Consider the following 144,179-nt stretch of genomic DNA (forward strand, 5'->3'; position numbering starts at 1 on the left):
CTGGATTTGTTAGCGGAGAAAGCATGCTATTAGCAATGTTTTTCTCCATTGTGCCAAAATATCCAGCGATGGCGGCGAAAGCGTGAATATCGCTGAGAATACAGCAATATTCACACATTAGCGACGAAATTCTCTTAGCCATGTTATCCACCTCCCATTGGATAACATGGCTAAGAACTGATCTGGACAGGTATTTAGAGATATTCGCGCTTAGCGTGAATATTTCCAACGCAACGCCTGCCTTGCTAATTGGCAAAAGCCACGTTAGCGACTGCTTTCATTCGCTAACTGGTTGGGTACGCCCACTTTGCACTTTGCTATCGCCTAAAAGCTGTCGCTAACATCAGTTGCCTCAAACCTCTGCTCTATCAAGATCTTGCCACATCAACTTTGCATAAAGGGAGAGAGTTTCGACCGGTCACGCTCCATTTGTGAGCCAAAGAGGTACCATATTCCATCTAATTTTCAGATGGGAGGGGAAAAAGCATCAGATTCGATCACTGCAGGAGGCAAATCAATTACTGAACCTTAAGGATGTCGCAAGAGGAGAGAATCTGCTGTCTAGCACTGAGGCCAGACTCCCAAGAGTCCCAAAATGGCAGACAGTAAATAGCTCGTAAACCCGTCTGAGGCCGGACTGCGCTAGGGAGAGAAAGGCATAGTTGCCACCCTAGCGGAGGACAATGTCTGTCCTGAATGAGCAGCAAGGTGCTACACTAGAATTTACTCAAGAGGAGGCCAGTCCGGTACCCTGTGGCCCTCTTCTGATCCCCCTGCCATTGACGGTGGGCGGGACGGACGACGGAGCGGACCCTGCTAACATCTCAACGCCTCACTCATGGGTCTAACCACCCAGGACACTTTACACGCTCAATAGTTATTTTTCTTTATTAGTAGTATTGTTTTTAAGGGGTTTCATCCTTCTTTCTGTCCAGACGTGCACAACTTGCACCAAAAGAGTACTCACAAAGCCACAGCAATAGCTCTAGTCCTCTCAAGAGATGATCCCTGGATAACCCCTGCCTCCCTGAACTATTGATTTAAGTCCTATTGCAATCTCTGTATCAAGGGTAGATGATCATTCTACACTTAAAATAATCTCACTGAACGTGAAAGGCCTCAGCACCCAATTAAAAGGAGAGCCATCCTGTCATACCTCGAAAACATATGGGCGAACATTTGTCTCCTTCAAGAGATGCATTTACTCCCCCGGACACATTCAGACTTCGTTCCAAGGCATTCCCCCACCAGCTCTTCTCATCTCATACTACAAAAACAGCAGGGGTGGCCATTCTTATCTCCTCCAAGTTTCCCAGGTGGGTAGGCCCCAAACAGGCAGAACTAAAGGGCAGATTATTGACCTACACAATCCAGATAGGCCCCCATAACCTCCCTAACAGCTTTGTATATCCCCCAAATGAGAGTCAGGAGGTATTCTTACACAGGGCCATAGCTGAGGTCACTAGATCCCCTGACAGGATGATAATAATCGGATGTGACCGTAATCTAGCATCCAATAACATTAAGGACAGATCTGCCCAGCGACAGGGACAGACAGGAGCCCTCACACAGGACGGCAAGCACATGCTAGCAGACGCAAGACTTACAGACGTCTGGCGTTCTTTACACCCTACGGACAGAGAATACACCTTCTACTCCCCCTCTCATAAGACTTATGCCAGGATAGATTTCTTTCTAGCCACTGAATCCATGCTGCCCCACGTACAACAGAAAAATATCCTATCCCGCTCGCTCTCTGATCACTCTGCAGTGAGCCTGACACTAGATCTTCTAGACACTCACCCTCCACCACGGACCTGGCGACTCAGAGATACCATGCTTTACCACCCAGAGGTTGTAACACAAATCACGAAAAAGATAACAAACTATTTAGACATGAACGACAAGCCCAAAACTCCTGTAGCAATTCTGTGGGACACCCTGAGGGCAGTTGTCAGGGGGAAATTCATTGCCATAGCCCCATCGGACAACAAGATTCGCAGAGAGAAGAGAGACGTCCAAGAGCTAGAGAGCATAAACCAAAGGGCAGGTGCCCCCAGGATCTGGAGACAACTAGAGTCGGCCTGCGCCCGACTAGCAGGACTAGACATAGATAAGGCCGAGTATGTAGCACTTAGACTGAGGCACAATTTCTACGCGGGGATACAGAAGGGTGAGACTACTAGCTAACAAACTTAGAGTGCAAAGGCAAGCCACCGGACTCACATCTGTGGTTGATTCACTTGGGCAGGAACAAACAGCAGATCAAAACATTGCAGAAGCTTTCCACTAATGCTATGCAAAGCTCTATGGATCCCAACAACTCTCTCAGGAGGCCTCAACCCAGTATCTGCAAGTGGTTAATGTTACAAAACTCCAGCCAGACCAGGCTGAAATACTCAAAGCCCTGACCAGAAGAGAGGAGGCTATAACAGCCATCTCCAGGTTGAAAGTGCTTAAGTTCCCAGGCCCTGATGGCTTCCCCGCTCTCTTCTACAAAACCATTTGCACCTCATTGGCCCCTGTGCTGGTGAGGGTGTTCAAATCTATTGGGACTACATCCGCTCCCCGCGAACGATTCTGGAGGCATCAGTAGAGGTGATACCTAAGCCTGGCAAGGATAAAACAACTCTGCTAGTTATACAGGCCAATCTCCCTCCTCAATATCGATTTTAAACTCCTCACGGTTATATTTGCTCGGAGACTCTCCCCTCTAATGCCGCGTCTGATAGACACAGACCAAACGGGCTTCGTGCGCAACTGCCAATACGCTGATAATATAAAAAGTCTCCTGCATATTGTAGATAAGGCCCAACATTTTAAAGCTAAATGCATGATCCTGTCTACAGATGCAGAAAAGGCATTCAATAAGGTTCACTGGCCGTACCTAGCGGTGACTCTGAGACACTTTGGCATCCCAGAAAGATTTCTAAACTGTATCTTAAGCAGTTAGTCTACCCCGTCGGCAACTGTCCAGGTGAACAAATGATCTTCAGCCCCCTTCCCTATCCAGCAGGGCACAAGGCAGAGATGTCCTCTCTCCCCGCTACTCTTCTCTCTCTATATGGTGCCCATGGCCCAAATAATACGTGACAACCCCTCAGTAACTGGAGTGAAATTTGGGGGGGACAAACACAAGATCAGCCTGTTTGCAGACGACATAGTAGCTACCTTTAAAAACCCCAAAACATCCCTGCGCACCTTCCTAGCGGAATTAGAACTTTTTTTGCAAGCAGCAGGCTTCAGGATCAATGTCCATAAATCTCAAGCACTTAGTCTGTCCCTAACCGCGACCAGAATAGCTGACCAAAAACACGAGTACCACATACAGTGTGCCAAGGAAGCAATACCCTACCTGGGTCTAAAACTTGCAGCTAACACACAGTGCACCACCTCACTCAACTACACTGCACTACCCCAACAGATACGGGAACATCTACGTGGATGGAGACCATACTCCCTTTCATAGCTAGGCCTCATTGCAGTGGTCAAGATGACAATCTTACCAAAGATTAAATTCCTTTTCCAAACCCTGCCGCTCGAACCCCCACCCGTTGCCATATGCTCACTGCAGAGGGACCTAGAATACTTTATCTGGTGTGACAAAAGACATAGACTGCGAAGAGATCCATGCTACCAACCCCCAAGAAAGAAAGGTCTTGCTATTCCAAATCTGCAGGAGTATTATAGGTCTGTCCAACTAGGAGCGTTTGTGGAGTGGTTCCGCCAGAATCTGAAAAGCATTGGCTTTTTATGGACAGGGCAGTGGAGGGCCAAGCCTTATGGGGGATCCCCTTTCTCACCAAAGATGCCCGTCCCCGCAGTGTCTACCTCTCAGAAGTCACTCGGGCTCGCATGCGGGCAAGGGATAGAGTAGCCACGACTCGAAAACTAACCACCTTTCCCTCACCATTGAACCCCATTGTGGGCAATGCTGCTTTCACACTGGGCCTAGAGACAAAGACATATAGGACCAGATGTAGGTAGCCCTTTACCGATCGGAATCGGCCGAAAATACCGATTTTCGTCCGTTTCCGATCGGTAAAGGGCTATTGAGATGTAGGGGCACATTTTCGGTAATTTTACCGAATCGGTATCATTACCGAATCGGTAAATTTACCGATTCGGTAATGTGTACCGAATCGGTAAAATAATTACCGATTCTGTAATATTTACCGATTCGGTAAAATTACCGAAAATGCAATGTAGGTAGGCAATGTACCTTCTGCACATGGCTTACAGAATCGGTATTTTACCATGGAATACAAATCCATGGTAAAATACCGATTCCGGTGTGCATGCACATGTGTGCATGCACACCTATGTCTTGTGACAGGCAGACCTGCCCTTAGGGCAGGTATGCCTGCCACATGGCACCTGTGCCTGTTTTGGGGGTGCCAGAGGGTGTCAAAGTGACACCCCCTGCACCCTTGTGAATTCTTTAATTACCGATTCGGTAAATACCGAATCGGTAATGCCTAATCATTCCTATGGGCTTCAAAGCCCATAGGAATGAATGGGCATTACCGATTCGGTATTTACCGAATCGGTAATTAAAGAATTGTTAAGGATTCGGTAACGAATCCAGATGTTGGGACCTACATACCATTTACCGATTTTGAAATACCGAATCGGTAGGATTCGGTATTTCAAAATCGGTAAATGGGATTTACCTACATCGGGCCCATAGCTATATGGTCTAGAGAAGGCTGTAGGTCTATGAGCCACTTTTTCAATGTCAATGGCCTGCTAACATTCAAGGATTTCCGTTCACAAGAGAGCCTCTCCAAGACTGAACGGTTTCATTACCACCTGATCAAACACTGGGTGCTGCAAGCAAGGATGCATGACAGGGCTCAGTGGCACCTTAATCCCTCTGAGAAATGGTTGATAACTAAACACATAGACACTTGCCTAATCACAGAGATCTATAGTCTACTTAGGGAAGCCCCAAAGGTCGCTAAATCCCAGTGGCAGCTGCAGTGGGAAGGGGAAATTGGGAGAACCCTCCCGGAGAAAGAATGGATAGATATAAATTACAGAGTGCTTCACACGGCTCGAAATGTCGCCAGTATAGAAACTGCCACTAAAATAGCTACCTACTGGTACTTAACTCCTCAAAAACTTCACAAAGTCTACCCAGCCCGAGACCCAAAGTGCTGGAGAGCATGCTGATCACTTGGCACACTTACCTACTTACTATGGGAATGCCTTCACATCTCCAGCTACAGGACACAAGTGCTGGATGACACTGACAAACACTTAGATACTCAAATCCCCTGATTCCCAGGCTATGTATTATTGGGCCTACCGAATGCCATTACTTTTCCGCTTAAGGCGATTAGGGGCCAACAGATGCCACTAGCTCTCGGGCTACCCCCCCAGAGCATTCTGTCCCATTAGGGGACAACTAAACTTCATACACATGTGGGTTGGCTACACCGTTTGTGGCAGGCCTTAGGGATGTAGCGAATGTCTTTTGAACTTGCCAACCAGCTAACATCCTTTCAAGATCTCTGGGGACCATTTTTGGTCATACTGACCTCTGAATTTCGGGAACTAACCTGTCCCAAGTACCTGCGCTTGCTACGACTCACAGAACCCATGCATCTCGCACCGGACACAGCAACCAAACCATAACAACTGACATAGATGCAGACATAGGCCCAAACCACAAGCAAACAGAGAGAGGACTTATTTGTCTTTATTTCTTTCTGGGGGAGAGGAGGGAGCTGTGGAGTTTATAATAATTTCATTATAATGCCAGCCTGTGTGCAGGGCTCTCAGATTTGTTAATACAACTGCTGCGAATATTGTTAATCATCATTCGTTTTGAAATCAATGCAGAAATTTAAACCTAAAGCTTTTAAACCAATTGGAATAGGGATGTAATAGGGGGCCCTAGCAATTAGTATTAAATCTAGTTTTCAGAAAAATCAAAAAAAATCTTTACCTTAAGTCTAAAGCCAATTTAAGGATTTCTTTGTGCACTGAAAAAAAAGCTATTTAATGTCAGGTGGGACAAATGAAACACAGGTTCTAGGTCCCACAGCTGAAACACCAATGTTGCAAGCTGAAAGTATATGTGATATCACTGGGAGACCTTATCATGTAATACTAGCACAATATGCAAAAGTGGACCTCGAATTCACCCTTAGCAGTCTTAGCAGGGTCCTTGTAGTGTAGCTTGAGCAGTCAGGCATACTCAGAGGAATATGTGTTAAACGTTTCACAGTATACACATTAACAAATAAGTAAAGTACACGACTCAAAAGAAATCTTGACACCAATTTATAAAAATAGAGTGTATTTGTATGTAAATATAGGAATCAAAACTTTGTGTCTACATATAACCAAAGTTATACATTTTTAAAGCATTGAAAACATAAATGCAATAATCACTTTTTGTACATTTTCCATGGAAGTGAATTGAGCAAAACGTAAGTCACGGTATTACTATCACACATTCAACATCAATCAATATAGAAATACTAATTAGCAGACAGTATCATCAAGAACATTTACCGGGATGATCAATGGAGAAAAGACACTGGGTTAGCGAATAACACCATCAGACATTTACCATTACCGTCAATGGAGAAAACTTTCAGATCCTGAATGTTGGACTTGGCCCTTTTTGCAAGATCATCCCTGAACTTTTTGCCTTCTTCCTGTAATTTGTCTAACCTGTTTCTGTTAGTTTTATGACTATTGGCACTTTACCACTGCTGATCAGTGCTAAAGTGCATATGCTTTCCCTATTGTAAATTGATGTATGGATTAATAACTACATGTTTGGCTGATTTGGTTTACTTGTCAGGCCCTAGTACAGTACACTGAGTGTGCCCAGGGCTTGTAAATCCAAATGCTACTGACGGGCTTGCAGCACTGGTTGTGCCACCCACAGAAGCATCCATGTAAAATCTGTCTCAGGCGTGCCATTGCAGAGTTTCCACGGACCACGGACCTCGGATCTAGCGATGTACTAAGAGGAGCAGCGTGCCTTTCTCCTGTGTCGTGGCTGGTGACGAACGGACGGAGTGGGGAGTGAGGCGGCGGTTGCCTGCTGTTAATCTGCTACTTTGTATCAGAGGATTGTGCTAAATTTTCAATCTTCGCAGCCTGCCGCTCTTGATAACCAGCTGCCGTGAGTTACATTTAGAGCTCTTAGTTGGCTCTGTTATTACATTTCGCTACAGCTCACAGCCTACAGCTCCTGGACAGTCAGGCTTTGAAAGTATTTGACTGTATTTTCTGCACGGGACTACTGCTACCATCAGTCCTAGTGTTTGACTCTAAGGGCGGGAAAAAAGATTTTTTTTAATATTTTTTTTTTTTTAGTTCAGCTGGTGGTAGTTGTTTGATTCCCTATAATCCACAGCGCAGTGAACACTGAGCACTGAGCCGTGCCTTGCCTTACTTGCCTTACTTGTGCTGAACGAAAGCGCCATCGGGCTGCCGTGAGGTGAACGGCTGTGTCTGTGTCAGGAGCGGAGCGGGAGCGGGAGCGGGAGCGCCGCAAGAGATCACAGGACTCCAGTCCCCAGCAGCACTAGAGGCGACGCGCCCGTGACGCGTAGGGAGCGCCAAGAGGCGCTGAAAAGGAGACGCCGCCGAGAGCTCCGGGGGAGCCTCATAATCCACAGCGCAGTGAACACTGAGCACTGAGCCTTGCCTTGCCTTACTTGCCTTACTTGTGCTGAACGAAAGCGCCATCGGGCTGCCGTGAGGTGAACGGCTGTGTCTGTGTCAGGAGCGGAGCGGGAGCGCCGCATGAGATCACAGGACTCCAGTCCCCAGCAGCACTAGGGGCGACGCGCCCGTGACGCGTAGGGAGCGCCAGGAGGCGCTGAAAAGGAGACGCCCCCTCGCGCCCCTCGAGTGGGAGGCGACCGGGAGAAGCCCGGGACAAGGGCGGGACAGCCTGCAACTGGCAGCGTCTGGTCTGGGCAAGATACTCTGCCGAAAACCTGTTGTGTGACTTAAGTCTCAAGGCCCACTGTGGATAACTGTGATATATAGGTATTATTTACTTCATTAGTATAGTACACTTAAAATAATCCAATAAGTATGTTGAACTATGCCACCTAAAAGACATTCACCTGCTAAAAACACTATGGAGAACTATCTTGTCCAAGTAGTGGCAAAAATAAACAGCGAAAGAAGATCTTCGCTGGCTTTAGATATACCTACAGAATCCCCTTCTTGGGACTCACAGCTGGAGGATCCCTTTGTCCAGGAAAACAGTGATAGATTTTCTGATTCTCCCATAGATGTAGTTATCATACAGCCTAGTGGTACTGTAGCTGATATAGAAGGTAGCAGCGACAGCGAGGGAGAGGCTGTGAACGAGCCCACGCCCCCTGATCCAGTGCCAGTGCCTGCCCCACGTGCCACCAGGGGTGGAAAAAAGACTCCGCCTAAACGTGGGGGGCTTCGTTCAAGTAGGAACAAAGTTGCTACTCCCCCTAGAAGAATACCTGAGGAGGAGGATGATGGGTCGAGCGACGAAGCTTGCGTGACTCTAACTAATACTCAATTTAACAAGTTGTGTGGTATGCTGGATGCAAAAATTAGGGGCATTGTAAAGCCGTTGGTTGGTCGAATTGAAAAGTTAACTACCGAGGTTAACAGATTAGGGGGTTTGTTGAATAAAACTCTAGTGGAAGTGGAAAAACTACCTGATGAAGTTGTGACTAGAGTTGAGTCCCTAAAGAGTATATCTAACTCCGAGGGAGGCACTGATGCCATCCCCCGAATAAACCAGACAATGGCCCCGCCAACAAATTTAGCTGGAAATGTGCAAGGTCTGGTAGCCCCACCACCTATACCTAATGCCACGAACTTTGGAATAGGCTCATCCGAGCTTATTGTCGAGGCCTCTCCCCTTGTTCTTGTCTTAGCGAATGTTCCCCCACTAGCCTCTGGTCAAGAAGAATCTACTTCATCCTTATTGTACACATCTCTATCCTGGCTAACTAACTCCTTGGGGGAAACAACGACTATCAGAAGAGTTAATGACGGCGAGAAGGGTTGAGTGGATTGGAAACAGGGCTAAGAGATTTAAGGGGGATTGTGTTGTTCTTAGCTTCTCTAACTCAGAGGTACTGACAAATATTCTACCTAATTTATTCCCTCCACAGAGAAGATCGACCTCTATTGTTCCATTGACTTTGGATTTTTTCTACCCACGTAGAGGAAAAGACACTAATCCCAGTACCCTAAGGACAAAGTGGAATGTGGTGCGTAATCGGGGGAGTAATGCACCTGCATTTAATGGCTGGGAATTAAGTCTTGACAACAGGTTCTCTGCCCTTTCCAATTTGAACGAATGTGATTGACTTCTGGCATGCTCAAAGTTTGTAGTTCAACCCTCATCTAACCTGTGTACTAGCAGGGATATTGAGAGCGACCGCCAAGTGGTTGATGGTACAGCAAGGAAAGGTTGTGATTTAGTCTCAGCTCCACAGGGAGTGGGAAACTCTGTTATCCCGGGTCATGCATGCCAGTATAACATCATCACTGAAGGTGATGCTGTACCAAGTAATCTTGTCACTACTTCAAAGTTAACATGTGAATCTCCGCCTGGGACGGGTAGCTTATTATCCTGGAACGTGGCTGGGTTAAGCTCCAAGTTAGTATGTGGCAACTGGTTAGGCTTTGTCAGCACATATGACGTCTGTATGTTTCAGGAGACTTGGGCTTGTGAACCTGTCTATGCCTTGGGATATTTAAATTTCTATGTACCAGCTACTAAGGGACCAAAGGGACGACCTATGGGAGGTCTTACCATTTGGGTCCGACAGTCCCTTAAATTGACAGTACAGAGCCTGGTGATTGGTCAAAAAGATATCCAGTTAATTAGGATTACCAGTGATACCTCTGAAGTACTAGACATTTATAACATATATGCTAGAGGCAGTAAGACAGGCAGATCTGAGGTCCTTCTTTCTCTTTATAACCTTCTTGACACATACTCGCTTGGTCATAGGATTGTAATAGCTGGTGACCTGAATCGAACTTTTGAGGCCCTGGTCGCTGATGAAGACCTTCTAGGTATTGATGAGGATTTACAATGGGGCATCCCTACCCTAGAGACCAATCCAGTATTACGATGGACAGAAGATATCCTAGGTCTAAATGCTATGTGTCTGGAACTAGGACTAAGGGCATTAAATGGTAGGACTAAGTCAGACAAGACAGCCTCCACGACATTTGATAATGGGAGACACAAAAGTCGAATTGATTATGTGATATGTAGTTTGATTCTATGGTCGACTGTTTGTGACATGGAAGTTATATCAAGACCTGAAAGTGATCATAATCCTCTATGTGTGGCGCACAAATGCTGGTTGACTGTTGATGATTCTAACTGCTCCGATGTTCTTGTTCCACCGCTGATTATCCCTGAAAATGATATGCGTAGGCTACGGTGGGCTAGCGTCATGACTGATCAGCAGGCTATTGTAAAAATCAAAGAGGAAGCAGATAAAGCTATCTTGACCTTGGAGTCAATCGCAGGTGTGCCCCCTGGTCTGGGTGACGTGACCAAAATCCATGATAACCTTTTTTGTAAAATTAAATGTCACTTTTTGAAACCAGTAAAAAATCATGGATCCCGTGTATGCAAACCTGCCAAATGGTATAACAATGATTGTAGGTTGGCTCGAAAATCTTTGGGAAAGGCAATCAGGATTAAGGGGATAGTGGATATCCGCCTTGCTAGAAAGAATTACAAAGCCTGTATTGCGAAAGCCAAAAGAACCTGGGATGAGGCACATTGGAACAAATTGAAATGTGCTAGTGATATGAAAAATTCCCGGTTGTTTTGGAATATAGTTAAATGGGGTAGCGAAAGACCTGAGGAGCCACCCAATAATAATGTCCCACAAGATGACTGGGTTAAATTTTTTAGCTCCCAGTATGCGGCAAGTGCCCAGGTGGAAGCTGGGAATTCCCCTAGCCAGTCCTTAGCAGAGGATAATACATTTACACTTAATGAAATCTTGTCTGCCCTCAAATCTGTGCATAGTGGACGTGCACCAGGCTTAGACGGCGTCCCCGCGGACGTTTTCTTAAATGATAAAGAGAGATGGTGCAGATATATTAATTTGCTTACTAACCACATCGCTAAGGGTGCTGATATTCCGGCATCATGGCGGGGGGCTGTGATTATTCCTGTGTATAAAAAGGGAGACCGAGCTCAGCCAAGTAATTATCGCCCAATAAGCTTGATCGACACTATACAAAAAATAGTCGGCCGAGTGATTGTTAATAGATTGCTCGAATGGGCAGATGAAAACAATATTCTATCACCTTTCCAGGCTGGCTTCCGAAGGGCAACCAGCACAGTGGATCAAGTTTTTCGCTTTCAACTGATCCAGTGGAGGACCGTGGTATTAGGAGGAGGCAGCCTCTACGCGGCTTTTGTCGATTTGCGGGCTGCCTTCGACCTAGTGCCGCGGGTAAAACTATGGCAGGTTCTGGCGGAATTGGGGGTTCCCGAGGTTCTGCTGACTATGATCATGAGACTTCATGAATTAACCTATGCAAAAATACAGTGGGGGGGTTATGGAAAGGACACTGCCGAATTTCCCGTTGAGCGCGGGGTTCAGCAAGGGTGCTCAATGGCCCCAACCCTGTTTACCCTATTTATCAACGGTATTGTCCCACGTATGCTATCTCAGTCAGTGGATGCTCCCTCTCTTGCAGGTGTAAAAGTTCCTATTTTAATGTTTGCGGATGACACGTTAATTTTATCCAAAACCCCAAGTGGTTTACAACATGTATTGACCATCTTTGATACCTTCTGTGTGGATCAAGGTCTGGAGGTGAATGTCTCTAAGACGAAGCTTATGATATTTAATCCACATCGTAGCTTTAAGTCCAAAATCGTTATGAGTGGACGTCCTTTTGATGTGGTAAAGTCATTCACCTACCTGGGGATCCACATAGCGGATAACAATAGGTAGTGCCATCACATTGATATAGCAACTCTACGTCATAAACAATTAGCTGGTGTTATCAATCTTGAACATAGGAAGTCTTTGACTAAACCAGTTAAACCAGCTTTGATGATTTATGAAGCCAAGGCAATCGGGTCTGCGCTCTACGGGGCAGAGATGTGGGGTTATGAAAATTTGAGTGCGCTCCAAAAATCTGAAAATAAATTCTTGAGGTTAATCACTAGTACCCCGAATAGCACTCCATTATTGCCCTTGAGATACGATCTTGGCAGGAAGCAAATTGTGGACTTAGCCAGACTACGGCCAATTCTATACTGGCGTAGGCTCTGGACTACTCCTGAGCTCGCCCACTACGCGGAAGGATTTACTGACGTCATCAAAGCAGACTGTTTCCATAAGATTACTTGGTTTAAAATGCTAAAACTGATGTTGTTTGAGCTCGGGCTAAGTGAGTTGTGGTTTGACCCATCAGGAGCGTTATTCCCATCGAAGTCAATCTTAAAGAATATGTATTGGGAATATGTTGCTAACACCAGTTTGCGTCATTCTAATAATGGGTCCATGGCTGTTAGTTTTCTGGAGGCCAAATTGTTTCCTGTATTTGAAATGTACTGGGATTTTATATCTAAACCCTTAGACAGGAAACTTTTGTTTCAAATGAGAGCTGGTTCGCTCCCCCTAAGATCACTAACAGCAAAATGGGGCTCTGGAGGGTCCACTATCTGCCCTGCTTGTGGCTTAGGAAGAGAATCTCTCGGACATTTTTTGTTCTCTTGTAAAATCTATAGTGTCCCTAGATGAGTTTGACTGGCACCTATGTGCAGAAAGGATTAGTTACTTACCTGTAATCCTAGTTCTCTTCCAGGGGTATCCTCATCAAAGTCATAAGCATTAGAATATTCCCGCCCATGCGCGGGACCCCGGAAACAATATATTATATGTGCCCCACATATACATATACATATATATATAAATATATATATATAAAAATAAGCAATTGCAGCCAAATAAAACAGTAGAGCTGGAATATGCTGTGAAGAATTTCCACCATACATGTGTATTAGCATTAGAAACATGATAAACAACACCAATGCTTGTTTAGAAACTGTTTTAATGCTTAGAAAACAGCAGAAATTCTTATAAGACACTGTAAGCATATACAGCTCCCAGGCTGCATTGCAAATACCCAGTCTAAAAAGACTGAAAAGCTAACCCTGTGGCTGCATGTACCAAAACTGACGCTGTGCCTTTAAGGCACCTCTGCCCCTAGCTTCCCATCATGCCTCAGGGGTTACAGTTAGGTCAGTTGTTCTTTTCGGAGACTGAAAACAAAACCATGGTAATAACAGGTTAAAACATCTCCTACTTAATAAACAAAGTCCTTTGCCCGGGGAGGCGGGAGGGTTGCTTATGACTTTGATGAGGATACCCCTGGAAGAGAACTAGGATTACAGGTAAGTAACTAATCCTTCTCTTCCAGGGGATCCTCATCAATAGTCATAAGCATTAGAATAGAGTAGCGAGCCTCACCTCATCCCTGCGGGCAAAGGAATCAACAGGTAACATTCACATTCGTAGGCCCAAAAAGTAGGCCTTATTCTACCCAAATAGGTTTCTCAAGGAGGCTTGCCCTACTTGAGAATCCGCTCTGGAATCAGACTCTAGGCAATAATGCCTTGTAAAGGTATGGACTGATTTCCATGTCGCAGCCTTGCAAATTTCTGACATGGGAATGTCATGTAAAAATGCTGTTGTGGCTGCCTTCCCTCTAGTGGAATGAGCTTTGGGTGATTGTAACAAAGGTTTGCCAGCCAGCTGGTATGCTAGTTTGATACATGAGACAATCCATCTGGAGATGGACCTCTTGGCTGCCGCAAACCCGGTCCTCATTGACCCATAATTGACAAAGAGTTGGTCTGTCTTTCTGGTGCCCTTTGTTCTTTCTAGGTAAAACTTTAGCACCCGTTTAAGATCTAACGAGTGCAAGGACCTCTCAGCTGGGGTCGATGGGTTAGGAAAGAACGAAGGAAGGGTAATCGTTTGGTTTATATGAAAATCCGATACCACTTTTGGAAGGAAAGAGGGGTGAGCTCTCATTACCACTCTGTTGTGGTGAAACACCGTGTAGGGTTCCTTGGTGCAGAGTGCTTGAATCTCGCTAACCCTGCGAGCAGAGGTTATTGCCACCAAGAAGGCCGCCTTCCAAGTGAGATGCTGCAAGGAGGCCTTGTGTATAGGTTCAAACGGTGCAGACATCAGCCTGGAGAGAACCAGGTTCAACTCCCAGGGAGGAGAAGGATTTCTCACAGGGGGATAGACCTTCTTCAATCCCTGAAGGAAATCCTTAACCACTGGGACCTGAAAAAACGACGTTTGTGTAGGTGATTTTCTGTACGCTACTATGGCAGATAGGTGAACCCTGATAGAAGCGTATTTCAACCCTGATGTCGCTAAGTAAAGGAGGTAAGGGAGGACTACCTCTTCTTGTCCTGTGGTGGGATCAAAGCCATGGTCCCTACACCAAATGAAAAATCTCTTCCACTTGAATGCATAAGACGCCCTAGTGGAAGGCCTCTTTGCCTCTTTTAAAATATTCATACATTCTGGAGGCAGATTTAAGTGTCCGTATTGCAAGACCTCAGGAGCCATGCAGTCAGGTTCAGTGACGGGAGGTTGGGATGCAGGATCCTCCCGTTCATTTTGCTCAACAGGTCTGGTCTGCATGGCAGACGTCTGTGTGGACACAGCGACAGATGTAATAGGTCTGGATACCACCATTGTCGCGGCCAATCCGGAGCAACTAGGATCATGTCCATGCTCGATCTGATGAGCTTGGCCACCACCTTCGGAATCAGAGCCAGAGGAGGAAACGCATAGGCGAACATTCCTGTCCACTCCAGCAGGAGAGCGTTCCCTTGTGTCCCTGGTCGGTGGAACCTGGACGCGAAGGCGTGGCATTTGGCGTTTTCGTCGTCCGCGAATAAATCTATGTCTGGACGGCCCCAGCAACGGAAGAGTTCTTCGACTACTTCGTCGTTTAGCACCCAGTCTGGCTGATCTTCGAAGTGCCTGCTGAGTGCGTCCGCCTTTGTGTTTAGCTCGCCTGGAAGGTGTACTGCCACCACCGACAGTCCCCGAGCCAGAAGCCAGTGCCATATGGCTTGGGCCTCCTGAGACAGAGGGCGAGACCGTGTTCCTCCCTGCTTGTTCAGATAGAACATTGTTGTAGTGTTGTCCGTCTGAACCAAGATCTTGTCCGTTGTGATTGCTGGAAGGAACGCTTTGAGCGCCAGATGTACTGCTCGAAGTTCCAGCATGTTGATATGGTAAGTCTGAAGGTTGGTCGACCAGCGACCCTGAATCTGAAGACGACCCATGTGAGCACCCCAACCTTCCAGAGATGCGTCCGTTATCACAGACATCGAAGGAAGAGGCTGCTGAAAAGGGACTCCCTGCAAGACATTCCGAGGGCGAGTCCACCACTGTATTGAGGACAGTGCTGCTTGAGATAGGATGATTCGATCCTCCCAATCTCCAGTCGCTTGGTCCCACTGGTCTTCCACAGACTCTTGAAGAGGACGCATCCTCAACCTGGCGTTTGGAATTAGGAAGATGCAGGACGCCATGGAGCCCAGTAGAGAGGCTACTTCTCGCACCTTTGGACGAGGAGACTGAAGTAACTTTCTGCATTTCTGCCCCATGGAAGATAGTCTCTCCTGCGAAGGAAACGCTCTTCCTAAATTTGTGTCTAGGACCGCTCCCAGATAGTGGATGGTTTGCGTGGGATGCAGGACTGACTTTTCTGTGTTCACGTGGAGCCCAAGCCTGTGTAGTTGTTGAAGACACAGACGACAGTCTTTGGTGGCTTGATGAGGGGACTGGCTCTTCAGGAGCCAGTCGTCCAGATATGGGTACACAAAAAGACCTTTTTTGTGTAGACATGCCGCTACCACTGCCATGCACTTGGTGAACACCCTTGGTGCGGATTTCAGACCGAACGGAAGTACTTTGTACTGGTAATGCTTGTTCCCTACCAGAAACCTCAATTACTTCCGATGACCTGGTGTGATAGGAATGTGGAAGTACGCGTCCTGTAAATCCACCGAACACATCCAATCTCCACTTTGTAGATGAGGACATATCTGATGAAGTGCCAGCATGCGAAACTTCTCTTTGACCACCACTTTGTTGAGGGACCGAAGATCTAGAATCGGTCTGAGCTTGTCCTCTTGGTCTCTTTTGGGGACTAGAAAATACCTTGAGTACACTCCTCTCCCCCTTTGGGATGGGGGTACCTCTTCGATTGCGTTTTTCTGCAAGAGGACGCTCACCTCTCTTTTGAGGAGGTTTAGATGGTACGAGCGAGTCTTTTTTGGAGGAATCGGTTGTGGTCTCTTCCGGAAACGTAGCGCATATCCATTGCGCAGTATATTCAGCACCCACTGATCTTTTGTGATGCTGACCCACTCTTCCAGGTGTTGCGAAGCACTTCCTCCCACTGGAGTGGGTAACGGCGCCAGAGGAAGCCACTGCTCAGGCCTTGCCTCCTTTGGGCGTGGCAGAGGACTGATGATGTCCGCCTCTGCCTCTGCCTGATTTTCCTCCTCTGTATTGTGTCTTCCCTTGTGGCTTGTTCTGAGACCATTGAGGGGTTTGAACCCTCTGTTGGCCTCCCCGGTTCTTGTTGGTCTTGAAGCGTCGCTTGAACGGCTCTTTCTTCTTTTCCAGACCAACCGCCTTCACCGTGTCCAATTTGGTTTTCATGCGGGTCATTTCCTGATCGGCATGCTCCCCAAAGAGTGAAGATCCTGAGAAGGGCAGATTGAGGATGCGTTGCTGGGCATCTGGTTTGAGACCCGTCAACCGCAACCAAGAAGATCTTCTCGCGCAAACCCCATGCGAGTAGGCATGTCCTGCTAGGAGTGCGTTATCTGCGGACGAACTGATCATTTGGTTTGCCACCAAACAGCCCTCCGTCACTGTTTCCTCAAAGTCCTTCTGGTCCTCCTTGGGCAATTTCTCTTTGAATCGTTCCATGGAGTCCCACAGTGCTCTATCATATCTGCCGAGAAGTGCTGAGGCACTAGAGACTTTCAGTGATGAAGCTGCTGTGCTGCACACTCTGCGTCCCCAAGAATCTTGGGTCTTGCTGTCCTTGTCAGGAGGAACTGAAGAAGAGGGTGCGACTGCGTGATTCTTCCTAGCTGAGGCTACGATAACAGAGTCCGCCGCAGGCTCCCCTTTAACAAAGATTGGGTCCGAGTCGGCCGGCCTATACTTTTTCTGGATACGTGCCGGAACCGCCCTGATTGCCGCTGGCATGAGGAAGACCTCCTTGATTGGGTCCATTATCCCTGGAACCAATGGGAGCAAAGGCCGTGAATATGATTTGTGCCGAAGGGTCTCAAAAATTACAGTAGTGGAAACTTCTGGAACAGCCATTTCTATTTGAAGTTTTTGAGCGCCCCTTTGAAGAACGTCTAGGTATGTGTTGACGTCGTCAAGCGGGGAAGCTCTGGAGTGAGGGCTGTCTGCCAGCGTTGGGGAGTAATCCCCTTTAGAAGATCTTGAAGAGGATGAGGAGGAGGTTGATGGTGTTCTCCTTCTCCTGTGGTGAGATTTTACCTTCCTCACTGGCGATCTTCTCGGTCGGTCTTCCCTTCGAGGAGAACGTGATTCTCTCCGACGCTCCCTTCGTGGAGATCTCGACCTCTCAGTTCGTTTCTCCCTTCTCGGCGTTTGAGATCTGGGATGCTCTCTCCGCGGTGATCGGGAGACCCTGGGGGTATGCGACCTTTCCGCTCTCCTCTCCCGAGAGCGTGATTGGTGCCTGATAGGACTCTGTCTGTCTGCCTCTTCTACCAGTCTCTGAAGAGGTGACCTGTGGAGTGGGCTTACATATCTGTGCAGCCTCTCCGTCGCTCCAGAATCCTTCCACGTGTGCAAAGGAGCATACCATCTTGGCGAGAGTGTTATCTTTCGCTGGGGCAACGGACTTCTACTCCTGGAACTGGACCTCGATGAGCTAGAGGCCCTTGAGGAGGAATGGTGAGAAGCCGATTGGGTCACCAAAATAGTCGAAGGCACTGAAGGGGATTTTCGTCTCACCGGTGTTGGCGGACGTCTTAGAAGTCTTTCCCTTGACGTTGGACGCCTCTGCGGCGTCGACGGAGTGATAATCTTCGACGTCGAACGCCTCGATGACGACCCGTGTTCTCTCGACGTCGACCTGTGATGTCGAGCCGCTGACGGTGTCTTCTCCCTCGACGTCGAACAGCGTCGTCCCGCCTTCGACGGAGGTCTCGACGTCGAACGGCGTTGCCCTGCCGTCGACGGAGGTCTCGACGTCGAGCGGCGTTGCCCTGCCGTCGACGGAGGTCTCGACGTCGAACGGCGTTGCCCTGCCGTCGACGGAGGTCTCGACGTCGGCCGACGTTGGTCTGTCGGCGACGGAGATGGCCTTCGACGTCCTGTCGTCGACGAAGCCCTTGATGTCGACCTGGCATGTGGCGACGGCGGAGGATCGGACATCCTCGACGTCGAGCGCCGACACGTCTTCGACGATGATCCCTTCCTCGACGACGATCGTCCGAGGGGGCTCTTGCTCCTCGACGCCGAGCGCCTCCGTGGAGACTTCGGCGGAGGTGTCACACTCTTCGAAGCCTGTCGACGTTGGGACGACGGCGAGTGTATTCTGTCTCTCGACGCCGACCGTCGCCTGGTTGACGGCGGCGGAGTTGACTTACGTCTTGACGTCGATCTTCTCGTCGACGGAGATCTCGTGGCTTCTCTCGACGCCGATCGTCGCCTAGTTGACGACGGCGGAGCTTTCTTCGTCGTCGGTGATTTTCTTTTCGACGACGATTTCCTCGTCGACGCCGGTCCCGACGTCGACGGAGCTTTATCTTTCGATTTTTCCATCAGATGTTGTTTTTTCAGCGCCGAGCCCGGCGCTGAGGTCGATGGACGCTCTGACTTGCCTTTGGAGGGAGTTCTGGGTCTCTTTGAACTCTTCCTCTCTGTAGATCTTCCCCTCATGGATCTTTGGGCCAAACCATAGAGCCTGTTCCTCTCCCTGTCTTTTAAAGTTCTGTCAGACAGGTTTTGACAATGAGAACAGTCCTTTGGATCATGATCTTCTGGCAAGCATAAAATACAGACCTCATGAGAGTCCGTTTTTGCCTTCTTGTGGCCACAAGAAGGGCAATCATCGAATAATGAAGGCATCCTGACAGGAAAAACCTCACAAAAATTCGACTGCTAAGCAGTTATTTACTTGACCCTGATGTAAAAAGTCAAAGTAAATCAAAAAAATGTTCTTTAGAAGCTTTTCTGACTGAAAAAGGCAGAAAAACTGTGGAGCTGTGTATCCAGGGTCCTTCCTGAAGGAGCCGGAAAGAACAACTGACCTAACTGTAACCCCTGAGGCATGATGGGAAGCTAGGGGCAGAGGTGCCTTAAAGGCACAGCGTCAGTTTTGGTACATGCAGCCACAGGGTTAGCTTTTCAGTCTTTTTAGACTGGGTATTTGCAATGCAGCCTGGGAGCTGTATATGCTTACAGTGTCTTATAAGAATTTCTTCTGTTTTCTAAGCATTAAAACAGTTTCTAAACAAGCATTGGTGTTGTTTATCATGTTTCTAATGCTAATACACATGTATGGTGGAAATTCTTCACAGCATATTCCAGCTCTACTGTTTTATTTGGCTGCAATTGCTTATTTTTATATATATATATTTATATATATATGTATATGTATATGTGGGGCACATATAATGTATTGTTTCCGGGGTCCCGCGCATGGGCGGGAATATTCTAATGCTTATGACTATTGATGAGGATCCCCTGGAAGAGAACCTTGGTACCACATGTAGTAGAGTTGCGTTGCGCATTATATGTACAACCTCCCTTACATGGATCATAATTGCCACTGCAAAATATCTTGGGTGGGCTTGGATCATCAGGAGGAGACTGCTAGTAATGTAACTATTCTCCACCGATGATAAGCAGAGATTGCTAGTGAATCGACTATTCCCTGCTAATGTATTATATTAGTGTCTTCGTGAAATGCATATTTTTGTTTTTAACTTTGGTCATTTAAAATCAAGATTTTAATAATGATCTTTTACACCTTTTTATTCACTTATTAACATTGTAGTTGTTTTAAATATAATGGTTCTATGGATTTGTAAGTGCTTTGTAATTTCTGTGTAATTGTATATTTAATTGCTTTTTAAAATGTTTGTATGTCTTGCTTTTATGAGTAATCACTCGAATAAAGCACTTTTGAATTGAATTGCCATTGCAGAGCCTGTGTGCAGTCTGGTACTGCCATGCTGACTGGGCAAGTGCACCCACTTGCCAGTCCCTAAATCTTCCTTTTTCTTCATATCAGACACCCCTATTTGTAGGCCCAAGGGAGGGTGCATTGTAAGTATAAGGTAGGACAAGCCCTGATGTGTGTGGCATGTCCTAATAGTGAATTACAGCCATTTTTGTTTTTCACTATTGCAAGGCTACATGTTCCCCATAGGCTAGAATGGGCAGTTTGATTATTACATTTTATAATCCTAACTGACTCAGGGAACTAGGTAGAAATTCGAGTTTAGTATGCCTAAACTCAGAATGATAAAAAACATATTTTAGTGAAGTAGGTTTTAACATACAGTGTTTGGAAATACTACTTTTAGAAAGTAGGTATTTTCTTGTCTAATCATCCAAGCCTGTCTCTGCTAGTTTGTGTATTCCTTGTCTGGAGTTTGAGTGACAGGGGCTGGGGGATTCCAAGAGACAGAATGAGTCAGCACAGGGCTGAATAGAGAGATCTACATGTAGATTGGTGGGAAGAGTTGCACCTGGGACCTGCATAGGGTTGTGCCTTCCCTCCACAATGCTGGGTCCACCACCTGTGGTGCGTCTGATGTCTCTGCCCTGCACTGTGAAAAGAAAGAAGGAGTCATGTAAACAGAATGCTCCAGGACTGATCAGAACTGGTTTGGACTAGGCAAAGGCTTTTTTTGCCTTCAGAGAACAAAGAGAAACTGTGTATACAAGAGGGGACCCAGACCACAGAACTTTAGATCACTTTGTTTTGGGAGACAAGAAAAAACCTTTGCTGGGTAGAGGAACCAGAGAGACTGAGGAGAGACTATCCTTAAGCTGAAGTGCTGCTTGGGGGTTTGGCCTGCAGTGGTTGCCTGACTGCCAAAGAGAGGAGAGTGAAACTTTGTGTGTACTTTCATCAACTTGTGAAGGATCTCCAAGGGCTTGAGAAAGAGCTTGCCTCCTGCTGAAGTCTCAGGGACAACAGACTTTAACCACCAGCTCCTCAAGAGTTCTTTGGAAGTGCCTGCAGTTGTGTTGGGCTTTCTGAGGGACTGCGTGTCGCAAGGAACTGGAAGCACAACTCACGGGGAAGAAGCATGTCGTCGCGGCAGCGGACGCTGTCGCATCACTTAACAAGGGTGTCACCACTGTAGCTGTCGCATTCCATCGCAGAAGCGTCCTGCATCACTGGAGTGTTGCCGCCGCTGTTGTCGCATCACTGAACAAGGATTAATCCGCTGTAGCTGTCACATTGCCTCATCACTGGAGAAGAGTGCCACAGCCGCTGTCGTCGTATCACTGAACAAGGGTGTGCCGCTGCAGTTGTCGCATCGCCTCACTGGAGCGTTCTGCATCACCAGAGAAGCTTGTCACAAGGCCTGTCGCAGCTCAGAAGAATTGTTGTTTCGCCGCACGGCCGTTGGGCGTGCACAAATCGTATCGCATCAAGGAGAAGACGCCATCTTTGTTTTAATCGTTCCGGATCTTGATTGCATCACGGCGATTCGAGCCGCATTGCCACGGAAGAGCAGTAAGAAACTGACGCATCACTGTCCCTGCAAGTAAGGGACCGACGCATCACCTTCTCTACAACACTTTAGTTGTATAGCGTTACACATGCAAAGGTACATCGAACTCAAGGTGTCTGCATCTAACATCTAAAGAGAACTAAGCGAATTCTACCATTTTAAGTAGAGAATTGTGGATTTTTCTCGTTATTGATCTTGTGATAAGTCTATATAAAGAATACTTATTTTTGATATAAAACTAGTGCGGTGTCCATCTGTAGTGTTGTCACTTAATTATTGAATGTGTTCACAAATGCTTTACACACTGCATCTGAGATAAGCCTGTATGCTCGTGCCAAGCTACCAAGGGGGTGAGCAGGGGTTATTTTAGGAGTGTACCCCCTTACACTGGCTAGACGCAAGGGTCCCTATTTGTCACAGGTACCTACCTATGCCAACTAGAGACCCCCAAATCCTACATTGGTGGTCAGCGGTGAGGATTCTGGACTTGCATTTGTGACTCATATACAGTAATTGGTGAACACTACTAGTGAGTGCAGACCCAACACAACCACATACATTTTGGTAGATTGTTTTTCCTGGGATTTCCAATTTTTGTCAAGAACTGACAAGTTTAACCAGCATGGATAAAGCAGCATCCATAGCATCTGTTGATTTTGATTGGAAAGAGGAGAAACTAGAATGCTACTATGTGAAACAGCTGAAGCACTTCTGCAGGATATTTAAAGTTGCTATGACTTGTCTCTCCAAGAAGGAGGAGTTCCAAAAGGTGCTGAAGGCCTGGGTCAAAGCAAGGAATACCCCTGAGAACGAGGAAGGGGCTGAAAATGCAGAGGAACAGCTGGATGGGCCATTGGGTTCAGGGGGGAGGAGAGCCATCTCCCCAGCAGGAAGCAGTGTTTCTGTCAAAGGTCTGTACCCAGAAGAGCTGGAGGACAGGGAAAACAGTAGGATCTATGAGATGGAGCTGACCAAGCTCAAGTTGAGTGGGCAGTTAGAATTGGAGTTGCAAACTCGGAAATTTGCCCAGGAGGAAAAGAGGATGCAGTTTGAGCATGAGTTGAGAATGAGGGAGCTTGATTTGGAGCTCGAGAGGCTAGAGGCCTCAGCCCAGCAACAAGAACAGTGTGTATCTCAGGAAGTGAGCTTTGCTGAGTTGGAGGTGGAGTCCAGCTCAGATTGTGGCAGCAAAATTGAGTTATCTAGTGCTGAGGGAGCAGTACATACACCCAGAGATGAGGCGCCTGACTTGGAGGGGGTTAACATATACCAGGAGGTTCAAGAACATAGGTAGCTCCAGTAGTGCGCAGTGTCCCTTAGGAGAATGGGGTAACTGACACAGGAGTTCATGGTCCTAGTGGTGGGAGGGACACTCTACTGACTCTAGATGAGAGGTGCAGGGAGAGGTGTTCCCCCAAGGTTGAAGTCCTGGTATGTGAGTGTGGAGACCGCCTTTGGAGGTTGAGTGACAGTGACAGTCAGATACTGTTTTGCCAATCTCAAGAGAGTAGTGTGGAGTATGTGTGCGAGGCACTGGATGGAGAGGTGAAGGATAGTTTGGTTAACCCTTGTAGGGGGATGTGTGATCCACTCGTGGGAGAGCATATTGTAAGTCCCTATTTTCCAGAGCTATGCCAACACCTGTTGGAGAGTGAGTTCTCTTACCCCAGGGAGCTCACTTTGGAGGCACACTTTTTGGTGGATTCCAGAGGGTCTGGAGAGGCATTGGGGAGTGACTCTGAGGGGAGTGGCTCAGGTATCTTCCAACCCAGCGTGGTGGAAGTGGTTCAGAGTAGCCCAGCTAGGTCCCATTGTAGTGGAAGGGGTGTAGGGACTCATGTCTTGTCTCAGTGGAGAAGGAGTGAGTGTGGGGCTGCGCGTTCCAAGGTGCCCGAAACCCAGTGCAGGGTGTGGATGGTTCTTTAAGGGAAAACCAGGTGGGGAGCCTAGGCTGTCCTGGTGGGTTGCCCGTTGAGGGGATCCCCTAGTATCGGCAATGCCACTCCTAAGTGAAGGGTGCAGAAGTCCAGATTGAGGGGTGAGGGGGGAAAGAGTCCCCAGTGGAAGAACTAGTGGATCAGGGGCCAACCAGAAGGGCTGAGTGCCCAAGGAGTGACGATGGTGACACCACTTCTGTCCTGGGGGATCTTCACGCACTGTCAGATGGATAGGGGTAGGGAGATCTGCACCAGGCAGACTGTCTCACAACACATGAGTTATGTGTCACCCTCGGGTAGGGTATATGCACTCCCCAGGATGTTCTGGTTTCCCACTCAAGTGTTCAACCACAGGGGTTGGGCCCTGGGTTGGGAAACCAGGTTCAGGTGTTATCTGACCTGGAGGAAGGGGCAACTGTAATCAGTGTCCTGACCGATGTAGTTTCTAGGGGTACCACTCCAGTTGGAGGGGTTCAGTGCTCATGAAGGAGGTGCAAAGGGAGGGTGTCCTCGCCTCTGACCCTGGTGCACCCCAAGGGTTTAGACCCTAGCCTATGCTCTTAACATTTTATTTCTGCACCGGCACCTTATTTTAATTTTATTTAGCGCAATTGCACTTGGCTTACTGTATGTTGCTGGCTACTTTATGAGACCTCTGATTCATACTTAGCACAGTTGTCCTGTGATGTGTTTTTAATCATCTTCTCTCCTGACTTCATCAGCGTCCTGTCCCCGGTGGTTTGTGCCGTTTGTTGTGGAGGGACTCCGGCATTCTTCTCTCCTCACTTCCGGTCAGAGACCTGTGCCCGCAAACCCGTTGGGGTTCTCGTTACAACTTCCTCCTGTCGACTATTTAAAGGCAGCAAGGGGAGCGGGCGCACAGCAGACTTTTGACCACTTGATAAAATCCAGGTGAAGCTCATGGTTTGATAGTGTTTTAACAGCCTATGCTCTTAACATTTTATTTTTGCACCTGCACCTTATTTTCATTTTGTTTAGCACGATCGCGCTTGGCTTACTGTATGTTGCTGGCTACTTTATGAGACCTCTGCTCCATACTTAGCACAGTTGTTGTCGGATTGTCAGCAGCGCAAGAAGGAGTAACTTCGCCAATAGCCTCTGCCTAGAAGCCAGCGGGGACGATGTAGTGCAGAGAAACCTCCCTCGTCGCCTGAGCACTACTTCCCACAGTATGCTTAAACACAGCTATGGAAGATAGCACCCCGGGTAAAAGGGAAGGGGACAAAACAATAAAAATCCTGCCGGGAATCCTTGCTTCCTAGGCCCATTCCATGGGTGTACACAGGTGCATGGAAAGCAAAAGAAGACACATATGAATTGTACAAGGCAAATGGCACACCACACATAGTCTCAGTCAATATGCTCTCTTTCTATATTTCATAAATTACCAGTAGTCGGTAACATAACTTTCACGAAACAGACCATCAAAGTTATTCCTCCTAAGCCACGATTGGATTTGCAATGGTTAACTATCCCAAAAAGACCAGAGTCAAGGCAGGAACCTGTCGCTCCGACCTCTGTTATCTCACAGCAGGTAAGAGGTAAAGTACATGTACAAAAGGTTCTTTAGCTGTTCTACCAGCAGAGCGTGAAAAAGTTGCAGTACCAGTCGGTTCAGGAAGCCACCGGGGGTCCGCTAATCCAATGCGCAGCATGTGAAATAGCGCGCCCAAACATTCGGGAAACAACCTAAAAGTAGTAAGCACTAATACTTTAGAGGAGTGCACCAGGACTTCTCTCTAAATCAGATCAGACATGGTACCTGCACGCCGCCCAGCCGGGAGACGTGAAAACGCTTTTGGGAAAGGAAATAACCCCACACGCGAGGGTTTCTTGTTCTTTGAAGTCAGCGGCAAAATCCAAGTGTGGTTCAGCGGGTGACTGTCGACATACAGGGCAATTCCGTGAAGGTAGTGAACTCTTTTGAAGTCCTCAGCGGGCAATCCAAGTATCGACTACTGATCCGTCCAGCGGGAAGGAAAGCGTCCGCTCTTCTTTAAACTCCGGATGAGATTGTCAAGTGCCTTCCCCTTGAACCGGAAGGGTTTAAATAGCAGGCGTGTCTTTGGGGAAGGTTTGGTTTTACTCTGTGATGCCCAGTACTGGTTCCCATGTCCTGTCTTTCACCCCAAAACCTTTCTATTCCACTAGATACTGTACTCGCCCCCTCACTAAACTGAAATCTAGGAGCTCCTACACTTCATACGCGTCCTGTCCATCCGCCTCCACAGGGAGAGGATGTTCTGGTAACCTCATGCTGACAGGGCATGGCTGGAGTAGGGACATGTGAAAAACCGGGTGAAAGCGCCATGACTGGATCAGGGATAGTCTCATAGCCACTGAGTTGATGATTCCCTCGATACTGTAGGGACCTATGTATTTGGGTTTTAACTTATCCACTCCCTTAAGGTGCAGGTTTTTTGTTGCTGGCCACACTTTGTCCCCCACTTCGTAGACAGGTTTATCGGTTCTCTTCCGGTCCGCAAAGCGTTTCTGCGCCGATTGCGCTATGACCAGATCTTGTTTTGCATCCAGTAACACTGCCCTCAGATGCGCGTGATGTTCATGAACACTTGGGAGTTTGGATTCGATGGGCCACTCAAATGAGAGCATGTTGGGATGGTGCCCATACAGGCATAAAAAGGGAGCACACCCTAGCGTAGAGTGTTCTGCGTTTTTGTAGGCAAACTCAGCCATCCATAGTAGCATGACCAAGTCCATGGTATTCTGTAGTGTAAAACACCGTAGATATTGTTCCAGCGTTTGGCTTAGGCATTCCATCTCCCCATCTGTTTGGGGGTGATTGCGGGCTCTAACCACATGTTGTAGAAATACGAGAGCTAACTCAGAAGATGTAGGCAATCCTTCCAATGGTATAAAATGTCCCATTTTGGTTAAGTGATCCACGATCACCAACCCTACTGTGTAACCTTTTCAGGGGGGCATTTCAACAATGAAATCCATTGACACGGTGTGCCAGGGTCGAGGAGGGATAGGTAAGGATCGTAGCAGACCTGTTGGTGTGGAATGGTCGGTTTTTCCTTGAGCACGAAGCTATCCTGGCTGAAGACGGCTGATAGCCAGAAACTGGTCCTAGGATGCTTGATTCCGGTCCAGGGAAGACATGGCTTGGAAGTTCGGTCTGGACTGTTCCCTTGAGACTGATTTGCATATGGCCATGTCTGAACTGGGGTGGCGTGGTGAGCAAAATAACGATGGATTAAACCCAGATCTGTGACTGGGGGTGAATGTTTTGCCAATGTGCAACATTCCGTCCGTCGCCTTATGTGTTTTGCGTTTTTTCCTTGAGCAGACACAGAGCAATTCCTAAGGTATTCTTTTGTGTCTGTCTGTAACGTAGGACAGAGTGGTCGCTCCCTGTGCTCCTAGCTACAACTTGGTATCGTAGCGCCGCTTTGCTGAAAAGATCTCTGCCATAACTGTCACTGTATTTGCCTGCTGTGTGCTAGCGCTTCGCATTATCAGCGCTATAGATATTGAAATTGATTTAGGCTGTGTGCTTATATTGATTTTGACTGGGCATCGTAGCGCCGCTTTGCTGAAAAGATCTCTGCCATAACTGTCACTGTATTTGCCTGCTGTGTGCTAGCGCTTTGCATTATCAGCACTATAGATACTGATTTTTAGCTGTGTATTTACTCTGTCTGCACGCCTGCCAATAGCGCTACGCTCTGCTCCTCCCCCGCCTCCATTTTGTTTATCTGTTGTCCTCCTCGTGTGCCCGACCCGCCTCCCAGCTGAGACGCCCTCGCCCCTCCCCCTCCACCATCCATATATGACAGCAGTTCCCGCGCGCAGCGGTCACGCGCAGCAACCGCGCCCAATCCGCGCCGAAGGTGCGCCAAAGGTAAGCCCGTCTACGCCCGTCCGCGCCTGGACCGCGCCCAGCGCCAGACCCCCTGCCCCTCGCGCTGCCCAGCCCTCCCGCATTACCTACGATGCCGCCACCCTCCTAGCCCTTAACCCCGGTCGCGCCCCCGCCTGCGTCCAAGCCGCTCCCGGACACACCCATGGACCTTTCTCCTGCTACTCCTGCAAATTCAACAGCACCAACAACATCTCCGCTACGACCACTCCACAGAATCCCGACCCCAACCACCTACAATGCATCCTTCTCAACACCCGATCGGTGCACAGGCACGCCATTGACCTATGGAACCTACTAGACACCTTCTCTCCAGACGTCGCCTTCCTTACGGAAACATGGATGAATGCTTCCTCCGCACCAGACATCACCATCGCCATCCCTGAAGACTATAAGATCACTCGCAAAGACCGAACCGGCCACACAGGAGGTGGAATCGCTATCGTCCATAAGAAATCAATCCGCATCTCAACCAGCTCTGACGCCAACCTCGCCAACTCCGAACACCTTCACTTCCAGATCCACATCAACCCCAAAACAACACTCAGAGGCACTCTCCTCTACAGACCACCAGGACCCCGCGCAAAATTCAGTGAAGACATCACGGACTTCATCTCTCCTCACGCGCTCCCCTCCAAAGACTATATTCTTCTGGGAGACCTCAACTTTCACCTTGAAAAGATACACGACCACAACACCGCCACCCTCGTGGACAACCTCGCCAACCTCGGACTTAAACAACTAGTCACTTCCCCCACCCACATCGCAGGTCACACACTCGACCCCATCTTCACGTCCAGCAATCATGTCTCCTTCAGCCACACTACGGATCTCCTATGGACCGACCACAGCTGCGTTCACTTCACCTACAACAAGCCCAAACACAGCAACCACCTCCAACCTACCCTGCAAAGAAACTGGAACAAAATCACCACGGACCAAATCTCCGCATCGCTCCTTCGAAACTCCCCAGCCCTCCCTTCTAACGCCAACGAAGCCGCCGCCAACCTCACCCTATGGTTATCCAACACCGCTGACACCTTAGCTCCACTGAAAAAACGTCAAAGCAAACCTGGCAGCAAGAAAGCCTCATGGTTCAACGATGATCTCAAGAAGTCCAAGAAAATCTGCCGCTCCCTTGAAAAGGCCTGGAAAAAAGACCCAACCACCAGCACCAAGGACGCCTTCAAAAGCGCCACCCGCATTCACCACCAACTGATCCGAAAAGCCAAGAAAACAGCATTCAAGGATCGACTTGACAACAACGCCCATAACAGCAAGGAACTTTTCAACATCGTCAAGGAATTCTCCAATCCCTCGGCCAACTCCAACGACATCACCCGCTCTCAAACCCTCTGCGACTCCCTAGCCTCTTTTTTCCACAACAAGATTGCAGACATCCACAACAGCTTTGACAACCAACCCGGAAACCAACCCACCCTACCATCTGCTGACCATCTTCCCCCCGTGAACACCCTTAACGCCTGGAACCCAATCTCCACTGAGGACACCATTCGCCTGATGAACTCAATCCACTCAGGATCCCCCACAGACCCATGCCCTCACCACATCTTCAACAAAGCAGACTCCATCATAGCACCACACCTCCGAGATGTCATCAACTGCTCCCTCAACTCCGCTACCTTCCCAGAAGACTGGAAACACGCTGAACTCACCGCCCTTCTGAAAAAACCCACAGCGGACCCCACCGAACTCAAAAATTACCGCCCCATCTCGCTTCTTCCATTCCCGGCCAAAGTCATCGAGAAAGCCGTCAACAACCAGCTCGCCACCTTCCTCGAAGCCAACAAATCCCTCGACCCCTCTCAATCTGGCTTCCGAGCAAAACACAGCACAGAGACCGCCCTCATCGCAGCAACAGACGACATTCGAACTCTACTGGACAATGGAGACACAGTCGCCCTCATCCTCCTCGACCTCTCTGCAGCATTCGATACAGTCTGCCACAGCACCCTTCTACAACGCCTCAATAACATCGGAATCCAAGGAAAAGCACTTGAATGGATCACCTCGTTCCTCACCATAAGAACCCAGAGAGTCCGCCTTCCTCCATTCAAGTCCGAGGCCTCTGAAGTCATCTGCGGCGTACCTCAAGGTTCCTCACTCAGTCCCACCCTCTTCAACGTATACATGAGCCCCCTCGCGGCCATCGCACGCCAACACAACATCAACATCATCTCTTACGCGGACGACACTCAACTGATCCTTTCCCTCACCAATGACCCCAGCACCGCCAAAACTAACCTACACGAAGGAATGAAAGAAGTTGCCGAATGGATGAAACAAAGCCGCCTGAAACTGAACTCAGACAAAACAGAAGTCCTCATCTTAGGAACATCCCCCTCTGCATGGGACGACTCCTGGTGGCCGGAAGCCCTCGGAAAAGCACCCATCCCGACAGACCACGCACGGAACCTAGGCGTCATCCTGGATTCTTCACTCTCAATGAACAAACAAGTCAGCGCCGTATCCTCTTCCTGCTTCAACATTCTTCGCATGCTCAGAAAAACATTTCGCTGGATCCCCTCCGAAACAAGGAAAACAGTCACCCACGCTCTGGTCACGAGCCGACTGGACTACGGAAACACCCTCTACGCAGGTACCACCGCTAAACTCCAGAAGAAACTCCAACGAATCCAAAACGCCTCAGCCAGGCTCATACTAGACATCCCACGCAACGAACACATCTCTGGTCACCTTAAAGACCTCCACTGGCTACCCGTCAATAAGAGAATCACTTTCCGACTGCTTACCCACGCACACAAATCACTCTACGACATCGGACCAGATTGCCTCAACGCTCGAATGTCCTTCTACACCCCCTCCCGCCAACTACGTTCTTCCAGCCAAGCCCTCGCCACTGTACCTCGCATCAACAAGACCACCATGGGAGGCAGATCCTTTTCATACCTGGCTGCTAAAACATGGAACTCACTCCCCGCTTACCTTCGCCTCACCCAGAACCACCTAACGTTCAGAAAGCAGCTTAAAACGTGGATATTTGACAAATAATCCTCCTCCCCTTCCTAAGCGCCTTGAAACCCTCTGGGTATGTAGTGCGCTATACAAATTTTATGACTTGACTTGACTAGGGCACCAGAAGGAGCGCTCAATACAGGCAATTGTTTTGTATATACCGAGGTGTCCTCCTAACATACTATCATTAGCCCATGACAGTACTCGTAGGTTGGCAGATATAACGCATGACAATCGTATAGTAGGTCCTCGTTCTCCACTCGATGTTCGGGATCTTCTTGAATCCAGGCCAAGACATCGACATTGGTTAATGATATCCTGATGTCCTCTAGGAAATCTTTTGAGGTGAGTAATGCAATGGATGTTGGTTGGTAAGCCCGCTCAGCGAGAAGATGGATCCGGATTTGCTGATAGCATGCTATTCTCTGAGTCTTTAACGCTTGAGAGGGCATCCGCCTTCCTGTTCTGTGGTCCTGGTCGGTACTTGATGATGAAGTCGTAATCAGAAAAGAACAGTGTCCAACGCAATTGTCGTGGGTTGAGAGCCTTTGCTGTCTTGAGGAACAGTAGGTTTCGGTGGTCTGCGTAGATCTTAATGGTATGGTGTGCACCCAATAGGAAGTGTTGCCATTCCTCGCAAGCCCTTTTTATCGCTAGCAATTTCTTGTCGGAAATTGAATAATTCACTTCACACGGGTTGAGTTTTTTAGAGAAATACGCTACAGGGTGTAGCTGTCCTGTCTTGGGGTGTCGCTGTTATAGCACTCCCCCTATGGCGTACTGTGAAGCGTCAGTTTCAACAATAAAAGGGAGAAGAGGGTCTGGATGTTGCAAAATGGGAGCTTGGGTGAATCTGTTTTTCAGGACTTGAAATGATTGTTCAGCCTCCTCTCCCCAAATGAAAGGGGTGTTTTTCCTCAGCAACTGTGATATGGGGAGGATTATCCTTGAGAAGTCTTTTATAAACTGCCTATAATAGTTGGCAAAATCCAGGAAGCTGTGTACAGATTTCCTGTGATGTGGGGTTTTCCACTGATATATTGCCTCAACTTTGCCTGTGTCCATCTGGAACCCTTGAGCGTTGATTATGTAACCCAGAAAGGCAACCTCTTGGACGTGGAATAAACATTTTTCCAGCTTGGCATACAGTGAATGTCGTTGAAGCCGGTCCAACACTGCCTTGACATGGGCCATATATTCTTGGAGGCTGGGCGAATAGATTAGAATGTGGTCGATATATACCACACAGAACGTGTCCAGGAATCCCCGCAGAACCTCGTCCATAAAGTAATCGCCTGGGCATTGCAGAGCCCAAAGAGCACCACCCTGTATTCAAAACGCCCAAATTTAGTCCAGAATGGGGTCTTCCATTCATCTCAGCTTTTCACTCATACCAGATGATATGCGCCCCTCAAATCCAGCTTGGTAAAATAACGAACCCCCTTGAGTTAGTCCAAGAGTACAGAAATTAAGGGTAGATGGTAGCGATTCTTTACGGTCACACGGTTGATCGCTCTGTAGTCAATACACGTCCGTAGCTTGACACAGTCGTTCTTTGGAATGAAAAAAAGAGGGGCTGAGGCTGGTGACGAGGAATGCGTGATAAATCCGGATGCCAGGTTCTCCTCAAGGTAGTTTTTCAGTTAACGTGTTTCGGGCTCTGTCAGAGCGTATACTCAACTGCAGGGAATATCGGCTCCCGGTATCAGCTCGATGCGGCAGTCATATACTCGGAGGGGAGGTAGTTGGGTTGCTTTCTGTTTGTCAAAGAGGGATTGGTAATCTCTGTAGTCTTCGAGTAAAGAGGTGGGACTACCACACGGTTCTGCAATACAGATGTTTGCCAATAGACACGCCTGTGTCTGTGTGGTCTTGTCTGGTATGGTTGTCTTCCTGGTGCAGTGTTCCTTACAATATTCAGAACTCAGAGAGACAGTACGAGTAGCCCAGCTAACCACAGGGTCATGCAAGGTCGGCCATGGCATGCCGAGGATGAGACAAAACTGGAGGGCATCAATAAGGTCAAACTGTATGTACTCATAGTGATCCGTACCGAACAGCATTAAAAGGGGTATGGTATGACAAGTGCCGGGTCCAGATGTCAACGTTGATCCGTCCACTGCCTTCACTATTTTGGGGTTTGTCTTCTTTTCCCAGGAAATACCAATGTTCAGGGCATATTTTTGATCCATATAGTTTCCTGTTGGAACAGAGTCTAGTAAGGCCTCTACCTCCAGTACGGTGGACTCCTCAACCCACAGAGAGACTCCTTCATTCAAATGTGCCACAGCAGGCTGGATAGTGTTTGCGATGACGGAAGAGATCGATGGACGCCGTCCACCCGTACCAGTGATCCCAGTCTGATCCGGGCTCTTCAGTTTTCCGAAGACCCTCTTGTTCCTGGTGTTGTGGGTGCCCTTGGAGAGGCAAGTCATTCCGGAAGCTGAGCCCTGGCACGGCACTAACAAATAAAATGCCCTCCTTTTCCACAATACAGGCATAGTTTCATTTTACTTCTCTTTTCTCGTTCTTCTGTGGTGAGTGGACCTCGGATACCCCCTATCTGCATCGGTTCGGATCCATCGGTATTTTTTAGGTGATCATCGATTGGAGGTCTAGGTCTGGAATATAGAAGACGTGTTTCTCCTCTATTCCTATCCCCTCTTCTCTCCTGTAGTCGGTGATCTAATTGTACCGTGAGATCTATCATTTCTTCGCAGGTTGAGGGCAGCTGCACCACCTGAGAGAGGACATCCTTTAGCCCTCCCCATAGCCCCTGGTAAAATAGAGTAGTTTTCTTCTCTTGAGGCCAATCAGTTTCCACGACTAAGCGATTAAACAAGGTGATGTAGGTCAACAGGTCCTGAGTACCCTGCCGCAGAGTGAGGAGTTCACAATCCAGGGACATCATATGGGACTTTCGGTCGAATAACTTCCTCATCTCCAAGCAGAAGTCTGCAAACCTGTGTTACACGGGGTTGTTTCTTTTCATCAATGGAATGGTCCAGCTTGCTGCACTTTCCCCTATGTATGACATCATGAAGGCCGTTTTTGCAGCTTCTTCCTGAAAAACTGCTGGTGTGCACAAGAAATGCAGTTGACACTGGTTGAGGAAAGTCTCAAATTTTTAGGGGTCACCATAGAAACGTTCTGGAGCTGGCAATGGGATACCAGTATTTTGGATAACATTGGCGGTAGGAGAGGAATCGAAGGTCGATGGTGGACCTGGAGAAGCTGCAAAGAACCCACCCCGTGTGTGGTAACTGGGGAGGGAGTGTGTACTGTTTGTACTGGAGGAGGAAGAGTTGCCTCCCTAATGTAGGGATTGGACCCGTGACCCTTGCGCGACAAACCCGCAACCTCTCTGCGTAACGTGCCCATTTCTTTTCTCAGGTCTTGGTTCTCCAAATGTGAGGTTTGTACCTCCTGTTGCAAGGCTGTTGAGCTCTCCAGCAGCGAGGCCAACACAACATTGGTGTCCATCGTCCGGGATGGGCGTCAATCTTGGGCTTGACAATCTTTTGGATTGTCAGCAGCCCAAGAAGGAGTAACTTCGCCACTAACCTCTGCCTAGCAGCCAGTGGGGACAAAGTCATGCAGAAAAGCCTCCCTCCTCACCTGAGCACTACTTCCCACAGTATGTTCAAATACAGCTATGGAAGATAGCACCCCGGGGAAAAGGGAAGGGGACAAAACAATAAAAATCGTGCCGGCAATCCTTGCTTCCTAGGTCTGGTCTGTGGCTGTACACAGGTGTACTGCATGGAAAACAAAAGAAGACACATATGAATTGTGCAAGGCAAATGGCACAACACACACAGTCTCAGTCAATATGCTCTCTTTCTATATTTCATAAATTACCAGTAGTCAGTAACATAACTTTCACGAAACAGACCAGGAAAGTTATTCCTCCTAAGCCACGATTGGATTTGCAATGGTTAACTATCCCAAAAAGACCAGAGTCAAGGCAGGAACCTGGCACTCCAACCCTTGTTAACTCACAGCAGGTAAGAGGGAAAGTACATGTACAAAGGTTCCTTAGCTGTTCTACCAGCAGAGTGTGAAGAATTTGCAGTACCAGCCAGTTCATGAAGCCACCGGGGGTCTGCTCATCCAATGCGCAGCATGTGAAATAGCGCCCCCAAACATTCGGGAAACAACCTAAAAGTAGTAAGCACTAATACTTTAGAGGAGTGCACTGGCACATGGGCGTGGGAAGTGTGGGGGATGCGGGGGACATATCCCCCCAGATTTTGCAGTGGGGGGACGCGGGAGACAAGGGTGGGGGGACGAGGGGATGAAATAATGTTCCCTCTCTCTCCTGTGTGTGGCAGGGCCATTGGTATGTCAAAGCGTGAGTGCTTTGACGTTCTAATGGCCCTGTACTTGACCTGTGACCTTCCCTTTTGTTATGCAGCAAAAGCTACAGGAATGTTTTCACACCTCTCCCTCACCACCACCGCTGCTTGCAGTCTTCATTTCCAGTTCAAGGAAGAGAGGTAGTTTGTTGATTGCTGACTGCAGAGCCGGCTTTAGAGTTGGTTGCGCCCACTGTGACCATCTCTTTGGGTGCCCCAACAAACTTTTTTTTTGGAGTTATGCGGGAAAACAATGCTCGTGTAATGCTTATTAAGAGACTCAGATTCATGGCGCTCTGAGCACATGAGATGTAAAATGTGCTATTTACAACATTCCTGAAAACAAGAAAGGTATTTGGGCTAGAGTCACACAAAGTAAAGGAATATGAAGAGGTGCCCAGAATGCATTAGGCGCACACTGCTGAAAGGCATTGTGCGGCACACACAGTGACCAGTGCAAGGCTACGTGAAGCACAGCTAGTGCACGGTGCTTAAACCAATGAGACTTCTAGAATGAAATGCAAAAAAATGACATCTAATGCTCTATAAGACACAAAGACAAAGAATTAGCAGGTTAGGCCCTTGTGTATCAGGCCTTCATGAAGCAAAGGAGCACAGATGCCCAGTGGTGAAATGAATGGAGAGTGGCTTCTTGAGTGGGAGGATATGTTCGGTTGCTATGATTTCTTCACAGTTAGACCATTTTGCCTAATAGCCTAACTGTCTGCCTGCTTAGACGACGCGTGGCTGGCAGGCCTGGTACTGGTGGCTAGAAAGCCTAGAGTGTATTACAGAGGTCCTGGCTTGCGGGGGGACGTCTGGGCACTCAGACATGTCCCAGGGTGTCCACCGACCATTTTATCCACTTTTCTAGTTTTCCTATTGCGCAAACCTGGCCCTAGGGGATCACAGTGCTTCATGTGAATACTGGATTATAGTACATGAGCCAGATTCATGTTATTTCCAGGTATGGGGAAATTAAATGCTTTGCCCAGAGTCACAGCTTAGAGCCAACGCCGGGACTTTAACCTGAGTGCATAGTTGGAAAGTCAGAAGCTCTATACGTTAGGCCACATCTGGTATCCTGGCCACTTGAATTTGTCGGATGGTAGACTGTTTATGCATGAAAGCGGCAAAAAAAGTCCATACCAGACTGTACACAACATGACAGTAGCGGAAAAATGGTACAGGGCAGACTGTACACACCAGAGCAGCAGTCTAAATGAAAACAAGCCACAGCAGTGTAAAGAGGGTAAACAAAAGATGGCATATAAGGGATAGCAGTGTAGACACACAAGTAGGCTGTACACAAGAAGAGTAGTGTAAAGAGAGATGAGGGCATACTTTACACAGCACACAGGGTTGCTGGGACCCACTTGCCTGAAAGGCCCATTTTCTTTCTTTAACTGGGGTCCATGACACACTGATAGGCCTCTGGTAGCAGGAGAGCAGTGTAAATAGGCACAGGCAGATTGTCTACCACTGTAAAGTGAGACAGTATGGATCAGAACAGCGGTGTAAAAGGGGCAGGCTGTTAAGTAAAAACATGGACAAGCAGACTGTTCACAATAAAACGTAAAGGCATGAAAAACGGTGAGACAAGGAAGGCTTGTACATACCAAAAGACAGGAGCTGTGTTTTCAGCCACAGTGCTTTGCCTCAATTTCCTGTGATGGGCGCTCTGGTGAAGGCCAGTGCTGTTCCTCTCCTGTATCTGAGGGTTGCTCCTGCGAGGGCCCTCGGGCTTGTTGTCAGAAGCCCAAGGGTGCACGACTGCTTAGACTAGCTGCTGGGCCTCGAGTCCACCACTTTTTGTTTAGGAATTGTGCCCTGTTGGGAGATGTATATTAGAGAACTGTTGTTGGGGGTTGTGGGAGGCTGGCTTAGGATATGGTGCACAGTCTCTGGAATGATGCACCGTGCACTAATACAGGCAACCCTTATGGTGATTTTAGTGGTCTTTGATAACCATATAAAGCTCTCAAAGTGGAAGCTGTGGAGGGAAACCTTCAGGCTCATCTTGAAGGAGTCTAAAGCAGCTTGTTTTACCACAATTAATCTACAGTGTAGATTAGATGAAAAAGAACCACACAATGATTATAAAAATAAGGCTGTTTATTATGCAACACAATCGAAATTTGCCTAGCTTACGTAACGGTAAGTTTCAATTCTATTAAGGACACGGAGGCGAGGATTATGCTATATCTTCCTTCGCTTTATTAACATAAAGACTCCACAGCAGCTTAGGAAAAGATATATGATAGTAACAAAAATGCTTTCAGACATAAAGCATTGACGGAACGTTCAACAAATCAAACAACAACTCCCGAGAGTCTCTTTGTATAACGACAGTCCATAGTCCTTCCACTCTGTCCATCACCGCTATAAATCCGGTCTTCTCTTCCTCTTCCTCCTCTTTCTTCGCGCAGATCACGCCTGAACCTCATTGATCCTGCTTAGCACCCTCGTTGCCTGTCGAAAAAGGAAACAGCATCAGCGAGGTGGCCCAGGAATGCAACAATAAGGCGAGGAGCATTCAATGACTAGTACAGCACCGACAATGTAAAGGAAAACGCTTTACTTACTGCCATACGGGTGGGTAGAGACACCACTGTAGCCTGGGTGGGATAATCCTCGCCTCCGTGTCCTTAATAGAATTGAAACTTACCGTTACGTAAGCTAGGCAAATTTCGATTCTATGTCAGGACCGGAGGCTTCAGATTATGCTAGTTCAAAGCTTACTTACCACCAACTGGGCCAAATCCACCACCGGCTTAAAATAAAACCTCTTAAAGGTGGAATCCGAGGACCAATCCGCCGCTCGCATTAGGTCCTCCAAGCGAGCACCCACTGAGAATGCCTTAGAGGCCATGGCCCCCCTGGCGGAGTGTGCTCCAAAGAGAGAAGTATTGATGCCTGCTTCCTGCATGACCCACCGCACCCACCGAGCAATAGTGGGAGAGGAGACAGCTTTGTGTGGCTTTCGCAGGGCAATCAGCAACTGACGCTCGCCCGGAGGGCGCAACTCCAAGGTCAGATCCTCATATGCTTTGAGGCATTGCACAACACAGAAACTTAGGAGTGTCAAGAAAAGCTGGGTAGGAAATGGATCGCGACGACGTTTTAGTGCGTCGGCCCACGGTAAACGTAACCCCATCCGGGGAAAAAATGCGTGCAGAGACATCCAGCGCGCGCACATCAGAGACGCGTCTGCAAGAAACCAAACATAACAACATGGCCAACTTCGCCGACAGCTCCTTAAGAGACAGATAAGAGTTGGCCGGCCAGGACAAGAACAAGTTCAGAACCAAATTGACGTCCCAAAGGACGGAGTACCTGGGCTCAGGAGGCAACGCGAGGCGAATAGCCCGCAGAAGCCGACAAACAAAGGGATGTTCCCCTACCGGGTGGCCATCGATGTTATCGTGGCCTGCTGAAATCGCCGATCGAATAGCATTGATCGTCCTATAGGCCAAGCCTTTATCGGCTAGGTGAGCTAGGAAATTTAGCACGGGAACGAGGCCTGCGACCAAGGGATCCAAATCCCTTCGAAGACACCAACGCATCCACTTAAACCAAGCGGATCTGTAGCGCTTCGTCGTACTATCGGCCCATGCTTTGGAGAGCAAGTGCTCAGCAGACCCCGAAAGGCCTGGGAGCGACCAGCGTCTCCTGAGAGCCTCCATGCCACGAGGCGGAGAGAGCTCTGTGTGATGAGAGGATGCGGTTCCCGATCCGGATTTGTCAGGAGCAGAGGAAACAGGGGGAGTAGGATTGGAAAATCCCAAGAAAGTTCCAGAAGAACCGGAAACCACACTTGAGACCTCCAGAGCGGTGTAACCAACACCAACTCCGCTCCCTGGCGGCGTATTTGGGCCGCCGCTCGCATTATCATGGAGAACGGGGGAAACGCAAACGGCTGTTCCCGACTCCAATCCTGCAGAAAGGCGTCCGTGGCCTCCGCCAGAGGGTCCGGCCTCCAGGTGAAAAAACGCGGCAGCTGGTGGTCGAGACGGGACGCAAACAGGTCCACTGAAAAGGGACCCCAGAGAGTTTGGACCCACCGGAAGACCTCCGGATCCAGCTTCCACTGGCTGGCGTCCTTGAGGTGCCGGGAGTGTCAATCTGCTACCTGGTTGGACTGACCCGGTAGATATTCCGCTGTCACCGCAATGTGACGTGACACGGTGACAGGCAATAGTCCCAGAAGTCCTTCGCCAAGTCCGCTAAAGCGCGGGAACGAGGACCCCCTAGATGGTTCACATAGCGAACCGCCGAAATGTTGTCCATCCGTAAAAGGACACAGGCCTTGACCGAATCCTTGGTCCAACAACGGACTGCGAAGGAGCCCGCCAGGAGCTCCAAACAATTGATATGCAACCGTTGTTCTTCTGAAGACCAGGCGCCACCGGTGGAAAAATCCCCGCACCGGGCGCCCCAGCCCGACCTGCTGGCGTCGGACTCTATGACCAGGTCCGGGGCCGAACCGAAAATCGCCCGACCATTCCATGCCTCCATGTGAGACAGCCACCAGGACATTTCCTCCTTCACTTCGTCCGTGAGGGGAACCCACTGATCGTAACTCATCCCACGACGCAAGTGATGCGCCTTCAGACGCTGGAGCGCCCTGTAATGCAGGGGGCCTGGGAAAATCGCTTGGATGGAGGATGTAGGAGAGTAGGGTCTGCAATCCTATGATCACCCGGACTTTTTGCTTTTGTTTCACTGGTTTACGACTTTCTCGGGCTGTTGGCCTGCTAATCAGACCCACAGCCTAGCTGTTCTCTCTCTAAATTGATGCGTGTACCTTAGGTGCATTACCCAATTGGAACTGGGCCACCCTGTCAGACCCTGTAACTCAGGGCATCGGTGTACCCAGGGCCTACCAGGGGCTGAAGCATGTATGATGCCACCCCTGGATGGCCATCTAAATCTGACACAACTGGCTGCACGACAGCTGGGGCAACGTAGCGTACCCGCTCGTTGCTTTAGGTATAGTAGCCCTATATCTAACCGTACAATGGACACCCGAGTTCCTATCAGTCACTCCTATGGCAGGCCTTGACAATCCTGAAGGCAGAGTGCTTGGAATCGTGTGAATTGGGTTCTGGCCCGAGCCGAGCCCGGTTGCAGCTTGCGGAACCAAGACCCAATGGCTGTTCCATGATAACGCGTACCATATCGGTAACTTCGGTATCGCGTTATCAAGACATGTCGAGTAAGGTGTCATACGAATCGGGATACTGCCCCCTCACCAATTCTGGCGACGAGGTTAGCATTCCGCCCTTCTAGAGGGACACGACATGTACGTAACTGTGAACCCCGGTTAAAGTTAACTAAAGCCTCAGCTCCACAAACTGGATGCTGCCACCACAGACACGAGTCTGACCTCCTGCTGCTTGGAGTCCTTCCAGCGAGGAGAGCTTGGACAAAGGGTTTCCTGTCAAGGGCGGTGTTCGCACCGTCCCAGACAGGGTTTGTGTATTCTGGGTAGGTAGGGCTTTGCGAGAAGGTGACTGCGGAGTGGCACCCCGGTGCTCACTACGCATCTGCCGGTCAGAACCAGTTCCAGGGGCGCCAGCCCCTGGCCTGGGGAAAGTCCGGCAGGGGAGAGGGGTGTAACTACCCCCCTTCCTGGTCCCACCCTTAGGGCAGGACCTAGTCATGTACCCACCCCTTTCTTTAGGATAAAGGCCGGAGCGGGGACCCTTCCAAATTAGATCATCTTTGAATCAAGAACTACTTTCTACGAAAGGACATTCAAGACTCTTCTCAAGATTTCTCCCTTGTGACTAAGGAGTAGTCACCCTGCATCCGCAGGCACCATCTAAGAACTCTGCGGTTTGCTGCAAGTCCTTCCTCAGGAATCCGACGGCCCAGCTCGACGAGAACCGGCTTCCCTGGCACCTCTGACCTCTACCCACGTCATCAGCTCAGCTGTGATCTGTGGGTGCGACGAGACCTCGAGGGACCGGCCATCATCAAAACCTGCACGCTTTCTTAATCAGCACGACCATCAAAGTAATTCTCTGGTGGATGCTCTGGGGTCCGAGAAGCCCCGACCCTGAGCTGCTCCAGCACCGAAGTGCAGTCTCCCAGCATCTCCACGATCTGCGTGGGGCCCTTCTGCTCGCCGCTCAGCACGTTGTCTGGTCACTAGCCGCTGGCTTGTGTCCTTCTTTGACGACATCCGACAACCAACGCTGCTGGTCTGGTTGCTCCAGACTGGCCTTTGCTTCCATCTTTGTGAAAAGCACCCCGGACCCTCCTGGTCCACTCAAGACGCCATTTTAGGCCCACCACGTGGCCCTGAAATCTGCCAAGGCTTGTTGCCCCAATCCTGGGCCCAGCGACGCCGACAGCATCAACCTTCGTGGGACAGCTCGCACCTCCATCCTGGTCGCCGACAACGCCTCCTGGTCCGTGAGACTGCAGAGCCTAGCGCCGCCCACTCACCTAGTCGAGGTGACGGCCAACCGGTGCCTTCCTGGTACCCTCTGACTACTGGCTAGTAGTACGAACTTGGTCCCCTCTGCTTTCAGGTATCAACGATCTCTGATCCAGGCTTGGATCGCTACGAACTATTCAGCACTGGTCGCCGGCCAGCAACTCCTTTTCTTCCGGCTCCTGGCTCGTCAGCGAAGACCCCGACGCCTGTAAGACTTGTGCAGCCGCAGCCCTCGTGGCTAGGTAACTTCGGCATTTCGGTGCCTGCATAGCCTCCTTACTCTAGGGTCCCGAGTCCCTCGCTTCCGACTTGCCTTATCGGGTCCGCCCGAGACCACTAAACTTTCCGGGTCCTCGGACACTTGTTTTAATTGTGCACTTGAAGTATTTTCCTAAGAGTTTTGGTTTGTGCTTAGTACCCTGTCCTCATAAAGAGTCCAGGGCTGTTGTGATTCTTAATAAATATTCTGTTTATTTTGATAACACTTGTGTGGTGTCCTTTCACTTGGGGTTCAAGGGGTATGTGATGGTATAACAGCTGGCTTAACACGCCCTCTAGAGTTTAGCCCGAAGACTGCTCGTATCCACGCTACTAGGATAGCTGGTCTAAGGTTGACTTACAACCAAACACCATAAGGGTCGTTTGGAACGATACATAGCGGTCGCTAGAGTAGCGAACGCTGCATATCGGGCCAACTTCTCACATTGGTGAGCAGCAGTTGGGATTTGAGCTTGCTGTTGTTTTACCACACGTATCCTAAGAACATCTTGTGAAAGATCGCATAAGTACTCCAGGTACATATAACCTAGCTTAGAATACTCTGAGTTCTACTGAACCAGCTGTTGTAGCTCTTCAAGGCTTAGCACACCTTGGCTGCAACTCTTAGCAAGGGCTCAGTAGGTAAACCCATAGTGTAGGTAGGTGCATCACATACACCACACTAGAAACAGCATGTCGGACAAAGGCGGAAACTCTGAGTCTCCCCTCGTGTCAGTCGACCTTCCACAGGTCACCTCCAGATATGCTGCGCTTAGCTTTCATGAGATGCGACAGATCTGTACGTCTCGAAAGATAAAGCAGGGTGCAAACCCTACCATTCCGTTTCTGATTGGTCTCTTGGAGACTTATGATGCAAGGAAGGCGGGTAACACCGACCCTTCTCATCCCGAAATGGAAATGCCTCCCCTCGAGGGAACCCGAGGTGACCCTGACCTTATCCATCTCTCCGCCGAGAGCGAAGAGGAGGACGAGGAACCAGAGACATCTGGGGACGAGGCAGACAAAGGTCCAGTCATAGTTAGTTAGCTAACTCAGGACAACTTAAGCCGGCACGAGATTGGTACTAGGAGACCCCTGGGGCCTCTCTCGGGCCAGCTTAACATTGGGAACGGACGAGTTAGGTCTCTGTCGAGGGGCTCTAACAGATCTGTTCGAACCAATGGCTCTCGAGGCTCTGCTCGAAGAGGGATGACATCGCCTCAGAGAAGAGTGTACGAAGCAAAGGAGCGGGAAGTCAATCTGCGGATCGAAAGGGAAGAACTTGCCCTAGCCAAAGAGAGACTCGCCTTTGCTCGAGAGCAAGAGTTGAGTGGGACGATTCCCACTGGTGGCAGCATTCCCCCACGGGAACCCAGGAGTTTAGACACTAAGCACCTGAATAAGATAGTGCCCCCCTTTAAGCAAGGGGACGACATCCACAAATGGATTACTGCTTTGGAGCGGGCCTGCACTGTACAGTGCGTCCCCCAGAGTCAGTGGGCAGCTATCTTGTGGCTCTCCTTTGAAGGTAAAGGTAGAGATAAGCTCCTCACCACAAGGGTCGAGGACGCTAACAATTACCAGATCCTGAAGAACACACTGATTGACGGGTTTGGCCTAACCACTGAGCAGTACAGGTTGCTGTTCAGGGATACCCAGAAAACTCAGTCTCAGGACTGGTCTGATTTCGTTGATTGTGCCATTAAGGCTTTTGAGGGCTGGTTGCTGGGCAGTAAGGTTACTGATTACCAAGGATTGTATAATTTGATCATGCGAGAACAGATTTTAAACAATTGTCAGAACCAGTTGTTGCATCAGCACCTTGTCGACTCGGATCTGACCTCTCCCCAAGAATTGGGAAAGAAGGCAGACAGATGGGTCAGAACAAGGGTTAAGCAAAACCAGGGCCAGAACCAGGGTGGTCAGAAGAAAGCAGACCAGAAGGGTAAAGATTCGAAAGGGGAACAAACTGACCAGAAGTCTTCGACAGGTCCCCAACAACCCAAAGAGGGGTGGGGGTCAGGCTTCCCAGAAAAAGAAGAATCAAGAAGGTCAATCGAAAAGGTGGTGCCAATACTGTAAAAGTAAAACTCACTGGTTTAGTGAGTGCACCAAGAAAGGAGGGCAGACTCCTGCTACTGCAGCCCCTACGGCACCTGTGCCCCCTAGTACAGCCAGCAGTAGTAGTGCGCCTCCCAAGGGACTAGTTGGGTTAACCTTGGGTTCTGAGGGGTGTGACGGCTTAGCTGGTACACTCACTCAGGCTGTCCTTGTCTGTACAGGGGATGTGGATATATCCCCTGATGTCAGTCCCAATACTTTGGGCAAATACCGACAGACGCCTTTAATAAATGGAAGAATGGCTCAGGCCTATAGGGACACTTGTGCCAGCGTCACCATGGTGACGCCTAACTTTGTGGACCCTGGACAGATCATGCCAGGTACAGAATTCCTGGTGACCAATGCCAGCAACGTCACTACCAGTCATAGTATGGCGATTGTTGCTTTCTCCTGGGGAGGGGTAAATGGCCAGAAAAAGATTGTTGTTAGTTCAGACCTCCCAGTGGATTGTTTGTTGGGCAATGATTTGGAGTCATCACGATGGTCAGAAGTGGAGCAACGGACTCACATGGAGATGTTAGGCTTGCCAGCACACGTGTTTGCTGTGACCAGGTCACAGGTCAGACGATGCCCCACTGAACAGGTGCTGGATCCTGGAACAACGGACCAGACACCTCCCAAGAAGAGGAGCAGTCGGGTTAAGGCTTCGCCTTCCCCCTTGCCCCAGGTCGAGGATCAGGACTCAGAGGAGGCTGACCTCCAAGAATTGCGGGAAACTGAACCTAAAGAACTCGCGCTTGATCAAGTTAAGGTTCTGGGCTCAGGGGGACCCACACGAGAGGACCTGGGGAAGGACCAGTTAGGCTGCCCTTCTCTTGAACCCCTCAGACAGCAGGCTGCTACTGAGGCTGCTGGGAACGCCACAGGTACCCACAAGGTATACTGGGAAGATGGACTCCTGTACACTGAGGCAAGAGACCCCAAGCCTGGCATGACCAGGAGGCTGGTCGTCCCCTTGTCTGAGCGTGGTTTCCTCCTTACCTTGGCCCACGAGATTCCCTTAGCAGGACACGTAGGCCAGACGAAGACGTGGGACAGGCTTGTCTCACACTTTCACTGGCCTCACATGAACGAAGATACCAAGGAGTTTTGCCGCTCCTGTGTCACTTGCCAAGCCAGTGGTAAGTCAGGTGGCACGACAAAGGCCCCCCTTATACCAATGCCTGTGGTGGGGGTGCCCTTTGAACGGGTGGGGATTGACATCGTCGGTCCCATGGAACCACCAACAGCATCAGGGCACAAGTTTATACTGGTGGTAGTGGATCATGCCACCAGGTATCCTGAAGCTATTCCCCTTAGGACCACTACAGCGCCTGTTGTGGCAAGAGCCCTAGTTGGAGTATTCTCCAGAGTGGGCTTCCCTAAGGAGGTCGTCTCCGACAGAGGTGCAAACTTTATGTCGAGCTACTTAACTGCTATGTGGAAGGAATGTGGTGTCAACTACAAATTCACTACACCCTATCATCCACAATGCAATGGGCTTGTTGAGAGATTCAACAGGACCCTGAAAGGGATGATTCACGGACTACCTGAAAAGCTTCGACGTAGATGGGACGTCCTGATCCCCTGCCTTTTATTCGCTTACAGAGAAGTCCCACAGAAGGGGGTTGGCTACAGCCCTTTTGAACTTTTGTACGGGCATCCTGTGAGAGGACCCCTGTGTTTGGTGAAGGAAGGATGGGAGAGACCTCTCAAAAAGCCTGCAACCAGCATAGTGGACTATGTGCTGGGCCTCCGCTCGCGGATGGCTGAGTACATGGAGAAGGCATCCGAAAACCTTAAGGCCAGCCAAGACCTCCAAAAAGCTTGGCATGACCAAAAGGCTGTCTTGACTGTTTATCAGCCCGGACAGAAGGTGTGGGTGCTGGAGCCAGTGGCCCCGGCAGCCCTCAAGGACAAATGGTCCGGGCCCTACACCATCCTGGATAAAAAGGGAGAGGTCACCTACCTGGTAGAACTGGGAACTCCCCGGAGCCCCCACAGGGTGCTCCATGTCAACAGGCTCAAGGCATATGTCGACAGGAAGGACATGAGTTTGCTCATGGCCATGGATGAGGAGAGTGACCCTCTCCCCGACCTGCTCACTCAGAATCCTGACGATGGATCGGTAGATGGTGTTGTCTTTTGTGGCAGCCTCTCCGAACGTCAACAGGAGGATTGTAAACAGGTTCTTCAATCCTTCCGGCATATGTTCTCTCTAACACCCAGTCAGACCAATTGGTGCACCCATGAGGTCGACACTGGTAAAAGCTAGCCCGTGAAGAGTAAAATCTACCGGCAGCCAGATCACGTTAGAGACTGCATCAAAAATGAAGTGCAGAAAATGTTGGAGCTGGGAGTCATTGAACCCTCGGACAGCCCCTGGGCTAGTCCCGTAGTTCTAGTGCCGAAACCTCACACCCCGGGCGGTAAGAAAGAGATGAGGTTCTGCGTAGACTACAGGGGTCTTAATGCAGTCACTAAGACTGATGCCCACCCAATACCAAGGGTAGACGAGCTTATCGATAGATTGGCTTCGGCCAACTACTTAAGTACGTTTGACCTGACAGCTGGGTATTGGCAAATCAGGTTAGCTGAGGACGCCAAGCCTAAGACCGCATTTTCTACCCCTGGTGGGCATTATCAGTTCGTGGTGATGCCCTTTGGTTTGAAAAATGCACCTGCCACCTTCCAACGGTTGGTGAATCACGTTCTCACCGGGCTGGATGACTTCTGTGCGGCGTATCTTGACGATATTGCTGTCTTTAGCTCCACCTGGGAGGATCACCTGGTCCACCTGCGGAAAGTGTTAGAGGCTCTGCAAGCAGCAGGTCTCACTATCAAGGCTACCAAGTGCCAGATAGGGCAGACACAGGTTGTATACTTGGGCCACCTCGTCGGTGGAGGCCAAGTTCAGCCACTGGAGAGCAAGATACAGTCAATCAGGGACTGGGCTCCTCCAACCACCCAGACTCAGGTTCGAGCTTTCTTGGGCCTGACTGGTTACTACCGGAAGTTCGTCAGAAATTACGGATCGATTGTGACTCCGCTCAATGAACTGACGAGTAAGAAAATGCCAAAAAAGGTTCAGTGGACAGCGAGCTGTCAAAAAGCATTCGATGACCTAAAACAGGCCATGTGCACGGCACCTATCCTCAAGAGTCCAGACTACTCCTAACCATTCATTGTCCAAACAGATGCTTCTGAGTTGGGTGTGGGAGCTGTTCTATCTCAACTGAATTTTGATGGTAATGACCAGCCCATTGCTTTTATAAGCAGACGGCTGACCCCCAGAGAGAAGAATTGGTCAGCTATAAAAAGGGAGGCCTTCGCTGTGGTGTGGGCCCTGAAGAAACTGAGGCCATACTTGTTTGGCACTCATTTCGAAATTCAGACCGACCATAAGCCCCTCTTATGGCTAAATCAGATGAAGGGTGAAAACCCCAAACTGCTTAGGTGGTCCATTTCCCTACAGGGGATGGACTTCACAGTGGAGCATAGACCTGGCACTGATCATGGCAATGCAGATGGGCTCTCCAGGTATTTCCACTTAGAACAAGAAGACTCACCTGGTCAAGGTTAGCTTATTGTCCCAACGTTTGGGGGGGGGTCATGTAGGAGAGTAGGGTCTGCAATCCTATGATCACCCGGACTTTTTGCTTTTGTTTCACTGGTTTACGACTTTCTCGGGCTGTGGGCCTGCTAATCAGACCCACAGCCTAGCTGTTCTCTCTCTAAATTGATGCGTGTACCTTAGGTGCATTACCCAATTGGAACTGGGCCACCCTGTCAGACCCTGTAACTCAGGGCATCGGTGTACCCAGGGCCTACCAGGGGCTGAAGCATGTATTATGCCACCCCTGGATGGCCATCTAAATCTGACACAACTGGCTGCACGACAGCTGGGGCAACGTAGCGTACCCGCTCGTTGCTTTAGGTATAGTAGCCCTATATCTAACCGTACAATGGACACCCGAGTTCCTATCAGTCACTCCTATGACAGGCCTTGACAATCCTGAAGGCAGAGTGCTTGGAATCGTGTGAATTGGGTTCTGGCCCGAGCCGAGCCCGGTTGCAGCTTGCGGAACCAAGACCCAATGGCTGTTCCATGATAACGCGTACCATATCGGTAACTTCGGTATCGCGTAATCAAGACATGTCGAGTAAGGTGTCATACGAATCGGGATACTGCCCCCTCACCAATTCTGGCGACGAGGTTAGCATTCCGCCCTTCTAGAGGGACACGACATGTACGTAACTGTGAACCCCGGTTAAAGTTAACTAAAGCCTCAGCTCCACAAAATGGATGCTGCCACCACAGACACGAGTCTGACCTCCTGCTGCTGGGAGTCCTTCCAGCGAGGAGAGCTTGGACAAAGGGTTTCCTGTCAAGGGCGGTGTTCGCACCGTCCCAGACAGGGTTTGTGTATTCTGGGTAGGTAGGGCTTTGCGAGAAGGTGACTGCGGAGTGGCACCCCGGTGCTCACTACGCATCTGCCGGTCAGAACCAGTTCCAGGGGCGCCAGCCCCTGGCCTGGGGAAAGTCCGGCAGGGGAGAGGGGTGTAACTACCCCCCTTCCTGGTCCCACCCTTAGGGCAGGACCTAGTCATGTACCCACCGCTTTCTTTAGGATAAAGGCCGGAGCGGGGACCCTTCCAAATTAGATCATCTTTGAATCAAGAACTACTTTCTACGAAAGGACATTCGAGACTCTTCTCAAGATTTCTCCCTTGTGACTAAGGAGTAGTCACCCTGCATCCGCAGGCACCATCTAAGAACTCTGCGGTTTGCTGCAAGTCCTTCCTCAGGAATCCGACGGCCCAGCTCGACGAGAACCGGCTTCCCTGGCACCTCTGACCTCTACCCACGTCATCAGCTCAGCTGTGATCTGTGGGTGCGACGAGACCTCGAGGGACCGGCCATCATCAAAACCTGCACGCTTTCTTAATCAGCACGACCATCGAAGTAATTCTCTGGTGGATGCTCTGGGGTCCGAGAAGCCCCGACCCTGAGTTGCTCCAGCACCGAAGTGCAGTCTCCCAGCATCTCCACGATCTGCGTGGGGCCCTTCTGCTCGCCGCTCAGCACGTTGTCTGGTCACTAGCCACCTTGAAAAGATCAACGACCGCAACACCGCCACCCTCTTAGACAACCTCGCCAACCTCGGACTTAAACAACTAATCACTTCCCCCACCCACATCGCAGGTCACACACTCGACCCCATCTTCTCCTCCAGCAATCATGTCTCCTTCAGCCACACTACGGATCTCCTCTGGACTGACCACAGCTGCGTTCACTTCACCTACAACAAACCAAAACCCACCAACCACCTCCAACCAACTCTGCTAAGAAACTGGAACAAAGTCACCACGGACCAGATCTCCGCATCGCTCCTTCTAAACACCCCAGCCCACTCTTCTAACGCAAACGAAGCCGCCGCCAACCTCACCCTATGGTTATCCAACACCGCCGACACCTTAGCACCACTGAAAAAACGTCAAAGCAAACCTGGCAGCAAAAAGGCCTCCTGGTTCAACGATGATCTTAAGAAGTCCAAGAAACTCTGCCGATCCCTTGAAAAGGCCTGGAAAAAAGACCCAACCACTAGCACCAAGGACGCCTTCAAAAACGCCACCCGCACTCACCACCAACTTATCCGAAAGGCCAAGAAAACAGCATTCAAGGATCGACTTGACAACAACGCCCACAACAGCAAGGAACTTTTCAACATCGTCAAGGAATTTTCCAATCCCTCGGCCAACTCCAACGACATCACCCCCTCTCAAACCCTCTGCGACTGCCTAGCCTCATTCTTCCACAACAAGATTGCAGACATCCACAACAGCTTCGACAACCAACCCGGAAACCAACCCACCCTACCATTTGCTGAACATTCTCCCCCCGTGAACACCCTTAACAACTGGAACCCAATCTCCACCGAGGACACAATCCGCCTGATGAATTCCATCCACTCAGGATCCCCCACAGACCCATGTCCTCACCACATCTTCAACAAAGCAAACTCCGTCATAGCACCGCACCTCCGAGACGTCATCAACTGCTCCTTCAACTCCGCCACCTTCCCGGAAGACTGGAAACACGCTGAACTCACCGCCCTTCTAAAAAAACCCACAGCGGACCCCACTGAACTCAAAAATTACCGCCCCATCTCGCTCCTTCCATTCCCGGCCAAAGTCATCGAGAAAGCTGTCAACAACCAGCTCGCCGCCTTCCTCGAAGCCAACAAATCCCTCGACTCCTCACAATCTGGCTTCCGAGCAAAACACAGCACTGAGACCGCCCTCATCGCAGCAACAGACGACATTCGAACTCTACTGGACAATGGAGACACAGTCGCCCTCATCCTCCTCGACCTCTCTGCAGCATTCGACACAGTCTGCCACAGCACCCTTTTACAACGCCTCAATAACATCGGAATCCAAGGAAAAGCACTTGAATGGATCACCTCGTTCCTCACCGGAAGAACCCAGAGAGTCCGCCTCCCACCATTCAAGTCCGAGGCCACTGAAGTCATCTGTGGCGTACCACAAGGATCCTCACTCAGCCCCACCCTCTTCAACGTATACATGAGCCCCCTCGCGGCCATCGTCCGCCAACACAACCTCAACATCATCTCTTATGCGGATGACACTCAACTAATCCTTTCTCTCACCAATGACCCCAGCACCGCCAAAACTAACCTACACGAAGGAATGAAAGAAGTTGCCGAATGGATGAAACAAAGCCGTCTGAAACTGAACTCAGACAAAACAGAAGTCCTCATCTTAGGGACATCCCCCTCTGCATGGGACGACTCCTGGTGGCCGGAAGCCCTCGGAAAAGCACCCATCCCGACAGACCACGCACGGAACCTAGGCGTCATCCTGGACTCTTCACTCTCAATGAACAGACAAGTCAGCGCTGTATCCTCTTCCTGCTTCAACATTCTTCGCATGCTCAGAAAAACATTTCGCTGGATCCCCACCGAAACAAGGAAAACAGTCACCCATGCTCTGGTCACGAGCCGACTGGACTACGGAAACACCCTCTACGCAGGCACTACCGCTAAACTCCAGAAGAAACTCCAACGAATCCAAAACGCCTCAGCCAGGATCATATTAGACATCCCACGCAACGAACACATCTCCGGTCACCTTAAAGACCTCCACTGGCTACCCGTCAATAAGAGGATCACTTTCCGACTGCTAACCCACGCACACAAATCACTCTACGACATCGGACCAGATTGCCTCAACTCACGACTGTCCTTCTACACCCCCTCCCGCCAACTACGTTCTTCCAGCCAAGCCCTCGCCACTGTACCTCGCATCAACAAGACCACCATGGGAGGCAGATCCTTCTCATACCTGGCTGCTAAAACATGGAACTCACTCCCCGCTTACCTTCGCCTTACCCAGAACCACCTAGCATTCAGAAAGCAACTTAAAACGTGGATATTTGACAAGTAATCCTCCTCCCCTGTCTAAGCGCCTTGAGACCCTCTGGGTATGTAGTGCGCTATATAAATTCTCTGACTTGACTTGACTTGACTAGCCGCTGGCTTGTGTCCTTCTTTGACGACATCCGACAACCAACGCTGCTGGTCTGGTTGCTCCAGACTGGCCTTTGCTTCCATCTTTGTGAGAAGCACCCCGGACCCTCCTGGTCCACTCAAGACGCCATTTTAGGCCCACCACGTGGCCCTGAAATCTGCCAAGGCTTGTTGCCCCAATCCTGGGCCCAGCGACGCCGACAGCATCAACCTTCGTGGGACAGCTCGCACCTCCATCCTGGTCGCCGATAACGCCTCCTGGTCCGTGAGACTGCAGAGCCTAGCGCCGCCCACTCACCTAGTCGAGGTGACGGCCAACCGGTGCCTTCCTGGTACCCTCTGACTACTGGCTAGTAGTACGAACTTGGTCCTCTCTGCTTTCAGGTATCAACGATCTCTGATCCAGGCTTGGATCTCTACGAACTATTCAGCACTGGTCGCCGGCCAGCAACTCCTTTTCTTCCGGCTCCTGGCTCGTCAGCGAAGACCCCGACGCCTGTAAGACTTGTGCAGCCGCAGCACTCGTGGCTAGGTAACTTCGGCATTTCGGTGCCTGCATAGCCTCCTTACTCTAGGGTCCCGAGTCCCTCGCTTCCGACTTGCCTTATCGGGTCCGCCCGAGACCACTAAACTTTCCGGGTCCTCGGACACTTGTTTTAATTGTGCACTTGAAGTATTTTCCTAAGAGTTTTGGTTTGTGCTTAGTACCCTGTCCTCATAAAGAGTCCAGGGCTGTTGTGATTCTTAATAAATATTCTGTTTATTTTCATAACACTTGTGTGGTGTCCTTTCACTTGGGGTTCAAGGGGTATGTGATGGTATAACAGCTGGCTTAACACGCCCTCTAGAGTTTAGCCCGAAGACTGCTCGTATCAACGCTACTAGGATAGCTGGCCTAAGGTTGACTTACAACCAATCACCATAAGGGTCGTTTGGAACGATACATAGCGGTCGCTAGAGTAGCGAACGCTGCATATCGGGCCAACTTCTCACAGAGGACGACAGGAGTCCTACCACCTTGGCGATATGGCGCAAGGAAGTGCGATCTTTTGCGATCGTCTGCCGAAGCAGGTGTCGAATTTTCGCGACTTTCCGACCCGGCAGGCTCAAGACCGCCTGCACCGAGTCCACCACGAAACCCAAGAAGGTGATCTTCTGAGTAGGAACCAAAACCGACTTGGAGCCGTTGATCACGAACCCCAGCCTCTGGAGAAGGTTTACGGCCTGCCGAAGCTGGCCCGCCAACACCTCCGGGCACTGCCCCATGAGGAGGATGTCGTCTAAGTACACCAACATTCTGACCCCCTGACTTCTGAGGAACTCCACTACCGGATGGAGAACTTTCGTGAAGCACCAGGGGGCCGATGACAGACCGAACGGCAGCGCGGTGAACTCGAACACCCTGCCGTTCCATAGAAACTGAAGAAAACGACGATGCGGGGGATGGATGGGGACGACTAAATAGGCATCCTTGAGATCCAGTCTCACCATCCAGTCCCGAGGGAGAAGTACGTCTCGAAGGAGGTGTATACCCTCCATCTTGAAATGTCGGTAGACCAACCACCCATTGAATTCCTTGAGATTGATCACAGGTCTCTTGCCCCCATCGGTCTTGTCCACCAAAAAGACGTTGCTGAGGAACCCGTGCGGGTGGCGCGTTGATAGGCGGATGGCCCCTTTGCGGAGCAAGTCCGAGACCTCCCCGTCTATCAACCGCGCGTCGGACTCTGAAAAAACCATCGGGCGCGGGGGCACCGCTTGCGTGGGCTGGTCGTAGAATTCTATGTGGAACCCACGTACAGTTTGCAAGACCCAAGCGTCGGCAGTGAGCAATTCCCACTCCTCGTAAAAGGTTGCCAGCCTCCCCCCAATTGGAACTTGATCCAAACAAAGGACACTTACCGGGGGCATTCCCTTGTCCGGAGTTCTTCCTGAACCCTCTGCCGCCGAAGCGCTGCCCTCTGGTGGGGTAGAAGTTGTTAAAGTTGGCTGAGGTCTGGTATTGTCCTCTTCTGGAGCCTTGTCCCTTATTGGTGGTCTGCTGGCCACGGCCGATCGCGCGGCCCCTACCGCGACCGGCCCCTCCGGAGAAACGTTGGTGGAACACCCGTTTCATGCTGGATTGGGCCTTATCCAGCGACGTGAATGTGTTCACGAACTTGCCCAGCTCCCTGATGAAGGGTTCGCCAAAAAGGCCTCCCTGGGCCACCGCACCCGCCTCCGACGAGGCCAGGTCTCCCAACTTCGGGTCTAATTTGATCAGGAGCGAGCGTCGCCTCTCCGTAGAAAGTGCGCAGTTGGCGTTGCCCAAGAACACTATCACCCTCTGGGCCCAATTCGAAAGCACCTCAGGGGAAATGACGGTGCCATTCACCTTCGCCTCCTCCGCCATATCGAGGATCTTCATGGCAGGCCCAACCGCATCCAGCAGTTTATCCTGGCAGGCCCACCAGGACCGATCGATGCCTTTCCTGGGATCCTTCATAAACTTTGCCAGGAAGGTGGCCATCTTGGCATCCAATTCCGGGGTCATGGCCACCTTGCCGTCCAGGGTTGGCCTAGGGCACTCCCCACGCAGGCAACCCCGCGCCTCCTTCTCCAGGGGTTTGCGCAGCCTGCCCGCCACAAACTTAGCCACCGTCTCTCCCGGCGTCCAAGCCGCGGAGCGGGGGTGGACGATCTCGTCCGGATCCAGCATGCCCGACTCATCCTTTGGCATCTCCTTGGCGGAGGACGCCGGAAGCCAAGATCGGGTCGACTCCCCGTCGTCGTCGGTGTCTGGAGAGTCGTACACAGGGGAAGCGGGAGCCGTCGACACGTCTCCCGAGGCCCCAGGATCCACCAAGGGGGCAGGGGGCACCGCTGTTGCTTTTGCCAGAAAGGCGTCCCGAAGGCGCTCAAACGCGCCCCTGTCCACTCCTTGGGCCTCCGATGACGGCCCTTCCTTACAAGGCCTCTTCGGGGCGGGTGGCAACCCGCCAGACGTCCCCGGGAGATCGGGGCTCGGAGGCACGTGCGCCGATGCCAGCTTCGCGCACTCTTCCACAATGCGGGCGGAGAGGCGGTCCTCCATAGGGCCTACCACCTCCGTCACGCAGCGGTAAATGGAATTGTCCACCGCCTGGTAAAATTCGTCGTCCTGCAGATAGGAGTAGGGTTCCTCTTCGTACTCCCTTTCCATCCTGAAGCACAGGGATAAATCCGGGGCACCCTGTAGGGCGGCAGTCGAGATAAACCTCGGATATGGGCAGGCCAACTGGCTGCGATCACTTTTCGGGGCCAACTGGACTGGCAGGTGGGCTGCACCAATCCCCCAGCGCGCCGACCCTCCTCGCCGGGACCGGGTCTCCGCACCCCTCAAGCGCGCTAAGCCACACTTCGTATCAAAAAGGTGCACAAAGTTCACCCGGAGGTGTTTTACGCGGTCAGAGCCGCAATACAGACCCCAACGGGGCGTCAGGAGTAGGGATGTACAGACCCGGAGCACCAGGTGTCAGAGGGGTACGCGAGGGCTGGCTCCTGCGCAAGCAGACTCCACGGCGCGGCCCCCGCAACTGCGGAGGCGCGTCGGAGGGTCGGCGAGACGTCAGGGCGCCCCCTGGCGGCCTACTTACGCACCGCACACAAGTGGGAAAGAAAGATCGCGTAGGAACGACGGAGCGTTCCCGCGACCGGGGACTCTGTAAGGGAATAAACCATGCAATGAGTCCCCCAACGATCGTACACACAATACAATCAAGTAAACATTGAAAGGAAAAAACATGAAAAACACTTATCTGGCTGCGGGAGCAGCGAAGAAAGAGGAGGAAGAGGAAGAGAAGACCGGATTTATAGCGGTGATGGACAGAGTGGAAGGACTATGGACTGTCGTTATACAAAGAGACTCTCGGGAGTTGTTGTTTGATTTGTTGAACGTTTCGTCAATGCTTTATGTCTGAAAGCATTTTTGTTACTATCATATATCTTTTCCTAAGCTGCTGTGGAGTCTTTATGTTAATAAAGCGAAGGAAGATATAGCATAATCTGAAGCCTCCGGTCCTGACATAGAATCACTAACACATTGGTATTGTCACGATTCACCCTCCCCGACCTCTGGTAAATCACTGCCTGCCCTGTTCTGAGAAACGGAATGGGAAACTACATATCCCATGATCCTTTGCGCCGCGCGCTCCTATGACGCGACGCGACTAGGGATTAACAGGAAGTCTTGCGGAAGACGCGCTGCCGATTATTCCTGCTGGTGTAATCAATCAATCAATCAATCAGTGACACTTATAAAGCGCGCTACATACCCGTAGGGTCTCAAGGCGCTGGGGGGGGGGAGCCGCTACTGCTCGAACAGCCAGGTCTTCAGCTTCTTCCTGAAGGAGAGGTGGTCTTGGGTCAGGCGCAGGTCGGTCGGGAGGGAGTTCCAGGTCTTGGCGGCCAGGTAGGAGAAGGACCTTCCTCCTGTAGTCGCTCTTCGGATGCGGGGGACGGCGGCGAGGGCGTGGTTGGCTGATCGGAGGTGGCGTTTGGGAGCGTAGAAGTTGACTCGGCTGTTGAGGTAGCTCGGGCCTTGGTCGTGTAGGGCTTTGTGTGCGTGGGTGAGGAGGCGGAAGGTGATTCTTTTGTTGACGGGGAGCCAGTGAAGGTCTCTCAGATGTCCGGAGATGTGGCTGGTTCGTGGGATGTCGAGGATGAGTCTGGCTGAGGCGTTCTGGATCCGCTGGAGTCTCTTCTGGAGCTTGGCGGTGGTACCGGCGTAGAGGGCGTTGCCGTAGTCCAGTCGGCTGGTGACGAGGGCCTGGGTGACGGTCTTCCTGGTCTCGGTGGGGATCCACCAGAAGATCTTCCGTATCATGCGTAGGATGTTGAAGCATGCCGAGGAGACGTTGTTGACTTGCCTGGTCATGGAGAGGGAGGAGTCCAGGATGAAGCCCAGGTTGCGTGCATGGTCTGTCGGTTTGGGTGCGGTGCCCAGGGCGGGAGGCCACCAGGAGTCGTCCCAGGCGGAGGGAGAGGAGCCCAGGATGAGGACCTCTGTCTTGTCCGAGTTCAGTTTCAGGCGGCTGGTCGTCATCCACTCGGCTACCTCTTTCATCCCTTCGTGCAGGTTGGCTCTGGCGGCGGCGGGGTCGTTGGTCAGGGAGAGGATCAGCTGGGTGTCGTCGGCGTAGGAGATTATGCTGAGGTTGTGTTTGCGTACGATGGCCGCGAGGGGGCTCATGTAGACGTTGAAGAGGGTGGGGCTCAGAGATGATCCTTGGGGGACGCCGCAGATGACTTCGGTGGCCTCTGACTTGTACGGTGGTAGGCGGACTCTCTGTGTTCTCCCGTCGAGGAAGGAGATGATCCATTCCAGCGCCTTGTCCTGGATTCCGACGTTGCTGAGGCGCCGTACTAGGGTGCGGTGGCAGACCGTGTCGAATGCCGCGGAGAGGTCCAGGAGGATGAGGGCCGCTGTTTCTCCGTTGTCCATCAGGGCTCGGATGTCATCGGTGGCGGCGATGAGGGCGGTCTCGGTGCTGTGGTTGGCTCGGAAGCCGGACTGTGAGGGGTCGAGGGATCCGTTCGTCTCGAGGAAAGCGGCCATCTGCTTGTTGACGGTCTTCTCGATGACTTTGGCTGGAAACGGGAGGAGCGAGATGGGGCGGTAATTCTTGAGGTCGGTGGGGTCCGCTGTTGGTTTCTTGAGTAGAGCGCTGAGTTTGGCGTGTTTCCAGCTCTCGGGGAAGATGGTGGTGTCGAAGGATGTGTTGATGATGTCTCGCAGGTGGGGTGCGATGACAGCGTCGGCCTTGTTGAAGACGTGGTGAGGGCGGGGGTCGGTCGGTGATCCGGAGTGGATGGAGTTCATCGTGCGGATGGTGTCTTCGGTGCTGATCGGGGTCCAGGCGTGGAGGGTGGTGGTGGGGGGTGGTTGTTCGGTCATGGTGTGCGTTGGTTGGTTGTTGAAGCTGTTGTGTATGTCCGCGATCTTGTTGTGGAAGTATGAAGCCAGGGAGTTGCAGAGGTCTTGCGATGGGGTGATGTCGTTGTTTCCTGCGCTGGGGTTGGAAAGCTCTTTGACGATGTTGAAGAGTTCCTTGCAGTTGTGTGCGTTGTTGTCCAACCGGTCCTTGAATGCTGTTTTCTTGGCGGCGCGGATCAGCTGGTGGTGTTTCCGGGTGGCAAGTTTGAAGGAGGTCCTGTTGTCCGGTGTCGGTTCCCTTCTCCAGACTTTCTCGAGGGCTCGGCAGTTCTTCTTGGAGCTCTTGAGTTCGTCGGTGAACCATGGGGCTTTCTTGCTGCCGGGTCTGCTGGGCGGGGTCCTCAGTGGGGCGAGTTCGTCCGCGCAGTTGCTGATCCACTTCGTGAGATTGTCGGCGGCCTGGCTGGGGTTCGCTGAGCTGGCAGGAGGTTGCTGGCTCAGGGAGGTGGCGAGCTGGTCTGCTGTGATCTTGTTCCAGCTTCTGCGGGCGGCCTGTTGCTGGTGGTGGTGGGTCGTTGTTTTCTTGAAGGTGAAGTGGACGCAGCTGTGGTCCGTCCATTGAAGCTCTGTGGCGTGGCTGAAGTCGATGTCCTTGCTGGATGAGAAGACAGCGTCGAGTGTGTGTCCGGCGAGGTGGGTGGGGGTGGACACCAGTTGCTTGAGTCCCAGGTTGGCGAGGTTGTCGAGCAGGGTGCTGGTGTTGCGGTCGTTGTTGTTCTCCAGATGGAAATTGAGGTCTCCCAGGAGGATGTAGTCAGCGGAGGGGAGGGCATGTGGGCTGACGAAGTCGGCGATGTCCTCGCTGAATTGTGTGCGTGGTCCAGGGGGTCGGTAGATCAGGGTGCCTCTGAGGGTGGTGTTCGGGTTGGTGTGGATCTGGAAATGCAGGTGTTCGGCGGTGGTCAGGGAGTTGTCGGTGCTGGTCGTGAGATGGATGGTGCTCCTGTGGATGATGGCGATGCCTCCTCCCATCTGGTTGGCGTTTCGGTCCCTCCGGACGATCTTGTAGCCCTCTGGGATGGCGATGGCGATGTCAGGAGCTGAAGAGGCGTTCATCCAGGTCTCCGTGAGGAAGGCAACGTCTGGAGCTGTGGTGTCGAGGAGGTTCCAGAGTTCGATGGCGTGTCTGTGGACGGAGCGGGTGTTGAGTAGGATGCACTTGAGGTGGGTGCTGCTGGTGTTCGGCTTGGTGGGTGCTGGTGCGAGGCAGGTCCGGATGCAGGTGAACTTGCAGGCGTGGCAGCTGAAGGGTCCGTGGGTACGACGTGGAGAGGCTTGAAGGCATTCTGGGAGTCGGCCGGTGTTGAGAGCGGTGAGGGAGGCGGCGGAGTACGTCAGGCGGGTCGGTCGGGGTCTTCGTGGGCCAGGGGTCCTGTACTAAGGTTCGTGTACTATTGACTCGTCCTTTCGGATCCTTGGTTATCGGCGGAGGCAAGTTTCGGCTTGCGTTTAAGGAACACGTCGCCTTCAGCGTGGGTGTTCAGCGTTCTTGGTTTTTGGAGCCCGGTTGTGGAATATCCTGGTGGGGCTTAGGAAGCGCCTACAACTTTGTGTGCTTTGGAGTGTTGCCGCTCGAGGGTGGATTACCTGGTGGGGCTTAGGAAGCGCCTACAACTTTGTGTGCTTTGGAGTGTTGCCGCTCGAGGGTGGATTACCTGGAGGGGCTTAGGAAGCGCCCGTGTCCTGCTATCAATCCAGCTCCAGGTTTCCAGATCGAGTGGGGCACTTGCTTTCTTCGTGCGTTGACGAAAACTGTTTGTTGCATAATTTCAGGGAGCGTCTTGCTCCGGTTTGCGCAGGACACCTGGGTATAGGTGCCGCCTTACATTTTCAGTACTCAGTACTCACTGTTGGAGCGCCTACAGAGCAGGATCTGTAGAGACGCTATACATAAATACTGTACGCTGGGCATATGTTTTATTTTCCTAACTTTGGAGTTATCTACATTCTAGGGAATGTTGGAGAGATCTTGGGGTAGTCGCGTCTTGCACACCCTGAGGTTATTCTTCTAGGCATTTCCTCGGAGGAGAAAGACCTTTTGTTTTCAACCACCGTTTACCAGGAATGTGATCGTTATTTTCATTATTTGGTTATATGGGGCAACTTTAGGTTATCTTTATCCTACATATGGGTAGGTGTTCATTGCTGGTCTAATCTTTCACGTTCCAGAAGGGGAGGGAACATGGGGGTTTGCTAATGCTCTCTATATTATATTTTCCAGTAGTACAGCCAGGGGATATAGAAGCCGCCCTTAGATCCTTCCTTCATACAGGCACACCTGTGGGATATACAGGTGAGGTAACAGGTGTTTTGTTAAGTAGTAGATGTTCCAGCTTAGAGTTCTGTGGTACTTATCCATTGTTTCTATAATTACAGGTTACGGTTACAAGTGCCCAGCTGCTCTCCTCCGGACCCAACTTTTTCCCCCGCTTGATCGCCTTAACAGTCTGGGCACAATTACAGTCAGACTTGGGTTGATCTAGAGGTGGGCCCCCATATAGCATCGATCCAATCCCGAGGAGCGTCCAGAACGGACCTGACAGAATAATCGGCCTAAAAGTTTCGCTCCTCCTGGTTGGGTTGATACAAGGGATGGCTACCTTAGATGAGGTAGTAACAGCCTTAGGCTTAGTTCAGGTTGAGTTGGCCGCTTCCCGCCAGGAAACGGCGGCGTTGCAAGCACGAATGGATGCTATGCAGCGGAACCCGTTTGATGCAGGGAATCCTGCCCCTCAGCCAACTTCGTTGGTAGTAGAAATGCCTTCTCCAGTTCCTTTGGCTCCCCCAGAAAGGTTCATGGGAGATAGAAAGAAAGTGCAGGTGTTTATGACCCAGGTGATGATGCATTTCACCTGTAAACCCAAATGTTTTTTGACCAATCAATCACGGGTTTCCTTTCTGATCTCTTATTTAGGAGGAGAGGCAGCCCAGTGGGCTGTACCTATAGTCAGGAATAACGATGGAATCCTGTATGATTGGGACCTGTTTCGAGCCGAATTTGAGAAAACGTTCGATAGGAGAGCTGAAACCTTCTCAGCGGATAAGGAGTTGCTTGTTCTAAAACAAGGCAACTCGGATATAGTGACCTACCTAAATCATTTTAGGAGATTGATTGCTGAAACTGATTGGCCTGAAGCCAAACAGATGGTTCTGTTTTACCAAGGGCTCACAGACAATCTCAAAGATGTAATAGCACAAGTTGAACCCCAGCCTACCACATGCGCAGCCTTTATTGATTTGGCTTTACGCTTGGATCACAGATTGAGAGAGAGAAAAGGTGAGACGGGAAGAAGAGACAAACCCCTGGCGTTCGGGGAGAAACCAGCCAGCGGGGACAAGGCCGAAGGTAAATCCGAACCTATGGACATTGGTGTGGTGAGAGCATCCCTCACTACCAGTGAAAGAGAACATCGTCGCAAATATGGGCTGTGTTTGTACTGTGGGAAGAAAGGCCACTTTCTACGTGAATGTCCGGTGAAACCAAAAGGAGGACGCTACCGTACCGGTCAAGGAGCAGTCTCCGCTGTAGACAAGGGTTCGGAAAACTCCGATGCTTGAGTTCTAAGGAAGGGAGGGACTCAAGTGCGCATTTCATCCCTTCGATAACCGAAGAAAACCGAGTGGGGAACCAGCTGTTCTTTATAGACATTGAATTATGGATTGATCAAGACCCTAAGTATGTCCGAGCCATGGTAGACTCTGGAGCGACAGGTTGCTTCATGGATTTGACAGAAGCACGGAAGTTGGGAGTAACCCCGGTGGATAAAACCGTCAGGGAAGAAGTGTTTGCAGTAGACGGTCATGTGCTGGAATCTGGGCCTATCACCCAACATACCCCGGAGTATGAGATGTGGTATGGGGGTTATCATAAGGAGCAGCTGTCGTTTAACCTCATCCAGGCCCCCAGTTATGGAATAATATTGGGACTCCCTTGGTTGAAAAAACATGAACCCAATATAACATGGAAAGAGCGATCTTTGGAATTCTCCTCTTCATATTGCCATGACCATTGCATCCAGGAGAATCCCCGACCATCTATGGTACTGGCTGCTACGCACACCATTTCCACAGCCGCGGAAAAAGAGGTGGAACTACCTCCGTATTACCAGGAGTATGAAGAGGTCTTCAGTAAAACTAAAGCAGAAGTACTTCCTCCTCATAGGGAATACGATTGCCGCATAGATTTAACACCAGGGTCAGTGGTTCCATGTGGTCGAATCTATGCATTGTCACAACCTGAAACAAAACACCTACGAGAGTATTTGGACAACCTACTTGCTTTGGGATTCATCCGACCATCAAGGTCCCCAGCAGCTTCCCCTCTTTTCTTTATTCCAAAGGCTAATGGGGAATTACGCTGCTGTATAGACTACAGGGCATTGAATGCTATCACCACCAAAAATCAATACCCACTTCCTTTGATTCCTGTATTACTGGAACAAGTGAGATCAGCCAAGATTTATACAAAACTGGATCTTAGGGGAGCCTACCATTTAGTACGCATACAATCAGGCGATGAATGGAAAACCGCTTTTAAAACCAGGTATGGGCTCTTTGAGTATCTTGTGATGCCCTTTGGGCTATGCAACGCCCCAGCCTCCTTCCAATTTTTCCTTAACGAGGTGTTGCGAGACTACCTGGACATCTTTGTAGTCGTCTACATAGATGACATACTAATATACTCTAATGATGAACCAGAACACATCCTACATGTGAAGAAGGTGCTGGAGGCTCTAAAACAAAACCTACTGTATTGTAAGTTAACAAAATGTGAGTTTCATGTCACAACGGTGGAATTTCTGGGAGTCATGCTCACTCCATCAGGGCAAATAATGGCTGAAAGGAAGGTACGAGCCATAGTGGAGTGGCCACAACCCACCACTGTCAAGGATATCCAGAAACTTCTGGGTTTTGCTAACTTCTATCGGAGGTTCATCTCTCATTTTTCGGATCTGGTGGCACCTCTCACAAAATTGACCCGGAAGAACACCCCTTTTATCTGGGGAACCGAGGAGCAAACAGCGTTTGATCGGTTGAAGACCGCGTTCACATCTGCTCCGATATTGATTCATGCTGACCCAAAACTCCCTTTCGTGGTAGAGGCTGATGCGTCCGAACTAGCGGTGGGGGCTGTTCTCTCGCAGAGGAGTGAAGATACCGGTCACCTACATCCCATTGCCTTCATGTCACGCAAGTTGAATTCTGCAGAATGCAATTATACGATTGCAGAGAAGGAATTGCTCGCAATTAAAGACGCCTTCACAGAATGGAGGCATTGGCTAATGGGTGCCACGCACCAGATCACGGTTTATACAGACCACCGCAATATTCAGTTTCTGAGAGCCGCACGCCATCTCACCCCCAGACAACTGCGATGGATACTCTTCTTTTCAGAGTTCCATTTTGTGGTCACCTTCCGTCCGGGATGTGACAATCGGAAAGCTGATGCTCTCACCCGTCAAGACAGTCACCCCTCCTTGAGGGAGTCTATTGAAACCAGCATTATCAAACCTCAACAGGTGGTAGGGGTGATCCATACAGAAGAATTTCTACACAAAGTCAAGAAAGGCATCCAGACCTTTGCTTGGAAAACATGGATTCGGTTACACCCGGAATGGAAAATGCGTCAAGGGTTGCCAAGGAAGGGGTCTCAATTGCTTCTCCCCACTCTTGCATTGAGACAACAAGTATTTCAGTGGTGCCACAATCTACCTTGCGCAGGACACACTGGAGGGAAGAAAACTTTGGAAAAGTTGCTACGCACGTACTGGTGGCCCACCATCTGGCCGGATGTGTTCGCTTGGGTTCAACGATGTGAAGTCTGTTCGCAGGCCAAAAGCGATCATAGACCAGCACAAGGGCTGTTACAAACAATGCCCATGCCTGTGAGTCCTTGGGAAAGCTTTTCAGTTGATTTTGTGGTGGGACTCCCTCAGGATCATGGGATGTCAGCGATAGTAGTAGTAGTGGATTACTTAACCAAGATGGGCCACTTCATTGCCTGTAGAGGGGTACCCACAGCTAGTCAATTAGCCCAGTTACTGCTCATACATGTTGTTCGGTTGCATGGCCTACCCAAGGTTATTGTTTCCGATAGAGGGGCGCAATTCACCGCCAAATTTTGGAGGGTCTGGTGTGATCGATTGGGCATTGCCTCGACCTTGTCCACCAGCTTTCATCCGCAAACGGATGGGCAGACCGAAAGGTTAAACCAAACCCTCAAACAGTACCTGAGGTGTTTTGTGGATACCTCTACTGAAGCTTGGGTGGAATGGTTATGGTCGGCTGAGGTAGCATATAATGACGCAATACATTCCTCTACGTTGTGCACCCCGTTTTTCTGTACTTATGGGTTTTATCCCAGATTCGTCCCTTTGAGTGTGCCAGGAGTGGAAGCACCAATTCCACAGTTACAGACAAGATTGGTGCAGTTACGGAAGACCGTTATGCAGGCCAGAAGCAACCTTGTGAAAGCTAAGCTTAGGTACAAAGCTCAGGCCGATAGACATCGTAGGCCTTGCCCTGGGTACAAGAAAGGGGATTGGGTGTGGCTGTCCACTCGGAACATACGATTCAAAAGGTTCAGTGTTTTCAATCCCCGATTCATCGGTCCTTACCAGGTGATTCGTCATGTCAACCCCGTAGCGGTGAAACTAAAACTCCCCTCACATTTCAGAATACACCCTGTTTTCCATGTCTCACTGGTCAAGCCTGCACGGGGTCCGAGTCATTCAGCACCTGCGCCTGTGAGGGTAGAACAGGAAGTGGAGTATGAGGTGCGGCGCATCCTGGACTCTCGTAGAGTGAGGGGGAGGCTTCAGTACCTGGTGTCTTGGAAGGGTTATGGTCCCGAGGAAGATTCGTGGGAACCTGTGGGTGCGGTTCATGCGCCTAGACTGGTGCGGAGGTTCCATTTGTCACATCCTGGTAAACCTGGTGGCAGTCAGTGAGTGTTGTGAGAGGGGGTGTACTGTCACGATTCACCCTCCCCGACCTCTGGTAAATCACTGCCTGCCCTGTTCTGAGAAACGGAATGGGAAACTACATATCCCATGATCCTTTGCGCCGCGCGCTCCTATGACGCGACGCGACTAGGGATTAACAGGAAGTCTTGCGGAAGACGCGCTGCCGATTATTCCTGCTGGTGTAAGGTTCGTGTACTATTGACCCGTCCTTTCGGATCCTTGGTTATCGGCGGAGGCAAGTTTCGGCTTGCGTTTAAGGAACACGTCGCCTTCAGCGTGGGTGTTCAGCGTTCTTGGTTTTTGGAGCCCGGTTGTGGAATATCCTGGTGGGGCTTAGGAAGCGCCTACAACTTTGTGTGCTTTGGAGTGTTGCCGCTCGAGGGTGGATTACCTGGTGGGGCTTAGGAAGCGCCTACAACTTTGTGTGCTTTGGAGTGTTGCCGCTCGAGGGTGGATTACCTGGAGGGGCTTAGGAAGCGCCCGTGTCCTGCTATCAATCCAGCACCAGGTTTTCAGATCGAGTGGGGCACTTGCTTTCTTCGTGCGTTGACGAAAACTGTTTGTTGTATAATTTCAGGGAGCCTCTTGCTCCGGTTTGCGCAGGACACCTGGGTATAGGTGCCGCCTTACATTTTCAGTACTCAGTACTCACTGTTGGAGCGCCTACAGAGCAGGATCTGTAGAGACGCTATACATAAATACTGTACGCTGGGCATATGTTTTATTTTCCTAACTTTGGAGTTATCTACATTCTAGGGAATGTTGGAGAGATCTTGGGGTAGTCGCGTCTTGCACACCCTGAGGTTATTCTTCTAGGCATTTCCTCGGAGGAGAAAGACCTTTTGTTTTCAACCACCGTTTACCAGGAATGTGATCGTTATTTTCATCATTTGGTTATATGGGGCAACTTTAGGTTATCTTTATCCTACATATGGGTAGGTGCTCATTGCTGGTCTAATCTTTCACGTTCCAGAAGGGGAGTGAACATGGGGGTTTGCTAATGCTCTCTATATTATATTTTCCAGTAGTACAGCCAGGGGATATAGAAGCCGCCCTTAGATCCTTCCTTCATACAGGCACACCTGTGGGATATACAGGTGAGGTAACAGGTGTTTTGTTAAGTAGTAGATGTTCCAGCTTAGAGTTCTGTGGTACTTATCCATTGTTTCTACAATTACAGGTTACGGTTACAAGTGCCCAGCTGCTCTCCTCCGGACCCACCTTTTTCCCCCGCTTGATCGCCTTAACAGTCTGGGCACAATTACAGTCAGACTTGGGTTGATCTAGAGGTGGGCCCCCATATAGCATCGATCCAATCCCGAGGAGCGTCCAGAACGGACCTGACAGGTATACCTCCTACCCAGAGATTTCAACAATACACACAAGAATACTTCAAAATAATTAGGTAAGTAGCACAAATCTACACTGGTGTCCAGGGGAAGACCAAACCATATGCGAAGAAAGTGGTATGCAAACTTCAAAGAAAACAACCCTTGGACCAGAAAACGAGTAGGAGATGGAGACCCAAGGAACTACCACTGGTAAGTACCCAGGAACCTCATGGGGCTGTGTACGGAGTAGAAACACAGCCACATCCCTGATGGAACTCAAAGGAGAAGTCGCGGTTGTAGTTTTACATAAGAAGGACCTTTCCCAGAGGAGCCAGAAGAAACCCTTTTGAAGTTTGGGAGGTTATAGAGTCATCCCACCCTTGGATGCCCCAGGAACCAGGTTACCTGCACCAGGGAAGCCGGGTGCATAGGGGTGAATTGATGTCAGAACCTGCCATAGACGACAAAGGAAAACTTCAAATAAGAACCCTCTTAAGAAGCATGTGAAGGAGTCTGGTGGAATCCAATAATGGATTCTAGAAGAAGAGAACCTGCAAGCAGAGCGGATAGAGTCTATGCCACTCAGAAGTGACCAGGAGGCACAGAAGCACAATCCCCACCGATGGTGGGAGGTTCAAGAGTGAAGACGGTGACCTTGTTTCTGCAGCTGCAAGGACCAGGAAATGCTGAGGAAGACTAGGAGCCATGCAGGAGCTGTCCCATATTGGGTGTCGGTGTTCAGGTGGTCGGTGTCTAGCGGGAGGACCAACAAGTCTTTGTAGCCGCAAATGGCGTGGAAAGCAAAAAGACGCAAACATTGGGACCAGTAAGATCCAAGCAACTCACCAAGTGCAGGAGAGTCAGAGCAGGCCCTAAGCAAGCAGGGGAGCCCACTGAAGCAAAGGAAGACCCTCGAAAGGACCCACATGCCGAAGGAACAGGAGTTGCAAGAGGACCTCAGTCAGCTCACAAAAGATGAAGGCCCACGGTGCAGAGGATGCAGTGAGGATGTTGATCATTGAGGGATGTGGTGCTAGAGGGTGAATTGTCTTGCAGCCCAAATATCTCTGGAGTGCAGAGCCAACAAGCCTTGGCAACAGCAATTCACCGCAGTGCGTATGAGTTTGGTCCCAACGGCTTCAATGAGCTATACTGTCCTCAAAATTCCAGAGAAGACAGGTCAGGGCTCTAGGGGCTGTAGAACCACCACCTGTGTTGCTGGGCCGCGGGAAGTCCATTGGATGACAGGAGCAGCAGACTGGTCAGCTTTGTTGCGGTGCCTGCAGATGCAGTGGAGTGACTCCTTCACGCCGAGGGAGATTACTTCTGATGTCCTTGTTGCCCACAGGGCTTCTGGAGAACTTTAGTGATGCACAGACACAGACGACGCAGAAGACTTCAAGAACAGTGAGACCAGGAACAGCAGGAGCCTTCCTTGATGCAATCTCAGGTCCAGTCAAAGTCCGACAATGTCCAAGTGCCCAAATGGTACAAGAGTGTCTTGGTTTCAGAGGTGAGTCTTGTTCCATGAAGAATCAGAGGACCTACCCACAGGGGAGGCCTTAAGTACCCTAGGGAAAGGGTTGGAATGACTATGGGATCCGTCGCAGAGGAGGGCCTGGACAGAGGGGAGGATACTTTCATTTTCTTTGTCCAGTTTTGCAGCAGAGTGGAAACCAGGGGTTCCTTGACTGTCTCAAACAGAAGTATGCAAGGCAGGCAGAAATATGGCCCTTAAAAGCAGTCTGGTGCCACTGGCAAGCGCACCACCCCAGGCCAATACAATAAGTCCTGTCTGGTAGGTTGTCACACCTCCCTGTGACAGGAAACCTATCGTTCTACCTTCCCTTGCTCAAGTTCAGCTCAGGAGAAGGAGGCCAGAATTGTGTCTGTGGTCTGCAGCACTAGGTTCTTGGCAGACCCTGAAAGGCTGTTACTTGAAGTACAGGGAAGTCATCTAAGGAGCCTCCAGTACTTGGGATCATTATTCGAGCACCAGAGTCAGTGTTGGGGTATGAGTCCAACACGTTTGATACAAAACATGTCCCGGTCCAGTGCAGCCGTTATTTAATTAGATATCTCATAATAACTGACGTCCACTATATACCTTAAAATGGCTGATTGCTCTTCCAAAGCCTGGAGGATCAACTCCGGGGCCTGTAGGGGTGTCTTTCTCATGTAGAGGCACCCTCACATTTGGAACCAAGCATCCTGCCTACCATAGGGGTGACATAGTTTTTAAGTGCAGTGACCTCAGATATAAGGAACTTATAACTGTTGTGAGAGGTGCAAGTACTATCTCACACAGGCTGTAAGGGCAGGCCTGTAGTCAGGTTTAAGTGGACTACCACATGTGATAAAATACATGCTGCAGCCCATTGGAGCCTCTGGTGTACCTATGTCCTGGGTTCCTTAGTGGCATATACTAACGGCGTATAATGTTACACCAGTTGCCAATTGTGGATCTACCAGAGTACTTACCCGAGCCAATTTTGGGCAGAGAGCACAGTTGCTGGTGTCCTAATTAGTAGGATCCCAGCAGACTACAGTCAAAACACACTGACCCCAGGAAAAACAATGAAAGCAGATCCAACTTTCCTATACCCTCTGCCCCAAACATAAGGATGAGGCTAACATTTCCCTTTTGAGGCTTCATTGTCATAATGGAAATATCTGGAAAGTCCATCTTTGTTGGCATTGTTACTCCCAAGTCTATGTTCCACTGAAAAGTCCATCCCCTGTAGGGAAATGGACCACCTCAAAAGTTTTAGTTTTTCACCCTTCATCTGTTTCAGCCATAAAGGGGCGTATGGTCTTTCTGAACAATGAAGTGAGTGCCAAACAGGTATGGCCTCAACTTCTTCAAGGTCCAGACCACATCAAAGGCCTCCCTCTCAATAGCCGACCAACCTTTATCCCTGGTTGTCAACTTTCTGCTTATAAAAGCTGGGGTTGATCCTGGCCCTCTGCATTAAATAGTGACAATACTGCACCTATCCCTATCTCAGAAGCATCTATATGGACAATTAATGGTTTGGAGTAGTATAGGCTTTGCAGAATTGGAGCAGAGCACATTGCTTGCTTCAGGTTATCAAATGCCTTCTGACAGCTAAATGCTAGATTTGCTGCGCTGTAAGCTTCCAGACATGTTAAGACTTTATTTACCAGCCTCTGAAATGTGGTAGGTGCATTTTTGAAACTAAAAGTCATCACAATAAATTGATTATGTCCATTGGGGGTTGAAAATGCTGTTTTAGGTTTGGCATCCTCATTGAGTCTGATTTGCAAATAATCAGCAGTCAGGTCAAATGTACTGAGATATTTGGCTGGGGCCACAGTATCAATCAGTTCACTTGCCCTTGGAATTGGATGGGCATTAGCCCTAGTGACTCCATTAAGGCCTTTATAGTCATCACAAAAACTCATCTCTTTCTTAGCATCCTGCTGTGAGATTTTGGTACAAGGACTACAAGACTATCCCAAGGGCTATCTCAAGCCTCAATGTCTCCAGACTCAGGCATCTTTTGGACCTCTGTCATGATGCAGTCTCTGGCATGGTCAGGCTGTCTGTATATTTTACTTTTCACAGACATACTGTCACCTGTGTCCACTTTATGGGTACACCAAGTGGTTTGACTGGATGTCAGAGAAAAGAGACCAGAAAACTGAGAACCTGTCTACAGTCAGCTTGCTGTTGATCAATGAGGCTACTCCTTTAACTGATCCGTCAACGGGGTCCTGAGAGAGGAGATTAGGGAGAAGATCACTCTCTTCCTCCTGTCCCTCATCAGTGGCCATGAGCAAGCTCATTTCAACCCTGTTAACAAAAGGTTTCGAGCCAATCACATGAAGTACCCTGTGGGGATTTCTTGGAGTAACTAGGTCAACTTGGGGCCACTCACTTGTCTTAGAGAGCTGCTGGGACCACAGGTCACAACACCCACAATTTCTTCCCTTGCTGGTAAACAGTAAGTACAGCCTTTTGGTCATGTCAAGCTTTCTGAAGCTCCTGGCTGGCCTCAAGGTTTTTGCTAGCCACCTTCATATGCTCAGCAATGTGAGAACGCAGGCCCGGAACATAGTCTACTCTACTGTGTTTAGGAGGCTTGAGAGGTTGCTCCCATCCTTCTTTGACCATACATAATGGACCCCTAACTGGATGTCCAAACAGAAGTTCAAATAGGTTGTAGCCCACCCCTTTTGAGGAACCTCTGTGTAGGGAAAGAGAAGGCAGGTAGAAGATATCCAATTTTCACTTCAGCTTTTCTAGGAGTCCCATGATCATACCTTTGAGGGTCTTGTTGAATCTTTCAACAACCCCATTGTCCTGTGGATGGTAAGGTGTGGAAAACGTATAGTTTACACCACACTCTTTCAACATAGCAGTGATGAAACTAGACATGCAGTTAGTACTTCTATCTGACAAGACCTCCTTAGGGAACCCAACTCTGAAAAAGATTCCCAGGAGAGCCCTGACCGCTGCAGGAGCTGTAGTGGTCCAAAGGGGAATAGTATCTGAATATCTTGTGGCATGGTCTACCACCACTAAGATAAAACAATCTCCAGATGATGTTGGAAGGTTTAAGGGACCTGCAAGGTCTATCCCTACCCTCTCATAGAGAACCCTAACCGCTGGCAGTGGGATTAAGGGGGCCTTTGTAGTGCCATCTGACTTACCACTGGCTTGGCAGGTAACACAGGACTGACAAAACTCCCTGGTGCCTGAGACATGTGGGGCCAATGAAAGTAAGAGACACGCCTGCACCAAGTCTTGCTTTGCCCAAGATGTTTTGCAAGGGGAATGTCGTGTGCCAGGGTCAATAAGAACCCACTGAACTTCGTAGGTATGACCAACCTCCTGGTAGCACCAGGCTTGGGGTCTCTACTTACAGAAAACCGGAGCCCTTCTTCCTGATAAGTCCTGTTGGACCTGTTGAAATGTCCTGCTTCCTCAGCAGCAGCTTGATGACTGAGTTGTTCAAGAGAGGTCCGGCCTTCTGCTCCAGACTGAAGTCTTCCCTTGAAGGACCCCTGACCCTAGTTACTCTGCCTTGTCAGGCCCAAGCTCCTCTAGTATAGCTCCTTCACAAGTAGTGAGAAAATCTCCCTGAGGAAGCTGATTCTCATTGTAAGTCTGAGAGGAGGATACATCTTTATCCTTCTTGCTCTATCTCCTGGGAGCTGGATGGTCCATTTCTACAGGATCCAGGGCTCCCACAGTGCCTACCTTCTTGGCCGCAGCTCTAGTGGCAGCAAATACACTGGCTGAAATTACCATAATTTCTACATGAGTCATGAACTCCACTTTAGACTAGGCTGAAGTTTCCAAATGATTGCCCAGTAGACAGTCCACAGGTTGGTCGGGGGATGCCACAATTCTCTTTGGGCCAGTTACCCCTCCCCAGCTGAGATTGACATCTGCCATGGAATGATCTGTCCTGCTATTGTTAGCATTGGTCACTTGGTAAATCTGTCCAAGTAGAATCTGCTCAGTAGAGACAAGTTTTTCAGTCACCATAGTGACACTGGCCCAATGTGTTCATGTATGCCAAAGCTTCCTGACCATTCATGAGAGGCTTTTGTCTGTATTTGCCCAAGTTAGTGGGACTTTACAATAAGGGTGGTGAGCTCAGTGCTACCATCACAGACTAAAACAGCCTGAGTGGGTGTCCTGACTAGGCCAGAGCTCACTTTAGTACACAAGGTTAACCCAGCTAAACTCTTGGGGGCCCTACCAGTGCTATTGTTAGGGGCACTAGGAGGTTTAGGGATAGTAGAAGCAGTATTGGTGCTAGACTTAGAGCAATCAGCATCCTTTTCCCTTTTTCCTTACACAAATAGCACCAAGGTTTCTTGTTAGAGTAGGAAGAGGAATGGGACCATCCACCAGAGAAAGATTTCGGAGGACCTTCAGAAGACTCTTTTCTTTCGATTTCTCCCCACCTTTCTTGTGGACCTTAGAATAATCTTGCTTCTTCTGGTCAGCACTACCACGAGACATTTGTTGCACCCTGGTACAGACCCACTAGTTTGCCTTCTTGACCAATATTTGGGAAGAGGTCAGATACGAGTCCACCAGGACTGGTGCAGTTTCTGATTTTGACATTTGTTAAAGATGTGCTTCCTCACAAGTAAATTGTACAGTCCCTCACAATCATGCACGTCGTAAGAGAACTCAGTTTATTCTTCCTTTTTCGTCCCATCTTTGTTTGCTGTGTGCATGAAGATGTGATATTCAAAAACATGTTTTTTTCACATTTGGTCTAATTACTTTGTGAATCGAAGCATACTTGCAAACTGTGACTACATGCCTGCCTTTATCAATGTCCCATTACAAAACTATGCAATTGTATTCTTTTGACGGAGTGTACGGTTCCCAGACAATTGTTGATTTGAATCGGGGCACTAGAAAGTCCAAAAGGTTGTCCCTGTCCCCCCCAGAAATGTAGTGTCTCCTACGCCCCTGCACCGGCACTTCTCTCTAAATCAGATCAGACACAGTACCTACATGCCGCCCAGCCGGGAGACGTGAAAACGCCGTTGGGAAAGGAAATAACCCCACACGCGAGGGTTTCTTGTTCTTTGAAGTCCGCAGCAAAATCCAAGTGCGACTCAGCGGGTGACTGTCGACATACAGGGCAATTCCGTGAAGGTAATGAACTCTTTTGAAGTCCTCAGCGGGCAATCCAATTATCGGCTACTGATCTGTCCAGCGCGAAGGAAAGCGTCCGCTCTTCTTTAAACTCTGGACGAGTTTGTCAAGTGCCTTCCCCTTGAACCAGAAGTGTTTAAATAGCAGGCGTGTCTTTAGGGAAGGTTCAGTTTTACTCTGTGATGCCCAGCTGCTTTCTGGCTATTGTAGTGCTGCGGGCTACCCCACCTTTCATACCACTGCGCATGCATACAGGGAAGGAGTCTAGGATGTATGTATCCCTGCCTTGCCGTTTTTACGTGTAAGATCTCAACATTTGTCCTGTGATGTGTTTTTAATCATCTTCTCTCCTGACTCCATCAGTGCCCTGTCCCCGGTCCGCCGCAGCTTGTGCCATTTGTTGCGGAGAGACTCCGGCATTCACTTCCGGTCTGAGACCGGTGCCCGTAAGCCAGTCGGTGGTCTAGTTGCGACATCCTCCCCTCAGCTATTTAAAGGCAGCAAGGGGCGCGGACACGCAGTGGACTTTTGACCACTTGATACCATCAAGGTGAAGCTCATGGTTTGATAGTGTTTTAACAGCCTATGCTCTTAACATTTTATTTCTGTACTGGCACCTTATATAATTTTGTTTAACGCGATCAAGCTGGGTTTACTGTATGTTGCTGCTACTTTATGAGACAGTTGTCCTGTGATGTGTTTTTATAAATATTCTCGCCTGACTTCATCAGCGCCCTGTCCCCGGTCCGCCGTGGCTTGTGCCATTTGTTGCGGAGGGACTCCGGGAATTCTTTGCTCCTCACTTCTGTTCTGAGACCGTTGTCCATGAGCCGGTCGGCGGTCTAGATGCGACATCCTCCCCTTGGCTATTTAAAGGCAGCAAGGGACAGACGTGCGCCGTAGGTGCACCAACGGCGCGCCAGAGGCAAGCCCGTCTGCACCCGTCCGCGCCAGACCGCCGCCAGCCGCCAGGACCCCTGCCTCTCTGACTATAAGGGAATAGGTGAGGAATACAAAGGCCAGTAGTTAATAATGTCTATCTGACATTATTCCAGCGCAGAGCTAAGATCTTTAAATAAGTCCTCCGTCATCTTAAAATCTATGAACTTACCATGTAATGAGGAGTCTCCTGTTCCCCCAATGATGACATCACCTGTGGCAACTCTCCTCTGCCATAAAGGGAAAAGGGACCCACCCGATTTCCCTTATCAACTGCAGGCCATTTATCTTAATGCCCGGTCAATCCCTAAACATGCTCTGGAACTATGGAGCCTCTTAGATCAAGAGAAACCAGACATTTGTTTCATAACTGAAACATGGCTCCATGATCAGGCATACCCAGACAAAGCGGATGCCTTTCCATCATCATATAAGCTTACTAGACTAGATAGAGCAGCCAGGAGAGGTGGGGGGCTAGCAGTGGCTACCATCGGAAAACTAGAAATTATTACATTAGTCTCCTGGAACTCAGATAGGGCCGAAATTTTAATTTTCAAAATCATGACCCAGACATCTACAATATGGACAGGGGCCTTAGTTTATAAACCCCCGGGACAAAAAGCCAATTTTGTAAATCTTTTATTGGAATTTATTGCGCCCTATGTTCTAGGCGCAAACAATTTCATTCGTATTGGTGATTTTAACTATCATGTAGACCTTTCACTGGACCCAGACACTGACATCATTAAAGACATTAAGACTGGAGCAACTGGTAGTAGTTCCTACCCATCAGGCAGGTCACACTTTAGACCTTTTGTTTACAAACTCAACTAAATTTACAGTAGGACAACCTTTACCACTTCTCTGGTCGGATAACTATCTGTTAAATTTTAGTTTTCTTATGGATGCTCCAATAGTCAGCCAAGATAAAAATAGTGCAGTAATCAGACCCTGGCATAAAGTCACCCTTGCATCCTTTTCTACCCAATTTAATATTGAATCCTTACCTCATACTGACAACATAGATCAAGCTACTACGGCTTTTGAACAGGCTATAATATCCACCTTGAACACAGCAGCGCCTATGTCAATGGTTAAGATCAAAAGTAAATCATCTCCTTGGTTTACATCAGCATTAAAAGCCGAGAAATTGTCCAATAGAGCGGCTGAACATCTCTGGAGGAAAACTAAAACTGTTACTGATCAAACTAAATGCAAAGAAAACCCGTTCATATTTAAATAAGGTCAAAAAGTTATATTTAACAGAAAGGATTGACAATGCTGCAAACTCCAGCATTGAGTTATGCAAAATTCTGAAAGAGTTTACAACTCCTGAAGCTAATCAGCCTATCGTTGTTCCTACACAAGACTGGGTTGACAGAATATCCTTCTTTTTTTACTAAAAAGTGAAAGCTATTTATAGATCTTTCCCTCAAGAAAATAACACTGACATGTATCCAGCTATGAAGAGCCAATTATAGGTACCCCTGCTGATCAACTTTAAAACTGTGACCTGTGAACAGGTACTAAAGGTCATTGCCAAGATTAAATCTGGTTCCCCAGTGGACCCTCTCCCCCCTCGCATTTTTATGCAACTAGCACCTCGGTTCATAATGACACTAACAGAGATTTTTAATATGTCTCTGAACCAAGCAGTGGTAACGGGAAGCTGGAAGGCAGCGCAAGTCAGACCTATTTTGAAGAAGCCAACCCTAGATGCTAGTGAACCAGGCAACTACTGTCCTATCTCGCTGCTGACATATTTCGGGAAGGTGCTTGAAGCCCTGGTAAATAAACAACTCACCAGTCATTTGGAAAGCCATGGGCTCCTTGATTCCTCGCAATCAGGGTTTCGATCGGCGCATAGCACAGAAACAGCAGTAGTTGAGATGGTTGATAACATCAGGCTGGCCCTGGATAAAAGAGAATCAGCCATACTGGTTCTCTTAGACCTGTCAGCCGCTTTTGACACCATCTCCCATGACATTTTATTTCAACGGCTCTGGGAGGTGGGGGGTCCGAGGGAAGGCCTTGGACTGGTTTAAAAATTATCTAATGGATCGTTCCACCACTGTGCATCTAAGCTCTTTGGCAGCATGCAGTAGACCAGTATGCATTGGAGTTCCTCAGGGGTCTATTTTGAGCCCTATGGTTTTTAATCTTTATGTAACCCCGTTGGCCCAGATAATCGGGTCTTATGGGTTTGAGGCAGTATCAAATGCAGACGATACCCAGCTGCTGATTACTTTTGGCCCTGACCCCACAGATACGGATTGGTGTCACTACAACGCATGCTTTTACATCGCATGCCTTTACAACACGGTTTTTACCACGCAGTCCATTCAACGCATAATGCTTTTAGGCGCTGGATAGTGAATTATTTAATTTACTATTCCAACTCCAGTCCCCGTGGATAGCAGGGAAGGTGTTGGATAGTAAATTAAATATATTCCCTATCCTAGAGCGCCCCCCCAGCGCAATGCGTTGTAATGGTATGCGTTGTAATGGTTGCGATGTAATGGTAGTGCGTTGTAAAAAATGCGTTGTAAGTGATGTTCCCCACAGATACAATTATCCGGTTTAAAAACTGTAAGACCCACATTGACAGCTGGATGGGCCAAAACAAACTACAGCTAAATAGCAGTAAAACGGAGATCATTATGTTTGGCAGAGCCGAAGACTATTGGTCTAGCAGCTGGTGGCCTCAGGCATTGGGTCCATGCCCGTCTCCAAAACAAACAGTCTGCAACCTTGGAATTACGATCGACAACAAGCTTTCCATGAAAGCCCATGTCAATCGTGTACTGGGCAACGGCTATGGTATCTTGCAGAAGCTACGGAAAATCTTCAAATGACTACCAATTGAAATCAGGAAGCTACTGTTGCAGGGCTTAATTGTAAGCCGCATGGACTCTGGAAATGCTTTACTGGCCTCTATAAATGAAGACCTTCTTTCTAAACTGCAGATCCTGCAGAATACTGCGGCCAGATTGATTTTAGATCTACCTCCAAGATCGCCTTCATGCCCCAATCTAAAATTTCTTCACTGGCTTCCAATTAGAAAAAGAGGGCATTTTAAAATATTGTGCCTAACACATAGAAGTATTTAAGGCATCGGTCCTGGCTATTTGGAAGAAAAAAACTCAAAAGATATCAGCCCGTCAGAATCTTGAGGTCCAGCTCTAAACTCCTTTTTACCCCACTACTTGTTCGCACGAAATGGGGGGCGATCTTTCTCATATCATGCCCATTATCCCTGGAATAAGCTACAGTTCCATCTTTTGTCCATTTCAGATAACCAGCGTTTTCGCACAGAATTGAAGACATGGCTGTTCTAAATGAAATCAGATATGACCCCAGGCAGCTGAATCTTCGGCAAGCGCCATGAGATCTAATGTTGATTTGTGCGCTATATAAGATTCTTTGACTTTGACTTTAGGCTGAGGGGCCAGGTTCAGGGTGTCCCCCCTGACCTGGAAGTCCAGTTGCTGGACTATTGGGTGAATTGTGCAGGACACCTGCCACAGGTGCCCTGACCATTCTGGAAGGGGGTACCGCTCCAGGTAGGAGGGTACAGAGCACCAATGAGGAGGACAGGGTAGAGGAGAGCCCACCCCAGTCTCTTGTCCAGCCTCCAGGTACAGACCTGGGGCTGGTGGGTCAGTATCAGGATGTTATACTGGCCCTGACAGGAGGGAGAGTGGACAAAGTTTGCACCTGGGGCTACTGCCCCCGCTGTCTGATGCCACAGAGGATTGAGTGCCCTGAGAGGCATAAGGCCTGAGTCTCATCCCTGACTAATGTCAGTGGCCACTGTGGCTTGCTGTCTGTCTTTTGGGACACACCTGTGAGCAAGCTAAGGCTAGGTGCTGCACAGGTGGTGTCCACAGGTGAGGAGAAGTGTTCCCCATGAATTAGCTTGGTGGGCCCTGACAATATGGACAGAGGGATTCTAATAGGTTAAGATTGGCGTAGAACTGGAGTATGCCCCTGCAGGTGCGGACCAGGTCCAGGTTTTATCGTCCAAAGCAGGGAAGCCCATCAAGGTAGGGGTTGGTCTACCCTTTTTTTGGCTAAAACAGGTTGTGTTGGACTCGGCCCTTTTTGCAGGGTCATCCCTGAACTTTTTGCCTTCCTCCTGTATTTTGTCTGACCTGTTTTTGTTGGTTTTATGACTCTGGGCACTTTACCACTGCTGATCAGTGCTAAAGTGCATATGCTCTCCCTATTGTAAATTGATGTATGGATTAGTTACTCCATGATTGGCTGATTTGGTTAACTTGTCAGACCCTAGTACAGTGCACTGAGTGTGCCCAGGGCTTGTAAATCCAAATGCTGCTGGTGGGCTTGCAAGAAACAACTACCAGTTGCCATTACTGCCATTTGTTCAACGAAATTAGAACACGATGGGACAGAATGAAGCTGACCCTTCTGAACCACTCTTTCAGTTTGAGTTAATCAATTTATTTTCTTCACTGAAATTCAAATCATTTCAATTCAACAAGACCTTTACAAAACAAATCTTCACAACAAACATTACAACGAACCCTGCATAAAATCTTTACACATACAAAAAGACCTTATTCTTTGCGACTTCACAAATTCAAGACAACATTCGCTTCCTCAAACACATAAGTGACTCTCCACTCATACTAATGTTTCAACTCGTTCACATATTCCAACATACACCATATTTACACTCACAAAAACAAAAACCCCCTTTGGGGTACAAGCAGCTAACAATACGTGAATCAATTTAATCAATCTGAGAAACCTTATTCAACTAAATTACTAATTTCAACAATAGGCCATCTAAAACTACAACACTACAAACAATTTTTTTCTTTGTTTCAAAAAATGATGACTTTGCTTGATTGGCCTAACGAAGAAAGTGGCCGATGCGTTTCGAGTTCCTATGGAAAGGAACTCTCTTCAGGATCCCATAGCTCTTAACTTTAATTCGGTGTATTCTCTCAAGGAAACTGGCATGTGTTGCTTGTGGTCTTGTTGGTATAGGGAGCTTCCAATGCGGTGCTCTGTTTTACTTCTGCACACAGTGTCTATTCAATGGCTTTCTGTATGGCTCCAATCAAAAGCGGATTTTCTTAATTCCTTATGTGGTCCAAATTCTGAATGGTTGTGGACGCGGTTTTATCGTGTCTCTCCGGTGGTAGTTTGATTCACAGCTGGTGGGCTTGCAGCACTGGTTGTGCCACCCACAGAAGCAGCCTTGTAAGATGTGTCTCAAGTGTGCCATTGCAGAGCCTGTGTGCAGTCTGGTACTGCCATGCTGACTGGGCAAGTGCACCCACTTGCCAGTCCCTAAACCTTCCCTTTTATTCATATCAGACCATGGAAAGGGCGCATTGTAAGTATAAGGTAGGACACGCCCTGATGTATGTGACATGTAATAGTGAATTACAGCCATTTTCGTTATTCACTATTGCAAGGCTACCTGTTCCCCATAGGTCAGAATGGGCAGTTTGAATATTACTTCTTATAATCCTAAATGACTCAGGGAACTAGGTAGAAAATGGAGTTTAGTGTGCCTGAACTTAGAATGATAAAATACATGTTTTAGTGAAGTTGCTTTTAACATTCTGTGTTTGAAAATACCACTTTTAGAAAGAAAGTATTTTCTTATCTAACCATCCAAGCCTGCCTCTGCTACGTTGTGTATTTGTGGTCTATAGTTTGAGTGACAGGGGCTGGGGGATTCCAGGAGACAGGGTGAGTCAGCACAGGGCTGAATAGAGAGATCTACATGTAGATGGGTGGGAGGAGTTACACCTGGGACTTGAATAGGATGTGCCTTCCCTCCACAATGCTGGTTCCACCTTTTATGGTGCGTCTGATGTCTCTGCCCTGCACTGTGAAAGGAAAGAAGGAATCATGTAAACAGAGTGCTCCAGGACTGACCAGAGCTGGTTTGGACTAGGCAAAGGCCTTTTTGCATTCAGAGAACAAAGAGAAACTGTGTATAATAAAGGGGACCCAGAACCTTCGATCACTTTTAGGAAACAAGAAGAAACCTTTGCTGAGGAGATGAACCAGAAAGACTGAGGAGAGACTATCCCTAAGATGAAGTGCTGCTTGGGGGATTGGCCTGCAGTGGTTGCCTGATTGCCAAAGAGAGGAGAGAGGAACTTTGTGTGTACTTTCATCAACTTGTGAAGGATCTCAAAGGGCATGAGAAAGAGCTTGCCTCCTGCTGAAGTCTCAGGGACAACAGACTTCAACCACCAGCTCTCCAAGAGTTCTTTGGAAGTGCCTGCAGCTGTGTTGGGCTTTCTGAGCGACTGCGTGTCGCATGGAGCTGGAAGCGTGACTCATGAGGAAGAAGTGTGTCGCCTCCACAGCCACTGTCATCGCATCACTGAACAAGAGTGTCGCAGCTAAAGCTGTCGCATCGCATCTCAGAAGCATCCTGCATCGCCGGAGAAGAGTCACTGCCGCAGCCACTACTGCATCACTGAACAAGGATGATGCCATTGTAGCTGTTGCATTGCCTCACAGAAGCATCTCGCATCACCGGAAAAGAGGGCCGCCTCCGCAGCCGCTGTTGTGGCATCAATGAACTTGGGTGTTGCCACTGCAGTTGTCACATCGCCTCGCCGGAGCATCCCGCATCACTGGAGAAGCGTGTCGCAGGGCCTGTCGCAGCTCAGAACAATTGTTGAGTCGCGGCACGGGCGTCGGGGGTGCACGAATCCTATCACATCAATGAGAAGACGCCATCTTTATTTTCGTTGCACTGGATCTTCATCGCATCATGGGGTTGCGAGCCGCATCGCCATGGAAGAGCAGTATGAAACCGACACCTGCGAGTAAGGGACGACACATCACCTTCCCAGCAACACATTTGTTGTATAGCGTTACTCATCCAAAGGTACATTGAACTCAAAGTGTCTCATTTTAACATATAAGGAGAACTAAGCTAATTCTACCATTTTAAGTACAGTATTGTGGATTTTTTTCATTTGTGGTCTTGTTATGTTATGTTATGTTATGTTATTTGTACTTTTGTATAGCGCAACGGTTACTCAAGAAGAGTGTCCCGGCGCTTTGGGTAAGGAGAACTTATTCACAATAACATAACACATTAAAAACAACAGAAAGCACATAAGACAGAGGAGGGAACTGCTAACAGGACTATTGAGAGAACAACCAGGTCTTAAGACCTCTCCTAAACTCAAGCAGACTTGGGGCCCCCCTAAGAGGGAGCGGGAGCAAATTCCACATCTGTGGGGCCAGCAGGCTGAAGGAGCGGCCTCCCAGGCACGCTCTCTTGACACGAGGAACAGCCGCCAAGAGCAAGGATTCAGATCTCAGAGAACGAGCAGGATGATAAAAAGCCAGTCTCTTTTGAAGATACCTTGCTCCCACCGCATGGAGAGCCTTGTATGCCAGAGTCAAAGCCTTGAAGGCGATCCGTTTGCGGATGGGTAGCCAGTGCAGGGTCGATAACAGGCCCGAGGCACTGGCACGTCTATTTAGACCAAAAATGGCCCTGGCAGCTGCGTTCTGCGCAACTTGAAGACGCTGCAACAGGTACTCTGGTAGGCCCAGGTAAAGAATGTTGGCATAATCCAACCTGGAACCTATCAGGGCCTGTACAGTCAGCTGCCTGTGCTCCACCGACAGAAAAGGCAGAAACCTCCGCAACATCTTCAATAGGCCGAAGCAGGTGCCGGTCACTCCAAGGATCTGGGCTTTCATCGTCAGCCCCTTGTCCATCTTAACCCCCAAGTTTTTGGCCATAGGGGAAGAACCGGACGGCGGGAACATATCGATGGGCCACCAGGCCTGCCAGCTCGGCTCCGTATCGCACCCGAAAAAGAGTACCTCAGATTTATCGGAATTGCACTTGAGGCTGTTCAGTTGGAACCATGTGAACACCGCCCCAAGGCAATTCCGGATACTCTCCCCGTCAAAGTCAGCCCCTCTCTCACAAGAAAAGAGGAGCTGGGTGTCGTCGGCATACGACACGATCCGGGCGCCAAACGACTCCACCACCGCCGCCTTTATTTGTGATAAACATATGTAAAAAATACTTAATTTTTTTATAAAACTTGTGTGGTGTTCATCTGTAGTGATGTCACTTGATTACTGTATGTGTTCACAAATGCTTAACACACTGCCTCTGCGATAAGCCTGTCTGCTCGTGCCAAGCTACCAGGGGGGTGAGCTGGGGTTATTTTAGGAGTGTGCCCTCTTACCCTGACTAGACACAAGGGTCCCTATTTGTCACTGGTACCAACCTATGCTATGCTATGGGTACTTATAATGCGCACAGCTGCTCCAGCAAAGGAGCGTCCCGGCGCACGACAAGGTAGAACACAGCATCGCTAAAAGCAAAGAATGAAAAAGGATACCGCTACAGGGCAGAATTAAAATAAGAAAGTTTTGATAGCCTTTCGAAACAGCAAGAGATCCTCCATCAGACGGATTTCTACAGGAAGAGAATTCCAAAGCGCTGTGGCTCTCACACGAAAAGATCAGCCCCCAGCACGACTAAGCTTAAACCGGGGAACCACAGCGAGAGCTTGGCCATAGGATCTGAGAGAGCGGGTCGGAATATAGAGGAACAAGAGGTTGGTAAGGATCTGGGGAGCGGAACCTTTCAAAATTTTAAAGGCCAGACACAAGACCTTAAACTGGATTCTCATCTTGACCGGCAGCCAGTGCAAGGAGCGTAGAGTGTTCGAGACGGAGCAGAACCTAGGAAGGCCAACTACCGCTCTGGCAGCAGCGTTTTGAACGCGCTGCAGGCGAGTGATTTCTGCCTGATTGGCCCCCAACAGTAAAGAGCTGGCGTAATCCAGCCGGGAGATCACCGTCGCCTGAATCACCAACGGCCTGGTCGAGGCATCAAAAAATTTGAGGACCGGTCTTAAGCCCCGAAGAACACCAAAACAGCAGGCCGCAGTTCTCTTAGTATGGCCAGCGAAACTAAGGGTGGGGTCCAGCCAAACTCCCAGATTTCTTAATTCCGTGATCGGAGTCGGGGACGGCCCAAGTTCCGGAGGCCACCACCTGTCCCCCCAGAGTTCCGCTTTCTTACCGACAATCATGATTTCAGTCTTTTTTGCGTTAAGTTGGAGACAGTTGGCATTCATCCAACCAGCCACCGCCCTCAGTCCACTCTGAAACCTAGGGGCATCCTGCTCCGCATCCCCGCTGATAGTAACCGCTAGTTGAGTGTCGTGAGCATATGAGACCATAGTCATGCCCCACTGCTTGACGACATCAGCCAGCGGTCTCACGTATAGATTGAATAACGTGGGACTCAGCGAGGATCCCTGCGGAACCCCCATGGCCAGAGGATGGAATTTGGACTGGTGAGGCGGGGTGGCAACACAAAAAGAGCGATTGTCGAGAAAGGAGCGAAACCACTGCAGAGCGAGCCCACCGATGCCAATCTCCTCCAGGCGGTGCAGAAGAATACGGTGAGAGACGGTGTCAAAGGCGGCGCTAAGGTCTAAAAATACAAGCGCCGCCGTCTGACCTGCATCCAGCACCGCTCGCAAATGCTCCACCATGGCGAGGAGGGCTGTCTCCGTGCTGCGGTCGGCACGGAAACCGTTCTGCGTGGGGTCCAGGACATTGGCCCGAGTAAGATGGTCTGAGAGGGCCAAATTGACCCCTCAGCAACTTTCGCCGGCCAGGGGAGCAAAGAAATAGGACGGTAGTTCTCCGGTTGTGAAGGGTCCATCGAAGGCTTCTTCAAAATTGGAGAGACCACCGCCTGCTTCCATTTGGCTGGAACCACGCCCGAAGCTGGAACCACGCCCAAAGCCAGTGAGAGATTGATCAGGGAGCACAACGTGGAACGTCCCAGAAAAGACTAGTCTCTAAAAAGGGCAGGTTTTGACGGATCCGAGGGGGAGCCGGATTTAATTTGCTGGGCCAGTTTGTTAAACCCCTCAGGAAGTAACGGGGGAGAGAATGCAGAATAATATGGCCTTGAGTGCAGACTTTGGCTCCTGGAGGTGGTCCAATACTAGGGAAAGCCTGATAGATAGTCCGGACTTTCTCTAGAAAAAAGGAAGCCAAGGCCTCGCAGTGGGAGGTGGAGCAGGCTTCCGGGGAGGAGATCCTTTTCGCCAAAAGGTTTTTAAGGACTTTGAAGATAGTCTTAGACGGGTTAGGGCTGTTACGGAATTCAGAGGAATAGAACGCTGCGCGGGCTCTACATATGGCTCGATGATAAAGCTTGACAGAAGCAAGATACGCGACTTTCTTGTCAGCCTCGTAGGACTTGCGCCATTGTCTTTCCGCCCGTCTGCAGGTGCCTTTCAAAGCACGTAAGGCACTATCGTACCAAGGGCTCACCTCTCTAGAGCTGAATTTGCTCAAAGTAATGGGAATCAGGGAGTCGAGCGCCTTGGTAATCCACCGACAAAAGTGGTCGTAGCCCGTTTCCACGTTATCTAATGGCCCTAGCGGCTCTTCCGCCAGGATACGGTGCAAGTCCTCTAATCTGAGTTTATTCCAATGCCATCTAGGAATCAGTCTGGCAGGCGGAATAGAAGGAACCTCAGGCAGAGAGTACCTAAAAGACACTAGGAAATGGTCCGTCCACCCTAATGGGGAAATGGTCAAGGTATAGGCTTCGGCTAAATTTGTAAAAAAGGGATCCAAAACATGACCCCCTACATGAGTGGGCTGGGATACAAGTTGAACTAGCTGAAGGGCCTCCAGGTCCGCTAGGATGCTGCTAACAGCCGGGATGTTCTGGTTGTCAAAGTGAAGATTCAAGTCTCCCAAGATGGAGAAATTGGCACAGCCAATAGCTAACGAGCTGACGGCGTCGGGGAAAGCTTCCCTGAACGCTACATCGCTGCCAGGAGGTCGGTAAACAACCATCACAGAGAGCAAGAACTGAGGGCTGATTGAGATCTTAAAGGAAGCACTTTCGCACCCAGCAATGTTGAGTCCCTTCCAGCTACAGGTATAACAGGACCTGACAGCGAGGGCAATGCCACCACCTCTAGTAGGCCGGTTCAGAGTGTACAGAGAGTACTCAGGGGGGCAGGCAAGATTAATAATAGCCACATCCGCCTCTTGAAGCCAGGTTTCCGTGATGGCAAATAAATCCAGAGACTCATCCGTGATTAGGTCATGAATGGCTTGGTGATGTTTCACCAGGGACCTGGCATTAAGATTCAGCACTCGCAGCATATTAGCGGGGCGATTGCTCCGAAGGGCAGATGTAGTAGCCCTTTGGCAGATGGTAGCGGGGGAGTCAAGCGACCATTTCTTGCAGGCACAATGGTAAGGGCCGCATAGAGGATGGAATGGTGGCAGGTCACACCTCGGGACTGTCAGCCCGATAGACAAAAGGACCTCTCTTGAGTAGGAAATCATCACTACACCAAGAGAATAGCCGCCGCGTCCCGCGCGTCCTTAGCGCGGACGGGCGCAGACGGGCAGAACTCTGGCACGACTCCGGCAACGCGACGGCGCCCCTACTGCGCGGGGGGAGCGACTTTAAGTAGGCGTCCCGCGATGTTGCCAGAGCACTAGAACGCTCAAAATGGCGCTCGCCGATGGATGGTCCGAGTCCTGACCCAAGATGGCGCCCACAGAACACCAGCCCCGGGAACCGGATCCGCCCAAATGGCGGTGAGTAAACAAAATTATGTGCAGTGAGAGGGCTTCCCAATGAAAGCAGGGTAAAGGCTCTAAATTAAAATAAAACAAATAACAAACAGGGAAGTTTAAAATATGCGCGAGCGCAGCAGCGATCAGCGCAGCCGCGTGGTACCTTGTCCAGGCTACCAGAAGAACTGAGACCGCCTTAAGAAGGCGTCCCGCGATGTTGCCAGAGCGCTAGAACGCTCAAAATGGCGCTCGCCGATGGATGGTCCGAGTCCTGACCCAAGATGGCGCCCACAGAACACCAGCCCCGGATACTGGATCCGCCCAAATGGCGGTGAGTAAACAAAATTATGTGCAGTGAGAGGGCTCCCCAATAAAAGCAGGATAAAGGCTCTAAATTAAAATAAAACAAATAACAAACAGGGAAGTTTAAAATATGCGCGAGCGCAGCAGCGATCAGCGCAGCCGCGTGGTACCTTGTCCAGGCTACCAGAAGAACTGAGACCGCGTGTTAGACCTGACATCATTGGCTTGAGTCTCTCCTCCATTTTTTCTGTTTGCCTCCACTGTTTTACGATGTTTTGCTGGTATATGCTTTGGGCGCCGTGCCACTGCTGATCAGTGCCATAGCGCAAGTGCTCCCTATGTTAAATTGATGTATCTATTGTATCCATGTTTGGCTTATTTGGTTTACTGTCAGTCCCTAGTCTAGTGCACCAGGAGTGCTGGGGCTTGTAAATACAAATGCCGCTCGTGGGCTTGCAGCACGTGTTGTGCCACCCACAGGAGCGGCCTCGTAAAAGAATGTCTACGGGTCGGTCATTGCGAGACCCACGTGCAGCCTAGTGCTGTCACGCAGGCTGTGCAAGTATACCTACTTGCCAGCCCCTCAAACCTTCCCTTGACTTCATGTTAGTCACCCCTATGGTAGGCCCACGGGCAGGGTGCATTGTAAGTGTAAGGTAGGACACGCCTGACCAAGTTGGCATGTCCTGATAGTGAACAACCGCCATCTTCGTTCTTCACTATTGCGAGGTAGCCTGCTCTCCATTAGTTAGAATGGGTCGCCGGGATTATTAATGCTATGATCCTAGCTGGCTCGGGGAGCATGGTGCAATGTCGAGTTTGGTATCCCTGAACTCGGGGTTTAATTACGCATCCGTTGGTGTGGATGGTCTTTGGACTCTGGGTTCGAAAATAGCACTTTTAGAAAGTGTCTATTTTCTTGTCTAACCATTTCTGGTTTCTGCTGGTCTTGCGTGTGTGCGACAGGAGCGGGGTGGCTCCAAGAGGTCTGGATGAGTCAGTGTGGGATGAGTGGGACATTTGCGTTGAGAGTAGGGGGAGAGTAGTTGTTGATAGCCTGCCCTGCCTGGTACAATGCTGGCTCCACCTCCTGCCAAGCGGCTGATGGCTCTGTGCCTGCCATGGACGATCCTAGCCCCACCTCCTGCCAGGAGGCCGATAGCTCTGCTCCTGCCAGTGTCAATGCTGGCTCCACCTCCTGCTGGGCGTCTGAGGACCCAGCCCTGCTCAGTGAATAGGCCAGGTGCTTCTGCCTGGCTCCACCCACAACAGACCCAGGATGTTGGGAAATTCCCCTGCATGGACAAAGGGATCAAAGCCGAGAAGGGGTATAAGAGAAGGACCCCTGAACCAAGAATTTAGATCACTTCTGACAAGGAACCCTGTAACCAAGGACAAGAGGCCTGCTGATCTGAGGACTTGCCTACCCCTTCTGCCAGTGTGCTGTTTGCTGGGGGGAATCCTGCAGTGCTTCTTTATTTTTGCCAAGGAACCAGGAGAGAGGAACTGTGTGTGTACTCTCACGCTTGCTAAGAAAATCTCCAAGGACTGGAAGAGTGCCAGTCTCCTGCTGAAGTCACAGGGCTAAAGGACTTCATCTGCTTAAAGTGCTATTTGCTGGAACCTGTGAATCCAGCACCTCTGAAAGAGCCGGCAACCTCGACGCCGACGGACGTCGCCGAATCCAGCTCGACATAGTGGGTAACGGCCCCAGTGTCCCGCTTCCTCGACGACCGGCCGCCGGGCCCGACCGACGCCAGCAGCAACGCCAGTGAGTGGGAGTATGGCTCCAGCTCCAAGGGACCTCGTGTCTGCACCGCTGCTGATCGCATCGCCCTCGTGCCCTCTCGACGCCGTGAGCGCTGCTCACTCTGTGCAACCGCATCATCGACGACGCCTGCTGAAGCCTGATCGACACCGAAGGCGCGACGCCGGATTGCTCGACGCCGCTGATCATCGTGTGCTTCATTTTCCTAAAGGTACTGTGTTGTTGTGGGTCCGTGTGACTCCGGGCTCAACGTAGCGCTCCTCGCGGTCGACGCCGAACCTTTGGATTAACTTTGCCTCGACGACGTGTAGCCCCCGTGTGGGTTACCCTGTTGCTAAGAACTGTATTGCCAAGAAGAAGATTTGCTTTGATACTAAAGACTTTTGTGCTAAAGAAGAAACTACAGTTGAACCATCCTTTTTCCCTTCCCAGAGTATTTATTAAGATTGTGTACATTTTTGTCGTTATTTGGTCTTGTGCTAAGCCTTATATAAAAATACTTATTTTTATAATACTACGGTGTCGTGTCCATTTGTAGTGTATTCACTTTATTACTGTATGTGGTCATAAATGCTTAACACACAGCCTCTGAGATAAGCCTGTCTGCTCTGCCAAGCTACCAAGGGGGTGAGCAGGGGTTATCGAAGGGTGTGATCCCCTTGCCCTGACTAGAAAAGTTGTGTCCCTATTTGTCAGAAGTGTATACCTCTGCCAACTAGAGACAGCCGGTTCTAACATTGGATGCAGCGGTGAGGATTTGGACCTTGCGTTTATGACTCATGTGCAGTGATTAGTGTGCGCTACATAGTGAAAGCAGACCATAACGCAGTCACAATCTAATTGGGAAGGATCCTATTTTTGGTTCTCCGTTTTTTTGAAACTTGATTTTTTGAACACTGCCAGTTTTGACCATGAGTGACACCGGAGTCACTACCCCTGTTGTTGTTGTGGAGGAATTCGACAGAGCAAAGATAAACGACTACGGCTTGAAGGAGCTGAAATCCTTTTGCAAGCAGTTGAAAGGGCCGACCAAGGGCTGCAAAAACAAAACGGAATATCACAAAGCTTTGGAGGCCTGGTTGGAGTCCAGAGATCCCACTGATCCGGTGGTGGTGCCGCCAGTGGAAGGGGATGAGGAGGCGCCAGCGAATGGGCCTGAGTCCTCTCCCGGAAGCAGTGTTTCCTCCAAAGGTCTTTCCCCTGAAGAACGAGAAGAAAGGGCGAAGGAGTGTGCATACAACATGGAAATGGCAAGGCTAAAGATAAATGGGCAGTTGGAGTTAGAAAATGCAAGAGGTAGAAGAGAAGCTGATTTGGAGACCAAAAGGTTAGATTTTGAAAGAGAGAAGTTAGCTTTGGAGCGTGATACCAAGTTGAGGGAGTTGGACATCCAAGCTAAGAAGTTAGAATTGAATCCCTCTGGTGGCAGCATTCCATCTGGGCCTGCAGAAAGTAGGTTTTATTTCCCGAAAGATGTGATAAAAGATTATCATAGGAACGAAGATATTGGTCAGTGGTTTAAAGCGTATGAGTTAGCATTGTTGGCCCACCGGGTCCCTGAGAAGGATTGGGGAGCGGGGTTGTGGGGTCGCTTTGTGAATGAGGGAAGAGATACCCTGTTAAACATGCCTGTTGAGGATAGGATGTCGTATGCTCATATGAAAGATGCTTTAATGTTGCGGTATGGCCTAACCCCCGAGATGTACAGACAAGCTTTTAGAGAATGTAAGAAGTTGCCTGGTACGACGTGGGTTGAATATGTGTCTTATTTTTGCAGAGCCATGGATGGTTGGGTAAAGGGCAGCAAAGTGGAAAGTTATGAAGCTCTTTATGATTTGTTTGCTTGGGAGCATTTGTCTAATAACTGTTTTCCAGAGCTGCACCAGCACCTGATTGATAGCAAGATATCTAACCCTAGAAAACTTGCTGAGGAGGCGGACCGCTGGGTCAGTACCAGGGTCCACAAGGGTCCAGTGGGAGACTCAGCCAAAGGTGGGCAGGGTCCCCAGCAGAAGAGTGGGGGGGACAAGGGTAAACAGAAGGAGTCCCAGAAAGGGCCCCAAAGTAATCCCCAAGGGAACCAAGGGAAAGGTTCCCAGCCTCCCCCTGAGAAGAAGCCAGGGGCCCAACGGGTAAACCTGTTCATAGGGGCCCCCTAACCTGCTACACTTGTGGGCAGGTGGGACACCGGTATTACGATCCCCAGTGTCCCATGAAGAAATCGAATGCACCGCCGAGTGCACCCCCCGTCAGTTGGCGAGTGTAGCCTTGGGAGGGGAGGAGATGGTTGTCCATGGTGGGAGGGGTCCCGCAGAGATGTCCCTGGTCTCGCTAGGAGACATGCAAATGGTCCCTCCACCCCCTCTGCCTAGTAACACTAGTAAATATAGGAAGTGGGTGACCATTAATGGCCAGAGAGTGGAAGCTCTCAGAGACACCGGAGCGAGTGTGACAGCTGTCAAGTGTCACTTGGTGTCCAGAGAGCAGGTGGTTCCCCATGCATTCTACCCTGTGATAGCTGCTGACAACTCCCAGAAAGAGTGTGAAGTAGCTCAGGTTTCCTTTGAATGGGGGGGAGTTTCAGGTACTCTTCAGGTTGCTGTGAGGCCCGCCATGCCTGTCGATTGTCTCCTGGGCAATGATTTAGAAGACTCCCCTTGGGCGAAGGTGGAAAGAGAGGCGCACTTGAAAATGTTGGGCATGCCAGAGTGGGTGTGTGCAACCACTCGATCGATGACAGCGAGTAAGGGTGTTGATGGGGTCCCGGAGCCTGAAAGTACGGCCCAGAACCCAGCTGTGAAGAGAAGAGGCAGGAGGCGCGGGAAACCGGCCCCCGTAGTTCCCGTGGTCCAGGAGGAGGTAGACCCTGAGGGGGATGCCCTGGAGCCCACAGGGGAACAAATTGCCGAACTGGGAGACTTGTCCGAGCTGACCCATTGGCAGCAGGATGGTGGTCCCTCCAGGGAGGAATTCTGTGCTGAACAGGTGTGCCCTTCTCTTGTGGGCATGAGGCAGCAGGCCTCAGCCCAATCCTCAGGTGATCAGTCAGGGTCACATTTTGTGTACTGGGAGAACGACCTCCTGTATAGCGAGCCTAAGGCTGCTGAGCCTGGGTCAGCCCGTGTGCTGGTGGTACCCCAGCGCTTCAGAGCCTTCCTACTGGGTTTGGCTCATGACGTTCCGTTAGCTGGACATCTGGGGCAGGACAAGACCTATGACAGGCTTGTCACCCATTTTTATTGGCCTCAGATGCGAAGGGATGTAGACATCCATTGCAAGACTTGTCACACTTGCCAGGCAAGTGGGAAAAGCGGAAGGAAGCAGAAGGCTCCCCTCCAACCTTTTCCAGTGGTCAGCACCCCCTTTGACCGGGTGGGTATTGACATTGTTTGGCCCCTGGACCCCAAGACAGCCCTGGGCAACAGGTACATCCTGGTCTTGGTGGACCATGCCACATGGTACCCGGAAGCCATCCCTCTCAGAACAGTGACGGCCCCCGTGGTGGGACGGGCACTGATGGGTGTTTTCTCCCGGATGGGGTTCCCCAGAGAGGTGGTGTCAGACCGGGGCACCAACTTCATTTTGAACTATATGAAGTCTCTGTGGAAGGAGTGTGGGGTAACCTACAAGTTCACCACTCCTTACCACCCCCAAGGAAATGGGCTGGTTGAGAGATTCAACCGGACCCTTAAAGGCATGATTATGGGTCTTGAAGAACCAATGAGGCAGAAATGGGACGTCCTCTTGCCATGCCTGTTGTTTGCTTACCGTGAGGTGCCGCAGAAGTCTCTAGGGTTCAGCCCCTTTGAGCTCTTATACGGTCACCCGGTAAGAGGACCTTTGAGTCTGGTCAAGGAAGGCTGGGAGCAATCTTCCAGGAAACCTCCCCAGGATGTATACAGTTACATGCTGGCCTTTCGGAACCAGACTCGGCGCTTCAGAGAACTTGCTCAGGCAAATCTGGAGGCCAGCCAGGAGGAGATGAAGCGTTGGTATGACCGGAATGCCACTCTGGTAGAGCTTCAGCCTGGTCAGGAAGTGTGGGTCATGTCCCCTGTGGAACCTTGTGCGCTCAAGGACAGGTGGACTGGACCGTTTAAGGTTGTGGAGAAGAAGAGCGATGTCACCTACTTGGTGGACTTGAAATCTCCCAGGAACCCCTTGCGGGTCCTGCATGTCAACCGTTTGAAGCCCCACTTAGAAAGGTCCGAAGTGGGCATGCTCCTAGCTACAGATGCTGGAATGGAGGAGGAGAGTGAGCCTCTTCCTGACCTCCTGTGTGCTAAAGAGCAAGACGGGTCAGTGGATGGTGTGGTCCTCTCTGACACACTGACCCTTGAGCAGAAACAGGATTGTCGCCACCTGTTGGGACAATTCCCGGATCTGTTTTCCTTGGTTCCGGGTATCACTCATTGGTGTGTCCATGACATTGACACCAGAGACAGCCCTCCTGTGAAGCACAAGGCTTACAGGGTGACTGACAAGGTTAGAGCATACATTAAGGAGGAGGTCTCCAAAATGTTTGCGTTAGGGGTGATTGAGTCCTCTAGCAGTCCTTGGGCCAGCCCAGTGGTCTTGGTCCCGAAGGCTGCAGCGCCTGGTGCTTCACCCGAACTCCGGTTTTGCGTGGACTACCGAGGACTCAATTCGGTCACGAAGAATACGCGCACCCCATCCCCAGAGCTGATGAGCTCATCGATCGGTTGGGGGCTGCCCGGTACCTCAGTACGTTTGATCTAACGTCTGGGTAATGGCAGATCGCCCTGACTGATGGGGCAAAGGAGAGGTCCGCATTCTCAACACCAGATGGGCTATACCAGTTCCGGGCGATGCCCTTTGGGATGAAGAATGCCCCTGCCACCTTCCAGAGGTTGGTCAACCAGATCTTGGCTGGACTGGAGGATTTCAGTGCCGCCTACCTGGACGGCATCGCAGTGTTCAGCGCCAGCTGGGAGGAACACTTGCCCCACCTCCAGGAAGTGTTGTTGGCCCTGCGCGGAGCAGGCCTCACAATCAAAGCCAGTAAGTGCCAGATTGGGCAGGGTTCGGTGGTGTACTTGGGGCACCAAGTAGGGAGCGGCAAGGTTGCCCCCCTGCAACCCAAGATTGATACCATCCTGGCTTGGGCGCCGCCCAAAACCCAAACTCAGGTGAGAGCCTTCCTAGGACTCACGGGTTATTACAGGAGGTTTGTCAAGGATTACGGTAACATTGTGCACCCCTTGACTTCGCTGACTTCCAGGAAGCAGCCACGAAACGTGATCTGGACTGATGCCTGTCAAACGGCCTTCGACACCCTGAAAACTGCAATGTGCACAGCACCTATACTCCAGGCACCCGACTTTTCGAAAGAATTTATTGTCCAGACGGACGCTTCAGAGCATGGCGTGGGGGCTGTTCTAGCTCAGGTAAATGAAGAGGGCCGAGACTTGCCTGTAGCCTTCATCAGTCAGAGGTTACTTCCCAGGGAAACGAGGTGGAGTGCGATAGAGAGAGAAGCATTTGCTGTGGTCTGGGCGCTGAAGAAGCTAAGACCCTACCTGTTTGGGACTCACTTCCGGGTTCAGACAGACCACAGGCCCCTCAGATGGTTGATGCAGATGAGGGGTGAGAATCCGAAACTGTTGAGGTGGTCCATTTCCCTACAGGGGATGGACTTTACGGTGGAACACCGTCCTGGTACAGATCACGCCAATGCTGATGGTCTGTCCAGATTTTTCCGCCTTAGTGATGAGGACTCCCTAGGTCAAGGGTAGTTCTCCCCACTTTTCAGCTGGAGGGGACACGTGTTAGACCTGACATCATTGGCTTGAGTCTCTCCTCCATTTTTTCTGTTTGCCTCCACTGTTTTACGATGTTTTGCTGGTATATGCTTTGGGCGCCGTGCCACTGCTGATCAGTGCCATAGCGCAAGTGCTCCCTATGTTAAATTGATGTATCTATTGTATCCATGTTTGGCTTATTTGGTTTACTGTCAGTCCCTAGTCTAGTGCACCAGGAGTGCCGGGGCTTGTAAATACAAATGCCGCTCGTGGGCTTGCAGCACGTGTTGTGCCACCCACAGGAGCGGCCTCGTAAAAGAATGTCTACGGGTCGGTCATTGCGAGACCCACGTGTATACCTACTTGCCAGCCCCTCAAACCTTCCCTTGACTTCATGTTAGTCACCCCTATGGTAGGCCCACGGGCAGGGTGCATTGTAAGTGTAAGGTAGGACACGCCTGACCAAGTTGGCATGACCTGATAGTGAACAACCGCCATCTTCATTCTTCACTATTGCGAGGTAGCCTGCTCTCCATTAGTTAGAATGGGTCGCCGGGATTATTAATGCTATGATCCTAGCTGGCTCGGGGAGCATGGTGCAATGTCGAGTTTGGTATCCCTGAACTCGGGGTTTAATTACGCATCCGTTGGTGTGGATGGTCTTTGGACTCTGGGTTCGAAAATAGCACTTTTAGAAAGTGTCTATTTTCTTGTCTAACCATTTCTGGTTTCTGCTGGTCTTGCGTGTGTGTGACAGGAGCGGGGTGGCTCCAAGAGGTCTGGATGAGTCAGTGTGGGATGAGTGGGACATTTGCGTTGAGAGTAGGGGGAGAGTAGTTGTTGATAGCCTGCCCTGCCTGGTACAATGCTGGCTCCACCTCCTGCCAAGCGGCTGATGGCTCTGTGCCTGCCATGGACGATCCTAGCCCCACCTCCTGCCAGGAGGCCGATAGCTCTGCTCCTGCCAGTGTCAATGCTGGCTCCACCTCCTGCTGGGCGTCTGAGGACCCAGCCCTGGTCAGTGAATAGGCCAGGTGCTTCTGCCTGGCTTCACCCACAACAGACCCAGGATGTTGGGAAATTCCCCTGCATGGACAAAGGGATCAAAGCCGAGAAGGGGTATAAGAGAAGGACCCCTGAACCAAGAATTTAGATCACTTCTGACAAGGAACTCTGTAACCAAGGACAAGAGGCCTGCTGATCTGAGGACTTGCCTACCCCTTCTGCCAGTGTGCTATTTGCTGGGGGGAATCCTGCAGTGCTTCTTTATTTTTGCCAAGGAACCAGGAGAGAGGAACCGTGTGTGTACTCTCACGCTTGCTAAGAAAATCTCCAAGGACTGGAAGAGTGCCAGTCTCCTGATGAAGTCACAGGGCTAAAGGACTTCATCTGCTTAAAGTGCTATTTGCTGGAACCTGTGAATCCAGCACCTCTGAAAGAGCCGGCAACCTCGACGCCGACGGACGTCGCCGAATCCAGCTCGACATAGTGGGTAACGGCCCCAGTGTCCCGCTTCCTCGACGACCGGCCGCCGGGCCCGACCGACGCCAGCAGCAACGCCAGTGAGTGGGAGTACGGCTCCAGCTCCAAGGGACCTCGTGTCTGCACCGCTGCTGATCGCATCGCCCTCATGCCCTCTCGACGCCGTGAGCGCTGCTAACTCTGTGCAACCGCATCATCGACGACGCCTGCTGAGGCCTGATCGACACCGAAGGCGCGACGCCGGATTGCTCAACGCCGCTGATCATCGTGTGCTTCATTTTCCTAAAGGTACTGTGTTGTTGTGGGTCCGTGTGACTCCGGGCTCGACGTAGCGCTCCTCGCGGTCGACGCCGAACCTTTGGATTAACTTTGCCTCGACGTCGTGTAGCCCCCGTGTGGGTTACCCTGTTGCTAAGAACCATATTGCCAAGAAGAAGATTTGCTTTGATACTAAAGACTTTTGTGCTAATGAAGAAACTACCGTTGAACCATCCTTTTTCCCTTCCCAGAGTATTTATTAAGATTGTGTACATTTTTGTCGTTATTTGGTCTTGTGCTAAGCCTTATATAAAAATACTTATTTTTATAATACTACGGTGGCGTGTCCATTTGTAGTGTATTCACTTTATTACTGTATGTGGTCATAAATGCTTAACACACAGCCTCTGAGATAAGCCTGTCTGCTCTGCCAAGCTACCAAGGGGGTGAGCAGGGGTTATCGAAGGGTGTGATCCCCTTGCCCTGACTAGAAAAGGTGTGTCCCTATTTGTCAGAAGTGTATACCTCTGCCAACTAGAGACAGCTGGTTCTAACACCGCCTTAAGTAGGCGTCCCGCGATGTTGCCAGAGCGCTAGAACGCTCAAAATGGCGCTCGCCGATGGATGGTCCGAGTCCTGACCCAAGATGGCGCCCACAGAACACCAGCCCCGGGAACCGGATCCGCCCAAATGGCGGTGAGTAAACAAAATTATGTGCAGCGAGGGGGCTCCCCAATAAAAGCAGGGTAAAGGCTCTAAATTAAAATAAAACAAATAACAAACAGGGAAATTTAAATTATGCGTGAGCGCAGCAGCGATCAGCGCAGCCGCGTGGTACCTTGTCCAGGCTACCAGAAGAACTGAGACCGCCTTAAGTAGGCGTCCTGCGGTGTTGCCAGAGCGCTAGAACGCTCAAAATGGCGCTCGCCAATGGATGGTCCGAGTCCTGACCCAAGATGGCGCCCACAGAACACCAGCCCCGGGAACCGGATCCGCCCAAATGGCGGTGAGTAAACAAAATTATGTGCAGTGAGAGGGCTCCCCAATAAAAGCAGGGTAAAGGCTCTAAATTAAAATAAAACAAATAACAAACAGGGAAGTTTGCCAACTAGAGACCCTCAAATCTAACACTGAATAACTAATTTTCCCACCTGTCAGGCTGGACATGGAAAGGAGGGCTTTGTCCTCGATTTGGAAACGAGAAATAAGATATAAAGGGCATTGAAAGGCTTTGAGACTCACCTCCTTGATGACTTTAGACACTAGCATCCTGGGAGGGAGGAGATGTGACCTCTCTCTTGCCCTAGTTCTTTGTCACCCATACTGTGCTAGTATGACCAGCAGGAGGGCATACTCTTGTCCTGGCAGCAAATGGTTTGGAGGAGCCTACCAAGGCACTGGGGCAATATATCTGAAGGATGCACCCGGGCAGAGTGGCATTCATGTGCATGCTAGTTCACCTTTGACTCGAGAATCATGTTGGGGTGAAAAAGCATGATGTTTGACACCAAAAAGGAAACAATTCAGTCATTCCACAGTGGAGCTGGCTATCAAGAAACTCAAGATAGCCAGCCCATGTTACTCTATGGACAGCCAGTCACGTACAGTAAAAACTTTGCTTTAAAGGTTTACTGTCAATCAATCAATCAATCAATAAATCAGAAATGTGTAGAGTGCTACTCACCCTTGGGGTCTCAAGGCGCTGAGGGGGGGCACAGCTATTGATCGAACAGCCAATTCTTGTGGAGTCTCCTGAAGGTTAGCAGGTCCTGGGTCTGTTGTAGGTGGATGGGGAGGGTGTTCCATGTCTTGGGGGTGAGGTGGGAGAAGCATCTGCCGCTGGTGGTTGTTCGATGGATGCGCGGGACGGTGGCAAGGGTGAGGTCAGCAGAGCGGAGTTGGCGGTTGGGGATGTAGAAGGTGAGTCGCTTGTTGAGGTATGCTGGTCCGGAGTCGTGGAGTGCTTTTTGAGCGTGGGTGAGGAGCTTGAAGGTGATCCTCTTGTTGATTTAGTGTTTAGTATTTAGTGTCGATATCAGTGCAATGTATATCCCTTGGAGAATTGGCTTTAAAGGAATCGCAGTTGTTGGAAGAGTTGGTATTACGTCGATCATTCCAATAGAAGTATTCTCTAATGGATTTCTGAAGGTCCTCCCTCAAAAATCTGTCTCTGGCGAGGGACTCAGGAAAAAACTGTGGCAATATTTAGTGGGAGGAGCTTCCTAGTATAATGTCAGTTCTCCAGGTGGACGATCAGATAGAGTTATAGGGTGGAATGAGGCTGTCCTCTGTGCCTGGGTGAGAGCTTGACTGACAAACACATTGGGCCTTATTGCAAGTTTGGCGGTCTTCCTGTAGACCGCAACCGCAGAGGTCCCAGGAAGACTGCCAAGCCCATGGTAAACCAGCATGCCAGATTCTGAGTTGAATCCAGGACGGGCGGATGGTGTGGCAGTGGTGTAATGGTGGCGGAGTTGTTAGGCTCATAGGAGAGCCTTAACAGTATACTGCCACCATCACCACCCCATTTTGTACCGCTTTTGGCCGCCATAGGTGTGTCAGGGAATGCTCAGACCGGTCCTCGGAAGCTTGTTTCCGGTCCAGGGAAGGCATGGCTTGGCAGTTCGGGCTGGACTGTTCCTATGAGGCACAGGGTCAGACTGATTTGCATATAGCCATGTCAGAACTGGGGTGGCAGAGTGGGCTAAAGAACGGTGATGGATCAAACCCAGATATTTTGACTGGGTGTGAGTGTTTAATTGGTTCAGATGCTCCGTCCATCACCACCCCCTTTTGTACCGCTTTTGGCCGCCATAGGTGTGTCAGGGTATGCTCAGACGTGAGTCCCTTGCTCACTTTGCCACTGGATTCAAGCAAGCCAGGCTGAAGACGGCTGGAATGCCAGATACCGGTCCTCGGAAGCTTGTTTCCGGTCCAGGGAAGGCATGGCTTGGCAGTTCGGGCTGGACTGTTCCCATGAGGCACAGGGTCAGACTGATTTGCATATAGCCATGTCTGAACTGGGGTGGCAGAGTGGGCTAAAGAACGGTGATGGATCAAACCCAGATCTTTTGACTGGGTGTGAGTGTTTGATTGGTTCAGATGCTCCGTCCATCACCACCCCCTTTTGTACCGCCACCATGGCAGTGCCTACAGTATGTTTGTGCCTGGTGTGGCATGCACTATGTCATGCATGTCACACAGTGTATGCACAACAGTGCTTTTTCCCCCCTGTATGCACCCCCATGGGCAGATATGCCACCAAGCATTTTATGGCGGGGTCCCTTCCATGAAATGCTTCGTGGAAAGTCAGGTCAGAATCTGCTTGGCGGTGCCAGCATCTGCACCATTGTGATTCCCGGCTGCCTTCCACACCGCCACCGCAGTGAGATCCTGGATCCTGGTGGTGGTTTTGTGGCTGTCCCCCTGCCAACATCATAATACGGCAGTTAGACCGCCAGGGTGGTGGTGGTCAGACTGCCACTGCAAGTATGGCGTACCCATATAGTCCAACCTGGAGTAAGTACGGTGATAGTGAAAGAAAAATGTATAATGACGACTTGTTGGGTGCAGGATTCTCCAAGCGTCCAGGAGGCCCATTGATCCAATCGTTTGTTTTAGAGACTTGTGGAAGTTCCCCATGGGGGACCTGTGTGGCTCCATACTGTCCAACCCCAAATCCCAGGTAAAGTTGATGTCGCCCATCAGGAAGATCTCGCCTTCTGCAAACCCCTCAAGCAGCGATAGCAGGGCATTTAGAAATTGAACTTGACTTAAATTAGGAGCGTAAATGGATGCAACTGTGCAAATGAGGCCATGAATGTGCCCCTCCACCATGACAATCCTCCCTTCAATGTAAATTTTGCACCCCATTGACTGAAATTCAAAGGAAAAATGAAAGAAGAGGGCAATCCCAATCAGCTTAGTGGCAGTGGAGGATTTGTACATCACAGGATATGCCTTATAAGGTAATCATGCATGACCCTCAGCTCATTTGAGATGGGACTCCTACAGTGCCACCACATAATGGCATTGATCAAGTAAATATTTCCGCAGGTTATGACACTTGGCGGGTGAGTTAAGACCCTTAACATTCAAAGTGAGTGTAGTGATCACCATGGTGATTCAAGGGCAGAGAGTACCAGCGTTGTTATCTGAGGGTCGCTACCGTTGAAAGACTTCCCCTTGCCTGACCCCCTCTCTTTTCAGTGCTCTTGTGCTTCTCCCGGTCCCACTTCCTTCATGGCCCCATAAACAAAAAAATATCCTCCATGTACAAACTAGCAAATCACCTCAAACCCCAAAGCAATAACAAATGGAAACTAAGTCCCCTGTAACACATATTCTCAGTAGAGAAACACATATTGTCAGGCGTGTAGGTCAATATAAGCGAATACAATCTCAAATCAGCATATTATAGTCAAGGCATATAGGGAATCAATAGAATCAATAGCACAACTCCATGTGAAGGTAATTTCACCCCTGGGTAGGCCTCATGTAGTTTACAAATCTGCCAAACCTCCCTAGGTAAAATAACAGTGGAAATACAAGAGACTCTTAAATCAAATCATTCGCCTTAGGTGATCAATACTAATCTGTTCCTTTCAATTTCTAGCTAACGTTAAAGTGCAGAATTAGGAGACCAGATAGGATTACAGGTTCAGTGCTTTCTTTGCAGCTTTGGCAGTGCTAGACAAGCCATTACCCATCGTACCCATTCTCTTTGAGGTTCCATTAGGCCCTCCGGGGCGATCGCAAGTGTGCTTATCCGCTGAGGTTGGGAGCCCCAAAATGTTTGCTGCCTCTGAGAAATATGTAACATGAAAAGTTTTGTTTTGAAATTAAAAGTTTAGGCCAAAGGGGTATGTCCAACGATATGTGGTATGGTCTTGTCACAGTTTGTCAGTAATGGGATGGAACTGCGGCCGAAGAGCCAGGGTGGCGGGGCAATATCTTGAAACAGAGAACAGGTGGTGCCTTGAAAGGAGATGTTGTTCATCTGCCGTGCTGGTTGAAGGATCGCATCTTTCATCTTAAACGAGTGTAGCTTTGCTAGGATATAGCGTCGTCGTTTTCCTCTTCCAAGTGTTGGCAGGCCCACCCCGTGCACTCTATTGATTTTGACTTTAGCCATTTATCCCCCAATAGTTCTGAGAACAGTCCTGTAACAAAGGCCCCTAAGTCGGGACCCCCAAACCCTTCTTCCAGGTTTCGAATGCAAATGTTATCTCGCCAAGATCTATTTTCAAGTTCTTTGCATTAAAGATGGACGCCTGGAGTTGCAAGGAGAGGAGTTTTGTGGAGCCTTCCATCTGATCAGTGCGTCAAGTTCCTGTACTTTGGTTTCAAGGTCTAAAGCAGAGGTGCCCACAGAGTCAACATTGTGTTGGAGAGAGGTCAGTTTGCTATTAATGGTCAACTGGAGAGTCTCCAGTGAGGAAGTCAGATCAGTCTTTAACTCCTCACGAAGTTCCTGCTTGGAAGTCCCTCAGGGAGGGGGGAGGTCCTCTTTCATGAGGGCTATAGAGTCCTCTGAACTCTGATATCTGGCTGGATATCCTATTAGCCTGGGATTTTTTAGGCAGCATAAAGACAACAGATAAGAATTATGGAATTGGTGCTGTTCAATGCCCATGCAACTAAGGGATGCCACTGGCGCTGTTTGCCTATGTGCTGTGCTTGAAGTGGAGAACTTAATATTGGTGTGGTAGGGCCCGTGGTGGCCAGCGGTCGGTGTAAGATTGCAGGGGGATGAGCTAGGGTTTCCTCACATCTGGCAAATCAAGGGACAATGGCCAGCATCCCCAGTACCCCAGAAGATTCCCGGTCTCTGCGCTGGGCACTTGTCTACAGTTGCTTCTCTCTGGATTTGGAAGGCATTAAATTGGCTGGGGCAACAGCACTTCATGGATGATGTTAAGTCCTAAATTGTCTCCAGACCGCACTACAGGCTCTAGTCCCCAAGCTTAAGGAATGTCTTTACATTTTTAAAGGGGCTCTGATGTGACCGAAAACTCCAGGTGGCCCCTTGTTAAGGCAACAGGGATTCCGTCTCTCGTGAAGCACTAGCGTCCCAGGAAGAACTTGCCCAAAAGTGGTCTGCACTGGTAGCTATAGCTGTTAGTCGCCCCAAGATATAATTAGTCATTCTCGCCGTATCAGTCACAGGCTCATCAGGTTACAGGTGGGGGCGACGTGAAGCATGGTCCCCGGCAAGCAGCGATCACCCACTTGCCTATGACAGCAGACTCATACTTGATAGTCCCCGGGGGTCCCACTCACACCAGGATCGACTTCAAGGGAGGCTTCGCTGCAGCCCAGCCAAGCTACGCACTGCGGCACCACCATCTTAAAGTCAGGCAACAGTCCTCACCACCATGGCTGCTCGTATCCAGCTCAGGATGCCGATGGTGCCAATCAGCCCCACCGCCACCAGGCCCTACTCTGGGCATCTTACCAAGATTTCAAGGGATCGCCATCCCAGCAAGTGCTCTGCCACTCAGTGCAGGTGAGTCACAGAGTCTTGAGTGGGAGCCGCTGTCCGTTTGGTACCATGTCGCGGATTGTCTTAATGTTGTTGGTTCTCCCTGGGGGTCTCCTCACCTTTTCACTACACTCTGTTGGTTTCTGGGAGCTTGGGCAAGGCAAAGTTTGCGGGAACTGCCCCGATCACAGTCCGTACATATAGCAGACACCCCCGAGAGGGCTCTATGCCACAACAGCTCACGGCCGAGGCCGCCTGTAATCCTCTGTTATCCATTGGTCTATGGGGTCAATGAGTTCCTCATACGATGTCCCCCACTCTTGCCATTACTTGGTTTGCTTGGCAACACTGCAGAAGTCGATAAAGGAGCAAATGTCTTGAATATGCCCTCTTGTTTTAGCGGAGCCCGAGTGGATCACGTCCACTCGGCCATCTTGGTTGGCCACATGCCCCCTACATGTCCTACCTGTTAGTTACATAGCACCCTACCCTCAGGGCTACCAAGGGCCTACCTTAGGGGTGACATATGTGTAATACAAGGGTATTTTGAGGCTTGGCAAGTGATTTGAAATGCCATGTCGAAGTAGCAGTTACCTGCACACACCGGCCTTAGAATGGCAGGCCTGACACAGGTTTGAAAGGCTACATGTGTGGGTGCCACAACCAGTGCTGCAGGCCCACTAGTAGCATTTAGCTTACAAGCCCTGGGTAAATGCTATACCACTTTACAAGGGATTTATAAGTAAACAAAATATGACAATCATATCTGCACCAATGTCACCATGTTTAGAGGAGAATCACATGCACTTCAGCACTGGTCAGCAGTGGTAAAGTGATGAGAGTCCTAAGGCCAACAAAAAGATACGGCAAAAAGAGGAGATAAGCAAGCAAAACGTTTGGGAGGAAACCACTCTAATGATGATAGGTCTAACAGAACCCAATTTACAGGGTTGATGGGGCACAATAAGGGAAAGGAGGGGCTTTGTGTCTCCAAGAAGGAAGTCAGGGATGGTCAGTAGAGCACAGTCGGGCCCCACGTTGCCTGATAAGCCCAATAAACCAGCATCACAAATTGCAAAAGCCTACAGTTTGCATAAAGTATTTTAATCCCAGAGGCATGTCCGAACACAAGTAAACTGTGATCAGTCAGTTTTACACGTCGGTCAGTCGGGTGGGGACATTTTGAAACAAAATGGTGGCAGGGAGAGAAAACTTGTGCCCATCTCTCCACCATCCCTTTTAGTAGGGCTCGTCAGAACACCGCGTGATTACAGCTACAGTTTCTGCTCTAGAATGATTTTTAACCTGCCCTTTCTTAAGTCTGACATATTGCAGCACCATGGGGCATATTAGCAAGCTGAAGTGTCGCCTCTTTATCGGCACAATTCGCCGAAAAAGCAGCGATACTTCCAGCGCCCTATTAACATGGGCATGCTAACGCCTGCCTCAAGCCCACTTTGCATGTCAGCGAGAAACATCGCTAATGACATGCAAAGTGGGCGTTCCCACGTCCAACCACATGTAAAATGTGGTTGGAGGTGCGAACACCCTATTACCAAGGCAGGCGGTGGGAGAAGAAGACCTGAGATAAACTTGTTTATCGCAGGTCTCCCAACGCCTGCTCTGACCAGGTGTTAAGGCATTGATAAAATGGGGGTGTGGATCATAACGCTGAATCCACCCCCCCCCCATATTATCAAGGCGCACATTAGCGCGTGAAAACGCTGTGTTTTCATGCGCTAATGTTCCATATCGCCGACTATCGCCTGATTTAATTTCGCCTAGGTGTTGCGCATTGATAATTACGTGCTAACACAGCGAAAAAATCTGGCGATATGGAAATGTGCGATGTGTGTTATATAACGCACATCTAGATAATATGCACCAACTTCCATTAATGTCTAGAAATAGTTGGTATAGTTTGTGAATCAGCGGCAGGCTGTTAAGCTGCTGCTCTTCTGTGGGGCTCAAATGTGTGCTGTGCAAATTGTTTCAACCTTTCAAAGTGAACATACACTTGGGTGGCCAAAGCATCCTTTCATGTCTGTTCTCAAGTGCTGCGCCTTGGCACCGCCATAGTCAGCACTGGCAGCACTTGAAGCATGGGGACTTCATACATTTGTACAGATTTCTTTTTTCCTCGGTTACATTCCAGCCTCTACTCTTCCTATCCCCACTCTTTCCAACAAAGCCCTGCCGCGCTCTCCCAACAATCATGCAAAATTCAGAGCTACAAGTCACAGGCAGTGTATTATTTTCATTCATTTGCAGAAAGGCTTTCTCCTCTTGTTGTCACTCTCTTCCCATGGCTCTCACCCAAATGTCATTTTTCCCCTACTATTTGTGTTCAGCCTGCAGAAAAAGGCAAGAATCGGGATTATTTTGTCTGCATCTCAATTTGGTAGTTTAACAAAGCTGCTTCCTAGGTATGTCAATGATGAAGCAGGGACTCCTTGCAACTTTATTAATGATTTTCAATGCAGATGAGTAAGTGATGTTTCAAAACTTCTATCGACCCATCTGTGTAACTGAAAAGTAGTGACTTTTATAAATCAACATCTTTCAACAGTTGTACAATATCGACGAGCAATCACTGTATCATTTTCAAGATCTAAATGGGAGGAGCAGGGATGTATTAGAGGGAACCTAGCTGCAAGACTGCCAAGCGCTGCACAGGGTCGCAGACACAGAGACAGTGAACCGGATACGGAAGGCAGGCTGGGTTCTTAGAATGGAAGTGAACTTTAGTTACCTTGTCCTGGAGTGTTCTATGTATGAATGTTGGATACACAGGAAATCGGAGCGCCAATAGGTTTCACTGCCAGACTAGTGTCAAGCCCAAAAAGAATTTCCTTTACACCATCATAACCTCACATCATTTCCAGAATTTCACTTTTAGAATGTGACGACTACTGCCCAGGGCTACACCATTGCACAACGTTGCGTATACAAGATTACTTTCAGGAAAAGAGCAATAACGCTTTACTAAATGTGCGTAGCAGTTGCTTTAATACAGAAAACCAATAATCGATTAGAAATTCATTGTGAGCTGAATTTTCTACCGAAGCAGACCATTTTCACACAAAATTCCTCTTTATAAGCTTTATTATTATTATGATTTATTCGTTTTTTACCGGGGAAGATACAGAAGACTCCTCAAGACCTGGCTCTTCGAGCAGTAGCGCCTCCCCCCCCCCCACTCCTAGCGCCTTGAGACCCTATTGGGTATGTAGCGCACTTTAGAAATGTAATGATTGATTGATTGATTGATAGGGGCATATTAGCAAGGAAGTGGCGGTGAGAGGCGTTAGCCTCCTTGGCTTCACGCCTCTCATCGCCACTTCGGAAGCGTCAGGCTGCACCGTATTATCAAGGATATGGTGCAGCCTAGCATTTCCCCGGGCGATGGCGCTAAGTCTCACAACTTAACGCTAATGCAGGCACCCTTGCAACAGAGTGCAAGATAGTCTGCGAGCAGGGAGGTTTGTTTATGTACAGGAAGGTATACCTTCCTGTACATAAGCAACCTTATTTTTAAAAATGACACTTTGTAACTTACATGTGTGCTGCTTCATGCAGCAAACATGTAAATTACAAAATGGCATTTTTAAAAAAAAAAAAGGGCTGTTTATGTACAGGAGCCCTTTTGGCCACGTTATGTGATTTAACGCTGTTGTGACGTCGTGGTGGGGATTGGGGCTTGGTAATATGCCCCATAGAGTACGAGGTTACTATGCACACATTATCAACTTCCTTTTGCTGTCGTCAAGATTCTTCCCAGTTTGTCATTTTGTATTTGGATTCTGGAGAGAAAACATCACTCATCCTTTACCTGCAATGGCCAATGCATTATCCTCCCTTTGAGTATGCATTTTTGTGAGAAGTGAATTTAGTGCAGTACTTTGAAAATTATTGATATTCGAAGAAGGACACGCACCACCATTTTTTTCTTCTTTGGATTTATTTCAAATTTTTTATTTGTTGCAATATGGCCTGGAGTTTGGAGTAGGGAGTGCAGTACAGGACCACGTGGAGATAAACTATAAAGTGTAAGGACAGTGAACTTTCTGAGATGGTGGAAAGCAGGGGTAATATTTCCTACTTTTCCTTGTGATTTTGCTTATGCTGTGGTGTTTTACTGTTTGAGGCCAGGTCAGCATCAGGCTGGCTATATTATTTTCAACTGATTTTTCACATTTTTACAACTGCTGTGCGCAAGATATTTTAGGGGTTTGTGGAAGGCCTTGATAGTCATGCCAAATGTAGATTATGTTTCATCTGCATGTGCCTGATGTTGGCTGTGGTAGGGGGTTCCAGCGGTCCAGGCCCAGGTAAATGAATAATTTGCATTTTCTGAAACTTTTAAATGACTTTGGCTTGGTTAATTCTTGCCTTTTTCTGCAGGGGCATTTTTGTTCTGTGCTTTTTTAGTTAATTTTAATTTTGCTGTGCCATTATCATTTTTTATGTTAGTTGTTTGCTTTGCATCTCATTGCTGTTTTACTGGTGGTGTATAGGCCCATGGATGTGTACTGTCACATTTTGTGAATATATCCATATAAGCATCCTTGAATTACCAGACTGAATTAGCTCAGCATGACAATTGCTACATAACATAGAAGACAGTGTGCACCGGGTATTAACCTATGTACATGTGCTTCTTTTGCTTCAGAAGATGGACTATCTGTACAGTTTTCACCACAGTTTGAAGGCTACAGGTTATATAATTTGTACCACCTTCAGACCTTGGTTATTTTAAACCAATACTGTCTTTTTTAAAGTGTTGCATAGATTGTATACTGTTCTTAGTAGATACTTTTTAATACTCTGTGGTGTATTTCTCTTGAGAATTTTGATGTTTGAAACCTTGTGATACAGAGCAAACTCTCTCCATAGAGTAAAGGCTGTGTGCAGTACCCATTTTGCTACTCATATCACTGGCATTTCTAAATGTATGTTAAGTTACTGTGAGGGTTTGGATACAGATAAAAGCTGTCTGTAGTAGGGAATTATTTTTGGAACAGACATTGAGTATCTTGAGGAGCTTGACCTTCTCTGAACACTTGCATACATATTTAACACTAACCCAGGGGGTTTTCGCATGGTCACTGGAATCATAAACCAAACTTGGGGCCCATCAGGGGGCATGCTAAGAACTTTTTTTTAATGACAATTAATATCACGGATGGAATGACCCTGTTGGATTTTTATATAACCATTGATCCCAATAGGTGTAACAATGCGAAAGGGTGGTGCCCCAATATTTTTACTCGTTTTTTTAATTGAAGTTTTAAATGGACATAAAGTAGCAAATAGAGCCCATGTAGCCACGGTGCTATTTTAAAGCTGAATGCCGGGTTGTTTCTGGGGGAAGGGTGGTTGGGAGGGGGGCGCTGTTCATGTGTTTTACACTGTAAAGATTTTAAGTAATCGCACAGTTAATAAAAGAATACCCATATTTAACACTGTGTTCAAAGAGGGTTTCCCATATATCTGTAGTTGATTGTTAATATGAACAAGGCCACCTATTAAGTTTATGGTTTATGGTGTTGCACATAAAAGGTTTGCTACACTAATGGAGTTGTATCTGTGATGGCATTAATGATGTTTTATATTATTCTGGCTAGTGTGTACTTACTTTCAGGCCTCTAATGCCAGGTCTAGTTTATAGAGTAATATGTACAAACGAGGCTTGGATGATGTCATCAGTGATGTCATCAATGATGTCATGTGAGATGTCATAAATTATGTCATAGAACATGTCACGAGTGATGTAAAATGTGAGATCATGATTAGTGCATGAAGGAGGTGCACATTATAGTTGGCTCTGCTAACTATAAATCTTGAATTTCTGTGATGGTTACGGTTCAAAACATTAATGTTCCCACTGATATATTTACCAAACTATAATGTCACTTTAACCTTTGGTTTTGCAGTGAATTTCAGATTTGTTTTAATTTAAAACAAAAACGGATTTTTTTTATTACACTTCACTGTATTGTTACTTGGACCGCAGGGATTTGGCCGGCCAAGCCCTGTTGCCAACCCACCCAGAGGCAGCCAACTCCCCCACCGGCAGCCAACTCCACACTGCACATGGCCTTTCATAGCGTGGCATGGGATTTGCCGCAGGGCCTATCTTCTCAGATGGGAGCAAACACATATTTCCCCACAAATTATAGTGCAGGAAGGGAAACTACTTTTTCCCAGGGAGGGCTCCCTGGAACACAGCATGTGAGCCTCTCTCCCTTTTCTTTGAAGTGGCAGGCATTGGGGATAGGGTCCACAGGGCCTTTTTAAATAGGTTTTGCATTGGGGTTGGGGCATCAGAGCCGAATATGGCTCAGGGAAGGGGGGCATGTGCCTCCCTCCCCTAAATAATTAAACTGGACCCAGGGGCTGGGGACCCCGGATTCAAAAATAACTTGGTCATGTGCCCCCTCACCTTAATAGATTTGGACCCAGGTGATGGGGTCCCTGGGACCCAATATGGCTCATGGATAGGGGCCACATGCCCCCTCCCCTAACATCTATCTGGCTCAGGGGATGGGATCCCCAGGGACCTAGTGATGCCCCCTTCCCCATATATAGATTATAAAATAGCAGTAACCATTTTGTTTACTTTTTTACAGCAATCCTGCAGGACTCTCCCAGTTTTTGTAGCAACATTTTCAGATTTTTATTTTTATATCGGCCAAATGGGCATCCCTTTGCATCCCTCCATGGGACCTAGAGGAGCAGGGTATCCCTCACATGCTCTCTTATTTTTTAAAAGTTTAATACAGGGGACTAAGTTCCCTAGTCCTGTGATGGCTGCCAGCTCCATTTTTCTCATGTTGCCTGGAGCCAATCAGAGCACTCACTCCTGCAGGAGTCTGACTCCCATGGGAGAGAGTAGACCCAAAGAAAAAAAAGTTCCCTTGACCAATCAGGCAACTCTATTTTTAATTTAGCGCTTCCACAAGACTCTCAAAAGACTCTCACAGACCCAACGGTCCAGATATACAAATATTTTAAAATCTTAGTTTCTCAAAAACTAAAGAAAGGATTTACACAAATTCACAAAAAAACATAATCTACAGATCAAGATCTAGCTTCCTGCCAAATTTGATAGAATTCCTTTCAGCAGATTTTGCAGTAACGCTTCTTAAAGAAGTCTATGGAAAATGCATGGGAATTTCACCTTTCGGGATCCACTTTATTCTCAGCTCCCACTTGATGGATCAATACGAACCTTTCTATGCACACACTAGACAACAAAAGGCATTTTCTGGGAAAGTTTCGGGAAGATTCCCCAAATGGTGTCAGAGTTATTAGCAACACAAAAAGCACATTTCCTATGAAAATTCTTACCTAGCTATAACTACCCAGTGGCAATCAATCTATCTATCTATCTATCTATCTATCTATCTATCTATCTATCTATCTATCTATCTATCTATCTATCTATCTATCTATCTATCTATCTATCTATCTATCTATCTATCTATCTATCTATCTATCTATCTATCTATCTATCTATCTATCTATCTATCCATCCATCCATCCATCCATCCATCCATCCATCCATCCATCTATCCATCTATCCATCTATCCATCTATCTATCTATCTATCTATCTATCTATCTAGTAATATATTTATCTCTTTGCATATGGATATATCTATATATATATGTACAGCTGAAGATGTCACATATTACATCACTCATGATATGGTCAGTGACATCACTGATTGCATCACTGATGATCTCTCAAATGACATCACTGGTGCATAAAGACACAATGGAAGTACAGAAAGAAGCAACAGTGGTGCAGAAAGAGGCATGAGGGGTACAGGAAGAGGCAAGAGAAGTGCCGAAAGAAGCAATAGAGGTGCAGAAAGACGCAGGAGAAGTGCAGAAGAGGCAAGAGAGGTGCAAAAAAGCAAGAGAAGTGCAGAAAGAGGGAAGAGAATTGCAGAAAGAAGCAACAGAGATGCAGAAAGAAACAAGAGAAGTGCAGAAAGAAGCAACTGAGGGGCATGAAGATACAAGGGAAGTGCAGAAAGAAGCACAAGAGGCGCAGAAAGAAGCAAGAGAGGTTTGTGCACCATTAGTAGCAATTTAATACCTACATTTAGTAATAAGTAACAGGTGAACATTTCAGCTTTGCGAGGGGTCTTCTGCCACACTGTAATACATGTCGCTGCATTTTTATAACGTTTAAGCTGTTTGAACTAGAAACAAGTTTTTTGTTTGTTCAAATCTGCAGGTTATGCAGCAGATGATGGATTATATGGCAAATGCAGAACATTTATAATTATGCAGTTTTTCTGCTTTCCCTTCCATGAAACGAAGCAGAAGTTTGCTGGGGCGGGAGCCCTGCCATAGCAAACTGCAGTGTCCCGTGGTGGGCACCCAGGGACATTGCTAGAGCCGGTCGTTGTGTAGTTCCTATATAACCTCATAGGATTTGCACTTTTGGATAACATAAATTCTGGGATTGGTGGCAGAGTGATTCCAAGCACCCCCCGGGTATGTTAGCCTGTCTGTATTGGCTAGCTCACCGTGCCACTATAATCTCCTCTTACCAGGGGGAGAATAGATTCTGGCAACCTCAGAATCATGGAAACAATATACTACCTTTTGCAGAGTCACTCGTGCTCTATTAGTTTGTCTCAGAGATACACAGAATAAACATGCTGGGCGTTTTCAATAAGAATTTATTGAATAGTTGGTATTCTTGTGTAGAATAGATGAGCTGCAACAACCATTAGACACTAGCAGAGATATGTGAAAGTAAGAGGATGGTACAGTTCTACCATCTTGCAGTAATCATGAATATATATAAGTACATAAAATACATGATAAAAAGTGCTCTCCCACAATGCTTCCCTAACTAGATGTACCTAAATGTACCTTGCGTCTGTGTAAGTGTTATGCCAAGCATCCGCCTAGGATCTAGTTAACCATATTACCTGAGAATGAGAAAATATGGGACCCGTCCTGGTCCCGAGTTGGACACCCTGCGAGGAATGTTAGACCACTGCGAGCTGGAGTGTCTGCATGCAGGAACCTCATAATCTCTGGTCAGTGGGTCAGCCGGGAAGTCTCGGTCTCCTCTGTCCTTCTAAGCAAGATGTGATCTATATATACCCATAGGTCTGCCCAGGGGTCCTACCTTGCTGTGTTACTGTGTTGGTCTAAAGGATGACGTTTGGCCTGAACTTTATACAGAGATATTATACAGGAGATGTAGTCCTGCTGTGCTTCCAAGAAACCGCATGCATAATGTATGAGATTCGAACTAGGGAAAAACCTGTGTTCTCTATGCAGTGTCGTATCTAGATAAAAGGTCAGTCCCTAAGAACCCTTAAGTATATAATGTAGGGAAGAATATAGGTGAAAGGATGCAATGTTACCTGTGTCTATATAGGGTATCTATATGAAATATAACAGGCCCTAGGGGGTGGCGGTCCCCAATGCCATGGCAATGGCCACCTTGTGAGTAGCCCCTGGGAGGTGGTGGTCACCGGGGCCAGTGGTCCGCAACCGCTCCCCGCATTCACATAATGTATGCCCCGGGGAGGTGGTGGTCCCTGGGGCAACATGGGGGCAGGTAGCAGCCTTTTATTTAAAAAAACAAAGCCCCAGGCAGGTGGGGGTCCCTGGGCTACGGAGGGCCACAAGGACCCCACATTTAAAGATTAAAGCCCCAGGGCAGGGTGGGGGTGGGCAGGAGCCTCCCTATGCCTTTTAATTAGAAAATGCCCCAGGGTTGCAGGGGGCCTTGTGCCACCCGCATTAAATGAATATCGCCATGGGGAGTTGATGGTTCCCGGGGCAGCATGGGCCCAGCGCACTCCCGCGGGCCCTGCTTCATATTACAGCATTGCCCCCAGGACCTGGCCCACACAAGGTCTTAAAGAAAACAAAGCGCAGGAGCTGCGCTTTGTTTTTTTTAAAAAGGTTTGTCGGAATTCACGGACCCTACATGAATCCCATGGATTTAATTTTTTTAAAATTATTTTCTTGGCCCTCAGGATCACTGTGGCAGCCCCTGAGCAGGCCGAGAGGGCATGGGTGTTTTTACCCTGCCCCCTTTTCACCTTTTTTCTTGTGACTCAGTAGAACTGAGTCAGAAGATGGCTGCCAACACCTCCTGGTTTGAAGTGTTGGCAGCCAATCAGAGTCAGGCTCATAATCGGGAGGGTTCCCGGATCCACCAGATATTATTATTTCTAAACATATGAATTTCTCAGGAACTGCTAAACAGATTTACACCATTTAACAAAAAGAGTGCACTCAGGACCACAAGTTACCTTTCTGCCAAATTTGGTGTAATTCCGTTCAGCAGTTGTGGCTGTAGCTGCGACAAATGTTTTCTATTAAAAAATGTGTTTTGGAACCCCCCCCTTTTTTCTCAGCCCCCATGAGACAACCACAGCAGCAGACTCCCTTCGATCAGTGAGGCATATTTCCATATGAAAGGCCGGCGACAAGTGCTGCCACTAACTCTGTTCAACACAAGCCGATCCCACATGTGTAACTGTGTCTTGAGTCCTGAATGACAGTGACCCCAAGTCCGTGCCAGCGACCACAGCACCAGACTCCCTCTGATCAGTCAGGCATATTTCCATATGCAACGGCGGCGACAGGTGGTGCTACTAACTCTCTTTAACACGAGCTGATCCCACATGTAACTGTGTCCTGAGTCCTGAATCACACTGGGCCCAAGTCCCCGGCACCGACCACAGGACCACACTCCCTTCGATCAGTGAGGCATATTTTGATATGCTAGCGACACTTAGTTCCACTAACCCTCTTTAACACAACCCGATCCCACATGTGTAACTGTGTCCTGAGTCCTGAATTGCAGTAACCCCAGTCCATAGCATCGACCACAGTACCACACTCCCTTTGATCAGAGAGGGGTATTTTCATATGCAAATACAGACTCCAGTAGGCAAGTAACTATCACAGTCCTAGACCCTACATATTATCCTTTTAGTATCCTCGCTTCAAGAACTTTTTTTTTTAATATTAGTTATAGCTTTACTACAATGACCAAATTAATCTTCAAATGCAAACTAACATGGAATAGCAGTCTACACTGCGGGCAGTACAGCTCGCAATTCCAATTTTAAATGCTAATTTCTAACAACAAGATTGTACTCAGAAAATACAACACTTCGTCAGTGTATTCTATACTTATTTCATCTTTTCATCATATGCCTACACTGCACTCAGTAGGGCTTACAATGAAAATTATTTCATCATTCATTAACTATAGAGTCCACTAGGCAAGTAACTATTACAGGCCCTCGAATCTACATAATATCCTTTTAGTATCCTTTCTTCTTGAACATTTTTTATATCAGTTATAGGTTAAGTACAATCACCAAATTCATTTTCAAGTACAAACGAGCACTCATTAGCAGTCTACACTGCAGGCAGCAGAGCTCGCAATTTCAATTTTGGACACGTGGTGCCAACTAACACTGTCCAACACAAGCTGATCCCACATGTGTAACTGTGTCCTGAGCCCTGAATAGCAGTGACGCCAAGTCCATGGCAGCGTCCACTGCACCACACTCCCATCGATCAGTGAGGCATATTTCGATATGCAAGGTCGGCAATGCGTAGTGCCACTAACCCTCTTTAACACATGCCGATCCCACATGTGTAACTGTGTCCTGAATCCTGAACGTCAGTGACCCAAACTTCATGACAGCGACCACAGCACCACACTCCCTTCGATTACTGAGGAGTATTTGCATATGGAAGGTCGGCAACACGTGGTGCCACTGAACCTGCACTATGCAGGCCGGTGGGGCCACCAACTTATGCACGTGCTTGTGGGCCCTTGTTCATCGCTACCTTAGACCTACACAACGGTCAGCACGCCTCAAGATTCAGGTAGAGTCCTGATTCCACATGATGCAGTCTAGTAGGCAAGACACATTGCTCCCAGTGCAGCCCCGTCCACACCAAGCATCATCACAGACTCATACAGTCTCAATGCTTCTCGTGCCTGTAGCCCTCTTTAGCACAAGCTGACTCTACATGTGCAACTGTGTCCTGAGTCCTGAATCACAATGACCCCAAGTCCGTGGCACCCACCACAGCACCACACTCCCTTCGATCAGTGATACATATTTCGTAATGCAAGGCCGGTGACACATAGTACCACTAACCCTCTTTAACACAACCCGATCCCACATCTGTAACTGTGTCCTGAGTCCTGAATGACAGCACAACTTTGTGGCAGTGACCACAGCATCAGACTCCCTTCAGTCTTAATTATTGCTCTTTTCTTTAAAAATATTTTTTTATATGTAAATCTATACATGACTAAGATGCTTCTTTGTCCAACTGCACAGGGACACTACCATGCCCAAGAAGGTTGTTGCGGGTATGTTGGTAATGTGGGAAGAGGGTGTGTTACCTGCTGATGTGGGGAGAGGCAGTGTCAAAGGGGTATCTATCACAGAAAGAACTCCGATATGTTTTCACAAATGCCTTGGACGATTGCCAGCTGACGGAATGAATCACAAAATGATTTTTCAATACTTATGTAGTGTGAGTTATAAACACTTCGCACTCAGGCTCGCAGAGGAACAGCTCCCGCCCGTGTGCTCGACTCACACACACAGTACTATTAGCAGTCTGCGTCATTGTAGCTATCCTTGCCCTGTTCCGTTGTACGCCACACCACGCAACTCCAATTACGTTCCGACGTTGGTCTCACATAGCTACCTGATGCAGGCGTACTCGCTGTTGGTTTGCAGGTCAGTGGTCTAGTGCTCAACATCTCATGGCCACTCCCTGAGGGCAGGTTTGCACACACACCACACCCATCTGGCACATGCGTCACAGGCCATGTGCCCACCCAAATATAATAGATTGACAATGTCACATCTTTTATTGCCGGTGCTGACTAGCTGGCGAACGCTCCACGGGTCTCAACCATAAAGAGAGTCCATGAAAAGTTGCGCAAAAAGGTTAGTCACATCCTCAGCTGTATAGCAGTCAGCGGCCTACCATCCCCTTGGCGTGGACTTCATATTTGTTAGATTTTGGGGTCTCTAGTTGACATAGGTAGATACTTGTGATAAATAGGGACCCTGGCCTCTTGTCAGGGTAAGGGGGATACACTCTTTAGATAACCCCTGCTTACCCCCTTGGTAGCTTGGCATGAGCAGACAGGCTTATCAAAGGTAATGTGTAATGTATTTGTACCAACACTCACAGCAACCAAGTGAAACCACCACAAATGGACTCCACACCAGTTTAGAAAAATAAAAGTATTTAATCCAAACTAAAAAAGACCAAAAAAACAAAAATCCAACACACACAGTTCAAGAATATGATTTTGAAAGAGTTCTTAAGGTTGAGTTAAAATAATCCACAGTTGTGTCACATTTTAACCAACAGTACGTTTAGATGCGACAAAAGTTCTAAGTGAAAGCCGCAGCATTGAAAAACAAGCAATGCGTCACTTCTGAGACCCTGGGGAGGCGATGCGACAACCCCTCTGGACGCAGTGGGCCTGTTGTGGTGACTCCGGTTTGTATTGGGAGGGATGCGATACCTTTTATAGATTCCGGTGCACAGGTTTTGTAGGAAGTGTCTCGCAAAAGTACGATGCAACGATCTTCGGGACGGCAATGATATCAGGTGCGGCGGCGATGCGCAGCATCGATCTTCTCCTCTTGTGGCCCCTCGATGCAATGGCTCTGCGATGACTCTCGGATTGACGTGATGTGGTCCGCAAGCAAGAGGTGCGGCGATCTCACCTAGTGACGACAGGCTCTGCGACGATACTCGCAGCAATGGTACTTTTCCTACACTGGAGCGATGCTTTCCGCAAGCAAAGGATACATCAGTTCTTGCAGCGGTAACAGGCGCTGCGACGATCTCGATCACGGCGGCGGGAATTTCCTCAAACTGACGGGGATGCGCTCGGCAAGCGAGCGATGCGTGAAACGTGGTAGAAAGACTCAGTTTCTTCTTGTCCATCTTCCCAGCCAGGAGGTACAACTTCCAGAGGCACCACAACTGGCCCAAGCACTCTAGGAGGGACAAAACTCTCTCAATAGAGTTTAGGGGGAAGCTGGGGTGAAGTTCTTTGTTCCTGGGACTTCTTAACAGGGAGCCAGCTCTACTCAGGCCCTTGGCGATCTCTTCAAGCAAGGGCACACAGCACAAAGCAAAGTCCTTCCCCTCTCCTTGGCAGCAAAGCAACTGCAGGTCAGCCCAAAAACACACAGCAGGACAGTCCTTCCTCTTTAGTATTCCATCTTTCTCCTTGGCAGAGGTTCCTTCTTGATTCCAGGATGATCTAATTTTCTGTAGTCTGGGGTCCTGTACTTATACCCCAAAAAGTCTTTGTTCCCTTTGTGCAGAAGGGCTCTGAGCCCGGTCTGAGCCAGTTCTGGGTGTTCCTTGAGGGCTTTGTTTTCCTGGCTTCTCCTTTCTTTTCAGAGAAAGGGGCAGGGTCGTCAGCCGCCCAGCAGGAGGTGGAGCCAGCATTGTGGAAGGCAGACACAGCCCTATTCAGGCCCGGGTGCTATTCCCTCCCACCACTCTAGATGCAGATGGAGCTATTCAGCCCAGGGATGGCCCACACAGCCTCTGGGAGCCACCCAGCCCCTGTCACTCACAAACCAGATAGTCAATTCACAAACAGGCCAATGCACACAGAAGGGTCAGACAAGAAAACAGCCACCTTCTAAAAGTGCTGTTTTCAAACACAGGATTTTAAAACCATCCTTCCTAAACTATGTGTTATTAAATTCTGAGTTCAGTGATACCAGACTTTAATTCTCTATCTTGCTCCTATGGGAAGATATGCTAATAAATATTATACACAGAATTCCCGATTATAACCTATGGGCAAGATAGCCTTTCAATAGTGAAAAACGAAAATGGCTGTAATTCACTACCAGAGCATGTCACCCACACTAGTACATGCTCTACCTTTCACATTCACTGCACTCTGCCCAGGGGGGTACGTAGGGCCTTCCATAGGAGTGTCCAGTGCATACAGAAAGGGAAGGGTTAGGCCTGGCCAGTGTGGAGACTGGTCAGGTCAGCATGGCAGTTAGCAATTGCACACAGGTACTGCGGTGGCAGGCCTGAGATACCATTTTAGGGCTACTCATGTGGTTGGCACAATCAGTGCTGCAGGCCCAATAGAAGCATTTGAATCACCTGCCCTGGCACACCCAGTGCACTTTACTAGGATCTTCCTGGTAATACAAATATGCCAATCATGGATAACCAATTACAATAACAATTTATACAGAGAGCATAAGCACTTTAGCACTGATCAGCAGTTGCAAAGTGCACAGAGCCCTATTGCCAACAACCAAGGGTCAGGAAAAATAAGGGAGTAAGAAGCAAAAAGTTTGGGGATAACCCTGCAAAAAGGGCCATTTCCAATACAACCCCCTTCCATCCTAATGCCAAGGGTAGACAAAACGATACCTCAATGGGATTCCCTGCTTAGGGCGATAGAACACGGAAACTGGCACAAACAGCAGGGCACCATTCCTGTTCTATGCCTTCCTGAACCCAGTTGGATCAATCTACCCCTACTCTCAGGGTCCACCAGTCAATCCATGTGGAACCCTTCTCTTCACCTTTGGACACCATCTGTGCGGCACCTAAACTTAACTTGCTCACTGGTGTGTCCCAACAGACAGACAGCAAGCCACAGTGGCCACTGACAGTGGTCAGGGATGAGACCCAGGCCTTATGCCTCTCAGGGCTCTCAAACCCCTGTGGCGTCAGAGGGTGGGAGGCAGTAGCCCCAGGTGCTTGGTACCCTTTGTCCACTCCCCCTCCTGTCAGGTCAGGTCTGACATTATGGCACTGGCCCACCAGTCCCAGGCCTGTATCCGGCGGCTGGACAGGAGGCTGGGGTGGGCTTTCCCATACCAGGTCCTCCGCTTCCTTATGGCTCTGTACCCTCCCACCTGGAGCGGTACCCCTTCTTGAATAGTCAGTGCACCTTTGGCAGGTGTCCTATACCATTCGCCCACCAGTTCAGAAGTTCTATCCTGCAACTGGGATTCCAGGTCAGGGAGGACACCAACCTAGGGTCTAAACCCTCCAGGTGAACCGGGGTCAGAGGCGAGGACTCCCTCCCTCTGCACCCCCTTCCAGAGTTCTGCATCCTCCCACTTCACTTGGCATGGTACCACTAGAAGGCAAACTGGTAGGGACACTGTTTACAGATGTTTTTCCCTCCAGGTCAGGCAACACCTGAACCTGGCTTCCCAACCCAGGGGCCAACCCCTGCGGTTGAACACATGCTCGGCGCACCAGGACTTTACTCACAGATGTGTCCACACTGGTAGACAGTACACACCGGACCAACACAACAGTGTGTCCCAGTCCACTCCCAGGGTGTGACTCCTGCCCCCCTTCAAGGGACACCCTGTCCACCAGGACAACCAGCCACAGTGGCCACTGACAGCTGTCAGTGATGAGAGCCAGGCTTCATGCCTGTCAGGCCTCTCTAATCTCTGTGGAATCAGAAAGTGGGGGGAGTAGCCCCAGGAGCCTGGCACCTTTCCTCCACTCTCCCTCCGGCCAAGTCAGGTAGGACATCCTAACGCTGGCCTGCCAGTCTGGGGCCTGTGCCCTCAGGCTGACCAGAGGTCAAGGGAGAGGCTCTCCTCTCCCTACCTCTCCTTCTGGGGTCCTGCCCTCTCCTCCCAGGAGAGTCACCCTCAGAACACAACTCTCCTACCAGTTCAGGACCTCTCTACAGCAACCGGTCTCCCAACCTAGGGTCTAAACCCTCTGGTTGCACCGGGGTCAGAGGTGAGGACTCCCTCCCTCTGCACCCCCTTCCAGAGCACTGCACCCTCCCTACTGGAGGGGTACCCCTGGAAGCCAAACTGGTCAGGACAATGGTTACAGATGTCCTTCCTTCCAGGTCAGGCAGATCCTCATCCTGATCTCCCAACCCAGGGACCAATACCTGTGGTTGTGTACTTGCCTGGCACATTAGGACTTCTGGGGACTCACATAGTACCCCCCCCCCCTGAGGGTGACACATGACTCATGATCCTGGGACAGTCTGCCTGGCGCAGATCTCCCGACCCCTGTCCACCTGACAGTGTGCGAAGATCCCCCAGGACAGAAGTGGTTTCCCCAAGGTCACTCCTGGGAGACTCAGCACTTCTGGCTGGTCCCTGACCCACTGGTTCTCCCACTGGGGAACACATACCCCTCTCACCCCTCACTCTGGACTTCTGCGCCCTCCCCAATGGAGCAGTACCACCAGACACATGTACCACTGGAGCTCTGGTTACTGATGCCCCGGTTCTCCTGACACTAGGAGGTCCTCCTCAAATGGCCTACAAATAAAGCCTAGGTCCCCAACCTGGTGTTCCCCTAAGGAACCCTCCAGACTCTGAGAATGGGTTTCGGGCACCTTGGGACACACATTCCCGTGCTCACTCCTTCTCCACTGAGACAGGCGTGAGCCCCTACACCCCTCCCTTTACACTGGGACCTAGCTAAGCTACACTGAACCTCTTCCACCTCACAGGTCTGGAAGATATCTGTGCCACTCCTTTTGGGATCACTCCCCAATGCCTCCTCAGACTCTCTGGAATACACCAAGAGGTCTGCCTCCAATGCAAGCCCCGTGGAATCAGTGGACTCGAACTCCACCGGGTGTTGGCATTGCTCTGGAAAACATGGACTTAAAATATGCTCTCCAACAAATGAATCACACAGCCCCCCACAGTTGTTAACCAAGCTACCCTGTGCCTCACCCTCCAGCGCCTCACACACTTACCCCACACCACTCTCCTGAGATTGGCAAGACAGTGTCCTATTGTCTCTGTCACACAACCCACACTCTTCTGGGTGGTCTCCACACTCACACACCAAGGTTTCTACCATGGGGGAACCCCTCTCCCTACATCTCTCATCTAGAGTCAGTAAAGTGTCCCTCCCACCACTAGGAATATGGTCCCCTGTGTCAGCCCCCCAATCTACTTCAGGGACACAGCACATCACTGGAACTATATCATAAACCTGAACCCCCCGGTGTATGTCAACCCCCTCCCTCAAGTCAGGCGCCACATCTCTGGATGTTTGTGCCATTCTCTCAGCACTGGATACCATAATCTTGCTGCCACCATCTGTGCTGGACTCCACCTCCAACTCAGCAAAGCTCACTTCTCGAGCTACACATTTTTCTTCTTCAGCTGTGACTCTCATGGACTCAAGTCTCTTGAGCTTCAAATCAAGCTCCCTCATTCTTAAATCATGTGCCAATGTCAATTTCAATTCTTCCAAGGCATACATATTCTTGCTCTGCTCTGCCTTGTTCTGGGCTTCCATTTCCATCAGCTTCGTCTCAAGCATCATGACTTCTAATTCATGATCTCTAACCCTTTGGTTTTCCTCCATCTCCTCTGGGGAAAAACTTCTAGCGGAATGGTTGCTGCCAGCCCTGAGGCTGCTCTGGAAACAAGCAGATCATGTGATCTGAAACCATCCCTTGTGCATCCTCATCCACTTCTGCACCACCTGTCTCTCCAGCTTCTTTGGTCTCCAGCCAGGGCCTTAAGGCCTTTTGTAGCTCCTCCTTCTTGGAGCGACGTTTCACGGGACATCCAAAGCTCCTGCAGAACTGCTTGAGTTGACCTACTTTGTAATCACTTAACATTCAATGCTCAGGACTCAGCAACACCTCTGAGATCGGCGGGGTTTTGACTGGCACATGCAGTCTGCCCACTGCTGCACACTCCGCTGGCACCAGGTAATTATTTGCTCATGGATACGCAGAGGCGACAGAGTCTCTCTCTCTCACTCCCCTCTCTTCACTCTCTCTCTCACTCGCTTCATTCCTTTCCTGCTATGTCTCTCTCCCTTCTCCCTTTCTCACTCCTCTTCTTTCCTTCCCTCTCTTTTTCTCTCTGGCTTGTTTTTCCTTCTCTGTTTCTCTCTCTCAGTCCTTTGATATGCGCATTACACACATCCTTATTTTGTGCTTTATTTTCAAGGCTCTGTTGTCGACATCCCTGGTCCCCACAGGAGTCTTCCACCTTGTTGTTTTCTATTATGTTTGTTAAATTTTGTTTATTGGTTTATTTTTCATATATAATAATCAAATAATAACATTCGAAAATAGCTTATGGTTTATAAATGTTTATAAAAAATAAAGTTTGACAAAAAAAATTTATTAACCTTTTTGGTTGTTTTCTTAACTGCTGTGTGACTCTTGTTCTTATTGCTGTTATTTGCTGGTATCCACAATGGTGTTAAATTTTGGGGCACTTATAGCGGGAATACCGGTCATCTCTGCAGTTTGCACTAACTTCTGAATACTGTGTTAGATTTATCTCAACTTTAGTTGCATTAAAGTGCTGATAATGAGTAGCCGTTCCCATGCAAAAAGACAAGAGGTGCACCTTTGCGATTCATTATAAATACTAAAATCCTGTATTGAATGGCACTGAGGTAGTGCCTGCACTTACAGCGTACACACAAAATCAATGAAGAAATCTCATTGTATCTATATTGATTAGGAATAGTGGGTCAGGTGCTAGATCTTGACGGGATACACTGCCCAGTTCGTATATTGTTCTGTACATGAAAAAATCACATCACAACTTTCACAACAACTGCAATGCGATAGAAATTGCAGCGATAACCCACATTACCACCAGGGATTTTACACCTGCTTTCTGCTGGTGTTAAGCAGGACGACTACAAGCAGCATGAAAGGAGATACAGCCAAGAGCCACACCAGAACACCCACAGGTGCCATAGAGTCAATGAGCATGATACAGGGATAGCAATGAGGGCCAAGACTCATCCCGACAACCCCAGGACCGCCAACACCCCCCAAACCTGCATCTGAGCAAGTGTGTCTGTGTTGTCATTGTGTCAGTATGATAGACAGGGGCCCTGCAACATCACAGTGTACTGTCTTCAGCAGACGTTACCATGCCACCTCAGCGTTGGCAGTGACCCTGGACATGTAGCTACACACGCATCCTCCTGCATGCACAAGCGGCATGTGCTGGTCTGGCGTACACAGGTCAGAGCAGGGGTGTGCCTATCCGACAAGGGAATCGGGGTGTCTCGGACATGTCCGTGTGCAGGAAGTGCGGTAAGTGTGTCTCTGTGTTCTGGTGTGACCTGCGACAAGGGCCCCAGCAGACGATGTTGTAAAGTGGCTGTGCCACCACCAAACGACATTCTCATGTTGTAGTTGGAATGCCGCAGGACATGCCCGAATAGGCATTACAATGCTGTGCCGTACAAGTGCAAGGGATACAACAGCACACCGTACAAAAGTGTAGAGGCTCGTGAGAGGAAGGAGCAGCTGTTTGGCAACGTAACACACAGTGAACCCGCCCATGTGCCACTTGCTGGACATCTCATCCATGATGACCACGGTCGCAGACATCCCACAACACCCACGACCGCCTTTGTACACATCCTGTATGAATGCAGCGTGGTTTTCAATTCTATGCTCGTTCAGTGGTTTGATGTTGGCAGGTTGTATGACTTATGCTCCTTGTTGGTGTGTTTCATTTTGCTCATTGTTTGTCTATACTTGTGCTGTACTTGATTGTGCATGTGTGCCATTGTGCCCATCTCCCCCGTACCCCCACTCCCTGCTCCTTCCTCTTCCTAGTGCTGTTGTTTCTATAATTTTGTTCCTCCACACATAAATACATGTAAAGAACAAATTAGAATACTTCCTTGATTATTTTACGTTTCAAAACTTCTCTCCATTAGTTTCTTTTTAATTTTCCATATAAAGTTTTTTTCATATTCAACGTCACATTTAAGTCAGCAGTGCAACGTATTCTATCAACACACTTTCTAGAACATTCTACAACACGTGCAGGTTAAAAGTTCATAATTTTTTTTAAACCTAACAATATTTTTTTGCAACATTTTCTCGAACATTTGACGGCACGTGCAGGCTAAAAGTTCACAATTGTTTTAAGTTTGAACAGTGCCTTCTAAATGCAAGTAGCAGGTGTGGTTGGGTTGAGCAAATGTTATCCTATAATATGTACTCCACGTTCAAACTGCTTTTTCTTAACCAATCACAAAGATGCTTTTCCGCAAAACGAATGTGCACCAACTGCGATGCCCATCTGAGGGTTTTGAATCTGTATGCAGGATAACATTGTGCATTCATTTGGAGGTTAAAGGAACTGACGAACACACTACAATGCCCAGCAATCCATGCGTTCCATCTGGGGGTGGGCAATGAATTTAATTACCGAGGGTGTGTCAGAACTAAGTACTGAGAAAAGTCAAGCCTCTGAGGAAAGCGTGGTAATGCTGAAATGCGCAGGCTATGTCGACTCTTCACTGCAAATTGTATTGTGATGTCTGTGCCTGTCTCTACCTATTAAAGGTCTTCCTTCCAGCTGCCGTGGAGTGCGTTCTTGTCTAGAGGGACACCAGGAGCTTTCATGTATACACGGCGGTCCCTGCTGTGGAGAACGCACCACCCCGGGAACTTTGGGGGCTACGCGGTTTTGAATTTTCAAAGCCGCTTGTGTGGAACAACAGCTTCGAGGATTGAAGACAGACTGGCACTGTGAGGCCCATCTGAGACTTTTGAATCTGTATGCAGGATAACATTATGCATTCATATGGAGGTTAAAGGAACTGACGAACACACTACAATGCCCAACAATCCATGCGGCCCATCTGGGGGCGGGCAATGAATTTAATTACCGAGGGTGTGTCAGAACTAAGCACTGAGAAAAGTCGAGCCTCTGCCGAAAGCGTGGTAACGCTGAAACGCGTCAGGCTATGTCGACTCCTCACTGCAAATTGTATTGTGATGTCCGTGCCTGTCTCTACCTATTAAAGGTCTTGCTGCCAGCTGCTGTGGAGTGCGTTTTTGTCTAGAGGGACACCAGGAGCTTATATATATATATATATATATACATACATACATACATACATACATACATACATACATACATACATACATACATACATACATACATATATATATATATATATATATATATATATATATATATATATATATATATATATATATATATATATATATCACGGCTCCAAAACATTGAGGAAGGGAGGGCTCTCCCGAAACGCGTCTGTTTTTGAATAAACTTCCCTGCTAAAGAACACTGCTGTGCTCGAGAGTGCTGATTCCTGGGACCCGGCTGGGTATTGCTAGGATTTTGGAGCCGTGATATTTTCCGCGAGCACCATCGCGGTAGAAAGCACCCGCTTGCTGAGTGACTCGTGTTGTATGGTGCAACTTTGGAGCGTTTTTATATATATATATATATATATATATATATATATATATATATATATATATATATATATATATATATATGTGTCGTCCCAAATTGCCGAGCAACCCAAGCCTGAACCTTGAAGGGCGGCCAGTGAGCCTGGTGCACGGCTTCCAGGTAAAAATCCAAACACTCCCTCCTTTCACCTTAAAGAAGGTTCACTGACACTGGCTGAATTGCTGTCGAAATCGCTTTAATGGTGAACAGCACGAAGCAAGATGTTACCACAGCCCAACGTTTCTGCCATTACAAGCCTTGATCACGGGCGGTAACTTTCTGTATCAGCAGCCCACGTGACTTCTTATCTTCAGCGCGGGCCGTATTAACAACAGAATGCGCGCAGGGAAAAGTACATAATTGAATGTGGGCGACAGCGTTTTAATGTCCGAATGCTGTACTGCATGCCACATTATTGAATCACATTGTTCCCTTAGCGCAAATTATTTCAGGTAATGTCATTGCATAGTTCGTATAATCCTCGTTCACTCACTGATTTCTTGACGCTTTCAGCCTGCAGGTACGGAAATACATCCTACTGCTCCCAACTGGCCTCACTCCACAACTCCGTCATAGAGGGCAAGCAGGTCAGGCTCCAACCAATTCAAACGTCCCAAATTGCCGAGCAACCCAAACGTTCAGGTATTTTTGACTTTTAAGAACCATATATTAGCTTTAAAAGCATTTACGAAAATCGGGTAAAACGTCATTCATACGCAACTCGTGCGCGCCCGGTCATGCTGCGTGCGAGCTTCGTCTTCGCGTAAGCATGAGCGGATTTTGCGGATTGGCAATCCGCGAATTTTGCGGATTTGCGGATTCGCAATCCGCAAAATCCGCGAATTCCCGCGAATTTGCGGATTTTTTTTTTTTTTGTGTTCGCCCGTGTTTCTGCCAGTTCGCGAGGGTTTTTACAATTTCGCAATTTGCGAACTTACCTGTCGGGTCGCAAGTTTTGCGAACTTGTTGTTTCTACGTGTCCAGCCTGTTTGGGACACTCTTCTTCATCACTGCCACTCTCTGTCACCACTGCCACTCTCTGACTACTCATGCCACCCTCTGGCCCACCCATGCCACCCTCTGTTTCATCACTACACCCTCTGGTTGTCCAGTGTACATTATTTTCGGCAAAGCAAAGCACACCTTCCCTGCCTCAAGTGACCTGAATTAATTTGGGGCTGATTAATGTGTCACAGAATATTTTTTTAGCTGGCACCTGCTTCCTTAGTGCGCCCTGATTAGTGATCTTTTGCACTTGCTAAGTGCTTTCATTGTTGCAAAATTAGTTACAACACCTGCCCTGCCCCAACTGACAATAATGAATTAGGGGCTGATTAATGGATTTTAACTTCCAGCCTGGCTCCTGCTTGTCTCCCTTAGCTGTAATTCAGGACCTTTGTGGCATATGTGTAACTATTCTGAGGTTCAGAGCAGGGTCACATAATAGTTTCAACTGGCAACTGAACTCTGGAGGGGCCCCTCAGGAAGCCCTACAGGAAATGGCTACTAATGATGTGCCTGAACTTTTGAACCTGGTAAGTAGTTACTTTCAGTTTTGCCAAGATCGTATTTCTGCAATTTCGCACTTATTCGCGGGGCGCGAACTCACGCTAACAGTGCGAGCAGCGTGAGCAAAATCCGCTGCTCGCGGATTTGCGGATTTTGCGGGAAATTCGCAAATCTCGCGGATTGCGGATTTCCCGAAAATCCGCAAAATCCGCGAGCGGAACGGATTTTCCGCCCACACCTACTCCGTGTGTGTGTAAAGTCATGTGACTTGAAAACAACACTTTTGATTGGTTCGTAGTAGTTTCTTTTCCAAATCTTCAAACACCCCACCCACTTCCCTCACAAGCTGTTTCACTTTCCAGGGAGAAACATCTACAAGGAATTGTTTGTGCTTTTCACATTCTGAAAATGGCAGAACAGCAGCAGCCACAGCACTCTTCCTCTGATTTAGATGTGGAGTTTGTACCTGAACAGCCACCTCCAAAGAAAACCAAGGAACCTTTCATTTGGAAGTTTTTCACATATCCAGAGGGCCAGAAGAAGGTTAATGCCTCTAAGATAACTTGCAAAAAATGTGATACCACCCTTTCTAGAGGTGATGCAAGCAAACATTTCCTCAGAGACTATGGTATGGGTTCTATATACCACAACAACTTGCGTTACAACATGCAAGGCATTTATAGAGGAGACAGTGTACATTTCACAGATGAGGGGAACAGAGTCTTCCTCTTGAACTTTAGACTCTGCATCAGTACTTACTTGTAGGTACAAAAACCACTCAATGAACATAACGGCTCTTTTTAGAGCCAACCAACATCTAAACACTCAAACTTGTCATTTAACTGTATTTTTTTGTCTTTTTTTGCCGACGTACGCGCACCATGCGCGCACAGTGCGCATTCCCCCTCGATTTTTTTAAAAGAAAATGATTTTTTTGGTCTTCGGGGTCCTTCAGGGACCCCCTGAGAAGGCCTAGGGGGTCAGGGAGTCTCTACCCTGCCCCCTTTTCACGGTCTCCACTTTGTTTTTGGCTCTCTTCTTCCTCGGAGACACAATATGGTGGCCAACACTTCCTGCTTCCGACCGATTGGAATGTTGACAGATGTCTAACAGCAAATCAGAATTCCATTCGCGCACACCCGATACGCACATGGTGCGCGCACAGTGCGCGCTCCTAGATACATTTTTTTCTTTTGATTTTTTCAGGAACTACTGGAGGGATTTACACCATTTAAGCAAAAGCGTGATCTGCAAATCAGACTCTACCATTTTGCCAAATTTCTTGTAATTCCATTCAGCAGTTCGGGCTGTAGCCGTGTCTAATCGTCCTATGGAAAATAAGATGGGGAAAACACGTTTTGGGACCCCTCTTTTTTCTCAGCCCCCACTTGACAAATCCACCCAAAACTTTCAGGGAAGGAGCGCAGCAGAGCGGGCCATCTTCTTTGAGAAATTCGCGAAGATATATCAACTGGCGCCAAAGTTATTCCCAATAGAATGTTGCTGATTTCCTATTGAAACTAGGTCCAAACTATAACTACCTACTGGCGATCGCCAGTAGGTAATATATATATATATATATAATTTTTTTTTTCAATCCTTTCTTTGTAATGCTCAAAGTATTTGTTGGTGGAGGGAGGAGGACATAGCTCCAGTTAGGGCAGGCCATACCTCCTCCCTGCTCCCCATGGTGGGCAGCACTCATGACCTTGCTCTCCGTTTCCTCTGCCCTGTGAAGCAATCTTTTCATCAACCATTTTGTGAAACCAGTGTGTTTGTCTGATCATTAATTACTTACCATTTATGCCACTTTTAAAAGCTGTCTTCTTTTGGAATTTTTGGTGTTATGTCCTTTTAGGAGCCCACATATATGTTTGCTCATTTGCCTTTTTTTCTACATTTTATTATATTGTGCATGTATGCTGATTAAGTAGTTTGCAGTCCATAGTTATTATTATTTCTCATTAAATAAATATATATATATTTCTTTATTCGGCATTTACAAAATACCATAAAAGTGCATAAAATATCATTAAAAAAACCTTAAGATACAATTCAATAGCCAAGGGTCAATCAATTAACAGGCAGTACAATCAGCACCTCCCTCTCGAGTTCCTTGTCTTGACCGCCATCTTAATAAAATTCAAAATACAAAACAGAGTGTAAGCGTTGTTAGCCTTTTGCAGGAACAATAAAGCTACCTTAGCGTGTTTGAACTTTGCTTTTTTCAAGATTTCCACCAGGAAGTTGCGCCTAGGTAATGTATAAAAAGGACATAATAAAACTAAATGAAGGGTATCCTGCGGAGACCTGTTGTCGCAGCCGCAGGTACCCTTCTGCTCAACGTTGCAGTAAAACCAGGGGAATCAGCCAATATATGATGTAAAAGGTTGAGCATAAAACGGGTCATAAAAAATCTGTCCTGTGCGTTATGTATAAGTGCAAGATAGGGTTCCATCCCATACTCAGTTTTCAGTAGACTGTAGGCGGCAACTGTGTGTTTACATTCTTCGCTAGCCGCCCTATGTGCAGTTGCCCGTTCCCCAAACATTTTTTTGACTCTCTGTTTATCTTGGCTAGTGATAACTTCCGGGTTACTAAAGAGGATCTTACAGCCGATACCCTTGAGGGAGCCCTTTACATAATTTAACCAAGGGATACGCATTCCTTTGTCTCTTTTCAGGCAATCTGTAATCATTTGTCTGCTTAAGTCTGCCTTAGTTAGTCCAGATCTTCACCCAGGCCGTAAGCGGCCTAACCTTAATTTGATCTTAGATGTAAGCCCCACCAAGTTCTTCGTGTATGATATAGGCAGGGATGCTGTGTGGGGTTTTAAGCACTTTTCTAAAATATTTATTTTCCTCTGCCTGTAGCTGGTGGATGTTTGCAAAGCCCCAGACTTCTGCCCCGTAGACTACTTTAGCACAACAGATTAATCTGTACAAGTTCATGACTTGTTCAGGTGACCACCTTCCCAGCCTGCGTCCATAATTCATTATTGTCCCAGTTGAGGCCACCAGTTTTGAGCGGTGTTTTTCCACAAGGAGTTTGAAGTTTAGCAGCCCATCGAATAATAGGCCTAAATAAGAAAAGGACTGAACCTGCCCTATTTTGTGGGTACCTATCTTGTAGGAAAACTTTTTGTCGGGTCTGACCCCTGTCAACATAACATAAGACTTGTCAAATTTGCGGATAGGTCAAGTGTGTTCATGAAGCCAACAAACCCATCAATCAGCCTCTGAAGCCCCCTAGGGATCCGGCTAACAACACTGCGTCGTCCACGTAAACCAGGACGGGAACCGGACGGCTGCCTACTTGGGGGGAATCTACTCCTAGTTTGCCTAGTTCTCTGTCTAAATTATTAATGTAAAGGGAGAAAAAACAATTAGCTAAAATACAGCCCTGACGAACCCCACTATTGCATGCAGACGAAGGGGTTAATCCTCCATCTAAGTTAAACCGCACTGAGGCGGTAGTATTCCAATTCTCATTAATTTAACAGACTTTGCCAGTATCCCTCTGGCTTCCATAAGAATCCCAGGCGCTGTGAAGGGATAAGAGATATTTATTATTTATCTAGCTTTTCATAGCATTTTGTCTAACTAGTGCCCAGTCAAACCCAAAAATTAATGTACACATGAGCATATTTTTATGATTATCTGTATTGGAATGACTAGATCGTCCAAATCTGACCGTATTCCTTCTTATTATATCTTGCCTACAGGTGGACAAAACAGAAATGGACAGAAGTCTGTGAATTAGTTGACACTAGAGTCCAGAGCTCTCTCTATTAAGTGCTACTGTCCGTTCTGACAAGTAAGAACTGAATAAGATGCCACATTAAAAAAGGCTTCAGCAAAGCCAACAGCCAGTGAGGCAAAGAGATCTGCTGTCACTACGGCATGGCAATGGCAATTGAATCCAAAATGGAAGTGTCCCAGCAAACCAAATAGTCCCAGAAAACGTGGCAGGAAGAACTGTCTGCCATACCTAATTTTTCTAATTTGTCTAAGGTAGAAACAGAGAAGGAAGTTGTTTGATGCATAGCAAGATGCTCTGACTGCTCTGACATCAGACACATCATCTACACCGAGGGAAAGAAAGACCTTCAGATGAAGGTAACATGGAGCGAATCACTAAGTGCCCTCGTAGGTAACAAGGCCAATACAAGTAGCCAGAAAGCCTTGATGCAATGAGGAAGATGAACCAGTAAGTGTTCCTTTTGAGAGTGGTACTGAAGGGGTGCAGGTCAATTCTATTCATCATGGGCCTGTACCTTCAACACCGGTTTCTATCTTCGCAGAAAGTGGCACCTATAGATTCTACCTTAGCTGCAGTCCACCATAAGAAAAAAGCAAAACCAGCCTAGATCCAGCACAACTTCCGGCAATACCACTTTCATCAAAATGGCCCTTTTCTTTTTGTTTCTTTCTGGCACCAGAACAAAAACCAAAAACTTGCATAAAGCCATTTCGTAGATTAGGTGTAAGAACATGCTCAGAGCCCATTGAGAAACATCTTCAATTTGGAAGAGTAATATTTTTGGCAGCCTTTGGGATTTTCCTGAAAGCCACTCAACATAAAGTTAAATGAACTCTGGCATTAATTGATTAAAGGCATCTGAACTTGATTTTCATTGTTTAAAATAACGACAATCACACAGATAAACCATCTATGGAAACTCATTCATACTCAGTGTTTTGATTAACCTGATTTCTACTTCTGGTTTTGTGGCCCACAACTCATTTGCCCTTAGGGCCATGGCTAACTTGTTCTTTAGCTTCTGTTCTTGATGGCCAGTACTTCCCGAGCACAGACTTATATGAACTTGAACTCCCATCTCCTTCAAGCTTAATCGTAATGTGTGTGTATTTACATTGCTTTGTAATGGTTTTAATTATCAATATAATAAACATGATTTGATTTGATATTCACATCTGGCTTTGCCTCTATATGGACGCTAATCTCTAAGGTTTGGAATTTCCTTACACTTAGGCCGAGAGTGGACCACATTGCAAATTGCATAGTTTGCAGCAGACCAGTGCATCATCGGAAGACAAGTGGATTTTATATTACCAAGGGCAAATTGAGGCACATGGAAAGCCAATGCCCAGTCCTGAAGGGAATAGTAAAATGATAGCTACTGCTGAGAGATAAGACCCCGAACAGATAGTAGGAGATGCTAGTGAGGAATACATTGTACATACCAGAGGGATTTTCCCATCTAACCCTCTCAAGTTTAAGGCAACAATATTACAAAACCTATTGCGGACTTACGAGGGATAAATTGTACCTGTTTTATATATATCAATATTAGTGCATTAATTATTACTGAAACATTCTATTATTTGTTTTTGCATCGTTCGTCTTTCTTATGATAGGACATTCCAAAACGCAACCGGAAAAAGTTTGTATTCTCATTATTTTAATGATTGTATTTACATCTTTAATCTCGATTATTTTATACAAAAAAGTACATATGTTCATACACTGTCTGTGAGAAGTTGGCCTGGTATATGATGTCCACTATTCTAGTGGGCACCTTGCACCAGTCCAAATGACCCTTATTGATGGTAGGTTGTAAAGTCAACCTTATAGAAAGCTATCCTAGTGGTAGCTGTGAAGAGCAGCCTTCAGGCTAAGACTTAGAGGCGAGTTAAGCTAGTTGTTTTACCAATTATAATCTCTTGAATAATCAAATCAAAGCACACCACACAAGGTATATATCAAATATATATGTATTTATTCTAAACACAACCCCTCTGGACTCTTTATGAGGTCAGAGGTAAAAGTACAATTCAAGGAACTCAATTAGCATATGATAAGTTGAACAGTATACGTTATGCCCTAGGGGCCTCACAAACCATATACTAAAATAGTGGTATAAGAACCACGTGAGAGTTAGAAAGCAGGCCTAGGGTCTGTAGAACCACAGGGGCTACCTAAAACCACCTAAGATTAGAATGCAGGAAGCCCACCGGGATGCGTGCAGTGTCTAAACACAGCCGCGGATCACCCTTGACTTTCTATGGAGAACGAACAAGTTACAATTTTAAAGATTAAGGGCACTTCTAGGTAAACTACGAGGGAACCCTTTTAGACTAGAACACTTTGAGAGTCAAGACCCACGGGAGCACCAGAATACTCGTGTTACCTCACCCAGTGAAGCCGGGTGCATAGGTGTCTTTTGGTGTCGGGTTTCGTCATCAATTCCTATGGAGAGCTGGGAAGAAATACTGCAGGTGACCAGAGGAAAAGTGTCCGGATGGATCCAAGGGTGGATCAGAGGTGTGAAGAACCTGAAAGCAGAGGAGACAGATTCCAAGTCACTAGCCAATGACCAGGATGGCGAGGAGAAGATGCCAGCCGATGTCGGGTGATTTCAGGTGAAAGAGGTGAAGCTTGACTCTTCAGCCACGAGGACCAGGAGGCATCAATACCAACTAGGAGCTGCATTCGAGCTGTCCCACAAAGGATATAGTTGACTGCGATGTCGGAATCCAGATTGGACCCAACAAGCCTTGGCAATAGCAACCCACACAAGATGACAAGATTGGCTTCGGTGCAGACCAACAAGGTCTGAGGGACTCCTCCTTTAGAGAGGAGTGGGAGCACATCTGGAACAACCAGGAAAGCTCACGAAATCAAAGATGGCCCTTCATGGGGGCTCGCTAGCTAACAGACTAGGAACCACGAAGGGGCCTCGAGCGGAAATGCACAAAGCGGGCCCACGGGACACTCGTAGAGTGTAGGCCTCTGAGCTTTGGTGCAAAAGGTGCTTCTGGCAGGGTCTTCAAATACCCCAATGTACAACTTCAGCATACCTCAGAAAGTAAGTGCAGTTGTAAAAATGCAGGATGTCCAGGAGTTCCGGTCCCATGTCTCTCGTGCCCGCTACAGGTCTCAGCTTTGCTAGGAGCGCAGGTCAGAGATGTCTGGAAGTCCATGTCCTGTGTCGCAGATTCTTCAGGATCCAGCGGGAGCCTCAAAAATGCAGACCAGCAAAGATGCAGTTGGTTCCTGTTTGAACAGGTGGCCACTCCTTGATCACAAGGGAGATTTCTTCCGTCTTCCGGTCGAAATGGAAAGTCGAAGGTCCAAGATATATGTTGCAGAGTTTCGTCCAGGGTAATCTAAAGTCCTAGGGACTGGGTTTCTATACTTATAGTGCGTTTAGGGATTGGACTAACTCTAAGGTCCCTCCTATGGATGGACCTGGGGCGGGAATGTTTACACCCCTTCCCCTTTGTTCAGTTTCAAGCCAGAGCTGGGGCTGAGTGCCGCGACCCACCCAGCCCCAATGCACTAAAGCCTGTCTGGGGAGGTGCCAGTACCTCCCTGGACAGGAAACCTATTGTCCAGGACTCCCCTGCCGGAGTTTCGTCCAGCAGCAGGAGAGCAGACTCGTGTCGGTGGCAGCAGCATCCATTTTGTGATGCTGGGGCTCTGTTTAACTTTAACCGGGTTTGTCAGTAACTAAATGTCTTCTCCCTCTAGAACTAGGGGGGTAGTGTTGCAAAGTGTTTGACACCTTGCACAACATGTTCTGATAAAGCCATACCAAAGTTAGCATTAACCGCGAGGATTATAATGCACTTAAGAGTATATGGTCTGGCTATATCATAGAACAGCTATAAGGAGATATTTCTTAAAGGTGCAGAGGGGCTCAGCTCATGCTCAGGCATCCTCTCACACAAAACCAAGCACTCTGCCTCCAGGATTGTCAAGGCCTGTCATAGGAGTGACTTATAGGTTACTGTGTGTCTATATATAAGGTAGATATAGGTATACTGTATCTAAGTAAGGGGTGCTTGCACCACCTTACCCGGGCTGTAAGTACAGACCTGTGGTGTCAGTTTGGAAAGCTAACCAGTGGTGGCACAATACATGCTGCAGCCCCTGGTAGGCCTCTGGGGTTGCTATGCCCTGGGTACCTAAGGTACTTGTCGGAGGGATGGGCAGAAATAGAAACTCGGAGGCCTGAGTGAGGGTTGAATGATTGAGTTTTATTGCAGTAAAGAGAAAATCAGTCTGGATGATGTTAGATGAATACACTGTTGGGACAGTCAAGTGGTTGGTATGAGGTGGTTTCTCGGTCTTCTGCCCATCTTCTTCAGATCTTCTGGGTCTGGGGTGCCTTCCCAGAGTGTCTCCAAGAGAAGGAAAGTGCAGTCAGTGGTCTATCCTGCTTGAACAGATTGCCATCACCACACCAGAAGTGCCCAAAAGAAAAAAAAAACAAGTCGGAAGGACTACACTTCCCGACTTGAGAAATTAGGAAAATATGCCCTCTTAAAAGAACTGCTTGCTAGAGGACTCTGTTCTCTTTCTGGAGAGTCAGCCTATTAACCTTCCACCAAAACAAAGGTTGGTTATTTTGCTAAGAAGAATGGGGATTTTACAGCGTGTAACCTTATAAGCAAAGGTGAACTTGATTCAGTCCAGGGTACTATGGGTTTTAAGGCAGGCATCCTACTTTAAAGGCCCTCACTATACTTGGGCTCGTACATGTCGGAGCATGAAAATCAAATCATAGCAAAGGTTCACCAAAAGAAGAATGAAGGGAATTGGGTTGTGCTCAGGGATTTTCGTGCCCTCCCTTTCCAACCCCCTCAACTGTTGTCCTACTCACTGCGTCTGCTGCAACTCTCCAGAGTTGCAGCGGCCTTCCAGCGTCCTCCGGGGGCATCCACCAGTCCTCGCACCAGCGGTCCACGTCCTCCCCACTTTTTCCGCTTTGCGCGCTGTCTTCAGTCCTTCTGCTTCCTGGGGATTCCCTCTGCTCCTCCGTCCGGTCCTCGTGGATTTGGCATCTTCCTGGTTCCTCCTCTAATCCTCCTCTTCCTCTCGCGTCAGACGTCTAGAGGCTGGCTGTCCCACCTCTTCCGGCCTTTTTCTCCATTCCCATTCATCTGTTTTTCTGTCAGCTGGTGTTGTTTCCTGCAGGGCAGAGGGAGTTAGGAAAGTTAACTCTTGGCTGTCCATTCTCCCTCGACTGACACAATCGGCAGCATCGGTGGAGAGAGGTAGGCTTGGTTCCCGCTCTCGGACTATTTCCTCACAGTACCATATACAGGGGCTCATAAGGAGGCCTCAGTAACCAATCTGGTATGTACCTAAAGTACATGGTATCAATTTAGAGAGAGAACAGCCAGGCGGTGGGCCTGATTAGCAGGGCCACAGCCATACTAAAGTTGAAAAACCAGTGAAGCACAGCAAAAAGTGGGGTTAATCATAGGAAGCAGACCCTACTCTCCTACACAACCCTCCCCCCCTCCCCCCCCCCCCAACGCAGGGACATCAAACTAACCTTAAACAGTTGAGTCTTCATGTTCTAAGTGGAAATATCTGGAGAGTCCATTTGCATTGGCATGGTTACTCCCAGGTCTATGTTCCACTTTATAGTCCATCCCCTGTAGGGAAATAGACCACCTGAGTAGTTTGGAATCTTCACTCTTCATCTGTTTTAGCCATAAGAGGGGCTTATGGTCTGTCTGAACTGTGAAGTGAGTACCAAACAAGTATGGCCTCAGCTTCTTCAGAGCCCAAACCACAGCAAAGGCCTCCCTCTCAATAGCTGACCAACGTTTCTCTCTAGGGGTCAGCCTTCTGCTAATAAAAGGTACTGGCTGGTCCTGACCTTCTTCATTCAATTGTGATAGCACAGCCCCTACCCCAACTCAGAAGCATCTGTTTAAATAATGAGTTCTTTGGAGTAGTTAGGACTTTGCACAATTGGTGCAGTGCACATGGCCTGCTTCAGGTCATCAAATGCCTTTTGACAGCTGACAGTCCACTAAACTTTCTTAGGCATTCTTTTAGAAGTTAAGTCATTCAGAGGTGTCACAATGGAACCATACCCCTTGACAAATCTCCTAAAGTACCCAGTCAGGCCCAAGAAAGCTCTGACCTGAGTATGGGTGGTTGGAGCAACCCAGTCCATTATGGTCTGGATTTTGCTCTGCATTGGTTGAACCTGGCCTCCACCTACAAGGTGGCCCAGGTACACAACCTGACTCTGCCCTATCTGTCACTTAGTAGCCTTGATAGTTAGGCCTGCCTTTTGCAGGGCCTCCAAAGCATTTTTCAGGTGGATCAGGTGATCTTCCAAGGTGGAGCTAAAGACAGCAATATCATCAAGATAAGCTGCACAGTAGTCTTCCAGGCCTGTGAGGACTTTATTCACCAACCTTTGAAATGTGGCAGGTGCATTTTTCAGACCAAAGGGCATCACCACAAACTGATAATGCCCACTAGGGGTTGAAAATGCTGTCTTTTGCTTTGCATCAGCTAGTCTGATCTGCCAGTGGCCAGCTGTTAGATCAAATGTGCTCAGACATTTGGCAGATGACAACTTATCTATGAGCTCATCTGCTCTGGGTATTGGATGGGCATCTGTCTTAGTGACAGCATTGAGACCTTTGTAGTCTACACAAAGCCTCATCTGTCTCTTACCACCCTGGGTGTGACGTTTTGGCACTGGGACTACTGGACTAGCCAAAGGACTATCTGGAGGTTCAATTACTCCCAATTCCAACATTTTCTGGACTTCAGTCCTGATACAGTCCCTGACATGATCAGGTTGCCTTAAATCTTATTTGTAACAGGCAGAGTGTCCCCAGTGTGCACTTCATGAGTGCACCAGGTAGTCTGACTTGGAGTTAGTGAAAACATATGTCTGTATTATTGCAGAACTTGTCTGCAGTCAGTTTGCTGCTGGTCAGTGAGGCTGCCTGCCAAGGCTACACCATCAACTGACCCATCATCAGGGTTCTGAGAGAGCGGGTCTGGGAGAGGGTCACTCTCTTCCTTCTGTCCTTTATCAGTAGCCATGAGCAAGCCCATGTCTGCCCTGTCATCATATGGTTTCAGTCTGTTGACATGAAGCACCCATATGGGGGCTCCTGGGAGTTCCAAGATCTACCAAATAGGTAACCTCTCCCTTCTGGTCAACAATAGTGTGGGGTCCATTCTACTTGTCTTGGAGAGCTGCTGGGGCCACAGGCTCCAACACCCACACTTTCTGTCCTGGCTGGTAAACAGGCAATGCAGCCTTTTGGTCATTCCAGGCCTTCTGTAATTCCTGGCTAGCCTCAAGGTTTATGGTTGCCTTTTTCGTGTACTCTGCCATCCTGTAGCGGAGACCAAGTATATAGTCCACAATTTCATATTTAGGGTCTTTGAGAGGTAACTCCCATCCCTCCTTCACTAGACAAAGAGGGCCGCTGTCGTGGTGCCCAAACAGAAGTTCAAATGGGTTGTAGCCAACCCCCTTCTGAGGAACCTCCCTGTATGCAAACAAAAGGCAGGGTAGCAGGATATCCCATCTCTGCCTGAGCTTTTCTGAGAGACCCTTAATCATACCTTTAAGGTCTTGTTAAATATTTCAACCAGACCATTGCACTGTAGGTGATAGGGTGTGGTGAACTTGTAGTTCACTCCATACTCCTTCCACATTGCAGTTAAGTAACTAGACATAAAGTTTGCACCTCTGTCTGACACAACCTCCTTAGTGAAACCCACCCTTGAGAAAACTTCAAGAAGGGCTCTTGCCACAACAGGTGCTGTAGTGGTCCTAAGGGTATAGTTTCTGGGTACCTGGTGGCATGATCTATTACCACCATGATAAACCTGTGCCCAGAGGCTGTGTGTGTGATGATCCATTGGTCCAACAATATCAATCCCCACTCTTTCAAAGGGAACCCCCACCACAGGTAATGGTATAGGGGGGCCTTTGTAGTGCCACCTGCTTTGCCACTGGCTTGGCAGGTTACACAGGAGCGACTAAACTCCTTTGTGTCTTCTGACATGTGAAGCCAGTGAAAGTGAGGGACACGCCTTTCCCAAGTCTTGTTCTGGCCAAGATGTCCTGCAAGAGGAATATCATGGGCTAGTGTAAAAAAGAAGCCCCTGAATACCAAAGGTATGACCAACCTCCTGGTAGCGCCAGGCTTGGGGTCTCTACTCTCTGAATACAGGAGCCCTTCATCCCAATAAACTTTATGGGTGCCACTAGCATTCCCTGCAGCTTAAGCAGCAGCTTGCTGTCTGAGGGGTTCAGGAGAAGGGCAGTCCAACTGCGCCTGCCTCATATCTGCCCTGGAAGAGCCCCCTGTCCCAAGAAACTCAACCGGATCAGGTTCAAGTTCTTCTGGGACAGTTCCTTCTTCAGGCTCACCATCAGCTTCCTCAGAAGGCTGATCCTCACTCTGAGACGGGGAAGGCACCTCCTTAACCCTACTGCTCCTTTTGCTGAGAGGCAACTGGTCCATTATTCCAGAATCCAGTGCCTGTTCAGTGTTAGATTTTCTGACCTGTGGCCTAGTCACTGCAAGGACATGTGTCGAGATTCCTAACATTTCTGCATAAGTCCTAAACTCCACTTCAGACCAGGCTGAAGTCTTTAGGTCATTGCCAAGCAAACATTCTATAGGGAGTTCTGAACTAACAACAACCCTCTTAAGGCTAGTTACCCTTCCCCAGGAGAAATTGACAACTGCCATACTATGTGTGGTAGTGACATTGCTAGCATTGGTCACTTGGTAGGTTTCACCAAGTATGTACTGTCCAGGGTCCACAAAGTCAGGTATCACCATTGTGACACTGGCACCTGTGTCACTGTAGGCCTGAGCCTTTTTCTCATTGACTAAAGGAGTTTGTCTGTACTTGCCCAGGTTACTGGGACTCACAGAGGAGGACATATCCATGCCTCCATCACAGATCAAAACAGTTTGAGTTGGTATTCTGACTAGGCCAGAATCCATCTCAGTTCCCAGGGTTAACCCTAGTACACCCTTCTGTTGAGAACCACCACTTGGAGCTTAACTAGGGGGAACAGTTGCCTTAGGGGCAATGGTGGCTGGAGCTGTCTCTTTCTTGGTGCACTCACTGGTCCAGTGAGTATTATTTTTACAAACTTTGCACCATGGTTTTCTAGGACCTTCTTTCTTTTTGGATTGGGGACCCCCACCACTAGAAGCTTTTGGGGGACCTTGTGAAGACTTCTGGTCTTTAGCTTTCTCCCCACCATTTTGGTCTTGTACTTCTGGTCACCACCTTGGTTCTGTACCTTCTGCTTCACTCTGGTTCTGACCCATTTGTCTGCCTTCTTGGGGAGAGGTCAGATCAGAGTCAACCAAGTGCTGATGCAACAACTGGTTCTGACAATTATTAAGAATCTGTTCTCTCATGATTCAATTATACAATCCTGTATAGTCACACACTTTACTGCCCAGCAACCAGCCCTCCAGAGCCTTAGTAGCACAATCTACAAAGTCAGTCCAGTCCTGAGTCTGTGTCTTTGGGGTATATCTGAACTGCAACCTATACTGTCCAGTGGTTAGGCCAAACCCATCTATTAGAGCACTCTTCAGGACTTTGTAATCACCAGCATCCTCTTCTCTGACGGTGAGGAGCTTATCTCTACCTTTGTCTGCAAAGGAGAGCCACTAGATTGCTGCCCTCTGCTCCTGAGGTACCTTCTGTACTTTGCAGGCCCTTTCCAGTGCAGTGATCCGTTTGAGGATGTCATCCCCGGTCTGATAGGGAGGGACAATCTTGTTTAGGTTTCTTTTGTCATAAGACCTATCCCTAACACTAGGAATATTGCTGCCACCAGGGGATTCTACTTTTCCCTGTCCCTGTTCCAACACGTTATCACTCTACACTTACCCCGATCCTACCTTCCCCTTTTGCACCCAGAGCACTGTAATATTTTGCACTGAGAATCACATTGAGAAACAGTATTGCCTTTATTTTCACTAATGCTTTGAATGTAATCGCATTGGTGATATATATATTTTTTATCTTTCTGTTCAACTTGAATACATTGCATTTATGCTCTCATGTAGTAGTTGTATGTCATGCTACTACCATTCATTCTTTTCTCTTAACGAAGTTAGCTACCAAGACCACCCCCCTTTTTTGTACTGTATATGTTGACCCAGGTAAGGTAGTATGGATGGGTTGCCCCTTTTATCCTCAACACAGAGTTTCGTTCAGCAGCAGGAGGGCAGACTCTTGTCTTTGGCAGCAGCAACATTTTGTGATGCTAGGGCTCTGTTTAACTTTAACCGGGTTTACCAGAAACTACATGTCTTCTCCCTCTAGAAGGGTGGAATGCTATACCCGCCGCCAGAACTGGAGGGTGGGTAGTATTCCAAAGTGTTTGACAAAGTTAGCATTAACCGTGAGGATTATATTGCACTTAAGAGTATATGGTCTGGCTATATCATAGAGCAGCTATAAGGAGATGGTTCTGAAAGCTGCAGAGGGGCTCAGCTCATGCTAGGGCACCCTCTCACTCAAAACCAAGCACTCTGCCTCCAGGATTGTCAAGGCCTGCCATAGGTCTGACTTATAGGTTACTATGTGTCTATATATAAAGTAGATATACTATATCTCAGTAAGGGGTGCTTACACCACCTTACCCAGGCTGTACATACATACCTGTGGTGTCAGTTTGGAAGGCTAACCAGGGGTAGCAAAATACATGCTGCAGCCCCTGGTAGGCCTCTGGGGTCCCTACGCCCTGGGTACCTAAGGTACCATATACAGGGGCTCACAAGGGTGCCTCAGTAACCAATCTGGTATGTACCTAACGTACATGGTATCAATTTAGAGAGAGAACAGCCAGGCTGTGGGCCTGGTTAGCAGGGCCACAGCCACACTAAAGTCGAAAAACCAGTGAGGCAGAGCAAAACGTGGGGGTAACTATAGGAAGCAGACCCTATTCTCTACACTGTCCTTATAAATGCAAACCAGTTTACAACAGAAATGAGCGGCCCAAATATCTGCTTTGTGCTATTGGGCCCATCTAACAAGGTAATCCACTATTGGAGTGCCAATCAACAAGAACTACAACCAACCAACAATGCCTAATAGCGAACAGAGGATGAAGGCATTGTCATGAGAAGCAGCCCTGTCTCTCATAGGGTGTACTCATTACCAGCAGCAACCTCAATCGCCAGTACTAGATTGTGCCAGAACATCATGTTGGTTCAATTCATGTGAAAGTGTAAAAGGAGAGATTTTGCTGCATTATTATTTATCCAGTAAAGTAGATTACCATTGCATACTTTTGGCATGACTTGCTTTAGCTATCAAGAACTATTTGAAATAAATGCTAAAGATACAATGACCTGGGTTAATATTACCATGCCAAAGGCCAACAGTGTTAGATAAAGTGGGGAGAGAAGAACTGTGCGCTTATAGTGTAGTTACATGGGGAGCTCTTATTGGTTTGATAGAAAAAATATGCGTCTTTACTGAACAAAACATGGTAAATGCGTGTAATTCTAGTTGGCAGGGGAGTAGGCAGAGGAGTAGTGAGATGCCATTGTGATAGTTTTTATTGGGGAAGGGCGAGTTATGGAATCCGGATATACGAAATGGGCTTTGTGCTCTCTACGGTTAGGTGATCGATTTATCAGTCTCTCCAAGCTGTGCAGATTGGCGAGCTTGAAAAACACATTTTTAGGTAATTGTGTTTGTAATATTTGGTGAGCTTTTAAGTTTGTAAGAAGTTAAAGTAATAGTTAAAATTCGTTGAGTAAATATGATCAATGCAGATTTATAGTTAGTTCTTGTGGCCTTCACGCAGGTGCCTGTTCTAGTGAAAGCTTCACAACTGTCAGATGATGAGACGGGTGGACAGGTCGAGGCTTGTGAGTGAAAAAAGGATGGAAAAATTAAAAGGAAACCTGGCTGTCTCCTTGCGAGCTTGGGTATATAGGGAGACAGGCTGACTGCCTGTACTGCCCAGGGGAGCTAGACAGAGTCTACTGAGGCTGTTAACATCTATTTTGAGGCCACTCATATATTTCCTTCGAGCAACACTTTTCGCTCAGTTGGACGTGATAACATTTTGACTACGAGGTACTCGAACGGGGAAGTTCATACATGGTAACTGTTTATTTTTTAAACAGAAAGGGCTGCCAAGGATGAAACACATTTTGAAGGCTGTTACAGTCTACCATACTCCAAACAGTGATTACTTCAGAGCAAGTTATGTTGGTGCATTGTGTGCGAACATTGGGGCATATTAGCAAGAACCTCGTTAAAATTATCGCTGTTTTAGCGTCAGGAAACTGCCACTAAAACGGCGATAATGGGCTTGCTAATATGCATTATAGAATTCCAATAAAAGCCCAGGTTAGATGTCCTGCACATCTAACCTGGGCTGCTATTGGAATTCTATAACGAATATTAGCAAGCCCATTATCGCTGTTTCAACAGCGATAATTTTAAAGATGGTCTTGCTAATATGCCCCATTGTGTGCTGGCTAAGAGCAGACACTGCTAAACCTAATGCATGTCACAGTCCAGCAGTAATGTTACCGTGTTGTGCAGAGTGAATTATAGAACATGCAGGGTCATATTATCAAGCAGGGCGTTAAAAATTATCGCCGTTTTAGCGGCAGAAAACTGCAGCTAAAGCGGCGATAATGGGCTTGATAATATGGCCTTGTGAATTCCATTAGAAACCCATGTTCTGGTGTGAACATGGGCTTCTATTGGAATTTTACAGGGCATATTATCAAGCCCATTATCGCCGCTTTAGAACGGCGATAATTTTAACGCCCTGCTTATAATATGCCCCGCAGTTTGTGCTTATCAATGTTATATTACAGTGACTGAATGCCCTTTCAATATTCTTATTTGTAATTAGAATATTGTTTTTGATGTAAGATCTACACTCAATATGTTAAACATAAACAATTTGGACTACTCTTTGCCCTGTTCATTGTTTTAGATGTGGTATAATTCCAGAGTAATAATGCAAATAAGAGTTTAGATATTCCTGTGTCTCTTTGCTGCTCATTCTTAAATAGAACAAGGAGTTATATCTCAAGCTCAACATCACTGCTCAGCACCACCAGTTCAGCACACAGAAAAAGGTATCAAGTCCTGTCTAATCACATATCACGTTGGGTTAACCACTGTTGATGGGCTGATGTCTCCTCTGTGCCTTACGGAGAAGCTGTGAAAGACAATGGGCCTGATTAAGACCTTACCGTATTCTAGTGAAATAGGTTTCTTGTCTACTCTACTCTAGGAGTCTAGTCTCCAGAGGGAAGTCTTCTTGTGTTTCCTCTTCTATCGATACACATTCCTTAAGGGCGTTGTGTAGTCTTGCATAAATTAGTCACTGGTTGTCTGACATCTGGTATTCTTTCCTTAAGTGAGAAAAGGGGACCACTCCGTTGGCGTCTGAGACATCCCCCAAGTTAGATAAACCAATTGCATCCCAACCCTGACATCCCTGTAGTCAGTCAGTGCTGCCAGCCCATTTCCTATTTGTGTTTCCATATGTGCACTACTGACTGCGTTACCGGACACAATTTAGGTTATATTTTACCTCTGTACAGTGGGTATAGGTAGCCCTAGTCTATGTAAGTCCAGTCATTCACCACACTTACTTGTCTGGCCTCATAATATTTATATGTTGGCTAACCCTTAGGGCTATCCAGGATTGTCCTCCTGCCAAGAGCAGAGTCTGGACCAGTGTATCTAGCCTGGCAATGAATCTTAACTTCCTTTTCTAATCTTTTGAGTTGGGGTTTGAGTTTGGCCTCATAGAATCTGTCTGGAGGTTGGTTTATCCAGACCCCTAGGCATTTGAATCATGTTTCCACCCTTAATGGTAGGGGAAGTATGCCCTTTCAACCATGCCACCCACCATAAAGAGTAGCGACTTGTTCCAATTGATGGCAAATCCTGAGTGTTCCCCAAAAATGCGGAATATCTCTCTTAGTCTGTCTAGGGATTTAATTGGCATTTGTCAGATAAATTAAAATATCATCTGCGTAAAGTGAGATAATTTCATCTTCACCCGCTCCTCTAGACCATCCCCACACCTGTGCTTTGACTTGCACCCACTCTGTCAGGACCTCTATAGCCAGTGCAAACAGCATTAACAAGAGCGGACATAACCATTGCAGCACGCATATCATCCGGATATTTTCCTTCATAAAAAGCCTTCGTATATGCTGTATGGAGCGGGACTACCGTCCGTCTCCTCAGTTTATTAAGTAACTCATTTGGGAAGCCATTCAGTCCTGGGGCTTTTCCGGATTGCATTTCACTCATTGCTGTGGAGACCTCATCAAGTATGACGTCCTGCTCCAGATCTGCCACCTTGCCCACTCCTAGCCTTCCCATTGGACAATCTTGAATGAAGTTAGCACCACCTGCTGAGGTGCACACAAGTGGGATGTATAAAAAGACTCCAAATATCTTGCAAACTTGTCTGGAATTTTATCACTACCATGCACTAGTCTCCGGAGTCCGTCTTCACCTCTCTGACTGTCATGCTCTCTCGCTCCATAGGCCCAAGCCATACTAACAGTTTACCCATCCTGTTCCCCCTTCAAATATATGATTTTGCTTCACTAAGTAAGATGTTCTTGCCTCATGCTTAGTTACCACTTGATACTACATCCTTTTGAGTACCATAGCCCTCTTGCCGGAAGTGGACAAGTTGTCTGTGTATTGTCGCTCTAGCTTGTGTAGTTCTTCTTCTACTGTGTTTAACCCGACACATGGTACCCCTAACCGTCGTCTTATATGGACTCTGCACTGAGACTGTGTTTTCTTTGAAGTAATATTTAGTTGCCTTATCTATTCTTTGAATTCCTGCCTGTTGGCAAGGCACCACAACTCCATTTTCCAGCCTACGGCTGGTTTCAGTGCTTTGATGGCAAATGTTGCCAACACGGTGGAGAGATCACTAAAGCTTCGAGCCAGATACGTCGCTTCCTGAAACCAGGTGTCTGTATCTCAGGTTGGGAAGAGGTAATCAATCGGTGAATGTATATTATGTGCCCCGCAATAGAAACATCTTACTGCTTAAATAATCTCCGTTGCTGACCTTGTGATTTGTTCAAGAACGTGAACCCTGTGGACTTTTTGAATCGGGTGTTGCATTATAGTGAAGACTCAGAGCTATCTAATTCAGATCACATCTAACAAGGTGCTCTTTACTTGAGCCCTGACGAAGTCCCCGTGGCACAAAGGGAATGAAACGCGTTGGTTGTGCTGCTTTTATGAAAAGAATGAATAAAGTGAAGATTTTCCCAAAAATCCTTTCGCGCAACTGACTTCATTGGAGTGCACCTTCCTTTTTTCTATGAACATTTTGTTTCTTGAACATCCTTTGGCAGCGGGTGTTTGGAGAAGCTGCACCAATGCATATTATTTGAAACAGACAGGATTATTGTGGTTGACCTTGGTCTGCTGCTGTTCCTTTTTGTATCTTCCCCATACTACAGGTGTGTCTCTTGCAGGCATGCAATGTAGGGATTAATTCTATTGAGGGACCTCTGCACTTCTTTTAACTTTATTCCCCAGGCCATTGACATTCCATGATAATAATGTTAGAGAGTGTGTCTGCCTCATGGTAGAAACAATTGATTCCCTGGGTACTGACTCGGCCTCCCATGTGTGGCATATGTGACTGACCCCTATGCA

This window comes from Lissotriton vulgaris, chromosome 3_2 (genome assembly GCF_964263255.1).
Source record: "Lissotriton vulgaris chromosome 3_2, aLisVul1.2, whole genome shotgun sequence".
NCBI classification, from domain to species: domain Eukaryota; kingdom Metazoa; phylum Chordata; class Amphibia; order Caudata; family Salamandridae; genus Lissotriton; species Lissotriton vulgaris.